The sequence below is a fragment of the Rhinolophus sinicus genome, linkage group LG05 (genome assembly GCF_036562045.2).
Source record: "Rhinolophus sinicus isolate RSC01 linkage group LG05, ASM3656204v1, whole genome shotgun sequence".
Taxonomy (NCBI): Eukaryota; Metazoa; Chordata; class Mammalia; order Chiroptera; family Rhinolophidae; genus Rhinolophus; species Rhinolophus sinicus.
Genome location: NC_133755.1, coordinates 46,032,109 through 46,136,250, shown reverse-complemented (window position 1 = coordinate 46,136,250; position 104,142 = coordinate 46,032,109). Strand labels below are relative to the sequence as shown.

The 104,142-nt window shown below is 38.6% G+C and overlaps 1 protein-coding gene, 1 long non-coding RNA gene and 2 pseudogenes across 3 annotated transcripts; 1 reads left to right on the top strand and 3 right to left on the bottom strand.

Annotated features, from left to right (window-relative positions):
• Window positions 1-18,053: 18,053 nt before the first annotated feature.
• Window positions 18,054-50,888, bottom strand: ACTR2 (actin related protein 2). Of its 2 annotated transcripts, XM_019718094.2 has the most exons (10): window positions 50,690-50,888; window positions 44,420-44,530; window positions 42,138-42,152; window positions 38,325-38,540; window positions 35,265-35,337; window positions 31,494-31,630; window positions 29,748-29,897; window positions 26,695-26,840; window positions 23,146-23,278; window positions 18,054-20,747 (listed from the first exon to the last, which is right to left on the bottom strand). In XM_019718094.2, exons 1-10 carry the CDS (start codon window positions 50,735-50,737, stop codon window positions 20,577-20,579), a joined length of 1,200 nt encoding a protein of 399 aa, XP_019573653.1. In that variant the 5' UTR covers window positions 50,738-50,888; the 3' UTR covers window positions 18,054-20,576. The 2 variants fall into 2 exon arrangements, with proteins under 2 accessions (XP_019573653.1, XP_019573659.1); XM_019718100.2 differs by lacking the exon at window positions 42,138-42,152.
• Window positions 50,889-51,001: 113 nt separating this feature from the next.
• LOC141571556 (uncharacterized) lies at window positions 51,002-68,689 on the top strand. Its single transcript, XR_012496388.1, has 3 exons — window positions 51,002-51,813; window positions 64,716-64,833; window positions 65,759-68,689. It is a non-coding gene; the product is annotated as an uncharacterized LOC141571556 (long non-coding RNA).
• LOC109437719 (immunoglobulin J chain) lies at window positions 53,510-54,504 on the bottom strand (annotated as a pseudogene).
• Window positions 68,690-69,958: 1,269 nt separating the features above from the next.
• Window positions 69,959-94,023, bottom strand: LOC141571777 (ferritin heavy chain-like; annotated as a pseudogene).
• Window positions 94,024-104,142: the final 10,119 nt, after the last annotated feature.

Below are 104,142 nucleotides of genomic sequence, written 5' to 3'. Positions count from 1 at the left end.
AATCCCCAATGTCTAGAACAGTACCTGGCACGTTAGAGGAACTCGAGAAGTATTTTTTGAGTAAATGAGTGAATTTAATCAACAAATTTGACTCCCTGGGCCACCATACCCCCTAAGTATTCTCTCAAGCGAGATTCGACTGGCATGAATTTCTGAAACAGAAAATTGGAGCTGGAGAAGACCTTGAGATCAGTGACTTCTTCCTTTTCAAGGCCCTGTGGGGGCTGGGGTGTGAGCACCTGACACCTGTGGACAGGGATGGGGGGTGGCTGTCCGCTGATTGTAAGGAAGCTGCCTTGAGAGGGGAGACTCCTAGCCCAGTGGCTTTGTCATGTCTTCTCCAACATCTTTGGGCTTGACGTAAGAGGGAAATTCCACAAATGGTAAGAGCTATTCTGAGAAATTGCATTGGGAGACATGGGTTAAGATCTGCTGTCCCCTCAGGGCTATAGGGGAGCTGCTGTGCATCGTGACAATAGGTCTCATTTCTCAAACTCTTTTTTACCCTTTTTCTGGAGAACGCTTTTGTGGAATTGGTATTTCCTGGGGCACATTTTGGGCAATACTGGTTTCATTCTTTCTTCCTGACTGAAGTGCCTTCTGGAAAGATGTGTGGGAAGCTGTGGGAAAGTCGGGTGTTTTCGTCACCTAACGCACCCAGAGATGGGCCTTTCCTTCCCACGACGCCATGCTGGCCCGTTCCGTCCATCTCTCCTGCCAGCAGCTCCCAAGGACATCCCGTCCTCCATTCTGCCTCCTCTGCTCTCCCCGAGCCCTGAACCGGCTCCCTTCAGCACCTCCAGTTCCTACCGCACACACCTCACCCAGCTCATCTTTTCCCTTCCAGGTGTCACCTTCACCTAGTCCCTGTGGGGAGGGCTTCCTCCCGGAAGCGCCCCCTTCCCTGTCCTTGGGCAGCCCCCTCACGGGGCGCCATTGCACAGGAGACGAGGATCCTGAACAGTACGGGCTTGATCCAGCGCTACAAAATAAGGACTCACGCGGCGGACATACACATGTACATCTGCACGGAGAGAGAAAGCTGGGAGGCCTCCCCCCCACGAGGGGTGTGGTGGTTATTATCTCTGGGTGGGGGCAATTGAGGGGGATGTTTTTTCTCCTCTTTTGCTTAGCTTTATTTGAAAATTTTATTTTTTCACCTGTTTAAAAATACCAAAAAAAAAAATAATAATAAATAAATAAAGAGCTCGTGTAAGTGTCTCAGAATCTGCAGCTGTCGTTCAGTTTCTCTCGAGCTGTGTGACCTCAGAGTACTCGGCCTCTCAGCTTCCTCATCAGAGGTGCCCCACCTTGTTCCTTCTCTGAGATCCTCTGGGAGCCATCCCTGTTCCGTAACTAGATTGCACGCCGCTAGAGAGCAAGCGCCCGCACCTCCTCTGCATCTGCCCGCATGCCCACAGAGTGCCTTGCACGCTGCAGCGTTATTTTTTATGACTGCAGGTGCTAAATAAAGCCTCAGTGACTGAGCCCGGAGCCAAACACATTTCTCCTTGTCATCGCTCCAATTCTGCGCAGCTGGGATGGAGCCCAAGGCGCTGGAGACACAATAAATCTGCTCTGTGGGCCCCACCCATTTCTCCACCAAGCAGATGTGGTAGCTGGGAGCCAAGGTTTGGGGGGCCCGGAGCTGGGCTGAGAGGAGCCAGCGCGAGGCTCCGTGAGCTGGGGGTCCCCAACAAGGGCTAGCTGGCTTCACAAAGCCTTCCCTCCCAGGGGTGAGTGAGTCGGCTTTTGGCACTGATTTCCCCTGACCAGGTGCAAAAGCGATAGGTAAAGAGCTATGTCTGGTCTCACTCCTGCCTCGTCCCCATGGTCCCTGCTATCATGACCCTGAGCAAGTCACTTCGCTGCTCTGGGCCTCAGTTTCCTTGTCCACTAAACGCCACAACAGCACCTATATTTTGGACAGTTATGGGAATAAAATGAGATTATGCACATGTAATCTGGCACATACATAGCAAGTGCTCATAATGACCAAGGGGTACCTCTTAAGATGGTTTGCGGATCCAAAACTAGGTCCCTCATTGAGTAAGTAGCCGCCAGGTGGCTCCACATGCAGCTGGCTTAATGCCTAGGACCCCTCCCCATTGCTAACCAAGCTGCAGTGGCTGTAACTCATTTAAAGCAAGCTCGGGTTCTGACGTGGGTGGGGCCTGCCTTGCCCCTGCACTCTACAACCTCGAGGGGATTTACTAAACTCAAGCAGCTGGTGGGGCAGTGTTTGTGTGTCAGACCTCTGCTGGGTGCTTCCATTCCTATCCTTTCTCCAGAGAGGACACTTATCGGGCTGCAGAACAAGGCTGTGTGATGGGAGAGCCATCCAGCATGAGAAGTGGTAGAACCAGGGTCCAATGCTGCCACGTGACTGCACCAGAGAGGACAAGAATCTCCTCCAAACTCCACTCACCCCTATGTTGCTTTGTAGACTCTGGAATGTTCCATTCCATTTGTTTGGCGCCATTTGTAGTGAAGACTTCCTAATGCATCTTGGGGAGGAATGTGCTAAATGGTACTATATACAAATTCACTTCTCCCACATAATAGCCACACTAAGTGCCAGGCCTTTTAAAAATTCTGAGACATTCTTCTCAGGCTATTTGTGGCACTGGGAGGAAGGCTTCTTGCAGCTGTGTTCCTCTAGATTGGGGATTGTGATGGAGACCCAGAGCTGGGTGCTGACTGAAGAGAATTGTTCCTACCAAATCCTGCGGGTGACTTAGGCCCTCTCGAGTATTCCCTAAAAACTCACCATCAAATAGGAGGGGAGAAGACTGAATTCACTGGGTGCTGAGTCACCATTATCTGCAACGAGGACGCTTGGTGACAGAGTTCGGGAAATACAGCTGGAAGGATGGACCGATGCTCAGCAAGTGAGATATGCTCTAGTTTCACTTTTGACCTTTGGCTTCCCCATGAGATTAAGGGACAGAAAATGTTTCTAAAGTCATTTTCTATTTACATAATTAGTTCAAGAGCTAGGGTGGAAGTGGGGAATCCAGTGTCTACCCACACTACTTCCAATTATTTTGATTTATGCCAGTGGTGTATAGCTCGTTTGTATTATAAATATTTGGTAAACCCCTTCTACTATCTCCAATGAAATTCATGGATTATATAAGCTAGTTATACACATTAAAAAAAATAATGTACTACCCTAACTCTAACACAGGATTTTTAACCTCAGAGCTATGGATGTGGTGCCACAGAACTCTCAGGGAGCCGTCCTGTGTATTGTAGGACGCGAAGCAGAATCTCAGGCCTCTAGCCTCTGGATGCCAGTAGCACCTGGCCCCCAGATGTTTCAACCAAAAATGTCTCCAGATATTGCCAATTGTCCCCTGGGGGAGGGGGGCAAATTCACCCCTGCCCCTCCCCGTGAGAACCACTCCTCTAACATAAAGAAAAAGTGGAAAGATAATAATTTATAATAAAATAGCATGTATTTCAAAATAGAAATGCTCAAGCGTGGTTGCCCTGGAGGACAGAATGAAGCAGCCACCTGCCTGCACCTATTAGTAAATGAAGGAGTCTGGATTTAAGAGAAGTAAGAAGATCAGAAGCTGTTTGGACAAGAACAGAAAAATGGAAGGGCAAAGGTATGGATGGACTTTAGGGTAAAAACTAGTGTTTGACTAAGTAATAACGGAGAACATTGACCTAAATATAAGAAAAAGAATGAAATAACCATAATTAAAATAGAGAATATACTAAGACAAGCTACAGACTCAAAAGTCATAAATGAGCTGGGACTTATTTGTAAGTCCAGCATCAGGGTTGTTTCCTATTTTATGACCTGGGGTATTGCTCTAGTGATAGGGTATCTAGTACATAAAAAGAACTCAGGGCTGTATCCTGTGAGAGGATGGATTGAAAGAGGCCAAGTGGAGGGGAAGACCACTGAGGAAGGGATGAGAATAATGCTGAGAAGTAACAGGCAACTGGAAAATAAAGAATTATAAGGTGTAATTCTCACAACCTAGATTTCTTATCATTGTGCTATAAAACTAATATATATATGTAATATGTATATAGAATGGCAACATTATAACAATGTTTTTCAAAACAACATTAATGAAATTCACTGAAAATCCTTGCATTTCATGAGTCTGCTCATTTATATTTGGTTCACGGTCTATTCAAAGAAATCTCAAATCTCTGTTACATATTTTCATTTGGTTTCATTGCATAGTAACTGCCCTATTGCACTGAAACCTTTTCAGGAATACTTGTAGTTAGAATGCTTAATGCATAGAGCTGGCAGCCTGTACAACATGAGTAAATTACTCAGTAATTTGCAGATAAGATCTTTCTTCCACTTAAATGTCTCTCTGTGGAATGGTCTTCTAGATGACTGGGCTTTCCAAGTAACTTCTTAGAACTTATTTTCAGGATTATTATGTTCTAAGTACTGCTGATTTACATTTGTAAATGTGAGTTTAGTCTGGGGAACATTTGAAAGTCGGGTGGGACATGAGACAATTCTTCGCAAGATGCGACTCTCCCACACATTGCAGGACATCTATCTTCCTCCCCATCCCTAAATGCCAGTGGGAGTGTCAACCAAAAACCACATTTATCAATTTCCAAAATGTCCCCTCAGAGGCATCACAGCTCCTGCTGAGGTTCCCAAGCTTACATGACCACATCCCAGATGTGGGCTGCTGTCATCCAAGACCACATCGACAGCACCCACTTTGGATGGACACAAACTCATACGTCCCTCCGACCAGCCAGTGCTGGGACACAATATAGCTATTTCCATTATCTCTACCACCTCTAACATTTCTACGCAATTTTGATTTATACTCACTTAATGAGACCGTCAGTGAATGGTATTAACAAGGTAGAGCATTTGTTCAGAGTTCCCTGTGTATATCACACCTTGGGTCTGTTATTTCATTCACACTTCACAATAACCCTGTTAGGTAGATACTATTACTAGCCACATTTTATAGAGGAGAAAACTGAGGCATGGAGAGGGGAGTTTGGGTAACTTGTCCAAAGTAACCAACTAGTGAGTGTCAGAATCAGGATTTGAACCCTGGCTCTCACTCTGCTATGCTATTTCCCCAGAACTGGCTTCCCTGTGTTCAATTTAAGTAAAGAGAAGTAAATGGCAGCAAAGCATACTTTCATAAAAATTTGTATGCATTTATACCCAAACTTTATCCAGACTCAGTATACATCCACCACAGCCATCTATACCTCTTGTTCTATAGTCCTATGCACTTGGAGTTGGGGTGGAGGAAGGGCTGGTTGGAGTCTTGCCTTTGATGCCTTGAAAGATAACCTATTATGAAAGAAATATTGAGCTAAATTCACCATAGCCAGAATGGCAAATAGGTTTCACCTCAAGTGTCGATTGATTGATTGGTCATGGCTGACTAGGATTGAAAAGGATTTTAAAGGCAAGCCAGAGGTCAGTATCATGATCAATTAGTAATGTCTGCCGTGGGTAGGGAGAGGGCATGGAGTGCCCCGCCCCATGTTATGAAGTTATTGTCCCTGTTTCCCTAGGCAGAAAATTGTATAATTGAAAAGTTTTCCAAAATAGGAATAAAAATTGAAAATTTTTGGTGGAATTCTAAATTCACCAAAAAAAACCCACCCAGTTCCTCAGAATATCCTTCTCATGTGGTCATAGAAACATTAAGGTTGGAAGGAACTTCAAGATAATTTTGACTTATTCCCTTTAGAAACGCTTTTAAAAATAGGAATAGAAACAAGAACGAATTTCTGGTGGTGAATTCTAAGTTCACCAGAAAATTCAGTTCCTCAGAATATCCCATTCGTGGACCCATAGAAACTGAAGGCTCGGAAGGACATTTAGGATTAGGCACGTGGTTCTCAAATATGACTTACAATAGAATCACCTGGGGAACTTCTGAAAAATTCCGATGTCTGGGTTCTGATTCACTTGGTCTGGGGATGGTCCCAGGATCAGGCATTTTCTTAAAATTCCCCTACTGATTCTAATGCCCAGCCTGGACTGAGAACTATGGTTTTGGTCAAACCCCTCATTCTTCAGATGAGGAAATGGAGGCTGAGAGAAAAGGTTGGTTTTTCCCCGGGGACATAGTGAGCAGGAGGCAGAACAGATTCTGCCCTGCGCCCGCCATTGGCCGCTGGTCTGAGATCCCTGAGTCCTTGATGTTGCAAAGCTGGAGTCCTGGAGCCCAGGTCGGTCTCCTAATCTGTGTCGCGTGGGTCATTTTACCTACAGCTGACTCTCAAGCTGAGCATGACCAGGCCCCTCAAGATGGCCATTGTGTTGCTCCCTCCACCCCCTGCTCTTGCCATTTTCAGTGAGAACACCCCACTTTTCCCGCTGGGTCTCCACGGCACTCTGGTTTGTCCTGCCTCATGCCATATGTGTTGCATTGTATGACTTACATGCCCTGCCTATCCCTTCATAGCTCTGGAAACAACAGTAAGAGATCCACAAATCACCACCCTCAAAGTAACTTTTAAAAGGTATGAGGAATGACAAGTGCCCTCACATTTGTGGACTGCTTCCTATGCGCCAAGCACCTCATATATTTACCCTCTCAACAGCACTGGAAGGGTATTATTATTATCCCATTTTACAGATGAGAAAAGGTGGATCTGAGAGGTTAGGTAACTTGCCCATGGTCACCCAGCTGGTGAATGGCACAGTGGGGATTCAAGCCAGTTCTCACCACTGCGCTCTGCAGCCTCGTCCATTAACATGGTTTGTCCCAGTCCCTTAAAAGACAGGTGTATCACCCTGCAGGTTGTTATTTGTTGCAAGAAGAAAATGGTACCCAGGCAGTGGAGAAACCTGACCACACATTGACCAGGTGATCAAAGTGGAATAAATGATGGACCTCACCCAATATCCCTTCTGTCTTCTGGCTGCGGCTGCAGAAACTGAACCTAGTCAGTCACAAGGAAACATCCGAGGAGCCCAAATTGAGGAACGTTTTATGAGATAACTGGATCTCTGTTTTTCAAATGTTTCAATATCATAAAAAACAAAGAAAGGCTGAGGATGCTTCCAGAATCAAGAACACAAGAGAGACACGACATTTCATTGTTGTACGTGGTGCTGGACTGATTCTGCCCTGGAGTGGGGGAAATGCTTTGGGGCCTGATTGCGGGCTTTGGGGCCCCCCATTGACTGGAATATGGAGTATAGAACAGAAAAAAATTATTGTAACAGTATTAAACTGCTTGAATTTGATAACTGTACTTTGGCTAGGTAAGAGAATATCCTGTTCTTAGGAAATCTACAGTGAAGTAGTGAGAGATAGGGGGCATGGATGTCTCAAGCTACTCTCAGATGGTTCAGAAAAAATAAATATTGCTGTAATTTTCCTTACAGCAGAAAGCAAAGCCCCATTGCAGATAGGGAATTAAAAATCTGTTTTCATTTCATTAAATAATTCCAGTTTTCTGACCTCAAAGAAAACACTTTCAAAGTGGCTTTCTTGGTGTCTAACACTTCTTGATTTGGGAGAAGGCACAAATAAAATTCTCATCCTTCACAATCCACTCCCCACTCTACCCCCACCCAACTCCTCTAAGAAAGGGGGGAAAAACCCTATGGCAAATTTGTCTGATATCATTACCGTTTATAAATTCCTCCAAATTTCCTGGAAATTTGGGATTTTATTACTCTTACCATATTTGTAGGGTGAAAAAAAAACCAGAACAACTCAGCAGGATATGGCGGAGTACATTCTCTGCTTTTCTTCTGACCTTCTGCTCTTATGAAAATCTTAAGTCAGATTCTTGCTCTACCAGATGGAGGGACTGACTGGGGCCTGTCACTTGAATAAGAAAGTTGTCTTTCATTTGACAAATACTGAGCCGGCCTTGGTTATACGTGGTATACAGAGCTCTTATTATACATCGAGAGAACAAACAGATGCGGCATCACTGAACAAAATGCTCTAGAACTACCTCCAGTGTCCTTCCTTGCTAAGCATGTTTTAAAACAGAACTGCATCCTAGCCATTTTTGGGAAGGCTATACCTGTTACTCAGGCATTTCACTGCAAACAACACATTCTGCCCTGGATGGTTTAAGCAGAAAAGAGAAGAAATAACTCAGGGCTACTTGGGAGATCACAGAAGGGCCCAGAAGGCCAGAGCCCAGGTGAAGACCATCCAGGCAGGAACTCCCACCACAGCCCCTTCGGGACGTAGCCTCTGCTGCCCACACCTCTGACACTGGCACTGGATCCCCGGTGCCCTGTCTGACGGTGCCCGAAAGCCCAGGCCTCTGCTGCCCCCTGGCCAGGAAAGGCCTCGCTGCAAGAGCTGCTGGGAGGGTGAGTTAATGACTTCTGCCTCAAGAAGGCAGCACTTAGGATGTAGAAAAGCCCCTAACTATGGGACGAGAGTGCAAAAGATTCTTGGTGGCCACAAGCATTATGACCAACGTCCACTAATACAGCGCCAGTGGGAACAGTCAACCCAGGAAAGCCCCAGTTTCTAGGTTTTCTTTGCATGCATTACTCCTCTGTGTTTCTCAGTCACCATCTTCTCTCGCCTATCTGCTATTGTCCTGGCATTCTAAGGCTTCCCCTGAATATGCACCAAAAAATCTGTAAAATCCTCAAATCTTAATTCTAAAGTGACGCTTTGAGAAAGAGACTGAAAGTAATCAACTCTTCCAAGCACCTTGAAACCTGCTGTTGACAGATCAGGAAAAGGGCCTAGAAATGCAAGACTTGGCTGCGGCTACTGTGTCTATGTCAAGGGCTAGGACCAGCGCTTTCCAGAGCGTACTTTGCATAGTACTAGTAGGTGGTGGCCAGAGAGAGGAAAGGAGGGAGGGAAAGTGGCAATGACTGAGAGAGAGAGAGAGAGAGAGAGAGAGAGAGAGAGAGAGAGAGAGAGAGAGAGAGAAAGAGAGAGACTTTGCACTAGATGAAGTCCACTCAGCTTCCTTCCTGCAGGACATCTCGGAGACTTTAACATGCTGCAAGGGACATTTATGCAGCATTTTCCTGACTCATTGGACAGCAAAGCATGCTTGAGTTGTAAGGCATTTTTCTGGGGCTCAGGTTTCACAGAATTGCCTTGGGAAAATATTACACTACCCCAGCTTAGAACACTCCAGAACACTCAACTTCTTCAAATTCAAGACTCCGGAGACTTTCATGCAAATACAAGTGATTTTAAATGTCACTGGTTTCAGACCAATTTTGAGAGCCATTCTAAAAATGGAAGGAGACCAACACACTGCAGACGTTCGGTCCCTTTCAAGTTCTCTTGAATGTCTGGGGAACTTGCTTTACCCCTGTCACCATTTCATCTAGGACATACAGCTTGAGATCTTTAAACAATGGGACCCCTGATCTTACACACACGAGCCCTACGGTCAAACAGTTGTAACTAACACAAGATAACATAACATTATCCAGTGAGGAAAAAAACGATGTGATTCCTACAAAGTTGATTTAATACATACAAAATTTCAAATGTGCTTATTTTGCACAAACTGCAACTACCATTGATGTGAGTTGATTTTTGCTACTTTGTTTTTGTTTGTTGGTTCAACTTGACAGATCATCTTCAAATGAACTTAACACATATACATGTAAAAAACTTGCAAAAATTTTGGCTCCTATGCGAGCTGGCCCTCAAGCCCCTCACCAGAACAGCTGCATGAGGCTGACACTTCCAACCGCAGCATAGCATTTCGCTTTGTAATCCTTGGCCCGCTTTGTATTGAGACAATTTAGCAGTCTATTAAAATGCCCACCACTCCTACTTTTTAGAGGTGTTTGTTTGGTTCTATGCAAAGGGCCATTAAGAAGATGTTGAAAACAACCCATCTCTGAGGTGTAGCACCCAGTAACAATCGCCGGGAATCTCTGCTTTGATGCTGTGAAAGCACTGAATTGTGACAGTCACCCGGCGACAGCCCAGTCACTCTAAAATACTGTCTGCCAGAGACGCCTGCGTTTGGAATGGGTTTCGATGAACACTCAAGAGATCATTTCATAGTTTTTATCTGCATATTTGCTTCTTTTACAGCACAGCTTTTTAAAAAAAGGGATGAATTCTTTTCAACAAGATCAGAAAACCCATTTAATACTGCCACGGAAAACTAAAGGCAAACTGGCAATGTGGATGACCTTATGGCCAAACTTGAGAGATGTATTTTTAAACAATTTACGTATAGGCCTTGATGTGTGTAAACATCCAGAAACATAAGAGGAATCTGTTTCCAAGACCTCTTTAGACCAAGCCAGGCACTCCACCCTTCCGATTACTTTTTCCTTGGTCTTCCCATTTCATGTGAAAACGTTTAATCCAAGTCCTAACCCTCAACTATCCCAGGAGTATGTGAATTACAGATCCTTGCACATCTGAAGTACTTTCTGTGGCTTTTTTTGGGTCTTGCTTTGTTTTGTTTATCCTACACAACTTCCTTCCTTCCTTCCTACCCTTTGTTCCCCAGGGCTTTTAGAGATAGGCTAACCACTAATTGTGTCCTCCTGCAGCAACGACTGGGGACCTAGGGCCAGGCTCCTCCCTCTGCTTCTGGCTAAAGTGGGATGTGAGCAATATGACTGTCTTAAACAACACTGCTATTCACGGCTTGGAGAGCTGGGAAACAGCCTTGAATTCAGACCAGGACTTTAGCTGCTGCTTAAGTGACCCGGCTGCTCTGCATGGGAGCAGAGTTACCATCTCCCAGAAGGCAACGCCCTCTGGCACGTTTTAGCCTCTGCAGCCAGCCATTAGGTTGCCCCCATCGATTTCGGTCACTCTGAGAACTTGCTCCTGCACTGCCAGTCTCAGAGCATTCCACATAGGGCAAGTTCTTCTTAGCAGACTGAAGTGATTCAAATGTTTCCCCTCCCCCAAGGGCTCTTCCTAAGGGCCATTTGGACTCCAGGGGCCACTGCAACCTTATCAACGGACCGTCTTTCCATCTCTTGCTTTCCTGCTGTGAGTGCAGATTTTGAAAACTCCACTGACTAATTCGTCAAGTTCTGATCTAAATTCAGAGCCTTGGGACCAGAATGAACACCTGATATGCCTACCAAAGGAAAAAAGAAGTCCCAACTTGATAAATCCTAAACGTGTGACAAGCTCCTCTGGATCGAAATGCCTGTGGCCACCATGAGCCATTCATTTGTTCACTCCCAGAGCTGCCTCTTAATTTTCTTCATGGGAATGGTTTGTTACTGTGCTTCCCCGGAAATAAGACCTAGCCGTAGGTCTTATTTTCTGGGAACCACAGTAGCAAACCAATCAGCAGTAATGCATCTTTTGGAGCAAAAATTAATATAAGACCCGGTATTATATTATTATATTATTATATATTATGACATTATATAAGAACCAGTCTTATATTATAGTAAAATGAGACCAAATCTTATATTAATTTTGCTCCAAAAGATGCGTTAGAGCTGATTGTCCAGCTGGATCTTATTTTCAGGGAAACATGGTATAAACAGAAGAGCAAGCTCTTGTGGGACACTTCATCTCAAAGCACTTCTCTCTCTAATGGCACTTGGGATGTCATCCACTCCAGGCTGGGGGCATCCTACTCATATCTGTCTGAGTTAAATGAAGGCATGTAAAAGACAAGTGTTTTTCCCAGGGCCTCTGAGCGAAGGCTTTGAGAGACAGAACGGGGTGAGGGAAGAGGCAGAAAGGGAGCGAGAACAACCTGACTTGGACGACCACGGCACCTTCATTGGGCATTGAAGCAGTCACATAGCGGAGAGATGTTTGAGTTCAACTGTGGTGCTACAGCTTCCAGGATGTGAGCCCTTGTTCTGGTCACTTTACCCTGCCGTCTGTCTTCTCCTCTATCACGTGAAGCTAGTAGCTTCTATTTGAATTACATGAGAATGCTGGTAAAGTGCTCAAGGTACAGTGCTTGGTATTTAGTGGGTGACCACGACAGCTTTCTGTTGTGTCGTCATCATTGTGTTATTGTTCTATGTGGCTCCTTGAAGTAACGCAGAGCCTGAGGACCCCTATGGGCTCCGCTCACAGAAAGTCAAGGAACTTTAGAAGTTCAATGAACACTTGCTTAGGATGCGTTGTTTTCTGAAAGGCAGTAGTACACCACGCAGGAAAATGCACTTTTTCCAAAAGGGATTTAAAACAAAGGCCCGTTTGAAACAGATACTACTGGCAACACTTTCCTTTGTGAGTAAAATTAACTCAGTAATAAAGGAAACTGATTTTCTCAAGGTGTACAGTAAGAAAGAGGTAGGGGGGTGGGAGGGAAAGAGGGGCCAGAGAAACCAGGAGTCCAAGAATCCCTAGTCACTAAGTTGTAAGTGGGAAAGCCTTCATTTTCATTCTCTCAGAAAACTCCCAATTAAGAGAAAGCTTTGGAAAAATATACCCAGGTTTTAATCCTGTAGGCTGTAGATTAATTCTGTGCAAATTTCCCCTGGTTTCTGATTTTTGTTTTTCCAAGTGCAAAGGACCCCTTAGAAGAGTGTCACCTCAATTTCGAGAAGCGGGGCCAGGTATTAGTGTTGTAACGAGCTCCCCACAAGATTCTTAGGCACCCCTGGAGTTTGAGAACCCCTGGCCTGAGGCTGCTGGAAATGCTAGGAGAGGCAGGGGGGTGAAGGTGGGCGAGAGGGAATACCTCTGAGACTTGGAATTCTCTCGTGGTCTAACTGGAAATAGTTTACACCAATATTGTCACAAATCCAAGATATCTGGGGTAAATGGTTTCCTCATTTCTCCCCCATAAATCAGTGTGGATATTCTTGGCAAGCTCTGCTCCTTGCAGGGTGGGCAGCTGTGAGTCAAGGGAGGGGTTGATCTCCTGTCAACTTAACCCTGCCTTTGCAGGTGCAGTTCTTTCCCTGTCTGCCTCACAGCTAATTATTTTAGCAGACAAGCCCCAAGCACAAAGAAAACAGGATACATTCTTGAAAGTAATAACTGGACTGAAATTTAGTGGGAAAAGTCCCTCCCTCGGTCCCAGCTTCTGCATAAGATCAGCCGGTGGTGCGAGCTACCATTTGGTTTAGGCTGCCAGTTAGCAAACCTTGCTTTCTAAGAGTTTGAGGTGCCCTTTAGTATTTCACTGTATCACGTCATTGCAGGGAGCCTGGGGACAGCAAAGGTTTTTGTGACCTGGGCCATATTCAAGGGTTCTCCAGTCTCAATGATTTGACAGAGGGATTGGGGGTGGGAGCCACCACCATAATTCCTACCTCTTTAGACTTTTAAAACATGGGAATTGCATTCCATAAATCTTTCCCCTCACAGATTGTTCAAAAGACCCACAAATGCAAGAAAACTTTCATTTAGAAAACTCAAGGAAGCCCTTCTTATTGTTTTTAAAGCACCAAAGAGAGGGCTTTTGGTGGCTCACACCACACATCTTAGCTTCTTTTGAATGGTATGCACAGAAAAAAATGTGGACGGCATAAAAGAGTGGACATATAGGATATGGAAAAAAACATAATTTCCAGCTAACTCTTTGAAATTGGTAGAATGAACCAAAACTAAAGAAATAAACATGAAATTGTCACACCATTTTAAAAGAATAGCTTGAAGTCAGAAGATAGTTTTCCTAGCACCACCTTCACCTGTGTGTTTGAGAAAAGACAAATAGCAAACATTGATACCCCCCAAATCCACATTATAAACAGCATTCTACTTTAAGGGAACTTGTGATTTTTCAGTCAATTTTTAACTCAGAAGAAATTTATTTATAGCAATCAGTAAAATGATGATTAGTCATTATTAACAAGTAAACACTTCCACTTTGGGACAAATTTCAGGGCAAACCTTCTGATCAAATGAGGCTTCTAAACATCTGATAAATGTTTTCGGCTAACGGTACCCTCAGAGGTAGTGCTTAAAAGGCTGAAGTATATTTGCTGTGTGCTCTAGAGTGGAACTGAAAATTTAAGAAAAGCTTTCACAGCGAGAACAGTAGGAATGAAATATGCAGGAAAATGCATCCAGCGTCAACTACACACGCTCTGATAAGAGGGAATTCTAACGCTTATTCGTATGGGTTGTAGAATTAGGTTCAGAAGATACAAGTTATTTCCTACTCACCCAGAGGATCCATCAAACTTCTTCTCAGGGAGAATTCCTGCACGGAAAAGCTAACCACTTGCCTTATATGCAGCTGGTTACTTCTTTTCCCTCGTTCATGTACTCACCTGCAGCTGGTTACTTAATTTTAATATATAGTAGCTGCACGCCCCCTCCCTCCTGCTCTCCTTATTCTAAGAGTAAATGCAGGGGATAAGCTTTTGTTTCTCTCTTCTATCAACTAAAATTTTTTAAAAATTCCAAAGTTCCAAATTTTGGAACCAACTGGGTTTATATTTTTAAAAAATCAAAACTTGAAGGAACTATATCTAGGTGGTCTCCAAGTTGCATCCAAGAGTTCATTTGTATGTCAGTTGCGTGGAACTTGAAACACAGATATTTCCTCTCCAGAAGTAAAGCTACTTCTAGTAGGTGGGACCTTTGGCCAGACTACAAATCATTTTAATCTACCAAGCAGCTGAATTGTCTCACGAGCTGTACTAGCTTGAGATCAGGGCGCTGGGAACTGTGCACGTCAGAAGTGAGGAGAAAACATCTCTAAAAACGATTTTGAAATTAGTTTGCTCTGGTTATTTCACCATTCCCAGCACCCAACCCCCATCTACACAGGTCCCTAAAACATGACTTGCTTTAATAACCTCTACTTTTCCTTGGGAGTCTGCCTGTGTCCCCAGGGCACTCTGTAAGCCAAACGTGCTCTCAAATCACAGGGCTGCTAATCTTCACTAGGTGTCAGTTGGGAGTCACTGGACTTGCTTTTCATTCACACAGACGTGTAAATGACTGCTGGTGCTTTAACCTTCCCAGAAGAATCTGCATTTTGAGTAAAGGGTATTATCACCCGCCTGAACTAAGGACTTGCATGGTGGGCGAGGGGTGGGGGGGGGGTGGGGGTGGAGGGCACACAGGCTGTCCCCATTGCACATCTGAAACTATTTGCTAAAAAAGCTCCACGAGTTTCAGAAGAGCGAGGGGAGGGCAGGCAGGTGTGGGCCCAGGGGAGCGGCTCCCACGTTGGAGCCTGCTTGGCCTGTTAATACCATAGAGCAGGCGCAAGAGAGCTTTGGCGGGGGCAGGTCCGTCAGTGCAGCTGGAGAACAGGCAATTCCTCGGGCCCCAGGCCCCAGAGTCAAATTCGGTGGGTCCAGAGAGAGGCTCAGGAACAGTGCACTTTTAAAACACACCATGTGATTCTGACTTCCTAGTGAGAGATACAGGAGCAAATAATTCGAGTTTTAAAAAATGAGGTAATTTGGCCGGCCCGGTGGCTCAGGCGGTTAGAGCACCATGCTCCTAACTCCGAAGGCTGCCGGTTCGACTCCCACAAGGGATGGTGGGCTGTGCCCCCTGCAACTAGAAAACGGCAACTGGACCTGGAGCTGAGCTGCACCCTCCACAACTATGATTGAAAGGACAACAACTTGACTTGGAAAAAAGGCCTGGAAGTACACACTGCTCCCCAATAAAGTCCTGTTCCCCTCCCCCAATAAAATCTTTTTAAAAAAATTTAGGTAATTATACTCAAGCTACATCAATTTCCTATAGGATACTTAACATATTAAATTCCACCTAAAATGCTAAATAAAAACAAAACAAACAAAATGGCCTACTTGATCATCAAGGTCATTTGAGTTGTACCTAGTCATTAGTCTTAGGTTCCAAACCTACATTCATTTTTTAAAAAATAAATTTTATTGGGGAATATTGGGGCACTGCATTTCTCCAGGGCCCATCAGCTCCAGCTCATTGTCCTCAGTCTAGTTGTGGAGGGCGCAGCTCACTAGCCCTTGTGGGAATTGAACCGGCAACACTGATGTTGAGCTTGTGCTCTAACCAACTGAGCCACCCAGCCGCCCCTACATTCATTTTCAATAGTTTTTAAATTTAATGCCAGAAGCCTTCAAATGTAGGTCTATGACACAGACAATAGTTTAGTGGTTGCCAGAGGGTAAGGGGGATGGGGGGTGTGAGATGAGAGTAAGGGGGATCAAATATATGGTGATGGAAGAACTGACTCTGGGTGGTGAACACAATGGGATTTATAGATGATGTATTACAGAATTGTACACCTGAAATCTATGTAATTTTACTAACAATTGTCACCCCAATAAATTAAAAAAAAATGTAGGTCTATGAATGAAAACACACACACACTCTTTGAAGGTAGATTCAAGGTTTCAAATCAAAAGGTCAAATGTGTATTATCAACTTACTTTTGACATGTGAGCCTCAGTTAAGCCCCAAATTTCTTACTCTTCAAACATTAAGTTCGCACAAAATATAACAATCTAAAAACAGTTAATAGAATTCTCACTCAGGAAATCCTTAGATTTGGTTTTCTAATGACTGGCTTTGCAATTTTTGTGTGTGCACATTTTATGTCTAAAAAAAATCCCAACCTCTGCACATCAAGGTACTCATTTAACAAAAAGACCAAATATTGTGGCAGCTTTTAACTTCAGAATTTCCTGAATTGCTTAAAATGTCAACCTTTATTTGATATTGATATTTCAAATATTTAAATTAAGTATCAAAATATAAAAATACAAATATTTATAATTAATTTTTTATATGCATAGAATTCTTATTCTTGAGAATTGGGGCCTTCTTTTTACATGCCTCTACTCAAGGAAGGACAAAGGGGCTCACTAGTTTTCTTTTCACTAACCTTAAGAAAAAGCATTCATCAGGCAGAAGCTCAACTTGATGTTAATGGCAAAAGGCCATTGGGAATCTACCGTGGACTTGAAAACTATACTGTATTATTCGTGATTAGTTTCTGCACTTTCCAAACTCAAACATTTCAACCGGTCAACACAAACACAGTTAAAATACTAATTATTCTATTTCAAAATAAATTATTTGCAGAGTCCGTTCTTTTTTCACTCTGGTAGGTGGAAGGAACTGAGTGTAGATTTGACACAGGACAGGAACTCCGTTCTTTCAAAGAGAAATCATTTGGATTCCCCCTACCCAGTTAGATATTTTATATCTGCACATAACATGTTATAAATTGGGATACTTATAATAAGTACACATATGCTTTCTCCTCCCTCTTCCTCCACTTATCTCTGCTCTGATGAAGCATTTTCAATCTTTTAATAGGTCACAGAATTTGACCTGGAGGAAAAATAACAAATCTACAAATACCCCAGGTACTGTGGGCAGTTTGACCAGTTAGCCCAAGGGTAGATAGCATGTTACTGAGCTAAAATCGATCCTTGAGTTTATGGTTCACTTGGATAACTTCTTTGATGGTTCTAAAATTAGTACAGTGAATAAATGCACTCAATTGTACAGTGGTCAAAGTCTGTGGGTCAAAGAAAAAAAAATTAGACTTTCATTCCATTCAGAAGGACACTTTTTGCAGTGCCCAGTATTTTCTTCTTCTGTTAACATGTGGAGATAGCTATCACACTATACTTCTGGCAACTAAGAAGAGACTGGATCAAAGACACCAGAGGCAAACTTCAGGAGGTCCTGGGGGACTCTGGCCATGAAGGGAGAAGAGAGGTTCAAGCATACAAGTTCCTGAGGGAAAAACAAACACAAGTCTACTCACCAGCATCCATCCTCAAAGGCAAGTATAAAAGCAAGAAAGGGTCAGTTTAATACATTTTCATCCTTCTTTAGTTGTTTTATTAAAAATATGCCTGAAAGTCTGCAGATAAGCTAAAATATCTTTGAAAAGAGGCACAGTCCATACAGGTATAGCTACCATTCCCAGTACTATGAAAGCCTGGAAACAAAAGTCTGCTTGAGGAAAAGAAATATCTAATACAGCGGTAGCTCTAATTTGCTCTTTTTTTCCCCTTTATGTATTTAAAATTCATACCAGAAATAAAGAGGTATTTTGGTCAAACAATAGAACACTGAACTGAACTCTGCCTAATAACTAGCATAAAGTTGTCAACCCATCTTGCATTAGCAAAAATGAAAATAAAAATAAGAAAATGAAACTAAAAATTATCAAGAGGAAAACAAAGACAAAATTCAAACTTACTTTGAAAAATCTGATTTTATTTTCTGAATCAAAAAGTGTATTCATTACATTCAGAACGTTTAACTTTCCATTGATCTCTCAAAATACTTTCCAGATATTATTAACAGTGCTCAGAACTGTGTAAAGTCAACATCCAATATCACGTCTTCAAGAAAAAAGTTTAAATGTAGGAACCATTTCTAAGAAACCTTTCTCAGAGGTCAAGGCATTGGCAATTCTGATTTTAAAAGGAGAGAATTTTAATTATTACTGGAAATTTAATGACACTGGTTTTCAAGAGCTAAATATCACATCTCTTTTAAAAAGAAAAAAAATTTCTTAGGAACTCATACCAGACAACTCCAATTAAACACAATAATTCTCCCACCCCCCAAATTACTAAATGCGTTAGTTCACCTTGGGCTAGGAAAATTATAAAATGGAATTTAAAAATTATACTATATATATATATATTAATACACCATTTTAATGTCATGTTTGCTAGCAGATCATGAAATTAAAACCAAATTCTACAGTCAAGGGACAGATGATAAATAGTCTCCTTGATTTATTTAAGCGCTCATCCCACTGTTTGTTGTTTTCTACCCCCATATTTTAAAATCATGACCAAAGGCCAAGGTCAATCCATTTACCTGAAATGAACAGCTAGTAGGTACTGGTCCTACACTGTCTTTTAGCAAGGCCAGGACTCAAAAGGCCGGGGGGATTTCTGAGAATGTGATTTAGGAACACTTCAGAATTCCAGAGTGACCGACATCTATGTCCCTAAAATCTAGTAGATGTTATTCATAGGCTATGCACACGTACAAAGCATGTCCAGCATGCAAACTTCTCTCATTTGTTCAAATTGAGGTAAAACAGAGAAAAAATACTTAATATTAACAGAAGCTGCATAATTAAAACTAACCTTCTTTTGCTGCTTATTTCATATTAACTGATTTTTAAGTTTTCTCACAAAAGAGATTCTAAAACCAGTAATTTCTCCAATTGCAATCAGCCCAAAAAATAAGCTTCTCCTTTCAAAGCAAAGCTTTCTTCTTTCATTACCAGTAAAGAATGTTTTGAAATAAAAAGAAAACCCAAAAACCATTTTCCCAGAATCTGCATTTTTACTTAGCATGATACAATTTATTACTTTATTTTTAAAATTTAGAAAGAATTCAAGCCTGAATACTAGATATGTTTTCAGATATCAAGCAATTCTGACAGGATTCATAAATATGATTTTCTGACACACGCAGGAAAGTCTGCTAACATTCACAAATTACCAACAACTCTTCCTTCAAGTGTAAGATGGCTGAGATTTAGTAGTTATGATTAATTTTTCAGTACAGATACAAACTTAAATCTTGATTTTTTTTGGGGGGAGGCAACATTTTAAATAGTCAAACTTCATTCCACTTCCAGGTTTCAAATCAAAACAAAAAACTAATGAAAATTACTCAACTGGCAACAAGTCCCATATTTCAATGTTATTTTTAACCCAACAATTATAACCTACTGCCAGTAATTATTTATATGTAGCTACCTGTTTTTATTAAATAAGCACTGGTCAGTTGCTTATAAAAGAATAATTTGCAAAAATGGTACTTGGCACCGGGTTACCTTAATGCTTCTGGTATAAACAAACGTACTTAGAAAATACCAGCTCTTAAGCACATTTTTTTATCTGTAATTTGAATTTCTAAAAGCATTTTTTAAATGTTACTTTTCCATTGATAGATTTCTAAGAAGTCTAGTCCCAGATAACATGGTTGATTTTTAAAAAACAAGTCCCTAAGCCACATGGTAATGGAATACTATACTTGTTTTTTATATCATATGGAAACAGTTCCAGGCAGACCAAAAGAAGAAGAAAACCTGCCAAATCAAAGTATTGTAAATAAAGTTCATCTTATGTAGTACCCCCAAGCAGAAAAACTCAAAAATAAAAATCAAAAGACCCCCCCCACCCCTAGGCAAAACCCACCCCAAACACCTTAGTTCTGAGCCTAACATTTCCCTAAAATGTTAATACCAGAGCTTTAAGGTACTTAAATCTGTACCAGTAACCACTGCAAGACACACTAGAGGAAATGCCACCAATGGTTCAGCAGCTGCCTGCTCAGCCCTTACCACCCCCTCCCCAATAATATGTAAAAGCTCCTGTTAAGTTTTTTTCTTATGCTAATAAAGGCATACCGCCTACTGTGCTAAAACTAGCAGCGTTAGAGCAGTCAAGTGAAAATAGGAAGCCGACAGGAATGATCTCAATGCCTACTTAGAAGAAACAAAGCAGCAGACAGGACCCTTTGCCCTCTCTTGTGTATGTAGGGAAGTGGCTGAATTAAACAGTCAAGATATACCCACATTAACAAAAATTTAATAAAGCTTCCCCAAGACACCAGAATAAAACCTGACCTTTCCAGTCAAAGGGCACAGAGAGGCCTCTTCCATGTCCTGGAATTGAATGAGTTCAAAGATTGGCAATAAAGGAAAAAAGAAAGCATTAGGGGTGTGATGGGAACAAATGTGGGAGTTTATCGAACAGTCACACCAAGTTTCTCCAGCACACGGACACCCTTTTCTTGGTATTCTTGTCGGGTCATCCAGAAGTTGTCTTTGTCTTTCATGATATCTGCTAGAACTGCACCACCCAGGAACACCATGTGCTTTCTGCGGGGTGGGTCTTCAATGCGAATCTTAAATTTCTAAAGGAGAAAGAGATGATAAAACGTCACATGTGCATAGTGTTTTCTGCATTCTAAACATGACTTTTTCATATATTCTCTTGTTGCATTCTCACAAAAGTCCTGTGATGTAAGTAGGACAGCAGGATTTGGTATCTGACATATAGAGACATTCTAGAATTTGCCCAAAGCTCATAGCTAGGATATCACACATCCGTCCCCAGTGTACTTAGAATAGTCGTGATTTACACCTGTCACCCCATCATTATTCATAACAGCACCCATCAAAAGTGTTCTGATTTGAATGATAAATTCCACGATCACCCTACGGGAAGCCCAAATACCACAGTTCTGATTGTGGCAGCTTTTCCCATCAAAAGGGTGGATGACCGCATGGGTCAGTCACTCAGCTGATTGTCAAACGAAGCTTGGATAAAAGGACTTCTATGGTTTCTTCAAGGTCTCATGATTGTAGTCCCATGAAATAGAGTAAAACTGAAGTTCTTTTCTTATAAGCAAAGCTTACTTTCTGCTGTCTCAAATGCAAATGAAATAGTCTCAAAAAGACCAAATATGGTCAAAATAAATCACTGGGATATTGGAAAAAATGAACACAGTAACCAAAATGAAAGACAAGTGGGAAAAGTGTTATGCTCTATGGCCAGGACTAACTTCTAACAAGGACACACCTCAATCTGTTCGGTCAGTCAACACCTAAAAGAGAAACCTTAAAATGAGGTGCAGTTTGATTTACAGTTTCACAAATCCTGCAGAAAGAAAAGACTCCAAGTAACTATGTCATTCTGTAACTGTCTTTATGTCACGTAAATGAACTGTAGGATGACATATTAAAACACCAGTTACTTATTAATCAATTCTGAGGCTAATCTATTGGTTTAATTGTTCGAATTACTGTTTTGCTCTTAGGCAGGGGTCAGCAAACTCTTTCTGTAAAGAGCCAGACAGTAAATACTTGAGGCTTTGCAGGTCTCTCTGGCAGCCACAGATAGTATGTGACAATAGGTTACCACTCTGTAAAAGAATGGTCCTGGCTACTTATTAAAAAACCAGCAGGTTTGGGCAGAGAGCTGCGGTGGGCCACCCCTGCTCTAAGGGAGGGCTCGGGCAGGCCCCGAGGCAGCTGGCGGCTGCTTCTCTCACTGTACCTTCCTAACCCAGGAGGACTGCGTACAGGAATTTTTCTTCTTCTTCACTGCTGCTGCTGCTCTGCCTCCTCCCTACACCCCATAGCCCCTCTGAGATGTCTATAGGCCACTCCATCCACCACGCCTTGCCAAAGTCACCTACAGATCCCCAGGTGATTCCTACTTGTACCTGCTCTTACTGCAGGTGTGTGCATGCGCCATCATTTCCCGACATTGTCCTTAGTGACTGTCCTCTCCCTCACACACTCACTTGACAAAAATCCAACTCAGCTGATCAACTCTCTCCTTGTTCCTGCCCTCAAGCACCTGAACACTACAGGAGAGAAACTCAGCATCTTACTTTAAGTACATCACTTACCTCATCGGGCCCTTTAGTGCGACTTGGCAATCACATTATATTTCTCTCCTCTCTCTCTTCTCTCCAAGACAATCGTTTCACTCTTCCTCCTCTAGTTTATAAACCTCTACCACTTGCTCCCTCCTCAGAGCCTCTGAAGCTGCCTTTCTACATCCACCTTTCTTCTCCCGCCCCCACCCCCCAACAGTCTATTCACCACCCCAGTCTTAATGATCTTGGTTGAATGCATAGTATATAGTGTACTTCACATAGTCCAGTTTGTAGGGAAAAAAAAATAAATGTCAAACAATCATCAATCTTAGATACTAGCTTAAAATTTTCCTTTTATTCTACATGTCAACAACTACCAATTAAAGTCTTTTCAAAAGCTATGATAGTTGATGGGGATGCAAAAGAATTGGAGACGTGATGTTTTACCATCTGACTGGGGAGATTAAGACATGTGCAAGAAATAGCCAGAACCTAGAATCAGAAATATGACACAGTCCAAGAGTAGCATTAAAGGCTGATCACAAATCCAAAAAGATTAAAAAAACAAGCCCACCAAGTGCTGCATTTCTCCCTCCATAGTAGAGCAGGTTCTTCCTATGTACTCAGAGGCACCTCGATTCTAGGCTGTTCATCACAGATGAACCAGAACGTCTGGCCCTGGACTTAGTCGTCTCCATCCACTGAATATAGACAGAGGCGACCACAGGTCTGACCATTCTGGGACAAAGCGTTACCTTGAATCATTTACTTCTTCCTGTCTCTTCAAGGCTGTACTTGACTGCCTTAGGGATTTGTTTAGGAAGACTTCTTGCGCCCTCTGGTGGGTGTCAAGATTCACAAGCTAACCTACTTACACGGTTTTCAAAGTATGTTCAAAACAGTTGGATTATTGATTGATACTTACAGAAAGTTTTTCCACATCTCCCTTTAAAACTCGTTCTAAGTAAAGCTGTTTAAGTTCTCGCTCCAACCGTGATGGCAGCCCAGGATACATAGTAGATCCTCCAGAAAGCACAATGTGCTTATAGAATTCAGATCTAGAAAGACACACCACAATAGGTACTCATTTGGGGTTTCAGAGTTTCTGTTCTTTATGTCAGCCTCAGGGGGTTGCTGGGAAATAAATAAAATTTAACATATAAATCGCCAGGCTTAATGTTTGCTATTACTATTGTTATTGATAACAACCCCTCTTTACATATAAAATGCTATAATGTTGATAAAAATCCTTCTAAAGCATGTGACACACTTTCTTGCAGATATAATTGAGTCTTTTAATAATGACCACGGTTAACATTCCACAGTATCTGGGCTGTGTTATCAAAGGGCTTTCCTGCAACCTCTGAGATGTGGCTGTTTACTCTAATTAACCATATTCTACTAAGACTCCAGTTCTTTCGAATTTTTCCATTTGCCTTCTGTAGTTTTCCCTTTTGTTCCTTTGCCTTGAGGCTTTCGCTGTTAGTTCTGCTTAGATTGATGTGTCTGTTTCTTACAGTTCTCTCCTCCTTCCTTAAATATGCTGCTGGTTATGATACCAGACAATCAAATCTAAAATAACTACATATGTAGTAAAAGCAATATCATCTGAGGGAGGGTCTAAGGAACTCTCCTACGGAAGTTCAGGAGCTAAGGGACATCCATTTGGGCCTCATTCATTCAAACTGGCTTCCAGGTTTTTGCTTACTTCCAGGTTCTCAGTGGCTCAGGCCATTGTAATTCTAGCTTCTAGAAGAACAGTGTTTTTTGTTTTAATTGCAGAAGTATGCCTGTGAGTGCAGATATGCCAAGCAGTTAAATATGGCTCCATGTGACATGTACCCATGAGCTTTCAATATGTAGCACACACACACAAACAAAATTGGAGCTGTGCTCCTTTGCAATGCCAGGTCTGTGGAGAGGCTACTGAACTTGACTCAAGTGCTTTAGGAATGCCAAAACTTTAATCACCATCAAAAAGAATGTGCTTTTAAATACAATTTTGCTATTAATGCATTAATGCTCATTAAATCAAAGGAAAAATCATCTACCTAATTTGTTATGAGAACTTATAATTAAGATGTCTAGATGAGATTTTTGATCATCTTCCGTTAGATTTATAGCTTGTTATAAGCCAATTGCTATTTTTATTAATTTCCATTAGTATCCTGCTCCCCAGCTACTCAAAAAAATTAGGTCGATATTTAAGTCAGGGTTACAAAAACAAGTAAGCAAACATTTGCTTTACAAAATGCTTCTGAATTCCTCAATAACCTAGGTATAGAGGAGGGCTTTCTAACTATGACTCAAACTCTAGATGTAATAAAAGATTATAAACCTTTTATACAACTAAATAAAAATTTTTGTATGGCTAAAAACACCATAAGCAACAGACAAATAGTAAATCGGGAGAAAATATCTGCAACAGATAACAAAGAGCTAATATACAAAGAATTTTAAAAATTGAGGGGGAAAAAATTACAAAAATTCTATAGAAGAACAGGCAAAAGCCATGAACAGATAATTCATCAGAAAAAGATATAAAAATGGCCCTAAACATAGAAAAGTATGTTCAACTTCACTCTTAAGAGAGATGTAAATTAAAACTACACTGAGATATCATTCCTCACTTATCAGACTAGCATATAAGTAAAGAAGTTGACAAACTCTGTGAACAAGCTGTGGGGACACAGGTGCCTTCATATAGTACTTACTGGTGGGAATGAGAAATGATACAACCTCATTAGAGGGGAACTGGGTGATAACAAAACTACATCCATTTACCCTTCGACCCCAAAATTCCCCCTCTAGAAATATTTTCAGAACATACATGCCCAATAATACAAAAATACAGTGTACACAGGGTTATCAACTGCAGCATTATTTGTCAACACAAATACTGGAATCCACCTAAATAACGAGTCACTGAATAAACCACGATGTGTATACATTGAAAAAAAGAATGCAACTGGAAAAAAGAATGAAGACAATTCCTAAGAAATGGTATAGGATTGTTTAGGATATATTAAAGAAAACAAAACAAAAAGCAAAGTGTAAAAGAGTATTTATGGTATACTGCTTATACTACGTTTTGTGTAAGAGGAAATAAAAACCACGGACAGGATAAATCTGAAAGTAATGAGACGATTTACTCATAAGAGAGAGGACGACGAGGGTGGAAGACAAGCGGTGGGGAGAGTAATACTCCTAAGTATACTCTTTAAGGTAGTTTTGACTATACTGTTAATGTTCTACCTATTCAAAAAACAAAATTAAAACTGAGCCAGGGATATCCGGTGCCACAAAATGCAATGGGCTCAAAAAAATATGGGGGCACATCAAAGGACATAGGAGACTGTCTGAAGGGACTTTCATTAGCCAAATCAGGAACAAGTTGAACGTCAAAATAAATAAAGACTAATAAATTGTAACCCACTGGGAAAAAAGTCATGAATCCATACTGACAATAAACAAAACAAGGCAAAATGAAAGCACTTCCTTTTGCTAGAATGCTGACTTATATAAGTAAGGAGGAATGATGAATTTAGAAAATCACCTTTTAACTACCATCACAATAAAAATGGATTTAGACAAGAATCATCGATACATGCTAAAAGGGGTGGGGTACAGAGCTTGAGGAGGAGCAGATTTACAGTCTCAAAGTACTTTCCCACAAATGACTTACAGAACAACCATACAGTGGAGCAAACAGGAAACTGTATTAAGAGCTTGACACTAACATCACCACTAAGGAGCAAACACACATCACATCTGGATGTGATCCCTGAGGAAGACATTTCACATATGTAGTATTTTAGCCAAAAATGCGTAACCTGAATCTAATCATGAGAAACATTCAAAGCCAGATTGAGAAAAATTCTCTAAAATAATTGGCCTGTACTGTGCAAAGATGTCAATATCATGAAAAGTTGAGGAATGGTAACAGGTAAAAGGTGACTAAGAGATACGCCAACTAAATACAATGTCTGATCCTAGATTTGATCCTTTACTAAAGAAAAGAAAAAACTGTATGAAGGACATTATTAAGACAGTGGATGAAAATTGAAATATGGATGGTAGATAAAAGTATTTATCAGTAATCAATCTCCTAAACTTGATAACTGTTGCAGCTATACAAGAGAATTATCTTCAATTTTAGGAAATACAAAGTGAATATTAAGGAGTAAAGAGAATATATGCATTTGACCTATTCTCAAATAGCTCAAGAAAAAAAGAGGGGATAATAAAGCAGATATGTAGAACATTCAAATTAGTAAAACGGGAAACTGGATTAAGAGTATACATGAGTTCTCTTTATTATTCTAGCAACTTTTAAGTTTTAAATTATTTCAAAATAAAAAGTTTAAAGTGGCTGAAACACAATGATATAATGCTATCGAACATCCAGTGTCACCCTATCAAAAATCTATTTTGCCTTATCTATTCAAAAACATGAGTGAGATAACAGACTTACCTGGTATCAATGTCAGCAGCCTGGATTGTGTTAAAAAGCAATTCAGCAACACCCACTCCCTCAACATTGATCAAGTGAGGCTGGAATAAAGCTTCTGGTGCTTCAAATCTCTCTCCCCCAACTTTGATAATGCGGCCATCTGGGAGCTAGAAACCAAGAATAACAAGGTATTAGTCAGCAAACTATTTAAAAATTTTCCAGTGTTCCGTAGAACACTATGTAGTACTTTTAAACACATTTATTCTATAACCAAAATGATTATCAGCAATATATTTCTCCCAAAATACATTTTTGAAGGAAAAAAGGGAGGGTACATTTAGATCATTTTTTTTTATCATACTCTGTTCTGCTTTTAAAAACGGTATGCCATAGGGCCGGCCCTGTGGCTCAGGTGGTTAGAGCTCCATGCTCCTAACTCCGAAGGCTGCCGGTTCGATTCCCACATGGGCCAGTGGGCTCTCAACCACAAGGTTGCCAGTTCAATTCCTCGAGTCCCGCAAGGGATGGTGGGCTCTGCCCCCTGCAACTAGCAATGGCAACTGGACCTGGAGCTGAGCTGCACCCTCCACAACTAAGATTGAAAGGACAACAACTTGACTTGGAAAAAAGTCCTGGAAGTACACACTGTTCCCCAATAAAAAAAAGGGAAGTCCTGTTCCCCCCCAAAAAAACAAAAAAAAAACACGGTATGCCATGACCCAAAATACGAGGAATTTCTTGGAGAAATCACCAATGCCCGAGTGAGTGCATGATGTCCTCCGGGCATGTGCTAAGTATAAACAGGCAGCCAGCGCTGACCAACCACTGCATTTGATTATCACTGGTTATCAATGCTGCTTCTCTTACCACTCTAACACATTTGTGATTTGATGGATACTTTTACCATGTAGCATAAACACCTTCAATTAAAAATTTTAAGTAATTTCTTTCACCAAATAATTACTCTGTGAAACTTTATTATTTTTGCCACCAAAACACTTTATATCATGTGAAGAAACTTCTGTCAAATCATTTAATCTGCAAAATGTTTATGCAACACTGATCTAGACTATCTTTGGTTCTGTTGTATCCTATTAAATTTTAAACGATAGCAGATTAATATAATTTTATTTTTTTATTTAATTTTAAGTTAAGCAAATATGATTTAAACAAGTCAGATACTGTTACAACATGACCTTGTGCAGAAAACTCTTAAGTCATATCATGTTTATATTTAATTAAATGAAAAATGTTAAAAACATCCTGTCTTAAATCACCTCATAATTCACTGTACTAAACTAAGTTACAAGCATTTTTATATATGCCAGTATATGACACATTTCTATAGGAGATACCAAAGTTAGTTTTACATTAATATTTCTAACAGTATATTTATTTATTATAATTACAATAATTATATTTAGATTCCAAAATCAACTTTCCGATTCAATAAAGTCCCACAAAGCAAGTTCTTTAAAACATTTACTTCATGTTTGCTGTAATTGTTTACAGCTACGTGCAGAGCAACCATAATTTTCAAAAACTCCAGAATTGTTTTTATAAATTATATCACATTTTATAAATTATATCACTCAAACAAACAAAAAAACAACAAAAAAAACCATACCAATCCAAACATTCACCCTTTAAAAAAAAACAACCCCAAAAACTATCAGGTGAGTTTAAAAATCACCCAAGATATCTAGAAAAACTTCACATGAAGACTGTTTTTAGCAAAATCTCTGTACCTCACACTTCAGCCTCTCTGAAGGTGTGAGTTCTCTCAACTCTGGCTACTGGCCACACTGGAGCCACGTACCCTAGGAACTACTAAGACTGCATGGTTTCCATTTCTTTGCATCAGATCTTATCCTTTATTTGTTCGTCCTATCCCTCTTCACTTACTCATCGGTTTACTGTTTTTTAATGTTATTACTGATACATACATTTTTGTAATCTACCTCAAATTCTTTGAGAAAGGAGGGCATTAATAAAACATGTCCTACAGTTTTAGTTCCTTTATCCTTTGCCACATGCCACTTTCTTCCAAACAAGTCAGGTGTACGAAAAATTATAAATCTAGAGGAACTGTCAAGAAGATTTCGGGAAACAATCCCCAGGGCAAATCTGGGAATCATTAAGTTGCAAAGTAGTGGATTATTGCCCATTTGGATCAGTATCTTTAAAAAATAAAACAATGTAACTCATAAAAATGCATAATTATTTTTAAAATGACTATTTTGCACATATTTGTAATATGTAGAGCTTACATGAATCAAATGGTTTAAGGATACTTGCTTTTATTGCCTATTACTCAATTTCACGTTAGTAATAACTAGACCAAAGATGAAATCTGGAAGGACTTAATATCCAGATAGACTTACGATAGCAATACATCACAAATTAAAGTAGAATCAACTCCCCTGGTGTAAGCTATAACAAGGTTCTAAGTCTCATTAGTTACAATTTCAAATTTATGTTTGTTTTCAACATAAGTCAGGAAAAGACTGCCAACTACTGAATAATTAAAGCAATACTACTCTAGAATGACCACTTCCCAATGTTTCTTAGAACACTATTAGTCCCATGAAATGCTGAAGAGCCCAGTAATCTAATAAGGTTGAGAAACAGGTATACTGTACTCTCACAGCAGACCAAAGGCTCTGAAAGTCCTGCAGTAAAGCAAAACTGACTCCCAAACTTATTTGACAATGTGACCCCCATTTTAATTTTTGTGAAATACCCATAAACGTTTCAGGGAAATAACATTTTGTAAAATACATGTTGAAAATGCAATTCCAGATACAAGAATCTCAAAATTACATCTCATAACTAATTACATCCTAAGGTAAAAAGCAGTTTATGATTCTTGCTTTATTTCACATCATATGGTGCCCTAAAATAATTAAATCATAAAATCTTAATATAGAAAGACATTAAAGGTCACGCATATACATATTACAACACCCCAAACAAAAATACTGGATTCTAAGAAAGCCTCCTTTAAGCACACAGCAATAATCATGGTTGTCCATTTTAAAACCATATACCTATCATACACTGGAAATACTTACTGTGTAAGATTCAACTAATACTGTTGTTTCCAGGGCCAGTTTCTGCTCTTGCTCAATATTATAGCCCACGTAACACAATTTTTCTTTAATCATGCGAACTGTTTCAAAATCAGCAGAATGGTTGAAGGCGTATCCTCGCAACAGCAGCAGCTGATACAAAACAACAAAACAGTAAATTCATAATTAACCTGAATGAATTCAACTCTGCAAAAGCTATTACTGCTCACTAAATATGTCCCATCAATAACAAATGCAACAGACCGTGGATCCTTAGCTCTTAAAGAATATTTCAGAAACGGACATTACTTTGCCATAGAAGCATTTATATTTCATTTTCACAGAGTTACAGAATTAACAGTTTACGAGTAACAGGTAAAACGAGCTAGAAAAACAAGCTAGTTTTTAAAAGAGTACTGTTTGAATATTAATATGTAGACAGTTTTGATAAACAATCAAAAGTCTATTAATAAATATTATTTTAGTACCAGAGTGCTATAATCTACAATTTGCTCAATTAATGCTATGTTTATACTACCCCTAGGTCTTAGAAAGCTTTACCCCTAGTTTGTAGTATAATGTCTGACATACACTAGATGGGCAATAGACTTTGTTAAACAAATGAATGAAAAGATAATTGAATCTGCTGATAGAAAGAAAAAAAAATGCATCATAAACACAACTGAACTCTTTATATAAAAACTCTAAAAAATAAATCCCCTAATCTTAGTATTTATGTTCATAAGAACGCCACTGGAAATTCCTTTGGTGGTGACCCTAGGGCAGAATTTTGGCCTACAATGAGTATATTATAACTCTCACTAACTTAACCTCATTATTCCTCTAAATGAGACTAAAGGAACCCAGTGTCAAAGGTGAAGACGATGCAACCCAATTTGTTGCACAGATATCATCCTACAAGTTTCTCAACAGCAGGAGCAATGACATTTTGGACTTTATAATCCTTTGTTGTGGGGTCTGTTCTTTGCAGGATGTTTAGTAGCATTCCTGCAGTTTTAATATCCAAAAAATGTCTCCAGACATTGCAAAATAGCCCTGCAGTGCAGTATCGTCCCTGGTTGAGAGCCACTGACCCAGAGAAGATACACTAACTACAGAATTCAGGTACAGACAATACTCTAAACTTTCTTAACATTAAAATTGCACATGCCTCCAAATAGTAACATCATATACTTTCTCCAGCAACGTTTTAAAGAAAAGTATAACTAATTATAGTCAGAAGTACACTTTAAAATAGCAAACACTAAAAACTAGATATGTTCCATGAAAACTACTAAATATTAAAGCCAGGTACATCTGGGCCCCGTTTTTAATCAAATACCATTAATTTGCTATCACTGTATTTTGTGGGAAAGGACAAGAACAGGTAACCTAACCAAGATGACGGCTTTAATGTATATCTGTTCAAAGAAAGGTTTTATGGCAGAAAAGGCTGCCTACGTTGTTCAAGGCAGTTTTAGGGTCTCTTCCATCTTTGAAATATCTGTCTATCTCTTCCTTGGGAACAGCAAATATAATTATGTAATGCAATAATGTGTTCTCATTAGGATACCAGAGATCATGTGTGTAAATCTCATATGGATTTTTATATGAATAATTGGGTAATTGGGTCATTTCTCCACTGGTGCAGAAGATGTGCTAGAATCCTAAAGTTATACATTCACTTTGTGTTAAGTCAGTAAACATAAACTACAAAATCTAATTTCTATGACATTTTCTTTTGCTTACCTTGATTAGATATCTAGTAATATCCCTCCCGGCAATATCCAGTCTCCTGGTAAGGTGAGGGAGAGAAAAGCCTTCATACACTGGGCAGATGTGAGTTACACCATCTCCAGAATCCACTACTACTCCGGTCAACAAACCTGGGTAAGAATTAGGTTTTAAATAGAAAGCCCACTCAGAAAAATCAAAGCCAGTCAATTTCAAATATTACTACTGAAACCAAATTAGGAACTTCACCGATCAGAATGGTCTAGAAGCCAGCATTTTTTTAATTATTTGCTTGTTTGGAAGTATGTTTCTCATACACGGACACGAAAGTCAGTGTTCTCTCAACGTCTCTTGTGAGATTTTTAGTCTAATCATGGGCTACCCCAGGCGACAGGAAGAAAAAGACCTTGAGACCTAGGACTGAAAACCAACATGTTCTTAAAGCTCAGTGTACTTCTTTATTTTTCTTTCCAACTTAATCTCAATCCCTGAATTCCCTTGAAGCGAAATTTTCTAAACTATCGTGGATAACATTTACGAAAACCATTGTGAAAGGTGAGTATTACACAACTTGATAGTGAACCTGTTGAAAATAGTCCTTTGTTATTATTTTTGTCATATAGTCTAGTCAAAACTGTGCTGTTTTGGAAAATTTCCTGTTGATAGTAGGCAGCCAGAAATCTGAGAACAATTAATCATAGGTCGCCAAAGGATCACCTCAATTATTCATCAGAAACCAGAAGGACAATGTTAATTAAACCTTATAATAAAAGAACAGCTAAGAAGCTGCCTTATTTAAAAGTATAAATGACTGCAAAAGTTAGTGTTTTGCCTTTTGCATCAGGGTTAATTTTGGGGGAAACCCTCCCGCAAAAACCTTTTTCTAACTCACATTTTCTAATAGAATGCTTTTAACAAAAAACAAAGAAACAGAATATGTATAATCTGTAACTTGTTTAAGCATCCTTTTATCATTTTCCCATCCCTGAATTGGCTCTCTTCCTCTTTATTGACACCAACTTGCATGCACTATAGTATCTAACTGTAATGATTTGCCTTCGAATACATTTATTCAAACCACCTTCTTTTAAAGCTGATACAATTTATCTTTCCTTGATTGATACTGTAAGCTTCATAAAAATCATATACTGCCTTTTAATGTTGCATTCTTTTAAACAAGAGACTTTCTGTTGCAAAAAAGAGAAATCCACATTATTAATTAAAAATACTCAGTAAAAAAAAAAAAAGTACTCAGTAATAGCAACTAAAGCAGGGATTTACATTCATTTTCCAAATAGACTTTCCCATCGAATGTCACCTTATTTTCCACCACTCCCACCAGCTTACATACTGGCCTTTCCCTGTACATATGTGACCTATTTTCGGTGCCACACCCCTTTTGTCCCTGGATTATATGTTGTTGCCACTTCAATTCCTAAGGATTCTTTAAGGCTCAATCTAGTTCTTACCTTTTCTTTTGTACTTTCCCTGACCATTCTAGTCTCCAGCTCAGATTCTTTACTTTCAGTTATTCCCTCAACATGGCTGTACCATGCAGCCAAACACACCTTCCTAAATCACCACGTCATTTATTTCTCTTATTGAAAAACCTTCTGTGACTCTGAATCAGGGGTGTCCAAACTTTTTTTCAACGTTTTTTACCAAGGGCCATATGCGGTAAAATACACAAACAGCTGGGCCACTCACTCGAAGTGAAGTACGTATTGCCTCACCTGGTTTATTTAAGTAAACTAAACATATTTTTGGAATTTGCCAATTAAAATTGGCCAATTAAAAATGGATTGCGGGCCGCAGTTGGCCCGCGGGCCGCAGTTTGGACACCCCTGCTCTGAATGCTTCTTCCTATTTTTTTGTTTTAACTGGTAGCACTAGCCACCTTGTTTCAAAGGAGAATTTTACTATGACTTGAGTTCTTTTGTTTAACATTACTGGACTACCATTTCTCAAATTAAGGATTCAATAATTAAATAAAAACAGCTAAATATCAGGACATAAGACAGGGTATCTTCTTACTGGATGGAAATAAGTTTATGAATATTGCTAGAAAAAAATGTTCAAGTCAATTTTATTCAAATATAATTCAAACAAAAATGCACATTTCAGCAGAACTGTCCCATCCCCACCTCCTAAATGGAACTGTTATTATTATCAACCGTTTCAAAGCTTAGATTGAAAAAGTTTTATATGTGTTTTTCCCAAAGTATTTTCTAAAATAAATTCTGAAATTTATTATTTTTTAAAAATGAAACAAAATTACCTAGATGCAGACAAGCACTCCTTGTAAAGTAACAAGTAATTTTTGATTCTTTCTTCCAAGGAGAAACTACTCATAGCTGGATTGTAATGGTTTTAAGGGCAAGGAAACTACATCTAGCTTACTTAAGCATTGTCATATCCTTTACACTAAATAGGATGCAAGGCACATGTCATACTTGGTGAACGAATAAAGCTTTAAAAATTTAGTTCCCTTGAGCATTTTCTAAGTATCTATCTGTATGTAGTATACTACTAAAGACAGTTAAAAAAAACCCAGTATGTATTTTCACATGGTGATCTTTAATAATCCATATATATAGAAATCTGATGGATCACTTCAATATTAAAATTTGTTTTCTAAGTACTGTCATACACACTGCTTAAGTGCTAAGGCTTGAGACTTAGCTCAGGTGTCACCTTCTTCAGAAACCTTCTCTGATGTGCTGAATCAAAATTATGTCTCTATCTTTTGCCCATTAGACTTGAGATCATCTTTACATTTCAAGTGCTTACCAGACGCTGTGGAACAGATCTCACAGTCCCCCAAGTTTTCAATAAGACCATCAGAATATAAAGAGCTTCTTCGATATGGCCAATATTTTAAATCGACAGGGGGACAATGATTAATGGCAGTACTGAGAAAACATAGCAGCCTCCTCCATTAAATCTACACCTCAAAAGTTAGGAGGGTACTCTCCCAAATGTGTATCTTCTTCTTTGTGTTTATTATGTATTTGACAGCATTTTTTTTTTTTTGACTCTGCCAATTCTGAGGACAAATTCCATGTTTACTCTCCACTGCATAAAAATTTTTACTTCGGTCAGCCCCGTGGCTCAGGCGGTTAGAGCTCCATGCTCCTCTAACTCTGAAGGCTGCCGGTTCGATTCCCACATGGGCCAGTGGGCTCTCAACCACAAGGCTGCCAGTTCAATTCCTCAAGTCCCGCAAGGGATGGTGCAACTAAAATTGAACACAGCACCTTGAGCTTGAGCTGCCTCCCAATGGCTCAGTTGGTTGGAGCGCATCCTCTCAACCACAAGGTTGCTGGTTCGACTCCCGCAAGGGATGGTGGGCTGCGCCCCCTGCCACTAGCAACGGCAACTGGACCTGGAGATGAGCTGCGCCCTCCACAAGTAAGACTGAAAGGACAACAACTTGAAGCTGAACGACACCCTCCATAACTAAGATTGAAAGGACAACTTGACTTGGAAAAAAGTCCTGGAAGTACACACTGCTCCCTAATAAAAAAAATTTTACTTCAAAATAGCCTAAAAGAGGGAACCTACTATTTTTTTTTAAATAGAGAAATCTCTTCAGCTAGGAAATAAAAATTATGTATTTTATTTAACAAATTTTAGAAATTGTGAAAATATTTGAATGAATATTTGAATATACATAAAAATTCTATACTTTTTTGGAATTTACAACTTATTGGAAAATCAAATTTCTTTGACATAAAACATACTTAATAAATGTTTGCCAAATTGATTATTTAAAAGTTAACCTACCTTGAGCATACAAAGTCAGAACTGCCTGGATGGCTACATATACACCAGAAAACTGGTAAGTTTCAAACATCACCTGAAAATGCAAAAGGAAAAAAATATATGTATTAGTATTTAGAAGTTAATATTGTAAGTATTTATATGCTTTTCGCTCAAATAGAATCAAGACACCCAAGAGTCCTCCATTCTCTTTAGCTCTCCGTGCCTCTATTCGACTTCTGCTGTCAGAGCTCTAATTTGGGGACAGATTTTTGCATACAGACTAAGTCCCCAAACATTTCTTAAGTGCTACAAAGCAAAGATTTGAGTTTTTCAGTTAATGGCTAATTAGAAAGCTTTCTACATTTGAACAAGCCTTTCCTAATTGATGTCCCTTAAGGGAAATATCTTCTAATTCAAAGACAAACTATAGAAACTGCTTAACCACTGACCCTCCCTTCCCTCTCCCCCACTCTCTAGGCCAAGACTATAGCTCTACTTCCAGCAGTTGAAAAAAAAGAAAAAAAAGTAGTAAAATAGTAGGGTAGGAAGACAAAAATAAATGCAGCAATTCCTGAGTGTTGGCAGATACAGAACTGCTGAGCCCGCCCTCCTGCCTTGAGCCAAGGCAGCAGCTCCACTCTCAGCTGGAGGGAGCAGTTTCCTCGTGCCCTCTGGCGCCAACGCGCTCCTTCCCTGCAGTCCAGGTCTCCTAGGAACCTCCTGCAGGATTTTTTCTGTCATCTATAGTGAGCATTCCTTGATTGGCAGGGCTGAGTACCACTGAGTATCTAGATATTTAGGAATTTTACAACTGACCACAATGAGAATTATAGAGAATTGACATTTTATAACTCTGAAACATATTCATCAATTAGCAACTAAATACTGTAACTAGTATTGTAGTCCACCATCCATCCTTTATTCCCCTCCACAGGAATGAAAATGGAAGAGTGATGCTATATTTGCATTTATCAACTTGAAAGTCTGTTAGAACTTGTTCTTATTTATAAGACCACTATAAGTATTTGTAATACTAAAACAACATTCTGGATGAAATTAAAGTAGGGCATGATTAGTTATAGCCAAATCTGCACTCACATATAAAACAGAGTATTAAAAGTAACTAAGGTGAGACCTCAGACTGCAGTGAGACCAATTCTCCTCATTTTTGCATGTTAAAAAATATGTGTCCTAGTCAAATAATGGAAGAGACATCCAGGTATAATGTCATCTCCCTAACTTTTTATCTGAAAGAAAAGTTGGTTTTCATTCTGACATCATGTGCTTTCCTAAGGAGGTTTCTGTATGTAAGCTTCTTTTAGTTTAATGTAAAAATGTCTTTAAACTCTGATTTTGTAATGTGTTGCTAAAAACAAACAGCAATTACAAATGACTACTTATCCATCACAAAATATTAGTGGTTATAAATAATTTACAAAGTGTAAAATAAAATTAAAATATGAACTAATACAATAAAGTCCATCTTTCCCAGTTTTAGGGGTGACTAAGAAGGAAAAAGAAAGTAATAAAATATGAACCATATGCAATGATGTGAATTCTGTACCGAAAATCATGATTTCAATTTTTAAAAAAAATCTAATACAAAAATTGAGTTTTAATCTAGACTTTAAAAATATTGTCTAACAACAATCTCTTCTAAATCCCTTCCAAAATTTCCATTGTCATCTAAACATAGTCATAGAATAAAATGAAATATTTACATTAAGTAGTAACTAGAAAGCTACTGAAGTAGTTATTAAAAGTTTCTACCTCATATATAACAAAATGAAAGACAACCTTGAAAAGTTACTTATCTAAACTATTAAGAATATAGACTTCTTGCTCTCTGTGACTGTTTACCTCATTAACTTTTTCAGTCTCCTCTCCATAGCTCCTCCTATGTCCCAGGTCCTTAGGCTTCTCACCACTGTCCACTCTCACATCTTTGGTGAACGATATTAGCTATCTCCTGATGACTCCCAAGTTTATATCCCCAGCCTCAGACTTTTCTCCTGAACTTGATCACATATATACATATAAAACTATCTACTTGACATTTTTACTTGGATGTCTACTGAGGACCTGAACTCCTGATCCAGGCCCCCATCCTGCTCTACTTATCTCAGTCTTTTCCCACCAACTTCTGATGCTAACCCAATCCTCCAGGTGCTCAAGTCAAAATCTTTGGAGTCATTCCTGACTCACCCCTCTACTACCCATATCTAAATGCATCAGAAAATTCTTCAGAATAGATTCACAATCTGGCCTCTTCTCATTACTTCCACTGTTATTCCACCCCTAATCGTAACCATCATTTTCTTGCCCAGGTAGTTAAAAAAAGTCTCCAAACTGGTCTCTCTTCCACCTCTGCATCCTTATGGTCTACTCTCAACACAGCAGCCACAAAAAGCTAAATCTGAGCATGTCCCTTCCTTGTAATAGCCCTTCATTTCACTCAAAGTTTAATTCCCTGTAAGAGCCAACAAGGCCCGAAATGACCTCGCCCGGTTGACTTCTCCGACCTCATTTCCTGCCGCGCTCCCTCACTGGTTTCCTTGCTGACTCTTTAATATGCCAGGCTAGCACTCATTTGAAGACCTCTACACTGCCTCCTCCCTTTGCCAGGAATGCTCTTCCCCCATACGTCTGAGCTAACTCCCTTGCTCTGTCTTTGTTTAACCATCACCTTCTCACAGAGGGCTACTGCCACACCCTATGTACAAATGCAACCTCCCCTACTCCCCGTCCCCTTAACCTGCTCTTCATTGTTTTCCTTTAGCGTATATTATGTTCTAACAAACCATTCAACTCATAAGTCACTTTTTTTTTTGGCCTGTGTTTCCCTGCTAGAACATAAGCTCCATGGCAGCAGGATTTTGTTGCATTTACTGATATAGCCTACTTAGAAATAATGATTAGCATACAGTTAGGTGCTCAGTAAATAGGATCTGGGAGAAAACAACAATTATTTGTATTCCCTTTATCTTTAACAACAATAAGATGAAAGAACAATTTCAGAAAGGAAAAAAAAAAAAGCGGAAACACGTATCCCACCTAAACACATCCCACCTGAAAACTTACCTCTACAATCTTCTCTCTGTTTTTGGTCGGGTTCATAGGCGGCTCTGTGAGTAAGATTTTGCAGTTTCTGGTGTCTATGTTAAGTTTCTCCGGGCCGAACGTGTAGTCCCACAGGTGTTTCATGTCATCCCAATTGCGTACTATGCCATTTTCCATCGGGTAGTTAACTTCTAACATGGACCGTAATTCACTCGCCTCGTCACCAACCATAAGATCCTAGAAAATTATAATATCAAAGCTTTAGACCAGTCAAAGTTGTGTACAAAATACCTTTAGAAAATTATATTCCCATATGTCAGAAAATTTGGGAATAATTAATTTTAATCTTTCTAGCACTTTCAGATAAAGGTCTTCATTCCACAAGTTTTAATAAATCTTTTCTTTTAAGAACACTGCCTCTTACAGAATTTAATCATGAATAATACATTTTTATGTACAATGTGGTTTAAATCAATAAATTGACCTTACCTTTAATACATATGTTTCCAAAAGAAGAGCATTAGCACAAATAAACCCCACATTTTCATATTTTGGAGGGTTTTGTATGAGGTTTCATCTGTTTCTTTTGCTCAAATGTTCAAAAAATAAGGCCTGTGACATGTGAAATAGCACATCAGGGGGAAAAAAACTTGTAGAAAAAGGCTCAATGCATGCAGCACATTTCTTTGTAGTAAATATCAAAATGATAATTTTAAGTATTATAAAGCATAATGAAAGGAGCAAAAACAAAAATGATTCTTTATGATAATGCATATATGAACCATATAACTTGTAAATTTCACAAACTTCTACCTACATATGTCTGAATTAGAATTGAAACTAAGTTTCTATATATTCCTCACCAAGATGAATGAAAATTTGTAGATATATAAAATTAAGACACAGGGAAAATTCTTTAAATTATCTCATGAGCAACATTTTTTATCTTGAAGTGTAAGACTATGCTACGACACAGGAAGCAGAATACTCACAAGTCTTGTCTCCAATGAGAGCATACTTAAGATGACCCACACTTGAAAAGTCAAATTATGTATAAGGCTAATGTTTGTATAAGGCGAATGATGCACTAGAACTTAAACTTATTTTAGAAATCAGCTAGTCAAGATATTCAACAATCCTAACTTCTCCATGTACTGATGAATTAAAAATATAACATCAGAAATAGCTACTATTTGCTACAATACCTTAAGTTTAAAACATGGGGAAATGAAAAGTAGAAAAAAATAACACAAGATGTCTTAAAACAGAAGGTTATATATGAGTTTAAAACTTTCAATTTTTTAAAAAGATCAACCAAAGTGAGGACTGTATTTAAAACCAAAGTGAGGACTGTATTTAAAAAAACAGACTTCTGCAAAATCCACTGAAGCAACAAAAAGGGAAAACAAAGTTAAAGCAGATGCTAAAAATGTTCTCTAAAACTTGCACTGCCAACTAATTTTATAAAGTTAAGTTAGCATAACTTAATACTCAAATTTCTTAAATATTAACTGTTTGGAATCATCTGATAGGAAAATGCAAAACTAACAATCTATCTTTGTGAACTCTAGTTAATGACATGCATATGTCGAATTATTTAGGGAGAAGTATACTAATACTTTGAAATAAATACATCAAAAAATAAGATAGACTGATGGATAGATGAATAGATATATCAAGTATTATAGCAAACAATGTCAATCTAGGTGATGGGTTTTACATTAAAATTCTTTCAACTTTGCTGTATATGCTAAACACTATTAATAAAATGTTGGGGGGGATACCTATACTTGCAAGTACATTTACCAGGGGTGCCAAAAAAATGTATACAAGTGGACACTGGTCAACGTTGCTCAAGCAGTAGTTTGCCATAATCAGAAGTGCCTGGACGCTGATGGTAACTACTTTGAGCACCTCTTGCAATTGCAGAAGTCAAACGTGACTCGTATTCATCTTTTGTTATTGGTGTATATTGAGTATTACAATTTTAATCCAGTTTTCCTTTCTTAAAATGTGTATACTTTTTTTGGCACCATCTGTATTACTTTTGGTCGTTAATAAATTAATACACAATTGTTACTTTCCTCTAGAATATATCTTTCTTTGCATTGTACAAGGTAATAGATTAGATAATTAGATGGTTTATATAATTAATATCCATTCACAACTATATTTCAACAAATTTCATCAGAATAATTACTTTTCATTCCATGCAAGAACATAGGCTTACATATGCCTGACCCAATGCCAACTAAAAATAAAAATTTCATGTATCTACTTCTAGGACATACAAACTATAAAGGACTAACTGAAAAAAATGTCTGGCACTGAATAGCTTACCATCCCTCTGAACAAAGAGGACATTTACAATGGAAGAAAACAAGTATTAACTTACTGCGTTAGTGTAAAATATGAGTAGCTCAACCTACCTATATTTATCCATATCTAAAATTTTAACTAAAAAAGTCCTAAAACATGTAATCTTCCCTAGAACATTTCAACTTCCAAAAACCCAAAATGCTAAGTACCTTATGTGGCTTGCCCTCATACCTCAGAACCAAGTTATAAGCGATCAGATCAAGCCTCAGACTTTTACCACCCACCTCACCACTGGTCCTCAAGCCTAAATCACCACCTATTACCTGGAAGAATGAAAAATTACATAACTGTTCTGAGATGCTGTTCAAAAGCATTTATATTTTATGAAAAGCAAGCATTATAGATTATATTTGTCAAGAATCATTTTGAACAATGTCACCTCAAATTGGAAAATAGAGCAAACATACTTTAAAACCATTAAATTCCTAGCAGGAAATTCCATTAAAAAAATTTGTTAAATTATGCCTACACTGTTCTCTACAAGTACACTCTCTTCTTAAATCTGCCTAGGATTTTAAAACAAAGGCATGATTTTTTATTTAGGATAAATATAGGAATTTCCACTTTTAAATGTTTTTGTTTATTCAAAAGAAAACTCCAAAGTTACTGTTACTACATATGTATCACTAGAATTGCCTGATATTCATCTTTGTAAGCAAAGCTGCTTACAAATAATATTAAAAAGAAACTTGAAAATACCTACTATCAAAGCATTTAGATTATCACAGAAAAATAGGATAAAAGAATCAACAGTCTGGGATGCGCCCTGCAGGCGTCTAGTTCAAAAGAAAAAGGTGCCACACAATGGTATTTATTTAGGGGGAAAATCTGCTGTTTATGGAAAAATCTTAAAAGACTTTCACCTTTTTCTTATTTACCCTCAGATTATATTGTAAAACCTGTTCTTCAATAAGGATAATAAGGTATAGGAAATTCTCCCACCTCTTACTATCTATAATTCATTTACATATTAAAATTGTATTCAGTTGATTAAAAACACATGATACGGTACTGGATACAAATATATATACAGGCTACGATAGGAAATGTTCAATTTAACATTGGTCAATAAAGTGAATTTATCCAAATGTAACAACTTCACCCCAATTTTCTGGATCACACATATCCTCTATAAAGCCACTTCGTATCTAATATTATGCACACCACATTCCATTTTAATTACAACATTCTTCTACAAGAAACACAAGGAAAACAATTCAAAACTATGTTAGTAATCAGTTCTGGTTTGGTCCATTGTATGCAATCAGGAAAGTATAGAACTTAATTAGTTGTTACCAAATTGAAGCAATGAAAGAGGTTAAAAAAATCAAAGTACTTAAATTAAAATATGGAATTACCCCCCTCCCCAGTACTAAAGGGACACAAAACAACAACTACGGTCCCACCAAGCAAAAGTGGAAAACAAACAGAGAGCATGTGTGTAACCTCACTTACCATCTTTTTGTTATTCTACTTCAACAGGTCAAGAAAGGTGAAGAGAGAGAAGGTAGAAGTAAGAGTCAGAAAAGGCCTAAATAAAATCCTTACTGAAATTTTTAAACATACAAGCAATAGAGACAAATTAGGTCGAGGTCAGATGCAGTACTACTACATTGTACGGAGTTAATAATTAGGGCCAAATTAACATGGACAGTTATTATTCCTGAATGAAAATTTACTCATTAAACAATTTAAATTTCTAGCTTTGTTTTTGCTTTTTTTTTAAGTCTACCACCACATTTTATCTAACAAGACACAAAAAAGTGTAAGTCAATCTCCTAGGCACAGGAATTCCAAAAGTAAAGTTTCTTTACTCCTGAATGAAAATTTACTCATTAAACAATTTAAATTTCTAGCTTTGTTTTTGGATTTTTTTTAAGTCTACCACATTTTAGCTAACAAGACACAAAAAAGTATAAGTGAATCTCCCAGGCACAGGAATTCCAAAAAGTCAAGTTTCTTTAATTCATTACTGAATTTAAGGACCTTGATTAAGGAAAATAAATGATAACAGGAAAGGTCTAGTTGGGTAAGCAGAGGGCAAGATAAGGGCTGTTTTTCCAAGTTCTAGAAGTAAAGTTCAATTTAACACAGGTCTCTTTTACTGTTTTCTACTGGAAGAACAATTTAACTTGAAAGACTTAAAAGACTGAACAGACTGAACAAAATCGAGCGAACAGAACACAGAATGACAAACCATACAAGCAATGCTATTGGGGAATGCCTCAGTAAAAACGTCTCATTAGTAGATTGACTAGTTTCATTTCTATCACTTGGCCTTAAAAAGCAAGAAAGTGGGAGTTAAAATATATGTAATTATTCGTGCCTATGTGGGAATAAAAATGGCTATATGTGATGTATCTTAATACCTCAAAAATGTTACTAACCATAAAGTATATAAAAAAGCCATTCTTTTTAAAAGCCTGATACTGACTAAAAGACTTCCAACTCCATTTAGAAAGTTTATCTTTTTTACTATTAACTAAATTTTAAGTTAAAGTTGATTTAAGATTGAATTTAATCAGAATGAAAGGAGTTCACAAAAAGAGAATAAGGAATCCCATACATTTCCCAAAAGAAAAGACCCTAGAGTAAAAATACCCATATTTAGTGTCCCATTTGATTGTTTGTAACATTACAAAACAGAGGCTAGAACTATTCACTATTTTAAGTGTTTGAAAAAATTAACACAGAACCCGTTTCAATTCGTATTTTTATTCATTGTGTAACTTAACTCTCTAATGCCAAGAGCAGAGAGCTACCAAGTAGCAAATCTCTACCGCCTACTACCATCTTCCTAGAGAGCTCAACCAAATGTCCCAAAGAGGTTCACCTTAACTCCTATTTCAAGTGACTCATAATCTTAACAGTTCACTGAAGCCTTGCCAAAGACTCTCCAGATAGGACCAACAATGCTAGCTTGTTCACCAACCATTCAGTTAAGGAGCCCCTAAATTCTATCGCATTTTGTATAACCTGATCCCTAGGCCACCAGAAGAATTTAAGTCAATTGGTGACCACAGTCCTTTTGATTGTTCTGTTTCTTTATTCTTCTAAAATATCATAACTCCCACTTGATTTTTCAATCCTTTTAATAAATGGGAGAAAACCCTGTCACACTTAATGTTGAGTTTCTCATGTTAAATGTGGTGAAGAGGCGATGACAACCTTCCCTCCTCTCTTTATGAATAAGGTAAATAATGCAAGGCCAAATAAAGACTTGTACGGCTTCTTCCTGCACATTATACACATCAGTTATTACATCAGTGAAAAAAGGAAACAATAAGATTTACAGCCTGTGATTTCCTGACTAGCTACATAAATAAGTGGGGGGGATCAGGCCATGAAAACATGGAGAAGTCTCAAGTCCCAAAGGAACACTAACATACATAATGACAAATATATGGAATTGAAAAACAAAAATGCCAGGCTAATTTCTTTTAAAAATTATATTATGTATTAGGACTTGAAGTCACTAACACAGCATTCACATTCATATAAAAATCTGATTAAGTATTTTACTCCATTCAGAGAGTAACGGCATCAAGCCACACTTAAACAAAGTCGATGAAATTAACTTCATTTTTTGTGCCTTTCTTCAGGTGTTGACATAAATTAAAAATACAAGAAATTCTGCCCTCCCCCTTTCCTTTTCATGGTATTATATTTTAAAACTACTTAATTCAAAGGACATATCATAGATTTTGATCCTTATTTATCAATAAATAAAATATTACCTTGATTTCAATGTTTCCCACTTTGGTGGTTGATCTGATAATAGGTCTTCCAACCAAAGCTGGGAAGATGTGTTCTGGAAAGTTAGAGCCTGCATAGCCACACTTCACAAACTGGAAGAGAATAGTAAAAGTGGGTTAGTGTCAAGGTATTTACCATATCCATTTAAAAACAGCATCTGAGAAACACCATTTTGCATTTATACACTATTTTAAACTTTTGGTGCTTTCAAATTACCCAAAGTAGTCATCCAATCTATAATACCGCCTTTCATTTCCTTTATGGCATTGACTACTACCGGAGTTCATGTTTATTACCGGTTAACTGCTTATTTAGTGTTAAGTCCCATTCACCCCCTGTCCCACCCCCCTCCTCACACCCACCCCTTACAGGGAAAGCCTCAGGAGAGCAGGGAGCTGAGCTGAGCAGTTTATGCTGGAGCCTGATGCCTCGTAGAGGTCCTGGCACAGTGGTCCCACATAAGAAGTATTTGAAGGGAATAGACAAATTCACTCAACAAATGCTAAGTATTTTTAAAAGAGAAATGTTAGAAAATGAACAGAACTAAAGCTTAATCCTAAAGCAGGCTTTCATTCATCTCTGACAATTCACTTAAGCAAACTCATTTTCCAAAATGGGAAAAATCAAGTGGTACCTGAACTAAACATTTATCAGGCATTTTTAGCTATTTACATTTTTATATTTAGATAAATGTATTTAGTGATACCAGGTAACACAATTTCATATTCAGAGCGTGTACTTCTCCAACGAGGGCATATCACTGACTCTGATAACACTCCAATTTTATGCACAAGAAACTGATATACTAAGAAACTTAACAACTACAGTAAAACCAAAAATAGAACCAAGGGTTTTTAAATTCTTATAACAATAACATAGTCTGTTTAGTCTTATTTTTAAGAGCAGATATTGCAAGAAAAAGGCAACTAAAAACTTCAGAGTAGGAGGAGGAAGCTATATAAGAAAGAAAAGGAACCACAGTAATCACAGTCTTTACCCTCCCCCTATATTCAATGTAAGCCATACACTGTGTAAGGATTTTTGTGTCTACTGATGAATCCCAAGTGCCGAGAGCTGTGTCTGGCACATAGTAAGTGCCTATTAAATAACTGAGCTATAAATACTAAGTTTTGCTATTGACTTCACAGTAAGATATCATTATTTTAATATAGTGAATATGTTTAGTGCTGAGAATAAATGTATTGTTCCACGGCTCCAGGCACCATACATTCTCTTAGGAGAATTAAGGAGTATCTGAATGTGACCTGTGACAGTAATAACACAAAAGTGGGCAGAAACTATTAACCTGCCCCTTGACAGAAAGCCACTATGTACAAGGAACTGTTTTGTTTGATGGTGGTAAAACTTAACAATCTTAAATTCACTGACTTTTGACTAACCTTCTAAAATAGAATATTTTTATTTTGTTGATGAACCACATTTAATTATAAACAGCCTAGAACATTCTACTATCCAGAATTTAAAGACTACATAGCTTTTAAAATGTTAGTCATGACTTAAGCAGATTAATGCTACTTTTATGAAAATAAAATCTGTCTGAAATTAGGAAGTTTCATATTCCCTATACCAGCTGAATTCCTATCCTCTCAGCTCATGTGTACAATTTAGAACTTAGATAAAACATACTATTCAGATATGTTTTCTTCCAAACCCACAAAACCTAGTGCTGGTCAGTTTACCATTGAGCCACCAGGCCAGGGCATTTTTCAGGTATAGCCAGCCATTTCTAAAACCGTAACACAACTGTTACTGGATTACCTTTCAAGGCAGAAGTTAGTGTGATATGATATCACATGCAATAATAACCTGCTTGCTCACACCTACCTCTCCATTTGAATAGTGTTTGATAGTGAAGATCCAGAACCTACTTCCCGCCCTAAACGTGGTTCAACAGAATTCAGCAGCGCTAGCCCATTCTTCCACAACGTTTTCTCAAAAAATGTATCAATGTGACCCGGAAAGAGGTGGACAATTACCACAGAGGAAAAGAATAATATCTAGTATAATCAAACTAAAAGAAAGAAAAAACAATAACCTCTCACACTTCTCTAAATCATAAACTCTCTTTTGTCCTTACGACAAAAGCCAGCTCACTTGATATGCACTGAAATGATCCAGAAAGGTACAGAATCTCATTCCTACCCCAACCTTTCTGACTATTTCGACATAAATAAAATTTGTCAGGATCCCCAGCCTAACATAAGCATTAGTCATAATTTATACACATATTCCAAATATAGAAATACCATGTGGATATGAAGTTCTTATGTTTACCTCAAAGTAATGAACAGATATGAATGGACACTGGATGGGTCCAGGCTACCAATGCTCACTTATGTGAGTATAAATGTTATCAAGGGAAATTATAGAATGAATGACTGAAAAATCGATATGTTTGTAAGGGTCATTTTCAGCATATAGTATGTAAACAAATGATTTAGAGAAATCATAATAGAAGTTGAAGGTGGGAGGAAGAGCCTGCCTGGGATGGGACAGAAGTCAAGTCCTGGTACAGGGAGGAGGCTAGCAAGTTTGATATGCCTCCGCTTTCATTCTGAGCCAGCCATTCAGAAACACGCAGCACAGCAAATCTGTGAACCATCACATCACGCAATGTTTTCTGATTACAATTGTTCAGAGGGGTAATTCGTATCTTAAAATTCTTGTTTGAGTATATTTTAAGGGACAAAATATTTACCAAGTGCCTGACGCAAGAAGACAAAAATTGAGACCCCCTCATAATTACAAAAAACAATTGTAAACCTACTACTCCTGTGCTTTACAAAAAAGGGAAATTTGGCTTTTAACTCAAATTAAAGATATCACTCACTTATTAATGAAATTATTTATTCTGCTTAAGTAGTAGTTTATTGGAAACATTTGCTGCCATAGTAATCCGGTGCTAACATTCCTACAGGGTGTCAGACATTCGATCAAAATGGCAATAATTGCACTATTTCACATTATTTCAAATGTGAAGCATTAATAGCTATAATAACAAGAATGTAATTAAAATAACCTGTTTCTCAATAATATAAAAGTAATAGACAATCTGGCATTTCCTTTCTTGCAAAAGAAGTCAGTATTCAAAAAAATCTAAACCACGATGTGATAAAATACAAAGAAAATGTTTTCTCTTTGGTATATTTTAATCCTTGAAATTCCTCCCCCACTCCAATCATTTTAAGACTTGGTGACTTGGTTCTCTCATGATGTGCAATAAGGCTGTGTTTAAGAAATAGATTTTACCATATATAGTTTCCTCTTCATAGCACTGTGGTTTAAACTGGTTCCCTTACTTCCCACTGAGTCATCAACTGGTGAGAACATGAACAGTAAGTATAATGTTCTCTCGAGCAACATGAAGAAAACGTCCATCTACATTTGCTCTAAAAGTACCTTTCCCCTCTCAAAAAGATAAACGGATTTATAAAGCTTCACTTGGGATTGTAGATGTATTTTTCCTTTATTAATTTTATCTGAAGGTACTGATGCATTAATTTAATTGCATAGTGATTATTTTGCTCTTACATCACCAAAATACTTATTCTATATATTCCAAAACATTTTGCAGGGTAAAGCCAAGTTTGTTTTTGGTTTATTTCTGTTCCAAGTGCTTATAAATTAGCATAAGCCTGATAAAGCAGGCCATAATCATGAATTATAAATGAAAATAGAATTATCCTAGCACTATAAGCTACAGTGTATCACTAGACTTTAAAAACTGTATCAGTCACACAGCAGGCAGTTGTCTTCACTGTAGTAGGTGCTCACTGCTGATGAAATCACCCAAGTTGGGTGACAGAACATACACCAGGGGCCTGGGCAAAACTCTTAAAAGGCACCTAAACCTAAGCCGATCTCCAGATTTTCACCTATCTGGCCATGTTCAGTGGCTCTATTGTAGGTGGTAGGTTTGACTGGTTATGAGCATGAAATAAATAAATTATTGGAATTGGATGCGTTTTCCTCCTCTAGGCTGCCCGAGACTCTGGTCTAGTTGGGGGCTAGTGAGGAAGAGGAGCAGGACCAACATCTAGCACGTGATCATAAAAACTCACCTACTCTTCAACTTAAGGCCTGCCAGAGGAGTTAAAAAGAAAAAAATCATCAACTTCAAATATTGCTTATAATTTTAACCTAAAACGTATAAGAAGCATGCTGCTTTAGGGTAACAACTATTCCCACAAATTTTTAGAAATTAAATTTGAATATCTTGTTTAATATTTAATTGTAAAGTAATCATACCTTTACAATTAAATATTGTAAAGGTATGATTAAATAAAATCAGATACCTCAATAAAATCAGGAAGACTATGAAACAAAATATAGAATCTAAGTGGTTCCTAATGCTCTAAATTTTCAGAAATATCACAGCATTCCATATTATATCAGTGTTTCTTCAGTTGAAGTTAATCATGTCTATACAAAATCCAAATATAATTTTAAAAAAAGAAATTAACACCAAATATATAAAATTTTGTTTGAACTAAATACACTTTTCATATTTATTCCATAGCAACTGATCTTTTGTCTTAAGGAACAAGATTCTTGAATCATGGATTAGAATAAGACCAATAATATACAATCAGCTTCCTAACATAGCTAAGTTGATGAAATAATAACATAAAAATGAGCTTATGGTTAACATTCCTATTCTAACAGTATCACAAAACTCATTACAAAAACAAGGTTCATTACCCTTCGAAAAGGAGGAATCCATTAAAATATAATTGGCTCAGATTTCTAAAAAGAATATCAGGCATATTCGCAAAACAAAACGTTTTAAATTCAATTTTCAAATCTTTAAATTTATTTAGAGATCAATTTGAGACTAATGTCTTTTAAAAAGCACCTTTAATTGAATTTTAACTGTAAAAGTAATAACTTTATAGTTTCTTTAGTTTCAAGATAGTTTAACAATACGTGTTTTGTTAAAAAACAAAATCCATTTTTCCAATAGTTTGGAAGAGTCATGAAGTCTTCATCTTCCCTCACACTTTATCCCTAGTCTCACAGATAACCACTATGCACATTTCTCACGTATCCCCCCAAAACTTACACATACAGGTTTGTGGACATATAAATATATTTAATAAAGAACACACACATAAATAGGATCATTTTTTAAACTTAACAATAAATCTTAGATATGTTTCCATAGAAGTAGATGGGCCTTTTTTTTAATTGAAGTACTCCATTTTGTAAGGATGTCCCATTATAACACTCATTACTCAAGTCCATTTGAGATAAACTAGTATAATTATTGCTTGTGAAAAGTCTGTAACAAATTCAATCAGGAGAAGTATTATGGCAGTGAATATTAGCTCTCTCCACCACAACCCAGTTTCCAAAGTGTTTTAAAAGTTCAAGTAAAATCTATTTTAATTCATATATGACATTTATGAAAGGGAAAGAAAAGTGACCAATATGCAACTACAAAACGGTTAGGCATCACTGTAATAATATACGGGAAAATGATCACTATGGAACTCATCCAAAATAAGTAACAAAACGGATTAACTTTCCCCAAGGCCAATCAGTAGAACTAACATTTGGGCCTTGACGGGTCCTAGATGTCCCAAGATCATTCAATGGAACATGCTGGTCTCCGTGGGGCTGCACCTGGGCCAAAATCCCGGCATGCAGAACAAAAACTAAATGATGAGCAGTCGACCTGACCTCTCTTTTCTTAAAAAAAAAACACACAAAAAACACACACTCAAAACTGCCAAAGGGCTGAGGCTTGCACTGACAGCACTTCCCTTTTTTTCTTTAAACCCGTTTCCTGCCTCCCGTTCAGTATCTATACAGGAAGAGGAAGGCCTCTGGGTCTTTCCCCTTTTTATACACCGGCGATCCTGGGGAACGGAGCCCTTCTCGAACATACAAACTTAGTCTTTTACCCCTCCGACCCTTTAGCCAAATTGCCCCAGCAGGAAAGCGGAGCCCGTCCCCGCCGAGCAGCAGGCGAGATCCCCATCCAGTGCCGGCCTCGCCCGCCGCCCTAACCTGGAGGGCTGATGGGGATGTCAGGCTCGCGGAGACCAGGCCGGACCCTGCCCGCTCGCTCCCCACGCCCGCGGAGGCGGAAAAGGGCTGCACCGAGCCCCTTGGCCCCAGTGGCCCGAAGGCCCAGGGGTGCAGCCCCCGGCGCCGAGGGCCCGCGCGTCCCCCGCACATCCCCACCCCGACCTATGGCCACCGCGGCCTCCTTGCCCGGCGCTTACCCCCGTGCCGTTGTCGCACACCACCACCTTCCTGCCCTGGCTGTCCATCGTCCGCCCGGAAGAGAGCCGCCGCTGCTGCTACTGCCGCCGCACAACCTACAGCCGCCGCCTACAGCCTCCGCCGCCCGGCCTTTTCCTCTTCCTCCTCCTCCCTCTTCTCAGCCCCTCCTTGGGCTCTGTTCTCTTCCCCAACCGGAAGTCGCCACCCGGCTCCGCCCCGCCCACGGCCTGCGCGGAACAGGCGGGTAAGGGAGGGGGAGACAGAGATTGGCAGCGGTGAGCCCCAATAAGAAGCGGAAGAGCTCCAAGTCCTGGCTCGCAGCTCCGGCTCCGGCTCCGCCCCCCGCCCTCACGGTTGCTCCCTACTGGGATGATGCTCGCTGGGTATGGTTTCCGGCGTTTAACGTAGCCGAGCTGGTGGGTGCTGCAGCTTTTTCCCAGAGTCGTCGCGGGAGTTGAGGACACTCTTACCTGGCTGCAGAAGGCGCAGGCAGGAACACGGGTCTGTCGCGAGATGGCAGTGGAATGTGGCGGAGAAGGCAGCCCGGAACGGGAGCAAACCTGCAGGTTCTTGCCAATCCCACTATTGAAAATGGCTCTGTGTGCTCGGTTCTAGGCCTTTTCAGTTGATAGAGCTGGAATGGATACACATACGTATTTGAAATCCAGCGGGCATACAGATACTTCTAATTCCAGCCCAATATTTCTTGGCTCAAACTGCCCTTAAATGAGAGTGGGTGCCTACATTTCCAGTCTCATCACACACCACCTCCCCCTTCTCTCAGCACCATGTTGCTTCACACTTCTTCAGAATACGTACCTACTTGAACCCAGAACCTTGGCTTTAAAATAAACCCCCGTTTCAAATCTAACCCTACCACTCAAGAGTTTTGTGATCTGGGCATCCCCTTATCTGTGCCTGCGGATAATATGGTTGTTGTGAGGATAAAATTATGTGTGTGGAGTAAGCATCCAGTCAGTGATAACTTTTGTCAACCAAACTCGCAAAAGGTCAGGAGACTTGGGCTATAAATGACAAAAAGTTGCTCGAGGTCTTAGGGTTTGCAAACTGAAAACACAACTAACTAGTTAATACCCAGAGTGTTCCAAAGGTGAAAGAAAAGGTGAGTTCTTACAGTAAAAAGTACATTCTTGAGAACAATCAGTCATGCATATTTAGCCTCTGGGTTGGTCTAGGATGATAATCTTCCAAGTGTCTGGTGGTCTGGATAATGGAACATTCTTTCCTGAGTTGTTCAGATGGTTATCTATGGAAATAGTGTACATGCAGGCATTGACACACAACTGAGAAATTTAAAAAGTTTAAGTCCTCAGGCTAGTTAAAGCAAGAATAGAAGCATTTCCTCATGCCTCAGACTACTTGATTCTCGCAATTTAGCAGCTTGACCATCATGACTCCATTTTATTTCTTCACTTTATTCCTCACTGTTTCATACTTTCAAACATGCAGTTCTATCTTTAATGCCCCTATCTTTTTTCGTTTTAATCAATGGGGAGACATCTACTCATGCTCTAAGATCCAGTTGTCACATCTCTGAAGATTTTGCTGATAACCCTTAAGATGCTTTTTACTCCCTTTATTTGCTATTACTTTACCATGGATATATGAATAACATTGTGTTTATTGCACTCAACAAATATTTATTGGATGGATGACATTAAAATTCATCTAGAAAAAAATGCCATCGTTTTTGAGAGGTAAGAACTAAAATTGTGCCTTCCAAATGGCTGTACATGACTAAAATAAAACTTGGATCAAGAAACCCCCCTCCTATCCAGTATTACAATACTAGGCTGCCTCTCAGTTTTAAATTTGTTCTTTCAAACTTTTATAAAGGCATAAAATGCTTTCTTCAAATTTAACTTTATATGGGATTTTACTAACAATTGTCACACCAATAAAAAAATTAAGTCTAAAAAAAGAATTAAATCTAGCAAGGTCATAAGATATAAGATCTACGTAAGAAATCAGTATATTTATATATGCCATCAGTGAACAATCTGAAAATGAAATTAGGAAAACAATTCCATTCACAAGAGCCTTGGAAAATCTGAATACATTAATAAAGTAATTGAAGATCTATATACTGAAAACTACAAAACATGGCTGAGAGAAATCAAAGAAGATCTAGGTAAATAAACATGCCATAATCATTGATTGAACACTCATTGTTAAGATGATCATACTCTCCAAATTGATCTATATATTCAATGTAATCTCTGTCAAAATCCCAGCAGGTTTAAATTGACAAGTTTGATCCTAAAACTTATATGGAAATGCAAAAGAACCAGAATAGCCAAAACAATTTTGAAAAAGAAAAGTAAAGGTGGTGGGCCTCTACCACCTGATTTCAAAACTTATTATAAAGCTATACTAATGAAGACAGTGTGGTATTGGCATCAGGATAGCTAGACATATAGATCAATGGAACAGAATAGGTAGAGCAGAAATAAATGCTTAGATTTATGGTCAATTTATCTTTTTTTTTTAACCTTGAGTTGTATTTTCTCTCCTTGTCTATTTTCTTTACATGCTAGAAATTATATTCTTAAGGATGTATACTCCTTCAGGCAAGGATGATAAGAGAAAGATTCAATACTTAGAGTGTGAACATATAATTGAGAAGTATTTACCGCTACCGTTTAAAAATAACAGCTACCATTTAAATTATTTGGGGGAAAGTTAGTTTTACATTATAAAAAAAAAAAAAATTGTGGTTTCAAGTTCATTGGTAGTAAATATATTAACTTTCAGGATCAAAATGGAAAGCCTTTCAAGATAAGGAGCTGTGCAGTCACCTAGTCAGGATAGCAGGAATCCGGGGTCAAGCCTGTTTCCACCGTTATGGTCTTACCACCATTCAAAAGAGCACTTTTGTAGCACTCATTTGTGTAGCACTTGTTTCTGTCACAAATGTAGCAGGTCTCATTGTCTTTATCACAGACATTTCTCTGGGTGACAGTAACTACTTGATTATCCAGGTCCACTTCTGTAGGATCACATTTTTTACAGAGGTCAGACAAATGGTACACAAATTTGGTTCTCAGTTGGTAAGGTGGGATCAGAGATATTCTCTCTGTTGTTCAGAGGAACATTAATTCTGATGTTTCCCTCCACAGTGCCTTGACTAGGCTCTTCTACAGATGGGATGATCCTAGAAGTAATGTGGACAGACGTACATTTGTTGTCAACAAGAACAGTCCTTTCACTTCATCTTGGGCTGTCACAAGAACAGGCTTAACAAAAATAGCCAGGACTCCCCAGAAAAGCAAGTGGTTCTTCATCTTGACTTTACTCTTTTGAAAACTGGAGCTCTGAGTCTCCCCAGGCCGCGGACTCCCACCCAGCCCGGCCTCTCCAACTTTCCCAGGGCCAGGTGCTCATCCTCACCCTGGTCAATTGATTTTCAACATACGTGCTAAAACAATTCAATGAAAAAAGGGTAATCTTTTTAACAAATAGTGCTGGGACAATTGGCTATCCATGTGGGGGGTGCGGGGGAATGGTGACGAACTTTGACCCTAACCTCACACCATACACAAAAATTAATTCAAATGTATCATAGACCTAAGTATGAAAGAGCTGAAACTCTCTAAATTCTGGAAGAACACGCGAGAAAAATCTTTTGACGTTAAGTTAAGCCAAGATTACTTACATATGACACTATAATCCTGATCCATAAAAGAAAAAGTCGATATATTGGACTCAATAGAAATTTAAAACTTTCAGTTCATGTATTAAGAAACCAAAAAGACAAACCATAGACTAGGAGAAAACATTTGCAAGTCACATATCCAACAAAACACTTGTATTCATAACAAATTAATAAATCCATAATCCATAACATAATAATAAGACCAATACCTATTTTAAAAGTGGGCAAAATATTTAAATAGACATTTTTACCAAAGAATATTTATGAATGACTAATAAGCACAAGAAAAGATGTTCAACTTCATTAATCATTATGGAAATTCAAATTAAAACCATAATAAGATACCACTTGATACTCATTAGAAAGGCTATAATGGACAGAAAATAACATGTTAGCAAAAATGTGGAGCAACTGGAACCCTGATACATTCCTGGTGGGAATGTACAATGATGCAGCCGTTGTGGAAAACAGTTTGGCAGTTTTTAAAAAAGTTAAATATAATATTACCATACCCAGCAATTCTACTCCTAGGTACCCAAGAGAAATGAAAACATATATCCATAGACTTGTATACAAATGTTCATAGCAGCATTACTCTTAATAGGGAAAAAGTGGAAACAATTCAAATGTCCATCAATTTGTGAATGAGTAAACTCTGTGGTATATCCACATAATGGAATAGTATTTGGCAATAAAAAAGAAACAATCCATGCTATAACATGGATGAACCTAAAAAACATACCAGATGCAAAATACAGACGCAAAAAAAATATTGTATGATTCCATTTATATGACATTTCTAGAAAAAGCAAATTTGTAGATACAAAAAGCAGATCAGTGATTGCTGGAACTGGGAGCCACGTTTGGCTGCAAAGAGTCATGAGAGAACTTTTTGGGTGATGTTCTAAAACTAGATTTTGGTGATGGCTGCACAACTATATAAATTTACTAAAAATCATCAAACTGTACATTTGAGACATGGGTATTCTACCTTGTAACTTCAACAATGCTGTTTTAAAAATTTAAGTTACCTGCTCAAGTTTACTTATCATGTATGAGAACTAGGATTAGGCACAAGTGTGCCTGACTCCAAAGCCCAAAGTGCTTACTCAGGATTTTTGGAAACTCCAGATCTGCCATGAAAACCTGAATCCCCAGATAGTATCCCAGTTGGGGATGACTCCTGGAGGGATTCTAGCATTTCACTTGGCCCTGATTTAACTTCTGTGCTTTAATGGAAAGGAATGAGTATGTTTTCAGGGTTATGGATAATTCCATGGCTGTTAAAATACACCACTTCTCATAGATATGTATCATACTTGAGAAGGAAAACAGTGTCCACTAGTAATTGAAGTAAAATAATAAAAATAATTAACTTACTTATCTCCAGAATTTATAGGTAAGAATGATTTATTTGAATTCCCTTAAAATGCAGTTATTTGTATCTGTCGCCTCAAAGTTAACGAAGTTAATGAGCACAGTGGCTCCTTGGGGATGTTTCCAGCAGAACTTTAATTCACTCCAAAGATGCTCACTCATTTTAGAAACTGATAATGTTACCACATGTATTATACCTTATTCTCTACTTGAAGAACTCGGGGAGAGGACAGCCACATCATTTATTTAGTTATTTGCTTTAAAAAGTCACTGTCAAAAATTTTGCACTTCTCCCAGAAAAGTACTTCTCTAGTTTGTCAATTATCAAAAATGTTCCAAGTTATTCTCATTTATGTTGCTAAGATAAATGTTTATGTTAGCACTATTAAATCAAGTTAGTTGGAAGTGAGTTCATCCCTTTGCAAGCGTTTCAGAAATCATGTTACTTCGCTCCTAAATTCTTCAGCATGCTCATTTTAAATGGAGTCTCTTACAAAACCATAATATCGTTATCATATCTAAGAAAAATTAGCAATAATTCCCTATCATCTACTACCCAGTCCATATTCATATTTCCCCAGTTGTCCCTAAAGTTTTGGGTTTTTTTTTTTTTTAAGATTTTATTGGGGAAGGGGAATAGGACTTTATTGGGGAACAGTGTGTACTTCCAGGACTTTTTCCTCCCTAAAGTATTGATAGCTGTTTTTCCCCCAACCAAGATCCAATCAGGGTATAGTTTTTATATTCCATACATTGTTTTTGTTGTCATGCCTCTTTAATCTCTTAATCTAGAATAGTCTTCCCACTTTTTTTTCTTCATGACATTTCTTCATGACTTTTTGAAGAGTTCCTGTCATTTGGCTGTAGAAATGTCCCATGTTCTCCATTTGTCTGTTTCCTAATGGTTAATTAAATTTTAAGTGACATTTATAAATAATGTTATGACACTTGATACAATAGAAAGGGAGTAGCATACGGATATTCTTTGCTTTTGAAAGTATAAAATTAATATTGTATTGACATCAGAACCAAGTGAAAATCTTTCAATACTATAAATATTGCTATTGTCCTGATTTAGATGTAGCCTAGGAAGAGTAAAACTGTTATGCCAAAATAAAAAAAATAGGGATCTGTGATCTGTAATTCGGTATCTATGCTTGGCAAAGGGAATAAATATTAAAATATTATGAAAGTTAGAAGTTAAATGAATATTTTGCAATCCAATTTCCTAATTTCATTTTGCCTCTTGCTTGCTTTTAGATTCCCTGTATACATAAATACATTTTTAGGATTGGAGGAAAATAATTCGGAATAATTTATATGTGTTTATACTTTAATAGTTTTAAATTATTTTTAAAGTAATAATCAATTTACTATTTTTGTGGAAATTTTCAAACACACATAAACGTATAGTAAAATGAACCCCAGGAGCCCATCACCTAACTTCAGCAGCCATCAGCTTTCTGCTGTTTTTCTTTCATTTATTTCCCTTCATACAGTTTTGTTCTTCTTGTTTGCTAGCGTATTTTAAAGCAAACCTCTGGCATCATTCTCTGTCTTTTTAAAATGCTTCTGTATGTGTTTCTAACAGACTTTAAAAACATAATCACAACATCATTATTATAGCCAACAAAATTCATAAGTTCTTATTTTTTTCTAATAATCCATGTTTAGTTTTTCCCGAATGTCTCAAAAATGTCCTCTTATAGTTGGTATTGTTCAATCAGGATCTAAACAAGTTCCTCACGGTGGTTTGGTTGATATGTCTCTAAGACTGTTTTAGTGTATAACACTTCCCTCTGTCTTTTTTTTTTTTTTTTTCAAGTGGTGAAAGAGTAATTTATTAGAAGAGATAGTACACGCCAAAGAAATAGGAGCAGACCTGAGCAGCAGAGAATGGCTCAAGGCCCCTGAGCAAAAGCAAGGCTCAAAAGGCTCAAAGGGCCCCCTCTGCCTTTTTTATACTTTTGTTGTTGTTGTTAAAGAAACTGGATCACTTGTCCTGTGGAATTGCCTACATTCTGGACCAACTGTATCCCACACAGTGTTGTTTTTCTTGTTCCTCTAGCCTCCATATTTTCTATAAGTTTGTAGTCAGATCTAGAAGCTTGATTAGATTTAGGTTCAATTATTTTGGCAAAAGTACTTCATAACAGTAGTATGTATTTTTACTGCATCACATGTGAAGGAACATATGTCTGGGTGTCCCATGTTAAGTGACGTTAAGATTATTCAGTGGATTTTGGTATTATTGGATGATCTATTACAGAGTTCCCCATGAACTTGTCACTTAACAGTTTAAGCAGCCATCAATGATTTTTGCCTGATTGGACCAGAAAACCATCAAGTACAGTTTGCCTGACCCACAATTTCTCATTTCCAAATCTGATAGATTTTGACCTAATTAGCCACAGCAGTTGCTTTCAAGTAGAAGAATTATAGTTTTGAAACTAGGTTAGTTAAATAATTTTAAAATTAAAAAACAAATCTCATAGGCACTTAAGTATGTGAAGCTATAATTTTAGTTAGCATTTTAGTTATGATATGTCTTATTCAATAGGTTAATCTTCCCTCTCTCCCCACCTCACCAAATACAAAAATTAACTCAAAATGGATCAAAGATGTAAATTTAAGAGCAAAAGTCATAGAAGAAGATATAGGGGGTAAATCTTCATAACTTTGGATTAGGTAATGGTTTCTTAGATGTAACACAAAGGCACAACCAACAAAAGAAAAAAAAATAGATAAAAATTGGACTTCACCAAAATTAAAAAAATTTGTGCTGCAAAAGACACCATCAAGTAAGTAAAAAGATAACTCACAGAATGGGAGAAAATATCTGCAAAGTATATACCTGATAAAGGCCGTGTATCTATCATGTATCAAGAACTCTTAAAATTCAATAAAAAATTTCAATTAAACAAATCCAAACAACCCAGTTTAAAAATGGGAAAAGGATGTCAATAGACATTTCTCCAAAGAAGACATACAAATGGCCAACAAACACATGAAAAGAAGCTTAGCATCATTAGCTTCAAAGAAATCATCAGGTCAATGCAAATCAAAACTGCAGTGAGGCTCCACTTTATACTCACTAGGATGGCTGTATTAAAAAAGACAGATAATAATACGTGCTGTTCAGGATGTGGAGAAATTGGGACCTTCACATATTGCTTGTGGGAATGTAAAATGATACAGTGACTTTCAAAAGCAGTTTGGCAGATCCTCAAAAGGTTAAACACAGAGTTACCATATGACTCAGCAATTCCACTCCTAGACATAAACAATATAGAGCTCCACTATAATAAAATTATATCATGTATAATATATATAAAAGTAAACATATATCCAATATAACATATATATGATAAAAACTTATGTCTATAGGGCCTATTACATAACATATATCATTTTAGTGAAGATTATTAGAAGTTTCTTAGTGAGATATTGTTGATACCCTGCGTTACTGAAAGAAGCAATGCAAAGTCTGCTAATCCAGATAGTTTTTAAAAGAGCACAGAACTTAAAATACACACAGTGATACTATATATTTTCTATATGTCTTTACTTAGTTATATAAATGTATGTAAAAAGATAAACTGATACCCTCTTGAGAGAGTATAAGAGTTGAAAGGGAGCAAAAAGGACTTAACTAAAATATTCCAGTGTTGTTTTTTTAAACAGGAGGAATGTTTTTATGTGTTTATCATGTAATTAAAAATTAATGTTTAAAAAAGTATATAGAATTTAAAATAAATTTTGAGGTATAATTCACATGTAGAAAAGTACACAAATTATACATTTACAACACAAGACATCACTAAGTGAACACAAATCTGTAACCACACCCAAGTCAAGAATTACAATATTACAAGCACCCCAGAAGATACCCCCACACCTCCTCTCAATCACTGCCTCACCTCTCCACCCCAAAGGAAAACACTACCCAGCTTCTAACAACATAGATTAATTTTGCCTGTTTTGATTTTATGTAAATGGAATCATTACAGTATATACTCTTTTGTCTCATTTCTTTCATTTAATGTTATGTTTGTGAGATTCATTCATTTATGTTGTTGCCTGAGGCTGTCAATGCTCTCAGAATTTGACTATTAATAAATGACTTTTTAATAAGGGTCTAGCGCCCTTAAATAGTTTTTTAAATAACCAAGTAGGTCTGAGTTTCTCTACTCAAGTGATTTAGGGGGGCAAAGTGTGCCTGACAACAGTATCCAACATCAAAATATAAGCTCCTGACCTCCAAAGGATCTGTCATCACTGAAAGAAAAATAAATGATCCAAAGAGCAAAATTTCAATTTAAGAATCATTCGAATTATCTAGATCAAAATGCATAAAATTTGATTAAACTCAGAATTGATATATCTTTAACCTAAATAAGATATTGTTACCTCAACCTTGTGATTAAGATCTCCTGTTAATCATTTGTTATTGAAAAGAAAAGAAACACAAGGCTTATGGGGGCAATGATAAATTTAGATCTCTAATGAAAGATTAAAAAGGGAGATATTCATGGCCAAATCCCCCAACAGTCAAGTGTAGAACAGCATGAGCTTTTGTCACATGCTGTTTCAGGCCTTGAAGCCTAACAAACAAGTCACATGCTGTTTCAGGCCTTGAAGACTAACAAAACAAAAATATGGGAGTTCATAGAAATAGAAATAAAACCTAATAAGACTAAGCACAAACCCTGCCTCTTGCTTTGGCCTGGAGGCCTAAGGTCTGTTTTTTCTACCTTCCAGGATGACTTCTTATCTGTATTACGGTCTTTTATGAGTCCAGTTGAGATCTTCACCTATCACTCCCAGATGAAGGCACAACCCTCTTCAAACTCTGACTCATCTCCCAGTCCTAGCTTTTCAGATAAGGGGTAGACAGCAAGAAGAGTGAGAGGGAATTAACTCTCTTTCTGCCACTGTTAAAGCAACACAGCCATCCAGTCCAGTGGTTTCCATTGACTATACTTTGCTGCTTAATTTTGGCTATTGCTCTGAACTGTTGCCAGGCAGAGCACGTAATCTGCGTGTCTGACATGTGCTTCAATAATTGTTGTGACACACCCTTTAATAATCAGTATCACAATTGTGAAATAGCAGTATCACTGTTCTTTTGCAGAATATTAAAAATAGGCCTCAGATGCCAGTGACCACCTTTAGATTTGTTACAACCCCCTTATTTTAAAGATGAGTAGACTGAGGTACAGAAAAGTTAAATGATGAATAATTAATATACTTATATCATGGAATAACGAATTTAGTGGAAAGCATACTGAACCATGAATTAGACCTGGATTCTGGTCTTCACTTTAAGAAGCCTTAGCTTTGTGATCCTGGCCCCTTTTTAAAACTTTTCTCACTTTACACCATTCTGTTTGGTTTTTGCCCCCAATAAATGAATTACTCTTTTAATTTATAAAATATATGACTGTCTATTATAATTACTTTACAAATCACAGTTATAACATTAAAACTCATGTTCCCTTTTATTGTTTCATTTGTGATGTTCTAACTAAGGTGAACATTAAGATGATCAGATCTCATACTTGTTTCTTCCTTACTCCCCTTCCCTCGTTTCCTTATTCTCCTTAATTACCAGAATAAAAGTCACCATGTTCACCCAGATGGTCTGCATTAACATTTCTAGAAATGTGATCATTTCCTTATATTTGTTCAGGTAAACAAAGATAATTGAAACATTAAAGTTGAATTGAGTTCCCGCCCTAAATTACAAAAGCAATGGGTTGGCACCTAAAAGTGTTGTCATTGATGATGGATGGATTGGTCATCTCCAATGGCAAAGAAACCTAAATATGCTCAAGTGGACTAACTCATATTGGACTACCTCACATAATTTTGGTAACATGGCATCTCCATTTATCGCATAGTGCAGAGAATTTGAATTTCCTTTTGAATATCTGGATGAGATTTTATCTTGGAATGTAAAGTTGCCACAGAGAAACAGATAGACCTGTTCAAACCCGTTTGGGCATTCTTAAGGATAAATGATTGCTGTTTACTCTTTGGTTAAGATTATGAGACAGGAATGCTTTCCATTGCTGATTTGGTCTGATAAATCTCAGTGTTGTAGAAAAAGGCTTTGTTAAGCATTATAGATATTTTCATAAATTTTGAGGACCTCAAGGAAAAAGAGTTTACTAGAGACTTGTTAGTGTTGGCTTTCCACCACCTGAAAGTGTAATTTATTACTCTTAGAATAATAGAGTTCATTACTCACTACCCAGAGATAACCACTGTTAAAATTTAGGTGCATTTTCTTCTAGTATTTTTCTATGCGTCTTTTGGTTCAATTTTCATAATTAAGATGAAAAGCTATATATAACTTTGTGTCCCACTTTCACCCTTTGCATATATAGTATAAGCGTTTTTAAATATTATCATGCATTTTCTTAACCATCATATTTAATAGTTCATTGAATGGTTATACACAGGCTGCATTTGATGCCTGTCCTCTGTGCTCACATATTGTTCTGCTAAGATTTCTAACAAGGCATTTATTCTGCATGACTTTTTTGTGTGTGGGCAAGGTGCAGTCTCCTCCTGTACACCAAAGCTGACACAGTGCTCAATACATAGTAGACACTTAATAAATGTTTATCTAAATTAAATGAAAAATTGACACTTTTGGGGGGGTTGTTCAATTAACTGCATGTAATGGTCCGTGTTACTTTCTTTTGCCATCAAAATATCATGAAAGACCATGTTGGATTCCTTCATTGAATTGGCCTTTTACTGCATGTCTCGTTTTTTTGTCTGTTAACCCAATCAACAATTAAAATGACTTCTCTTAATAAACCTCTACTGGTTCCCATTGCCAACCACCCAGTATTAGAACTTACCAGGTGTTCACATATTGTCTATTCTAAAATTGTGCTGGGGATTAACACCAAACCTGTTTGTCTGACCTTCCATGAATTCTTCACAAGAGGGCCACAAAATTGTAACTAAGGTGAAAAATTAATATTTTCCATAACTGAGTATATACACGGTCATGGTGGTGCCTGTCTGCCATGACCTGAAGCCAAGTAGGTGAAGTGACAAGGCACAAAGCAACATCTAATTTGCTTTAAGGGAAAGTGCTTATAATGTGATGAACAGCAGGCACCAAAGAAAGATTCCCTGTATCTCAGAATATTAATAAATTAGCTACAGGAGAATAAGATGGTCAAAGAAAAATCAAAGGACAATTCAAACAATGAATGATTAGCGTGCTATTTTATTTGTATACGAGGAAGATAAATTGACAGATTGATTCTATCTAATAAAAAAAGAACAGGATTTGTATAAGGAAAATGGGAAAGAGGTGAAAACAAAAACATATTTGGGGCAAAATGAGCTGTTTTCCTTTTCTTAGGTAAATGCTGATTAGAAGAAGCTTGCAACCATGTGAGTTATTTATGAATTCTCTAGAAAACCTTAGAGGTTAGCTGTGGAATATTCATGATGGACTGTCTCTGATGTCTGCCTGTGTCCTTTTTTAACACCTTTTGTTCATTTTAGGTTTGTTCTGCCCATCAAAATTTCTCCAGGGCTTACAAGTCAGAAGAGTAAATGGTTCTACTCCAATACATATGTAATAAAATAATTCTCTTTTCATTTGTTCCTATGTCCTTTGTCCATGGAATTCTATTTGAAGTAAAAAGGACTTTGAAATCAACCTAGTATAAAACTTGGAGAGAGAGAGATAAAAATGCGATTTGGTGAGAGAAAGCAAAAGGGAAGAGAGAAAATGATAAAGTAGAAAATATCATAATATTTTAAAAATTCTCATTGTTCAAACATCTTACAGGATTAAATAATTTTTCGAATTTTCTCATTGTCTTTAGGTAAGGTTAGCTGCAAACACTATATTCTTTGACATTTTGAATTACCATTTAATCAATATCCTTTTAGAAATTTATAACTCAGTTCTAGTTTTAAACAGATTTATTGAGATATAATGTGCATACTACACGATTCACCCATTTAAAATGTATAATTCAATGGCTTTTTAGTATATTCACAGAATTGTGCAGCCATCATCATTATTGATTTTAGAATATTTTATTGCCTCCAAAAGAAACCCTATATTCCTTCACTATCACCCCCAACCCCACCCACCCACCTAGGCAACCACTAATATACTCTCTATCTCTATAATTTGACTTCTCTGGACATTTCATAAAAATGAAAGCATACCTTTAATGGCCCTCTGTGACTGGCTTCTTTTATTTAGCGTGTTTTCAAGATTCATCCATGTTGTAGTATGTATCAGTGCTTCATTCATTTTTATCACTGAATAGTATTCTATTATATGGTATAACGCATTTTGTTTACCCATTTATTAATTGATGGACATTTGAGTCATTTCAACTTTTTAATTACGATGAATATTGTTGCTATGGACATTCATGTGCAAGTTTTTTTTTTTAAAGATTTTATTGGGGGAAGGGGAATAGGACTTTATTGGGGAACAATGGTCAAATTGTTGTCCTTTCAGTCTTAGTTGTGGAGGGTTCTGTTCAGCTTCAAGTTGTTGTTCCTTCAGTCTTAGTTGTGGAGGGCGCAGCTCAGCTCCAGGTCCAGTTGCCGTTGCTAGTTGCAGGGGGCTCAGCCCACCATCCCTTGCGGGAGTCGAACCGGCAACCTTGTGGTTGAGAGGACAGGCTCCAACCAACTGAGCCATCCGGGAGCTCAGCGGCAGCTCAGCTCAAGGTGCCGTGTTCAATCTTAGTTGCAGGGGGCAGAGCCCACCATCCCTTGCGGGACTCGAGGAATTGAACTGGCAACCTTGTGGTTGAGAGCCCACTGGCCCATGTGGGAATCGAACCGGCAGCCTTTGGAGTTAGGAGCACGGAGCTCTAACCGCCTGAGCCACCCGGCTGGCCCCCATGTGCAAGTTTTTATACATATTTACAGCTGTGCAAACATATGTTTTTATTTCTCATTTTTGTTAGGTAAATACCTAAGAGCAAAATGGCAGGATCACGCAGTAACTTTATGCATAAGCTGTTGAAGGACTGCCAGACTGTTTCCCAAAGTGGCTGCATCCTTCTACGTTCCCACCAGCATTAGGTGAGGGTTCTCATTTCTCCACCTCCTTGCCAACACGTTATTATCTGTCTTTTTTATGACAGCCGTCTGAGGAGTGTGAAGTGGTATTTCACTGCGATTTGCATTTGTGTTTACCTGATGGCTGATGATAGTTGAGCACCTTTTCATTGTTTATTAGCCGTTTGTGTGTTCTTTGGAGAACTGCCTACTCAGATCCTTTGCTCATTTTTAATTGGGTTACTTACCTTTTATTATTAAGTTGTAATAGTTCTTTATATATTCTAGATACAAATCCCTTTATTTTGTCTTTTGTTGTCTGTGCTTTAGATGTCACATTTAAGAAGCCATTGCCGAATCCAAGGTCTCAAAGATTTAAGCCTATGTTTTCTTCTATGAGTTTTATATTTGTCGCTCTTATATTTAGGTCTTTGATCCATTTTGAGTTAATTTTTGTATATGGTATGTGGTAGGGAATGAACTTCATTTTTTTGTGGGTGGATATCCAGTCATCCCAGCACCATTTGCTGAAAAGACTATTTTTTCGCCATTGAATTATGTTAGAACCTGTGCTGAAAATCAGTTGACCACAAATGTGAGGATTTATTTCTGGACTCTTAATTATAGTCCATTGATCTATATGTTTATCTTTATTCCAGCACTACATTGTAGCTTTGTAGTTAATTTTGAAATTGGAAAGTGTGGATCCTCCAACTTCATTATTGTTTTTCGAGATTGTTTTGGCTATTCTGGGCACCTTGAATTTCTCTATGAATTTTAGGATCAGTTTGTCAATTTCTGCAAAGAATCAAGCTGGAATTTTGATAAGGATTGTGTTAAATCTGTAGATCAATTGGAGGAGCGTTGACCTTTTAAATATATTAAGTCGTCTGCTCCATGACTATGGGATGTCATTCCATTTATCAAGTGTTCTTTAATTTCTGAGTAGAGGAAGAGAGTCTTCAACTTCTTGGCCATCTTCACCAGGAATTTAGCCCCTGCAACTTAGAAATGGAGACACTAAAATGCCGGGGGCACCTCCTGGTGATATACTGTATCCCTTGACTATGAACTAAGGGGAAAGAAAGTCCTGTTTTTTTGGTCAAATGTACCTGGAGTGGCCCTTCCATCAAGCTGAGCTGGAGGAGGGGAGAGAGGAAGCAGGTTGCGGCTCAAGTACCACAGACTCTTGCTCTTCAGACTGAAATTTAGTCGATTTCCTTGAATAAATATTGCTTTGTTTGCTGTATTGCCTTCAGATAATATTCAGAGACTTTAAATGGGTGGTTTTTGTAATTTTCACCTGTTTTGGTTATTTCATAGATGAACAGATCCATGCATAACCTCATACTGCCATTCTGGAAACGGAATCCCTTGAATTTTAGCTTTTGCAAATAATCTAGAATAATTAAAATAACTGAAGTCTTGAGAGGAAATGGTTCTTATTTGTAAGTGAATAACTACTACACACTCAATTCTTTTGCAAATAATTCTATTGGCTAGATTAACAAGCATTGTCATGAAAATAATGTTTTCTTTTTAAAGCAGCAGAAGGTGATACCTGGATCTGTTCCCTCATTTGTATTTACAAACCCCATATATAAAAACCTATTTCTCCTTTATGAGGTGGACTTAAACCGATTTTTAAACCTAAAGCTAGTGATGATTATAAAATACAATGAAACTATAAGGCTTTATGTTTGTTTTAAAACAAAGATATTCATAGGTAATTGTGTACAAATTAAACTTTCATCTACTAGGTTGAATTCATCTGCCCAGGATGTGTGTTATTTATCCTTTCCCAAAAATTCCTTCAGATTGGATTGTATGAAATATGAATTAATAGCAACCACATTCATTTCACTTTAATGAATTATTAGTTTCTTTCTTAGGTTTTGCTCTTATTTTGATGATTTAGCTTTTCGTAGCGCAAGCATGTGCAAGAGAAGAGACAGAGCATTTCTTTGTAAACTTAGAAAAGCTGTGAACTGTGCTAATTCTTATTTTCTTGAAGGTTGGCCAACAATCAATAATCCAGGACATCCTACTCATAAATACAGAAAACACCAGAAACATACTTAACCTCTTCCCTTTTCAAAAACATAGAATGTGTTAAGCCAGAGATGACAGGAGTTACTGATGGATAGAACGTGGGGTGTGAGAGAAGACGGAAGCATGACTTGATGACTTTGGGCCTGAGCTAGTGGAGAGATGGAGCCACCATTAAATGAAGTAGGCAATTCTGCAGGGAAAGCAAGTTTTGGGGTATGGAAAGTTCATCAGGCATATATTAGTAATTAAAATGTTTGGGCTAGTGTCTTAATCCCAACTCCACACTCATACCTAATTTGAACTTTGTCCCCTTCTTTCAGCTCTGGCCTGCTTTAGGCTGGAAAGGCAGCAGTCCGGGAGAGGGCATGGTCAGCTTCTGGGTCTTTATTCCCACGGTGGTTCTTCTCTTCCCCAGCCTTCACCAGACAGTCTCCAGCTCTTCCTCCTGGACAGGAAGAGACAGAAAGATCTCACTGACAGGTACCTCGTGGATGTGCCCTCTGGTGGAGCTCCTGTAAAGTTCCTCAGAGATTCCTGTGCTGGGCTCTTTGGTGACAGCTCCCTAGACTCTGGAAATACCCCTCCTCTGACTGCTGTTTTTGAGTGCTCCCTTTCATCCTTCAGGCCACCTTTCTATTGGGATCTCATGGCCTCTCCAGGACTTGAATTTGGCCTATAAGAACCATCATGCTTTGCCCTGCCCTCAGAAGGAATGTAGCCCACATCCAGTGCAGCCCTCTTTCCTCTGCCACCACCTGCCTCTTAGGCCTGGAGAACTTTTTCAGAACTAGGTTTGGCACTTCCCTCTGTACCACAAAACTTCCAAGGGGCCGGTCAAACTCTCCAAGGAGTTCTTTTGGAGTTCCCTCTGTTGTTTGGCTAGCATGAGAGGACATAAATACTAGAATACAAAACAAAACAATAACCTTACAATATCAAGCGTTACTGAAAACTGTGGAACAACTAGAATTATCATATATTGCTGGTGGGATACCTCTTTGGAAAAAGTTTGACAGTATATACTTAAAGTAACCTGGCAATTCCATACCTAGTTAGATACATACCACATACATACGTATATACATACATGCATGCATATATACATACATACATACATACAATCAACAGAAGACATATAGAGAGATGGTCATAGCAGTATAAAACTCATAAACTGGAAAAAAACCAAATGCCCATCAGCAGGAAAGTGGATAAATAATGGTTGCATATTTTTTAAATGGCATTAAAGCAAAAAGGTATGAACTACTGCTACATGCACTATGGGTAACTCACAGAGATATGTTAAGTCAAAGCAGCAAACTACAGAAGAGTAAATGCTGTTTGACTCCATTTATATGAGGTTCAAAACAAAACTAATCTGCTGTCAGAAGTCAGGACAGTGGTTAGAAGTCAGGAGAGTTGAATAAGTAGTGATTTGGAAGTGGGCAAGAGGGAGGTTTCTGGGTTGTGGAAATATTCTATATCTTAATATGGATGATGGTTAAATTTTGTAATATAATGGGTTTATGCATCCTAAAATTTCATCTAGTCATACAATTAAGATTTTTGCATTTTATAACGTGTATGTTATATTTTACTAAGAAAGTAAAAACAAAATTTATGGAGACATGTTCTCCCAAATATTCATGCATTGCATTTTCATTATTTGATAACATGAGCCTGGGATTACTTATGAAGGATGCTTTAGTTGAGAGGACATTCTAAGCCAAAATACCCTGGCAGAGACATTTTGGAAAGTGAAAATGTTCTAAGTGAAAACAGCCCTCTTCCTTTGCTGCCTGTGGCTGCAGTTTTCCCTGTGCTTCTTAGGGTTCCACTTAGTCAGCAGCTCAGCTCCCAGAACTTACCAGCAGGGGTCAGCACTGTACAAAACCCACAATCTTGAACCTGCGGTGAGTTGGAACTTTCTTCCCAGTTCAGTCAAATTGCCCTGGCTTTATCAGTTCTCTGACTTAATATCTCCAGCTACACTTTTCTGTTACCACCACTCACTCCCATGGTCATAACGTAGATCAGAAACTTCACTGCCTTCCCCACCCACCCAAATACACTCACTCATCCTTCCACTTTCTCAACTAACCCTCCAGCAGCACTCCTTTCACCTTATCAAGCCCTTCAGACCAGTGACCTGATGTTTCTCCCCATCCTTCACCAACCGCTATCCAGCCCTGACATCATGGGTCATCAGTGTAATCATTTTTGCGAACACCTTCATTCAACTCTTTGACCATGCCAGACCCAGCTTTTAACCCATTAATGATTTCCCACTGCACTTGGCATAAAATACAAAAATCTATCAGAGAGCCCCTAAGACCCTGCATGCCCAGCCCTAGACTGGTACCTCCCTAACCCCACACTTTCAATTCTCCCCTCACTTCCTCCAAGTCCACCCTCTTATTCTCTTTCCTGACAAGGTGTTTATTTCCTTCAAGATACAATTTAAAAATATACCCATATTTGTGTACTTGTTTGTTTAATGTTTGTTTTTGACTTAAAACTGTGCACTCCACAAAGGCAGCAACTATTCTGGTTTGCTCATCTTGTATACAAGTGGTGCCAACCACTTGCTGGATCCACAGTCGATGCTCAATAAGTATCTGTGAATTAGAGTATCAGTCTAAACCTTGACCCCACAAAGACAGGAGACAGATGTGGGGCCCTCTGTTGCTTTAGAAAAAAACCAGCACTTTATATTTGTATAATATTTGTCCTATCAAATCACTTCTCATCCACTTTCTCAACTATCCATTATGATAATAATTGTATAAGGTAGGTTGCATAAGATAGATATTATAATTCCCATTTGATAGATGAAATAAATGAGGCACAAAGAGAGTTGACTAAAATGTCAGAGTAAGGATTAAAGCCAAAATCTCTAACCCACCCATTAGTGCATCTAAACTAGTATATGTAAATGTTCAGTCTCTTGATCAAACTTGTAGTGGAGAGGGTAGCTTAATAGTTAAATGCTCAGACTCTAAGGACAGACTGTTAAGGTTCCAAATCCAGATCAAACACTTAAGTTGCTGTGCCCTTGGGAAACTTACTTAACTTCCCTGAGTTTCAGTCTCTTCATCTCTACAGTGGAAATAATACTATCTCATGAAGTTGTAGTGAGGTTTTGAAGATATTTATATATCTTCACTACAATATATATACAGAGATACCATATGCACAAGCGCTGACCATGGTACATGGGAAGCACTCAACCAAAAACAGTTATTTATGGAAGTCTTTTGAGAATAATAATTATGTTTCATACTCCTCTGTAACTCTAACAATTAGAGCAATGCCTTTCATAGTGATTTGTTTTGTTTTGCTGAGAAAAGCTTTATTGTTTCAATTTGGTCCACGGCATGGGCGAGGGCTCAAGGGTGGTTAGAAGGCTGCCTAGCGGTTGCAGGGAGAGGCTCAGGCAGAAGCCCAATGCCAGGGGGACACAGAGGGGCCCCTCAAAGGCCTCTGGGCTCCAAAGGCTCTCAGTCGAGCTTGAGGGTGAGCCTTTTGAAGAGATATACTCGTCAAGCCCGGCCTGGGGGCTGGCAAGCATCTGGAGGTTAGTCAGGTGGTCGCCCATCTTCTTGATGAGTTTCACCTTTTCATCCAGGAAGTGGTTCTCCCGGAAGTGACAGAGGTGTGGGTCTGTGCGGGCAGCACCCAGGGCCTGCAGATCCAAAAGGGCCTGGTTCAGGTTCTTCTCCATGACCATGGCGTCTTCCATGGCATCCTGAGTTTTGCCCCACTCATCTTGGGGAGGCTTCTGCAGGTCCTAGAAGAGGGCGTGGCCGTCACGCTGGTTTTGCATCTTCAAGAGACGCTCAGAGGCCTCATGCTTCTCCTTGGCCAACTTGTGGATGAAGTGGCCCAAGTCCTCCAGAGCCACATCGTCTCAGTGGAAATAGAAGCCCAGAGAGAGGTAGGTGTAGGCGGCCCGCAGATGCAGGTTGACCAGGCGGCTGACGGCAGCCTCCACCTGGGTGGAACAATTCTGATGAATTTGGGAGCTCGTGGTTGCTCAGTAAAAGAGTTAGGCTCAAACAACGGTGTTGGCTGGTCTCAGAGGCCAAGGGTGGCTGAGTTGTTTCCGAAGGTTGAGACTAGAAAAGAGGTTCGAGGGTGGTCGGAAGGTGGAAGAAGGGGCATCCCTGGGTTTGTTCCACCCAAACATGGTTGAAGCAAGAGACAGATCCAGGGGACTGCTGAGGGATCTCACAGTGATGTTTAATACAAATGTTTGACAAAACCTGGCAATACTGGGATTTCTGTTTTCTTGAATTTATCCGTATCTCTGAATACTGCTGCCTTTGAGGAGTGAAAAAAAAAAAGTGAAATATGTACCCTTGGTGTTACCATTCCCATGTGCATACCCTTTAAGACCTGAAAATGAGGAGCAGGCTTCTAGTTGCCTGTTCTGTGTTAGTTCTCTCATTTTAGTGTCCATTTTCCTGTCCTTCTTTGGAAGAGTGTAATTGATATAACTTGTCCTTTTAAACCCCTTTTATTCTGGGATGGGTTATATACTATAACCATGGCAGTTATTGTGATTTAACCTAACAAGTCTAATGGGCTAATGGGTTAATCTCCATCCTCATAGGAGAGGATAAAAAATTAAAGAGTAGGATGCAAAGTAGGCAGGTCGGTTCTCTTTATGATGTTTTCTAAAGAAGTTTATCAGAATGGAACAATTACATGCCATTTGAAAAATTCCTTTATGCAGGATAAAGTGATAATTTAAAATAAATCAACAAGAAAGAGGTAAAGGTCATGACATTTTATTTACTTTGCTTGGGTCCTTTTAAAAATGTGTTTTGTTGTAATATTTTTGTCTACTGCAGTTATGAATACAAATATATAGAAATAATGGCCCATAATGAAACTTGTGAAACACATGAGTGCAAATTTAATGGAGGTTTCCCTGGAAAAAGAACACAAATGACTAATGGGTTGCAATATGTTAGAACAGACTAAAATGTTTTTGTTTAACTACATATGGTGTTGCCTCTTTCTCGGTTTTTGTCATCATTTATTAACATTTATTACATAGTCACTTGAGGTTATGAATCTGCAGTAAACATTTGTTAAAAGTACAGTGAAAGCATTCTTACCTATTCTGTTTCTTTTGTAGAATTCAGTAAACTATTAACAGTATAGAACAGAACAGTCTCCATCTCAACGTTCAATAATCCAAAGTAATGAGGTCCAGCCTTCCAGTTTTAGTTGAAAAACTACAAATTATTAGCTTCAATAGTTTCTCTTGTACCTACAGTCCATTTTTTTTAGAAATGTTTGATTCTTTCCTTTTGTTTACAACTTTTCAAAGTAATGAGTTGGTTCTCTAGCATTCTCCAAACATGACCAGTGAGATTTTTTTTACTATATAATTTTAAACTTACTATTTATACAGTCTTAATGGTTTAATTCATTACATCTATAATTTCTATTGATAATGAAATTGTCCCCTCTTTGGTCAGTGGGAACCTCTTCATGTTTGCTCCTGAGTCATTCTGATATGACCCTATTAATCACTGAAAACTGCTTTCTGGTAGACTAAGATGGTCCGTGGCTCCTCATGTATATATTTCCTGCTTCAGACCTGGAATTAGCCATTTCTTCAAGAAGCTTGGTTCTTTTTGATAGAAAACTATATGTAGAAACTACAATCTAATTGCTAAAGATGTTCATTACTACTGAGCTAGTCATTATTTGTAGGCTTCTTCAGAAAGGTACTTTTACCAAAAATTCTAATTGATCCATTTGATGTATGTTGTATCTCATTCTATCACCTCACTTTGGAATGTCTTGTTTTCCCCAAGTTCCCAGTGACTCCTTTTATGGACTTGAACACTCATCTTTCCATCTGGTTTTTTTGGGAAGTACCCTCTTCTTCTCTAAAAATATTTAATTGTTAGAAATTCATCAATTTTGAGCTCCTTCTACAAGGAGACTGTGTAGCATAATTCTCAAGGAAGCAGCATTTGAAAGCAGGTTGCCTGGACTTTAATCCATAATGTGGGACGTTAACTTGATGCAGTGATGGCTTCCAAGCATCCTACCAGGCAAGCTCTCCTAAACAAGGTCATGGTGCAGTAAGGCTCGCAGATCAAATAAAGATGCTCGAATCACACAGTTTGTCAAATCACCTTAAAACATACAGCTAGCCATACTACTTGAATCCTGTGTTACACAAAGTTCTAATGTTCTCTCTCTCTCTTGCTGACATATCAATCTTCCCTGCTAATGGTACAATTACAAAGACCAAAGCCATGATTGAACAAGGGTGCTTAACAAGAAGTTACCTGAAGCAAACGTACACTTACTTTTTTGGAAAGAAGCTGGGACAAGCCGTTCTGGCCAAAAGCTATAGCTTGCCAATTAGTCGGCTGAGCAGCCATGGATTTTATCTGCATCGTTTGGATTGAGCACATGTGGAGCCAGAGTGGGACTGTAATGGGTGTCATCAGTGGGTGCCTGATTTTAGACATGATACTAAGGTATGATAAAGATATCATGGTTATAGTCAGAAAAAAATTTTTAAGAGATGTGGGTTTGAAACAAAGAAGGAGAACTTGATAGTATTATTTTAGCACTTGGGGTTAGTAGAGAGCAGTTGCCTTTTACTTCTGCTTCTTGGTTCTGTATTCACACTAGCAATTCAAAGTGGTGTACGGAGTGTGATCTTCAGAACTGGGCTCCCTGGGATTTCTCTAGTGCTCCATGGGGTTGAGGAGGCAGTGGGAGACAGGGAGTAGAAGTTAAGGGTACAGGGCTGTGGAAGACACCACCATGTTCACCACCACAATGAGTTGAAGGCCTTATGGGCAAACATGCCTATGCTTTGAAAAGTCAGGGTTGAACCACCTTAAATCACATTCCTAATTGCAGGACAAGTTTATGGCACCAAGGAGAAACATTAAATCTATAACTATGATTTTCAATACGTTCTATCCAACTTAAAAACAAAGTGTTGTTTTTGTAAACATTGCTTCAGCCAGTGTGGAAAACAGTATGGAAGTTCCTTAAAACATGAAGAGACGAGCAGTCATATGGTCCAGTAATTCCTTTTCTGGGTATTTATCCAAAGAATATGGAAACACTAATTTGTGAAGATATGTGTACCCCTGTGTTCATCACAGCATTATTTACATTATGGAAGCAACTTAAGAAAATGTGATATATATACTATATAATCACTCAGCTGTAAAAAAAGATGAAATGTTGCCTTTGAGACGACATGAATGGATCTTAAGGGTATTATGCTAAGTGAAATAAGTCGGACAAAAACGGTGTGATGTCACTCATATGTGGAATATAAAACAAAAAAGTAACAAACTAATAAACTCATAGATGCAGAAAACAGAATGGTGGTTACCAGAAGGAAAATGGGGAAAAGGGAAGGCGAGTTGGGCAAAGGGGGTCAAATATATGGTAACAGAAGGAAATGAGATTTTTGGTGGTGAGCATGCAATAGAGCATAAAGATATTGAATTATAATGTTGTGCACCTGAAATTTATATATTATTAACTAATGTTACCTTAATAAATTTTTAAAAATTGGAAAATAAACATTGCTTCTTCTGACAATCCCAATGTATCTAGGCAAGATATTTCAAGTTAATATGACCATTGGTAGAAAATTTAAAATGTGAAACCTCTGATAATGTATACGATATGAAAATTTGAGAATAAGCTTTTTATTTATAAGATAATTTATAAAATATAATTTTAAAATATCCACAAAATTACCACTAATACAATTATTTTTAAATTTTGTGCTGCTTTTTAGTTACATAGATAATCCTTAAAGAATTATCATAAGATTTTTCTATTCTACATTCTGCTTTTTCATGTTTCTAAGTCTTCCTAATTATCATTTTAATACCTTATATTTTACTTTGTTGATACGCCATAACTTACTAAGGTATTCTAATGTTGGATCCTTAAGTTACTTTCACTTTTTAAAATATATCATAGTCAGTGCCACTGGGAAAAGCTGTATTAATGTTTGTTTTTGCTTTGCTTAAATATTTTCTTTGGGATAAATTTTTAGAAGTGAAAACACAATATCATGCATATCTCTGAAAGCCAATCTGATTTAAACATTCCCTACATGCTATCTTGTCTCTGTGGATCACTTTTTTCGTTTTTCCTTCCAAGGTTATCAGAAAAATCCGAGTGCTATCCAAAAGGAAGTTCTTTGCTGCTCCTTGTATCAATAATATACACGCACGTTCTAGAATGGTCCTGTGACACAGCATTAAGCTACATCATCAGTGTACAATAGCTGACTGGTTTAGAAAAACAGACTAAAATGCAGCCTTGCAGTGGCATATGACTTTTACCTCAGTTAGATAAATCATTAACCCAGACACTCTGTGGTACAGGGGATTTAACTAACTTTGTAAACCAAGTCAGGAAGCAAAAGTAAGGAGCTGTGGCTGCCTTCCTTTCCGAAGGAAAAATGGATGAGAAATAATTTGGTGAGGGGTTCCAAGCAACATGTTGTTGGTGATCTCACCAAACATGTCTTCCCTGCCATCGCTAAGGGAAAAATATGCTTCAAGAAAGGATTTGAAATGACTGTAAAGAAAAGCCCAACCAAAATATCCCCCACCTCCCAATTAACGCATAGGAGACTTTTAGGGGAGTTGAATGAGCTGGTGTTGGTTTACCTACTATCAAACGTTGACCATATACCGGGGGTTGGCAAAAAAACATATACAAGTGGACACTGGTCAACGTTGCTCAAGCAGTAGTTCGCCGCAATCAGAAGTGTCTGGATGCTGATGGTAACCACTATGAGCACTTCCTGTAATTGCAGAAGTCAGATATGACTTGTATTCATCTTTTGTTATCAGTGTATATTGAGTATTACAATTGTAATGTTTTTTTCCTTTCTTAAAATGTGTATACATTTTTTTGTCATCCTCTGTAGTTTATCTGATTTCAGACTGTCCCAACAAGGACCAAAATACACCACCACCCTTACCTAAAGCAGTCACCTTGAGCTAACCTGGAAGAGTACAGAGTCTGTGCTTAATTTGTTAAGTGGTGGAGAGACCTACTCAATGTTTTTGAGGCAGTTTCACCCTAGCTTACTTCAGGTAGTTTAATTTGGCAGCCACAAATGGGATACTATAAACAGAAGGTATCTGACTTAATTGAAACCTTCGGTAACCGTTTCTGCTCTCCCACTTTTGGTTGAGTAAGCTCACATCACTACCTGGTTCATTTTATTCATCGCAGCTGCCCACAAACGCAGATATTGATGTAGAAATTGTTGTAGGTCAAGTGAGGGGAGAAGTGTCTTTTTCGTTTTGGGAAAAGACATTTAAAGTTCCCTTAACTCATTTTTCAACATTTGGTAGTAGGTAAACCAACAACAGCTCATTCAACTCCCCTAAAAGTTTCCCATGGGTTAATTGGGGTTTGGGGGTATTTCAGTTTAATATGGGCATTGGTTTCAGAGGTGTGCTCAGTTTATGAAAATTCGCTGAGATATATACTTATGTACATTTCAATAAAAAGTTAAACAACAACAAAGTAAAAACTACAAGGCAATATCACTTCACAGCTACCAGAATGGCTAAAATAAAAAAGCAGAAAATAACAAGTGTTGGTTAGGATGTATAGCTACTGGATTGCTCACATGTTACTAGTGGAAACTTACCTTAATACAATCCCTTCGGAAAGCTGGCATCATCTGTTAACAGTGAAAATATGTGTATCCCATGATCTGATAATTCCACTCATAAGTAGACATACCTGGCAGAAATTTGTCTGTATTGTTGCCAAAAGATATATATATAAAATTTGTATGATACCATTTGTTCAATATATTTTAACAACTTTATTGAAATATCTTTGACATATAAAAATTGTATATATTTAATGTGTATGTTTTAATGTTTTGATATATTGTGATATCATTTCTAAATCATCAGATTGAGGAAAGAATAAATTTTGGTATATCAAAGATATGAACTTTATACAAATTATATATATATATATATATATATATATATATATATATATATATATATTTGGTGGGATGTCCCTGAGAAGTTAAGTGAAATAAGTTATTTATAGACTGACCTCATTCTTGTAAGGATTAAAAAAAACAAAGACAAAACCCCTTTTATGTGCATCTATGTATGTAAGAGCAGGAAGAAAAGACTATAAGTAAACAGATCAAAATATGGGAGGCTAAAATTAAATGGGAAAGGAGGAGAGAGATGATTAGCTTTTTTTTTAGTCAGCTCTGTATTGTCTGATTTGCTAAAACCAGAATTGTTACTAGCTAATTTTTCTTTTTAACTTTGTTTATTTAAGTGTGTTTTTCCAGCACCCATCAGCTCCAAATCAAGTAGTTGTTTCAGTCTGGTTGTGGAGGGCGCAGCTCACATTGGCCCATGTGAGGATCGAACTGGCAACCCTATGGCTAAGATTACTGTGCTCTAACCAACTGAACTAACTGACTAATTTATTATTTTTGATTGAGATATAATTCACATACATTAAAATTCATCATTTTCAAGTATAAGTTCAGTAATTTTTAGTACCATATAGTGTCAAAATTGTGCAAGCCTCACCACTATCTAATTCCAGAACAATTTAAACACTCCCCTGGGCCCCTCCAACCAAAAATTCCCCTGTACCCACTCTCCATCACTCCCTATTCCTCCTGCCTCCCAGCCCCTGGCAACCACTAATCCACTTTCTGTCTCTATGGATTTACCTGTTCTGTACATTTCATATAAATGGAATCATATAATACATATGTGACTTTTCATGTCTGGCTTCTTTCACTTAGCATAATTTTTCTGAGATTCAACCATGTTGTATCATGTATCAATAGTTCATTCATTTTTATGGCGGAATAAAGTTTTATTGTATGGCTATAACACATCTATCCTTTTACCAGATGATCGTCATTTACATTGTTTTTACTTTGCGGATATTATGAATAATGCTGCTATAAACAATTGTGTACAAGTTTTTATGTGGACATATGGTTTCAGTTTTCTTAGGAGTGTAATTGCTAGGTCATACAGTAACTCCATGTTTAACCTTTTGAGAAACTGCCAGACTACTTCTTAAAGCAGCCACATCATTTGACACTCCCGCTAGCAATGTATGAGGGTTCCAATTTCTCCACATCCTTTGTTCACTTATTTTCACCATAGACCCCCTTACCCATGGTTTTGCCTTCGGTAGTTTCGGTTAGCCAGTGTCAACCAAGGTCTGAAATATTACATGGAAAATTCCAGAAATTAATAATTCATAAGTTTAAAATTGCATGCCATTCTGAGTAGCATGATGAAATCTCACGCCCTCCTGCTCATGGTGTCCAGAACATGAATCGTCCCTTTGTCCAGCGTACCCATGCTGTATATGCTACCTGGCTGTTAGTCACTTAGTAGCCATCTTGGTTATCAGATTGACTGTTGTGGTATCGAGGGCTTGTGTTCAAGTCACCCTTACCCTGAGAAGGTCAGTAGTAGCCTACCGCTACATACGATGCCTATGTCACTGACCTCACTTCATCTCATCACTTAGGCATTGTATCATCTCACGTCATCACAAGAAGAAGAGGGGTACGTACTATACAGTGAGATATTTTGAGAGAGAGACAACGTTCACATAACTTATTACATATTGCTATAATTGTTCTTTTTTATTATTAGTTATTGTTAATCTCTTACTGTGCCTAATTTATAAATTAAACTTTATCATAGGTAGGTACGTATGGGAAAAACCGCAGTGTGTATAGGATTCAGTACTATCCACGGTTTCAGACATCCCCTGGGAGACTTAGAATGTATTTCCTTCAGATGAGGGGGAGTGTATCTATCTTTTTTTATTATGTCCATTCTGGTGATTATGAAGTGTATCACATGTGTTTTGATTTGATTCTCCCTAATGCTAATGATCTTGAACATCTTTTCATGGGTTTATTGGCTGTGTGTATAACTCCTTTGGCAAAATGTCTATTCGAATCCTTTGCTCATTTTTTTATTTGGTTATTTGACTTTTTATTTTTGAATTGTAAGAGTTCTTTATGTACTCTGTGTGGAGGTCCCTTGTGAAATATATGATTTGCAAATATTTTCTCCCATTTTGTGGGTTGTCTTTTTATTTTCTTGATAGTGTCCTTTGAAGCATAAAATATTTTAATTTTGATGAGTACAATTTACCTATTTTTTTCTTTGATTTCTTGTGCTTTTGATGTCATATTTAACAAATCATTGTCTAATCCTAGGTCATGAAAGTATACACTATGTTTTCTTCTAAGAGTTTTATAGTTTTATCTCTTAAATATAGTTCTTCGATACATTTTGAGTTAAGTTTTGTATATGGTGTGAAATATGAGTCTACTTTCATTCTTTTGCATGTGGATATCCAGTTTTCCCAGCTTCATTTGTTGAAAATCTATTGTTCCCCTTCCCCCCCATTGAATTGTTTTGGTAGCTTAGTTGAAAATTAATTGATCAGAAATGTATGGGTTTATTTCTGGACTCATATTTCTATTCCATTAATCTATATATTTAGACTTATGCCAGCACCACATGTCTTGACTACCATGTAGGTAATTTAAAAAAATAATAAACCAATTTAAACAATATATTTGATTGAATTTAGTCGTATAACATCAAATACTCATGAAAGCTCTCTCTGGGGATTTTATTCTGTTTTAAATTTTATTAATCCATGTATTTGTTTTCTGTTGCTGCTAAACAAATTACCACAAACTTAGTGACTTAATGCGAAAGAAATTTACTATGTTATATAGCTGTAGGTTGTAAGTCTGACATGGGTCTCATTAGGCTTAAATCAAAGGGTCAACAGGGCTAAATTATTTTCTGTAAGTTCAGGGGGAGAACCTGTTGCTTTGGACAGCTTTTAGAGGCTGCCCTTCCTTCTTCAAAGTCAGCAATATTGCTTCTCTGGCCATTCTGCAGGCACATTTCCCTCTGACTCTCTTCTGCTTCCCTCTTCCCCATTGAAGGAGCCTTGTAATTATATTGGGCCTTGTAATTACCTGGATACTCCAGGATAATCTTCTTTTAACGTTATTTGCCTAGCAACCTTAATTCCCCATTGCCATCTAAGCTAATATAGTCACAGGTTCTAGAGATTAGGATGTGGACATCTTTTCTCAGGGAGTAGGGAGAGGTGTTATTCTGCCTACCACATTCACCATCACAAATGTTGAATCAGAATACAAATTTTTCTTCAGTGTTATTGAGGTGTAATTGACAAATAAAATTGTAAGATATTTAAGTGTACATCTTGTTGATGTGATATATGTGTACATTGTGAAAGGACTCCTCCCATGTAGCTAATGAACACATCCATCACCTCACATACTTATTTTTTTTTAAGTGAGGATATTTAGGTTGTACTCTCTTAGCAAATTTCAATTATACAATAGTGTTATCAACTCTAGTCACCATGTTATGCATTAGCTCCTCAGACCTTATTGATCCTATAGCTGAAAGTTTGTACTCTTTTACCAACCTTTTCCCATTTTCCCCACCCCTCAGAACACAAATACTTTTTAATAGTTTTCATTGATGTTGGTTAAATGAGTTGCATTTAGCTCATCCACAAGTAAATAACAAGGCTGGGGAGAGGACACAGGTGTTTTAATTCCCAGTGTTATAATCCACTTGCCTCATTTTTCATTCAAGAAATGTTTATTGAGCATTTAGATGATGTGGCATATAACCTATGCTGCTTTAATAAAGGCATTTTAGGCTTAACCAACTTGTTAGGTTTTGAGTTCAAGAGCTGAAATTTAAAAATTTTAAATAATTTTCAAAGAAAATTTAAGGATGGCTGATTGTTTATAAAGAACAGACAGTACAAAGCTTACTAATCAAGTGAAGTCAAAAGTCATTCAATGACCAGGATGGTGCTATCCAGGCCGGAAACGCCAGAAAGGTTGGTAAGAAAGGAACAAAGGGAGGTGGAAGGCAGTCACTGTTAGGTTGCCATTAACATTGCAGGGCTGTTCACAAAACGGACTTGCAGCTTTTACAAGAAACATGTTTTCACATCTACACTAGATGCTTTGTTACTGAGGAAGAGGTTGAGAAAAAGGGAAATGTATCCATGCAAGAGCAATAAAGGAAGCTCCATATGTGGCCGAAACAAGGGAAAAAACAAGAACTATTACAGAGTGAGTTCTTTCATTTTCCAGTTATTCAACCACATAAACTCCAGGCATTGTGCTGTCAAGAACATGGTTCTGCACAAGGCACAGAACCCCAATGCAAGCCCCTCCCTGGCCAGGTCCTCCCTCACTTGGGTGCTGCCACGCAGAGAAAGGATGGGGCTGAGAAGGCTGAGCGCATCCGAGTCTGCCTCCTACTCTTCCACGACCCCACTAACAGTAACACCCCATGCCCTGGCCTCTTTAGTTCTCTGTGTCTCCACCCCCTGTCTTCTTCCCACAGGGCTTGGCTGTTCCCATCCTTCCATCACCTTCCCCTCCCCAACCACTAGGATAATCCTCAAACCATAATAACCCCAAACGGTCCATTTCCCAGGCTGAGTTTGTCAAATAACCATATTGGGGTGAGGCAGGAGTGGTATGCAGGACTGGGAGAAGCGAGGAGGGGAGGCGTACAGGGAAAAGTGGGAAGCAGGAGCAAGGACCCTCCAGCTCCTGTTCTCTTAAGAGGGCAGTGTAGTGAAGTGGTTAAAATCCTGGTGTCTGAAGGTCCAGATTGCCTGGGTTCAAGCCACTTGCGACCTAAACCACCTCAGACACGTCCTTTAACCTCGCTGTATCTGTTTCCTCATCTATAACGTTGGAGGAATAATTCTTTCATAAGTTGTATTCATAATATTGGTAAATCACTCAGAGCAGTATCTTGCACACAATAAATGTTCTATGTTAGCTGAAAGCATGATTTGGGGAAGCCCCTGCCACAGCAGGTGACATCAAGGTAGACCTGCTCAGTTTTCTCAGTTCTCCTCTGTAGCTCTCTCTATTCCTGGTGGCCCTTGGGTGGCTCTTGGACAAAACCCAACATACTCAATGTTTCAAGACTAACAAGACCTTCTAAGGTCAACAGTCTAAATTCACATTAAGGAGAAAAAGGAAGTTTGCATCAAAGGGACAAATCTGCAAAGGCTTCCAGGGTCCCATTGTAGATAACCTCTGAGGTTATTATGCAGAGTGGTTTCTTTCCTCTTTTTCTCAACTTCCTGCTTCTAGACTTGGCCCAGAGGCCCACCTCTGCCTAACAACACCCATTTCAGAGTCTTTCCAACGAGATAAATCTCTTGGCAGCCCTCCTAGAATGTGCATGCAGCTCATTTAAAAATAGAATCCTTTTTTCCTTTGGTCCTTCTACATTTAGTATATAGTGTACTGAGTGGAAAGATAGCATAGTCCTTCCTCCCATTTTCTTCCTTTCTCTCCGCCCTTCCCCTTTTCTTCCCTTTTTATTTTCTTTGCTCTTTGTTTCCCTGAGGCTCAGAATGGAGCTGATATTGTCCTGGATTTGACATTGTTCTGAAGCAGGAACAAGAGGTTCCTAACTCTAGGAAATAGTAGTTTCTTCTCCGAAGTTGGTGCTTGGCTGAAAAGGGAGAGAGAGGAGGCTCTTGGGTAAAGAACCAGAGCTCGTAACAGAAGCAACTAACTCCAGGAAAGAGACATTCCCTGAACTGATTAGTTCATTTCTGGAGCAATCACTCTTCAGCTCCTCAGGAGTGGCCAGACTTCATTTGTCTAAACTCTTGAATAAAATGCTTGATGCTGGACCCACGCCTTTTCCTGGTCTTCAATCCAGTGTCTTTTATGTCTCTGTTTCAGGCTATAGCTAACATCAACTGTCTTTATCATTTAAACAAATTGCCTGCTGATCTTGGATCTACCTACATATGATTTATTTTGTTGGTTTATTTCCTCAGTTATGGATGGAGGTGTTCCATGTTCAGGAAGCCCAAGAATGAATGAGATTAGCTTGATCTCTGTAGCAACCTCTCTCTAAAAATGAATCTTTTCAGAGTTATTCTCAGGGACCAGGACCAGGGTGGGAATTTGCTCTTAATTTACAAATACCCCATTTATCTCAGTCGTGGTTAGACTGTGAAAAATATTTCAGAGGAAACAAAATACTTTCAGTTTTTAACCTCAGTTTATTTTGTGTAGGTAGATGTGAGTAGCACCTTTTTAAAAAGGTTAGCTGTGTGATTCAAACAAAAAAAAATCAGGTTGTCATTTAAGTTCTTTATTTTGTAAATTAGTCTCTGAATGTCATTGGTTTGTTTTGAAAACTGAATTGTTTTTATTTTTATTTTTCCCCCCACCAATTCAGATAGCAATGTTGTGACTTGGCCTCTTCATTCTGTAGAAGAGAAAAAATAATTTTTCTTCTACTCATCTGCATTCTTGGCTGAGACTTTATGATAAAAAACATTAGCAAGAGAAAAACAAACAGAAGTTGATTAACATGTATACCTTATATATACAAGGGAGATACAAGGAAAAAATGCGTAGCTCCCCAGGTGCTTTATAATTCAGGATTAAATACCATCTTAATAGAGAAAAGGGATGTAGGACTCCTAACGAAGGGTAAATGATCTTTAGAAAAGACGAATGGGCCCTTAGAAGAACAGATGTGAAGTATGATAGTTTGTGATTGCATTTGCCTAGATGTGGCGTCCACTTCTAATATCCTCTCCTGTGATAAGAGTCCATCTTCCTTGGTTGATGAGATACCTAAGGAGGGGATTTATGAGAGTAGAGTTCTTTTTGGAGGACCTGTCATCAGGCAGGTAAGGGGAGTTCAGAGAAAGCCTCTCTCTGAATTTTCTATTTTTCAAGTGCCTTTAGTTCAAAATAATCAATATACCAAAGCAGCATATTTGGGGTGGCATATTCTACTACCCTTCAATCCTTTAGAGTCAATGGCCTGGAGTTTCTTAGGTTGCTCATTTAAAACAATCCAAGGGAGTTATTAGATTCTTTGCATGATTACTCCAGTATTATTTAGATCAAGGAAAAATAAATTTCTAAGTTTTCTAAGTGTAAAGGAGAAACTCAAGTTAGAAGAACAATTCCCATCTTCCCACGAATGACTTTTGTATCTGACTCTCTTCATTTTAGTAAAGTTAAACAATCAGAAGAGACTGTCTACCAGCTCGACACTATACCCCCTCTCAGTTTTCTCCCTCAATCGTTGCTCCTTCCAGGTTCTTCCTCCTCTCCCAGACCTCTTAACCTTGGGGTGCCCCAGGGGAATGAATGCAGATAGTAGCCCTGTTATCTCATTTAACCTTTTGACTTTATGTTCCATTCACTCCTGTGTTTGGGAGTGAAGAAGCAAGATGTCTGGGGAGGGGGGGATTGCTCAGAATGAGTCACGAAGATGTACCTCTGTGGTATGCAGCTTGTCTTGAGCGAAAGGCAACTTTAGCTGTGGGCTCAAGAGAATCTTCTGCCCCTTCCTTAAATACCTAGAAGAACTTGAATTAGGGGACTTGCCCATAATAATAGATGATCAGAGATAACCTCTTTTGTCCTGCGTATAGGGGAAGACAAACTTCTATTTTCTAAGCATCTGCTCTTCTTACGCTGCAATGACCCTTTGAAACCCCCAAGGCTCTTACCTCGTCCTAGCTCAGGATGTTTTATAGACACATTTCCTTTCTGTCTCTGAACTTCTTGTGTATGCAGGGTCTCTGACTCTCATGTATGTGGGATTCTGTACATATGTTGGTATTAAATTTGGTTATTTTCTAATCTATCTCTTGTCTATTTGATTACTAGACAAGCAAAAAGAACCTGGAGGGAAAAGGACAGTTTGTTCCTCCCCATCTCCAACTCTCAAATGGTTCCCTTAAACAAATAACATAAAAGCATGTATAAATAGAGAAGTATAGAGCAAATACGGCAAAATGTTAACAATTCTTGAATGGAGGTATATGTACTAAAGATATGTACAATTCTGTAGGTTTGTAAAGGTACATGTTAATAGAATGGAAATAAGTCTGACAACTCCCAAATTATGTTTTCCTGCCCAGACCTCTCTCCTGAACTCCAGACTCACATATCCAACTGCTCACTGACTTCCCCATTTGGATGTCAAAGTAATAAACCCCAAACCAAACCCCTGATCTGCCCTCCTCCCCACAAGCCTGCTCTATCAGCAGTTTCCCCACCGCAGTTGATGACAAGTCCATTTTTCGTAGTTGTTCAGGCCAAAAGCTTTGGAGGTACTTTGACTCTGTCTCCCATACCACATTCCAACCTTTAGGGAGTCCTGTTGGTTCTGCCTGCAGAGCACAGACTTGGATCCCTTTTTACTGCTGCCACTGTACACCCTGATCTAAATCCCTCCAGCTCTATCTTGGATCATTGCAGGAGTCTTCCAGTTGGTCTCCCTGTTTCTGCTTGTCCTCTCAGTCTATTCTCAACAGAGAAGCTAATGAGATCCTTTTAGGATGAAGTCAAATTGTGTTCCTTCCCTACTCAAAAGCAGGGTCTCATCCCGAGTAAACAAAAAGAGAGTGGAAGCTGAAATTCTTCAGTAGCCCCAGGCTCTACCTGGTCTTCTTCCACTTCCCTCCTGGCTCATTGTACTCCAGCCACTCTGGCCTCCTTGCTGTTTCTGGGATAAGCCACGATGTTCAAGCCTTCTTGGAACTCTCTACTGGCTGTTGCCTCTTCCTGGAAGACTCCTCCCCCAACATTTGCATTTTTTGCAAGACTGCTTAGTTACGTCTCAAGAAAGCCTACCCTGATGGTTGCGTCCTGCTTCTCCACCACACACGATCCATCTAACTTTGCTCTTGTTTCCCTGTAGCCCGCACCACCTTCTAACATGCTACCTAATTTACTTACATATTCTATTAGTCATCTGTCTCTCCCACTTGAATGTCAGCTCGATGAGGATAGGAATGTTTTGTTTGCTGTTACATGCCGTGTCTAGAACAGTGCCTGACCCAATGTGGGGCCTGGCATGCAGTAAATATTTGGGGAATGGATTGAATGAATACTCACACATTGGTTGTATTTCTTGAGCAAAGAAGCTATAATTTGAACTTTAAAATGCCACAAATGAAACTTAAGTCAAAACTCTTTTAAACCCAAAATCTTAAGCGACATTTTTTTTTCATTCCAGTTTGTTCTTCATTTTCTTACTAAGGTGGTACTAAGCTGTCTATAAATGGCCTTTTCTATGAATTATTTCATTGCTCTTTTTATTCCGCACGTTGTAATTCTTTGAATTCTTTCAATTCAGCTGTTTCATTGCTTTCACTTAGTACTTCCCTTAAAATGAAATGACATTACTCAGCACGTGAGAATCAGTAGGTCTCAGAGTCAGCAAAAGAATAACTTCCATTTGAACTGGCAGAATTTAAATGTGTCCCATGGGATATGAAGATGCACCATTGACAGCCATTCTCCCTAAAACTCACCCCCACAATCCTCTATATTCGATTACACTCCAGGTTCTTCCTAAATGTTATTAGTCCCTTGGATGAGACTGAAAATTTTTTTTATCACAATAGTTTTCTCCCAACCTTTCTTGGCTGATTCCTTATGTAGCAGAAGCAGAATTATCATTATGGTCCCAGGAAGAACAATTTGTGTCATGCAACACCATTCTTTTCTGTAGTAATTCTACTAAAAATAGTCCCTTTTAGAAGGTGGCTCCATTTTTTTTCCAGCTTGACCATATTTATAGACATGTTAATGCCTTTCTTAGTTTCTCAAACTAAATCTCATAGTTTTAAATGGATGAAAACCCAGTGGTTACTGAGTCGAATAAATTCATCTTATCTTCTCTATTCCACCTCTTCTCTATTGGGACATGAAAATTGGTGACTTGAGAGAGAAAAGACAGTTAATATAAGGCACTGAAAGGAGATGAATTGTACAAAAGTAAGTTGAACAGAGGTTTTATAAACGGTCTGGTGCTTGAAAGAGAGAATGATAAAGTTAATGTGGCAAAATCTTAACAATTGGTGAATCTGTACAAAGGATACCTGGAAGTTCTTTGCACAAAGAACTTTTCATTAAGTTTGAAATTGTTTCACAATAGTTAAGAAAAGGTTGGATCCCCCTCCGGGCTCAATACTAAGTATTAGTAAATAAGAAATCAACAAGTGTTAAGCATTTAATAGTTGCTGGAGACACATAAAGATAAATAACATGTGGCTCTTGTCTGCATATTGTTCACAGTCTGGAAGGGGAGAGAGACATGTAAATAAATTTCACAGGATTATAAAGTGGGGCATTTCTGTCTCAGCTTGAGGTATCATTGAATACGTATCAGTGTAACAAAGTAAGTTGAAGATAATCATCCCTTTCTCCCATGCAGAATTTACACAGGGAATGAAAGATAGCTTGTTTTACAATTCTTAGGCTCCTTGGTCTGATAAGTCTGTATTTTCTACCCAACTCCAACCCCCAAGAGAAGAGAGCTGAAACTTGACCTTAATCCCGTGCTTCAGGGGTACTCCAAGGGGATACCTTGGAGAGCTTTCAAATGTGTTTCTTCAGAGAGAATAAACAGAGAACAAAACATAAAATGGCAGACTGAACATCATCATTAAATGTAAATGGGCTAAATACACCAATTGAAACACAAAATGTGGGGGAGTGGGTAAAATACTCGATCCAACTATATGCTGTCTACAAGGAATTCACTTCAAATATAGGTGGGTTAAAATGTGTTTCTTCCAGTTGACGGATGCAGAGCTCAAACCTGAGAAATTTCAAACATACCACAGAACAGGGTTTGATTCCCATCCTGGATAATCCAGTGAGAGAGAGGGGTGCTGCTTTGGTGGTGGAGCCAGGAGACTGGGATTTGCCCATCGGAATTGCCCTGCACTCCCTGTTATCTGTCCAGTGGGACTGATTGCCTAGAATGGAAAGAGGCTGGAGGGGGGCCCAGAGACCACTGGGCTGAGAATGGAGGCAGAAGTGACTCTCCAGAGAAGCCGCACATTCTCCTGTGCAGGAAAATGGTGAGGAAAGGGCCCATTCACCTTTTCCCCAGACCCTGCCATGACCGTAGTAGGGGAGGAAATGAACAAGGAGAGGGTGTTGTGGGGTTTCAGCCCGTAGCAATTTATATGAATGGCATCCTATAACTGGCACATGATAACTTCGTAAAGAGACAGAAATAAAAAATTATTGTTTTTTCTTATATTTCCAGAACAAATAACAGCAGTAGATTGCCTCTAGTTGTATTGATGATCCAGTGGATTCCAAAACAACTACACATGCAAACTGACTCTAATAAACTTGGCAATATAAGAGGTCCCATTATCCAGCACTGCTAAAAGTATACAACTTTTATATAAACTGAGAAAATACAAGTTTATAATTCAGATTAGATAATGTTAACAAATGTGCGATAGTTTTCTTTTATTTTCATGGCTTTGGAGGCAGGCTAACTTGGATACAAATGACAGTTTTGACATTTTCTACTTCATTTTCCAAACCTACTGAGTTTTTTATTTTTACGTTTAACTTCCAGGGCCATTCTATGAATGCTGTTTGCTTTTTCTCCTAGTAGCATCCTGTTGCTTTTTCGTGGTTGCTGATTGTCTTCTCCCTGGTTTCCTGTGTCCTATAAGTTTCTTTTTTTCTGTTTGCTTGTCCTGGTCCTCAACTTTGATATTAGAAGCTTCTTTCTGATGTCTTAACCTTCAGGTGTCTGCTCTTATTTGATTAGGTTGTCTTTTTGTTGTTGAGTTCTAAGAGGTTTTTTTTTTTTTAATACTCATTTCTTTTTTATTTCTTTTTTTATTTTTTAAGATTTTATTGGGGAAGGGGAACAGGACTTTATTGGGGAACAGTGTGTACTTCCAGGACTTTTTTCCAAGTCAAGTTGTCCTTTCAATGTTAGCTGTGGAGGGTGCCATTCAGCTTCAAGTTGTTGTCCTTTCAGTCTTAGTTGTGGAGGGTGCAGCTCAGCTCCAGGTCCAGTTGCCGTTGTTAGTTGCAGGGGGCGCAGCCCACCATCCCTTGTGGGAGTTGAACCGGCAACCTTGTGGTTGAGAGGACGCACTCCAACCAACTGAGCCATCTGAGAACTCAATGGCAGCTCAGCTCAAGGCCCCGTGTTCAAATTTAGTTGCAGGGGGCGGAGCCCACCATCCCTTGTGGGACTCGAGGAATTGAACTGGCAACCTTGTGGTTGAGAGCCCACTGGCCCATGTGGGAATCGAACCGGCAGCCTTTGGAGTTAGGAGCATGGAGCTCTAACTGCCTGAGCTACCCGGCCGGCCCTAAGAGGTTTTAAAAATATTCTAGATACTAGATCCTTATCAGATATCTGATTTACAAATATTTTCTCCCATTCTGTAGGTTGCCTTTTCACTTTCTTGACAGTGTTCTTTCATACACAAAAGTTTTCCATTTTGACATAGTCCAATTTATCTATTTTTTCTTTTGTAGCTTTTGTTTTTGGTTTCATATCTAAGAAACCATTGCCTAATCCAAGGTCATGCAGATTTTCCTGTTTTCTTCTAAGTGTTTTATACTTTTAGCAGTTACGTTTAGGTGTTTGATCCGTTTCAAGTGAATTTTTGTGTGTGGTGTGGGGTAGGTCTAACTGTTTTCTTTTATATGTGGACATCCCATTGTCCCAGCACCATTCATTGAAGAGATTATTCTTTCTCTCATTGAATGGTCTTGGCACTTTTGTTGAAAATCAATTGACCATAAATGTCTGGATTTATTTCTGGACCTCACATCTACTCCATTGACATATATGTCTATTTGTATCCAGTACCACACTTTCTTGATTATTGTAGCTTTGGAGAAAGTTTTGGAATCAGGACCTGTTGAGTCCTCCAAATTTTTGTTTCCTTTTTCAAGATTGTTTTGGCAATTCTATGTGAATTTTAGGCTAAGCTTTTCCATTTCTGCAAAAAAAGGCTGTTGAGATTTCGGTAAGGATTGCATTGAGTCTGCAGATTGCTTTGTGTAGAATTACCATCTTAACAATATTAAATTTTCTAATCCATAGATGTAGGATGTCTTTCTATTTATTTAAGTCTTCTTTCATTTCTTTCGGCAATATTTTTAGTTTTCAGTTTACAAGCCTTGCACTTCCTTGGTTAAATTTATTCCTAAGTATTTTATTCCTTCTGATCCTATTGTAAATGGAATTGTTTTCTTAACTTTATTTTTGGATTGTTCGTTGATAGCATATGGAAATACAGCTAATTTTTGTGCGTTGATCTTGTATCCTTTAACTTTGCTGAACTTATTAGCTCTAATAGTTTTGTGTGTATGTATGTATGGCTTCTGTAGGATTTTCTATATATAAGGTCATGTCATCTGCAAATAGAGAGATTTTTACCTCTTCCTTTCCAACTTGAATGCCATATATTTCTTTTTCTTACCTAATTACTCCGGCTAGAACTTCAAGTACAATAGTGACTAGAACTGGTGAAAGTGGGCATTTCGTTTTGTTTCCAATCTTACAATGCTCTCATTTGAAAGAGAGTGTGGGGAAACTGAAAATCTGTCTTGAAGCTTTGGGTACATCTCTGTAGTTGATCTGGCTGGGCCAGTTAGTTGGGAGACCTTCAATGTCATTACCTTTAGGTTTCTCTGTTCTGCTAAATTCCTTGCCCCCTACTTTCCAGCTTTCAAAATTATGTTGCTGTTGTCTCTTTGCCCATTCTCCTGTCCTTGTGGGTTTATGCCTTAAAAAAAAAAAAAAAAAAAATCCTCTGCATTGTATTACTGTTGTTTTAAGAGGCAAAAGTATTTACCCTCTTTCCCTGAGACTCCAAGACTGAAAGTAATATTTTGTGCCATGTGTTTTTGGTCATTTGTAACTTAAGCACTCAAGGCTAATTCAGTTCCATGGAAAAAAAATATGCTTTTCACTTCTCAGTAGACTTTCAGAGTTTGGAATGGCTTGACCTTTCTCTTAAAACCATTTAATATGCCAGAGACACCACTGCCATGACCTCCTGGCCCTGTCAGGTGTTGTAGCGGGCTGTGCCATAGGAACACCCGGGTTATCCAGCAGTGTGGAAGGTGTCAGTGACCAGCTAATGGCAGCTTCCAGTGAGGTTTCCAGCCTCGTTCACTGTTCTTGTGCTGTTTTTGCTGATCTGCACCACAAAAACGATTTGTGAATTGGCCTTATATCACATCAGGAAGAAGTGTTTCTAGTACTCTAGGTTATCAGACAGCTGTGGCACCATGAAGCCACTAAAGGGTCTTCAGCAGAGCCTTAGTTAGATATCTGTCTTCTGCTTGGGTCTGGAAGTCACTGGTTTCACTGGTTTTAGGGCACAGCCTCTGAACCCTGACTGCATGTGAGAACTGTCTTTAAAATAAACTTACATTTTTAAAGAACTTTTTAAAGAATAAGCTTGTCTTCAGTCCTCACTCCAGACCAATTAATTCAGAGTATCTGGGGATGGAGTGCAGACAGTGGTATTTTTTTAAGCACCCTGGTGATTGTAAAGTGCACCAGGCTTAGGAGCCCTGACTTAAGGGGCCCGTTGGAGGCCAGTCCTCAGCTGGAGCTTCTGGAGCTTCTCCAGAGCTTGTTAAGGTAACTCCTCTTCTAGGTAGGGCCAAGCTAGAGGAACCCAGGCTGCCTCACTTTTACTCTGAGAGCCTGGAAATGAAGCAACAAATCTTTTCATATTTTTCCTCTGAGGAAGTTGTTTGACATGCATGCTTTTTAAAGGACTTATCCCTTGGGTGTGGCAAGGAATGCGGAGGAATTATACAAAGTCCTGGCTTCACACATACTTGAGCAGGTGATTTAACATCTCCTAGCCTCTGTTTACTCATGCACTTTTTTTAAAAAAGAGGATAAAAATCTCACAGTGATCAATAAATAACAGCTCTTCTCTTGTTTAAATAATAAGATTAAAAGCAAAATAAGAACTGAAAAATGGTACTACCGAGGTCAAAGATGCTACTTAAAGCTGTTCTGGGCAGAATGTGTCTGGTTATCTCAGCGTCTGGCAGGAATGTGGCAAGATTGATGTCGCATAACAGGGCTGTGCAAAATGTAATGTTCCCGCCAATCACCTGGGAATGGTGTCAGGATGCACATTCAGAGTCAGTAGGCCTGGGGTAGGGCTAAGAGTCTGCATTTCTAGCAAGTTCCAGGGGATGCTGATGCTGTTGGTCCAGGGACCATACATTAAAGAGCAAAGTAGAGGACATGCCATAGTGTTAGCCACACTGTCTACTGAAACTGACGATGCTTTTCCATGGTCCTCCATTCAGGACTTTTGTGAGCGGTGGGGAGAGGAAGGTATTGATTAGATCTATGGTGGGCCTCCAGCCCAAGAACTCATCCACAGCCTGGGCTTCAAAATATAAGATGATAGAGGTCACCCAGACTAGGAATCTGCACCAAAGCACAGGCCAGGCCCCAGAGGCAGCACCTGTAGCTCCCAAGCTGCCAGATAGGCTCTAGAGTTTCGTTACATGTGTATCTAAAACACCCCTTCCCCTTTCCTTCACATAGTCTGGATATATTCCCTCATTCACTCATTCATTCATTCAACAAATATGTATTGTGTGCCTACTCCAGGCAGAGTTCTGGGCTCTAAGATACACCAGATAGCAAAATAAGGCCCCTGTTCTCGCGGAGTTTGCATTCTGGTGGAAGACTTCTTGCAACCAAATAGATGAGCGAAACGCAAAAGGCATCCCACCGGAGGGCCTTCTGGGTCACTCTGCCATGTTCTGTTAAACACATGGAATGTGTTTAACCAAGTTAAGGGAGCTTGTTATGGAAGAGACTACATAAGCGAAAGTGTAAAAACATTTCAGAAGGAACAGACAAAATAAGGTATGATGGAATCTTAACTGCTGTTAATGTGTGAATTCCATATGCATTCAGGTAACAACAAAAGTGGGAGGTGTATGGAGGTACTCTTTAACCATTGAGAATTGTACTTCAGAGGGCATTTGTCTTTAAACAACCTGATCTGAACATGGTTTGGGATAAAGTATTGGCCCCCACTTTTACGCAGCACATTTTTTAATGCACTATAGAATACAAAAGAAAGACAATGACTTATGTTGAATGTGTGAACTTGTGAGAAAAACTGTGAGTCTTTTTCTATAGCATTGTCGTGCAGGAGACCCTGCTCGCTCCGCCATTTGTCGTGCGGGGCGGCCTGTGGGGTCTCTGCTCCCGCTCCCCATACAAGAACGCAGGATATGGTGAGGCCAAAAAGGAACACCCATGGAGCCATAGGTAGGGGAGTCATACCACTATATTCTCTCTGGCGGCACTATACTCTCACTGGAGGCTGGATCCACACTGTCCGCAAACCGCCATCCACGCTTGCCAGCCCAGCCGCCATCTTCTTGCTAGCCCCCGTTCTTCCTCTTTCTTCCTCCTCTTCCTAGCGTAGCCATAGCAGTTATATTAGTGGTCAATGGCTCACTGGTTACAGCTGACGGCCAACTAGCCACAGCTGATGGCCATGCAATCACAGTTGGCCATTTACTACCTGAACCAGCACCTGTCTATGTGAGGCCGAGAGCCTGGAAACTACTCTCTGATGCTCCACACCTGTCCTTGTTTTCTACATAAGAAAGCAATAAAGCATAGTGGTTAAGAACACAGGTTTTAGAGTCAAATATACTTGGGTTCCAATCCCAGCTCTGCATTTTGGTAGACATGTGACCTCAAGAAAGTTACTTAGCCTCTCTGAGCCTCGGTTTCCTCGTCTGTAAAACTGGAATAGTAATTATACCACCCTCACAGGATTGTTATAGGGGCTCAATAAAACAATCTATGTATAGTTCAACGTTGACTGACTTTTATGAATCGTTGTCTCATAAAAACAGACTCCCAGCCCCTTCCCTTCACAGTGACCCTGCATTACTGCAAAGCAACAGAGGGGTGCTTTGCTAGTGCTGGTCATGGCAGTCTCCTCATCGTCTTGTCCAGATCGGGTCCCGCTTGTGCACTTGCTGCTGTCTGTAGCTTCACGGTGATGCTCTGGATTCCCACCCCCAACCTGTGGTCTCCGGGTGCTCCCAGCATTTCCAGTCCTGAGCCCAAGAACAGTGCTGAGGCTAACAGAAGTGGGAGGAGGGGCTGCCTCCTCTTCCTTCCCTGGATGGACAGGTCTCTCAAAGCCCCTCTTGAATAGTTCCATCAACTTCTGCGTCTAGTTCCGTCTTCCCGAGTGAGCTCAAACGCAGTCCAAGGAGAGAGGTTGAGGCTGGAAAGTCCTTCTGGCTCCTTCCATTCTCCAGTTTCTCCACCTCAGCCTCCGCCCCGCTCCAGACTTCCTCTCCACATTCCCTGTTTCAAAATAAAAGCCTCTTAGGATGAGTACCCGGATGTTGGGTCAGCGTGGAAGCAGGGTGTGGTACGCTGGCAGCAACCAGACAATAAGTGCCCTGTTTTACACACAAGTGTTTGGATGTTGATTGTACTTCATCCCACAGATGACAACTCCCTTTTCCAACTTTCAATGTAATCAACTAGTGTAGAGTACAATTTTGTACATGATGTACTCTACTAGAGACAGACACTCAATTTTTATTACCGACAGAAAAAATCAATTCCACAGACATCGTGTCAAATATTTATTAATAGGATTTTGTACAAGGCAAAGAAATGGGCTGTTGCTTCCACCTTGCTTTCCCAGTGGATGAGAGAGACAATGTTTCCACTTTTAATGATCTGAATGATTTTGGAAGCTAATCAATTGAATCCAAGGTTGGGACTCTGAGCAAAAAGAATAGAGAGCACCAGCTCCTTATTTTGTCTGAATGAGCTCAGTGAGTTCCTATGGAATTGATTTGCCTCAGCAATTGAATTTCACGATTGGTTGGCCACAGTGCAGTCCTGCAGGACACCTGGAAACACATTCGACCAAATTCCAAGGAACAGTGGGTGGGTCCATGGATATCACATTGATGTCACACCCTTTACCCCGGAGAAGAGGGTTTTTTTCTGAATGAAGTATTATGGTTGCATATATTTTATATACATAAAGTATTTTTATATTGCTGAATGTTCTGATTTCATTTTTTTGTTGTTGCAAAATACACATAACATAAAATTGACCATTTTTGTCATTTTAAGCGTATAGTTTAGTGGCATCGAGTATAGTCATATTATTGTCCAAGTCACCTCCACTGTTCATCTCCAGAACTTTTTCATCATCCCCAACGGAAACTCTGTACTCATTAATTTTTTTTCCTTTTTAAAAATTTTATTAAATTTATTGGGGTGATGTTGGTTAATATAATTATATAGGTTTCAAGTATACAATTATATAATACATCATCTGTATATTGCATTGTGTGCTTCTGTACCTGTTAAACAAAAACTTCTAATCTCCCTGCTTTTTTCAGCCCCGATAATCACCATTCTATTTTATGTCTCTATGAATTTGACTATTCCAGGTACCTGTGTACCTGAGGTAGAACTGTACAATATTTGTCTTTTTTTGATTGGTTTATTTCACTTAAGATAATGTCCTCAAGTTCATGCATGTTGTACTATGTGCCAGAATTTCTTTACTTTTTAAGATTGAATAATATTCCATTTATGTATATACCACATTTGTTTATCCATTTTCTCTATATGTTGATGGGCATTTAGGTTGATCCCATCTTTTGGTTATTGTGAACAATGCTGCTATGAACAGAGGCATAGGACAAGCTGAAAGGTGCATTTCTTACGCATGGAACACTTTTCAGTTATCTCAAAGTACCTTGAAAAGTAACTTTTGCATGAGAAAATTAAAAAGAATTTAAGTAAATTCCCCAAATAATGTAGGAATAAGAAAAATATGAAAGACAATTTGTTATAAATCTAAAAGATATATAAGAAATAATTGGAAATGTTAGGAAAGTATCAAGAAATGACATTCTATGTATCATAATGAGTAGAAGAATGCTACCCATTAGCATTCTCGTTAGGCCTATGAGCCACACAATTCAAAGATAGGTATCTGCTCTTCACTGCCTGTCTGATTAAATAATTCATTTGGCATTCAAAATCAGTCAAAAAGATGAGCATGGGAAACATTTTGACCAAATTATAGAATTCCTCAATGAAAAGAATCTATATATTCTTTTCAATATATGTTCCAGTTTTGGGCTACAGCTTTTGACCTTCGGATATTGAGTCTGAAATATATATAGAACACACACACATTACCAGTGGTTCTCTCAACTGGAACTGTGTGAGACATTTGGCAAGTTTTTTGTGTGTCACTCAGGGGGGGTACTGGCATCTAGAGGAGGGGATGCTGCTACATGTCCTACAATGCACAGGACAGCCCCCCCAGAAATAAGTATGTGGTCCCAAATGTCAAATGTCAATATTGCCACTGTTTAGAAACTTAGCACTAAACAGGTAAACTATATTGAATAATTACAACCTGGATAGAATTGATATTTAAACACACTAGGTGACAATGAAGCTATATTTCCAGTTCTCATAAACAATGCTAATTATGGGGGGGCAATATTTCTTTCTCTCTCTCTCCTCTCTCTTTAGCCTTTCTCCCCCCCCCCCCCCCCCCCTCCCTCCCTCCCCCCTTCTGATGGAGGAATATTTTCCTGTGAGTCCCCAAATGATGTAGATGATGTTGGATCTGCCGGCAGTTTCTGGGTGTAGGCGGATCGTGTCTCATGAGACTGAAAAAAAAAAACACGGACCCAGGAGAGGCAAAGAGTTTTAAAAAAGAGGTTTATTGAAAGAAAGCAAAGGGTCAGAGCTAGTGGGAGGGGGGGGGAATGGGGGGGGCCCCCCCTGACTGCAAAAGCTCTTTTTTTTTTCTTCTTTGCTTTGGGGGGGGGGGGAGTTGTTGAAGAAAAAAACTGGTGCCCTTCTAATGAAATTGTCTACCAGTTTGTTTTGCTTTGCCCATCCTAAAGGAATTAGCAAAGTAACCCACTCTTATCTATCAGATCTGCTCTGTTTGTCAGGCCAAAAGGAATTTTATTTTAAACTTCAAGGCCTTTTTACATTTTTTTTTGGAGCGAAGGAGTGATTTCAAAACCTGGAGTTTTTTTTTATGGCTGTCTTTGTTTTTTCCACCAGGGACCTCCCTGTCTACCTAGGGACATGCTAACTATCCTGCCCTCCTTCCCTCCCCTCCTTCCTTCCTTCCTTCCTTCCCCTCCCTCTCCCTCCCCCCCCTCCCTCCCTTCCTCTTCCTTATGATACATATTTATCACTCTTCTCTACTACTCCTTTTTTTTTTTTTTTTTTTTTTTAAAGTAGTAAGAGAGATGATGGGGTGAGTGGTTGGTGGGTGGAAGTCAGGAAGCCTGAAAGAAAAAAAACTTCCTTCCTTCCTAAAAGATTGAAAATGTGACCACAGGCATAGTTTTCTTTTTTTTTTCTTTCCTTCTCTCTCTCTCTCATAGGAGCAATTTTTTTTTTTTTTTTGTGTGTGCTGGGTGGGGTGTGTGGTGTCTGTCAGTATTCTTTCTCATTCATTCATCATTCATTTGGGTGGGTTGGTGCCCAAACTTTTTATTTTTTTTTTATTTACATAATATAAATATAATAACTATACTAATTGGAAGACTCTTGTAAAGTAACTGAAAACACAGTCAAAGAAGAACAGCCATATAAATGTAAGGTACTAAGGAATGAAAGGGATAAAAATATGAAAGATGACAATCCAAAGAGGAAAATGTGCATGGCCCCATCTGGAGGTTGAGAGTAAACTTATTTTTTATTTGTTTTGCTTTTTTACACTCTTTGTTCCTATTACCGTTTAATCTGAGGAAAACAAAGGCCGTTATGACCTTAAATTTTATCTGAGTAATTCAAATCCTTTTTTGGTCACAGGAGAGCAAATTATGACAGAAAAGAAAAACATCTCCTAAATAATTGGGTCACCATGGCATGGATCCATGTGAGCTCTTCTGGGACAAGATTTAATCACTTCATAAATTGCGTGTGTTGATTGTGTTACAATAATCCTGTGTACCTCATTAAGCCCCAAATGCATGTCCTTGCGTAAAAGTCATTCCTTTTCTTGCCAGTTTAACTAGATGCATTGTCTTTGAAGTTGTCTTGGGAAACAGGTGCACCTGGCTCAGAGTGAGGCAGGTATGAGATGTCTCAGGAGCAGTGACATTTTATGCTCTTCAATTCTGACAATGCATACTCTAGATTAACTGTCAGGGTGTCTCTCCATTTTTTCCTTTTTCTTTCAACTGGTGAATCAATTAATAAAAATTGCCAGATAGAAAACATAGCATAGCTCCTGAGACTCCAGACAATCTGTGTTATTCTATATTTAAGACTTGAGATGGAGTTTTATGTAATGCAAGCCTGCCCTAATTTCTTCCACCAAAACGGTTTAAAACATATTGACTTGGAATGAGCCAATTTCATTTGCGGCAGTAATGAAAAATAAACCATAGAAACTAAATGGATCTTTAAAAGGTAATTAAGAATATAATAAGGAGTTTGCACCTTTCTATAGTTGTTTATTTTCAAGAGACCTATTTGCTGCAAAACTGGATAGCATGAGGTTTGCCTTCCTAGGACAGGGGTGCTACTCGAGACTGGATCCATTGACTGGTACCAGTCAACAAACTTGGTTACTTGTCCATAACAACGTAAGTATAGAAATTGAGCATCTAAGAAGTTTTATAGTAATCTAAGCATGTGATTATTTTTCGAGTACTTTATTTTCATTGCATTTGGCAAATGTGTCAGTTCATGTTGGATTGGAAATGAAAAAAATCTTGTCCTTCATTGAGATAGTTTGAGAAGTGTTATTGTAGGGAATTCTTTCAGCGCTATGCTATCTTCTCCAAGAGTGCCTGTCCTCATAATATGTTCCTAGGCAACAGAAAAATACTGTTCTGTCCTTCTTAGCTGCTGTGCTTCAAAGTCTGAAGACACAGAACAACCAGTATTTTCACCTGCTTGACAGAACCAGTTCCTTGACAGAACCAGTTTCTGTTCTTCCTGCCCTCTAGTCTCCTTAATTCTTTCCAAATCGGACTCATTTCCTCCTAGTTCTTATGCAAGATAAAAAATGTGCCCTTTATGAGGTGTCTGTGATACCCTGGCTGGGCACCTATCTTTTGATGGGTGATAAGGAATATCTGTTCTCTCTGGTTCCTCCACAGCCCTCTCTCCCATTCCAGGAGGACCTGGTGTGGTATCATTCTTGCATCAGAGATAAGTTGGCTGAGATGCGAGGTAACCTGTATAGGCTATGAGGTGAGCTTCCTTCTTCTCAGGCAGCCCTAGATTGCAAAGGAAGCCGTGCTGACTGAGGCACCCTCCTGGCCTCTTTGTTTATTCTCCTGGCCCACGTGCCCTCCCCACCCTGACGAGCACATCCAGGAGCTTCTTAAGGCTCCAGGGCTCTTCTCCCAGGCAACACAGCACCTGATTAACCCTGAAAGCTTTAGAGTTCCTTTTGTATACCTATATCTACTTTCTGGAAGGGTATGTGTGTAATAGGGGATAGAGGGGCTGGACAAACAATTTTTAAATTAAAAACTTTCAAACCCAGAATGAACAAATGCCAATTTTGTCTTTTTTTCCAGATATATTTTGTTTGCATTTAAAAAGCTGATGCATTAAGTCCTCTCCATTCTCAATCTTCTTCCCTTCCTTCCCAGTTGCATTTACTCTCTTGAAGTTGGCAGGTACATTTCCTGTCTCTGTTTTTATACTTTGCTATGTAATTTATTTTAATAAACACTCATATAACACTGTATCAGTTGTCTGTTGCTGCATTATAAACTGCCCCACAACTTACTAGCTCAAAGTAACGATGATAACTGTATTATTATCTCTTGCTGTTCTGTGGGTTGACAGGTGGTTCTTTCATAAGGTTACAGTCAGATGGCTGCTGGGGCTGGAGTCATCGTAAAGCCTTCCTCATTCACCGATCTGGTGGCTCATGCTGGCTTTTGGCTAAGACCTCACTTAGGGCCATCAGCTGGAACATACGTGCGTGTGGCTTCTTCATGTAGCTTGGGCTTTTTCACAGCATGGTCGCTGGATTCCAAGAGGAGGTGTTCCTTCCAAAAAGAGCAGGTAGAAGTCATGTCACCTTTTATGAACTACCTTCAGAAGTCACACGGCATTATTTCCACCATAGTTATAGGCCCATCCAGATTAAAGAAAACGGAACATAGATACCCCCACACCCCCACTTCTTGATGGGAGGAATGTAAATGCCATATTGTAAGAAGATCATATGAGTGGGAAATCTTGTTGTGGCCTTCTTGGAAAATACAACCTGCCATAAGCACTTTGTGATGTGCCAGGTGCTGTTCTGTGGTTTGCAAATAGTACATACCCATGATCAGGAGGTGGTGCTATTTTTATATGTTTTTAATCTTTTTATAAATGATTTCATGTGATATGTATCATTTTGTAACATATTTCACTCAGCTTTATAGTTTTGAGCTCTGCTAGCTGATGTGTGAGGACCAATTCATTTAATTGCTACTTTGTATTGTATTGTAGGAACATATCAGTTTGATCATTCCCCTTGTGTATATATATTTTTAATTGAGGTGATATAGTACATATTTACTTCGTGACATCCTTTAACAAACTATCATAAAGGGTCAGCATTTTCCCCTGCCACCAAATACTCTCACAACACAAAATTTTAGTGGCTACATTGTATCCACCCATTATATGAATGGAAAATAATCTTTAAAACTTAGAGTTGAAACTTTAGGTTATTTGTAATTCTTTTCACTATTGTACATGTTTTTTACCCCACCTTGCTCAAATAAGCCTGCCCTGACTCCCCAGGTAAGAGACTTCTCCCTCTTTTCAGAGCGCTTACCACAATTCTAATAAACAATTCATTGTGTAATTAGTTGTTATTGATCTTTCACTAGATCATAAGCTCCACGACACAGGGAACGTGACTGTTTTTTTCACTTCTATAATCCTCAGAGTCTACATTATTATTTGTTCAATAAATGAATGAATGAGTGCGCAAATGGAGAAATAAACAGATGGTTAGATGGTGATTTCATCACCCGCTTCCATGGTCTCAGTTGTCAGTATATTGGTGACAAAAACATGTATATTGCAAGTTCTCTTTCTATTTTGAAACTGAAGAATAAAATTATATTCAGGGAAAATCTCTTGTTATATTCTAAATACAAGTGCTAGAATATCAGAATTCGTGTAGCTATTTTGAAAATGCCAAATGTCAACAAAAGGGGCACACAGTTCATCTAGTGCTTGTTCTAAGAAGTCGCATGTTACTGCCCACGAAGTGCTGGGAGACAACTCTCCAGGGGTCTTGTGTTTTTTTTCATGTCTTCTGAGCAGAGGCACCAACAGTCTTCTGTGCTATCTTTTCAAGGATAGGATAGCTAGGTAAGATGGAGATAGCGTCTCCCTCCAGAACAGAAAGATTTGCTCGCTGTGCAGTATAATAAAGATAATGTCTCCCAATGGGGGCAGATGTTGGGCAATGGGTTGCCAGCTGCCCATTATACCAAACTGGAGTTTCCTAACTTTGGGTTTCCTCTCCTGAAGTGAAACCCACCACATGCGCAGGTATCACCTGGCCCTCATTGTGTCACCTGTAGGAACTGGAGTCAGGGAACTGATGCAAGAAAATGGCAGCTCTCTGGCCACTGCTATCGCCGTGAGTAATAAACTGTCCTTTGTCACTAACCCAGGAGATTTTGTCAGTATCCACAATTTTGTGGCCAACTAACTTGTTAGCTTGCAAGTGGGATACAAATCTTGAATCCTTCACAGTTCTTATCACAAGCAGCTATTTATAAACATTCATATTAATTGTTTGGTGATCCGGAAGCAAATGTTTTAAGCATTTTACATCCTAATGGGATTGATTGTCACTTATATATAGGTGTTTTTACAATGTTTTAGTTATGACTTGGAAAACTGATTGTGTGTAACTGATTATACTTTTTCCCCTTTAAATAATACAAAATTGGCTCCCAGTTTGGGTTTTCACTCAGAGTTCCTACTTTTCAGAAAAGTTTTTTGGATATTGACTAGGAGATGCCTGGGCATTTGTCCGTACTTACTGGTATATGGTTCTCGAAGTACTTTAATACATTCTATCAAGTGTAAGCTTAGCATTGCCAACAACCACCTAGGCAAGATCCATGCATGTTATTCTTTGCATTCCTCTCCCCCTTCTTATAAGGCTTGGTACAAGCTTCTGTCCAAATATTACCATTATTCCAATAAGGTAGATTCTATTTTCCAAAGATTGCTGCAGTGCTATCTCCCACCCTGCATATTGCTCTCATGCAATGTGACCTTGTCATTCTCTCTTCAAGAGGTGGAGTCTATTTCTCCTTCTCCTTGAAGCTGGGAAGGCCCTGTGACTGCTCTGACTAATAGAATATGGTGGAAGTATCACCGGGGAAATTCCAGGCATAGTCCTTTACTGGCCCAGCAGCTTCTACTCCTGTCTCTTAGAACACTTGCTCTTGAGCTGCTTCCTGTCATAATTCAGACTTCATGTTGTGAGACGCCCAGCCCATGCGGAGAAGCCTCGTGCAGGTGCTCTGGGCGACAGCCTCAGCCCTGCTCCTGACCCGCATTCAGCATCAATTGCCAGCCAGGTAAGTGAGCCATCTTGGCTGTCTAACCTAGTTGAGCCATCAGATGACTGCTGTCCCAGTTGAGTTATAACTGGAACTGCATGAGACACCAAGCAAGAACTGCTGAGCTGAACCAAGTCAACCCACAAAACCAGGGAAGACAATAATAAATTGTTGTTTGGGGGTGGCTTGTTACATAGCAGAGAACCAGAACAAAGAGATCCCTGAATAAAGAATTTCACATGACCATGTAGTTCTAAACCCATCCTCAACTTCTTAGAGTCCTTAAAAACAGGAAGCAAGTTTTACTCAAGATCCAGCATGGTAGCTTATACTTAGCAGACATTATTGAAGTAATTTTATGAATTAATTTTTAAAAAATCACTATAAAGTAGAGGTCTTAATCCCAGATTATTATTATTTTTTTTAATATTGATTGGCTCACTTATAAATCAAACACTTAGAAATAACTCTTCTTCCTTAATTTAAATTTACCTGGCCCAAGATAACCTGTTTGATCACAAGTTTGAGCTCAAGTAGGAGGATATTCTAGAACTGGTTTTGCTATTGTTGGGCAGCAATTTAAATCTGATATTATTCTGGTAGCTTAATATGGAGGCTCATTTGTCACTCTTTTTAAAGCTTTGAGAATGTTAGATCATGATCCTGGGGACACAACCTTCAGATTGCAGAGCATAAAGCCCTTTTCCTTTGTCTTGTCACTTCTTAGCAAATTTATTATTCTTTTGTTAAGATGCTATATCTATAAGCCCAACTCCTAACCACCCCTTTGAGTTACTGGTCTCTGGGTACTCCCATGTGTATGCACAATGCACTTGACAATCAATTTTGGTTTGTTTTTCTTATATTAATCTGTCTTTTATCAGTCTAATTTCAGGGCACTAGCCAAGGAACCCAAGATGGGTAGAGGAAAAATATTTTTTTCCTACCCTATATGAACATCAGCTAAACCTTGAGCGATTCTGTGAAGAAGGTTATGGTGCTATCTCCATAGGTGGTGCTATGGCAGCACCACTGGGACATAGCCCTTAAGAAGAGCCATTATTGAGATTTGTCAATCAAGGCTGTGGTTGATACAAGCCCATTTGTCACTGTTATATATACATATTAGAATACAAATTACAAGAGGACTTACTTTTTTATAAGGCTTATCTAGAAACTTCACTCAGTCAGCATTTACTCAGCACTGAAAACATCCTAGGCACTGTGTAAAGTGCTTTGAGATATAGGAATAATTTTTAAAAGGCACTTTAAAAGCCTCCTGAACATATTCCATTATGGAGAAAGATGACCAATGACCAGTGTGTTCAGTGTAATGGACTATTTAATATATGTGTTGATTTCACAAGCAAATCAAATACTAGATATGCATAGAATGTCTATTTTGGGCTAGGCCCCGGAGACACAAAGAAGTATACAATCCTCCACAAGCATACATGGAAGGGTAACTAACAACTCTCAGGCCAACAGAGTGCTGAGGGGTTCAGGACTGTGGCAGTAGAAGTTCAGAGGAGAAGGGGATCTTCCCACTCAGCGCTTAGGAAACACTTCATGGAGAGAAAGGGGGCCTTAAACTGCATCTGTCAAATGGGTAGACTTGGAGGAACGAAGAAAGGAGGTGTATGTCAGGGCTACACGCCAGGGAAGGAGGCAAGGGCAGAGGTAGCTGACAGTGTTGGGGCCTCCTCCAG

Coding starts and splice junctions, on each gene's coding strand:
- ACTR2 (XM_019718094.2), bottom strand. CDS start 50,737: ATGGACAGCCAGGGCAGGAAGGTGGTGGTGTGCGACAACGGCACGGGG. Junction 31,631..35,264: donor TCTGACTTTGTATGCTCAAG/GTAGGTTAACTT, acceptor ATTCTTACCCAG/GTTTGTTGACCGGAGTAGTA. Junction 23,279..26,694: donor GCTGCTGACATTGATACCAG/GTAAGTCTGTTA, acceptor GTGTCTTTCTAG/ATCTGAATTCTATAAGCACA.